At 57.8% G+C, this 133,171-nt stretch overlaps 19 protein-coding genes across 19 annotated transcripts; 10 read left to right on the forward strand and 9 right to left on the reverse strand.

The window, feature by feature from the left end:
- Nucleotides 1-3,273: 3,273 nt before the first annotated feature.
- On the forward strand, nt 3,274-9,934 carry BESB_019660 (WD-40 repeat protein; the record flags this gene model as incomplete). The annotated part of the gene is made up of 13 exons (XM_029360675.1): nt 3,274-3,305; nt 3,815-3,872; nt 4,359-4,511; nt 4,873-5,074; nt 5,354-5,541; nt 5,872-6,012; nt 6,391-6,544; nt 7,047-7,116; nt 7,550-7,653; nt 8,280-8,416; nt 8,800-8,932; nt 9,207-9,301; nt 9,836-9,934. 13 exons carry the CDS (start codon nt 3,274-3,276, stop codon nt 9,932-9,934), a joined length of 1,566 nt encoding a protein of 521 aa, XP_029216034.1.
- A 1,321-nt stretch (nt 9,935-11,255) lies between these two features.
- On the reverse strand, nt 11,256-16,640 carry BESB_019670 (serine protease; the record flags this gene model as incomplete). Its single annotated transcript, XM_029360676.1, has 9 exons — nt 11,256-11,582; nt 11,937-12,044; nt 12,407-12,520; nt 12,859-12,961; nt 13,491-13,743; nt 14,206-14,492; nt 14,945-15,066; nt 15,395-15,515; nt 16,024-16,640. The coding sequence occupies 9 exons, from the start codon at nt 16,638-16,640 to the stop codon at nt 11,256-11,258; spliced, it is 2,052 nt and encodes a 683-aa protein (XP_029216035.1).
- A 3,353-nt stretch (nt 16,641-19,993) lies between these two features.
- Nucleotides 19,994-23,969, reverse strand: BESB_019680 (CS domain-containing protein; the record flags this gene model as incomplete). Its single annotated transcript, XM_029360677.1, has 8 exons — nt 19,994-20,129; nt 20,613-20,656; nt 21,152-21,206; nt 21,575-21,612; nt 21,966-22,099; nt 22,589-22,671; nt 22,939-23,041; nt 23,888-23,969. The coding sequence occupies 8 exons, from the start codon at nt 23,967-23,969 to the stop codon at nt 19,994-19,996; spliced, it is 675 nt and encodes a 224-aa protein (XP_029216036.1).
- A 3,506-nt stretch (nt 23,970-27,475) lies between these two features.
- On the reverse strand, nt 27,476-35,551 carry BESB_019690 (putative vacuolar proton translocating ATPase subunit; the record flags this gene model as incomplete). Its single annotated transcript, XM_029360678.1, has 13 exons — nt 27,476-27,578; nt 27,948-28,045; nt 28,219-28,866; nt 29,259-29,537; nt 29,867-30,188; nt 30,596-30,906; nt 31,169-31,624; nt 31,918-32,013; nt 32,447-32,657; nt 33,772-33,869; nt 34,250-34,768; nt 35,056-35,148; nt 35,531-35,551. The coding sequence occupies 13 exons, from the start codon at nt 35,549-35,551 to the stop codon at nt 27,476-27,478; spliced, it is 3,255 nt and encodes a 1,084-aa protein (XP_029216037.1).
- A 2,494-nt stretch (nt 35,552-38,045) lies between these two features.
- On the forward strand, nt 38,046-38,576 carry BESB_019700 (uncharacterized protein; the record flags this gene model as incomplete). Its single annotated transcript, XM_029360679.1, has 2 exons — nt 38,046-38,146; nt 38,429-38,576. The coding sequence occupies 2 exons, from the start codon at nt 38,046-38,048 to the stop codon at nt 38,574-38,576; spliced, it is 249 nt and encodes an 82-aa protein (XP_029216038.1).
- Nucleotides 38,577-41,494: 2,918 nt separating this feature from the next.
- Nucleotides 41,495-42,274, reverse strand: BESB_019710 (uncharacterized protein; the record flags this gene model as incomplete). Its single annotated transcript, XM_029360680.1, has 1 exon — nt 41,495-42,274. One exon carries the CDS (start codon nt 42,272-42,274, stop codon nt 41,495-41,497), a length of 780 nt encoding a protein of 259 aa, XP_029216039.1.
- Nucleotides 42,275-44,430: 2,156 nt separating this feature from the next.
- BESB_019720 (uncharacterized protein) lies at nt 44,431-55,387 on the forward strand (the record flags this gene model as incomplete). Its single annotated transcript, XM_029360681.1, has 8 exons — nt 44,431-50,338; nt 50,816-51,151; nt 51,566-51,796; nt 52,224-52,455; nt 53,007-53,284; nt 53,436-53,542; nt 53,859-54,002; nt 54,329-55,387. The coding sequence occupies 8 exons, from the start codon at nt 44,431-44,433 to the stop codon at nt 55,385-55,387; spliced, it is 8,295 nt and encodes a 2,764-aa protein (XP_029216040.1).
- A 1,705-nt stretch (nt 55,388-57,092) lies between these two features.
- Nucleotides 57,093-61,560, reverse strand: BESB_019730 (leucyl aminopeptidase LAP; the record flags this gene model as incomplete). The annotated part of the gene is made up of 9 exons (XM_029360682.1): nt 57,093-57,215; nt 57,448-57,604; nt 57,832-58,171; nt 58,574-58,820; nt 59,219-59,332; nt 59,763-59,859; nt 60,166-60,465; nt 60,935-61,158; nt 61,477-61,560. 9 exons carry the CDS (start codon nt 61,558-61,560, stop codon nt 57,093-57,095), a joined length of 1,686 nt encoding a protein of 561 aa, XP_029216041.1.
- A 3,393-nt stretch (nt 61,561-64,953) lies between these two features.
- Nucleotides 64,954-66,319, reverse strand: BESB_019740 (uncharacterized protein; the record flags this gene model as incomplete). The annotated part of the gene is made up of 2 exons (XM_029360683.1): nt 64,954-65,072; nt 65,176-66,319. The coding sequence occupies 2 exons, from the start codon at nt 66,317-66,319 to the stop codon at nt 64,954-64,956; spliced, it is 1,263 nt and encodes a 420-aa protein (XP_029216042.1).
- A 1,056-nt stretch (nt 66,320-67,375) lies between these two features.
- BESB_019750 (RNA recognition motif-containing protein) lies at nt 67,376-68,298 on the forward strand (the record flags this gene model as incomplete). Its single annotated transcript, XM_029360684.1, has 2 exons — nt 67,376-67,507; nt 67,855-68,298. 2 exons carry the CDS (start codon nt 67,376-67,378, stop codon nt 68,296-68,298), a joined length of 576 nt encoding a protein of 191 aa, XP_029216043.1.
- Nucleotides 68,299-68,345: 47 nt separating this feature from the next.
- BESB_019760 (RNA recognition motif-containing protein) lies at nt 68,346-70,203 on the forward strand (the record flags this gene model as incomplete). The annotated part of the gene is made up of 5 exons (XM_029360685.1): nt 68,346-68,576; nt 68,804-68,929; nt 69,215-69,364; nt 69,754-69,960; nt 70,120-70,203. 5 exons carry the CDS (start codon nt 68,346-68,348, stop codon nt 70,201-70,203), a joined length of 798 nt encoding a protein of 265 aa, XP_029216044.1.
- A 2,450-nt stretch (nt 70,204-72,653) lies between these two features.
- Nucleotides 72,654-77,167, reverse strand: BESB_019770 (uncharacterized protein; the record flags this gene model as incomplete). The annotated part of the gene is made up of 7 exons (XM_029360686.1): nt 72,654-72,758; nt 73,115-73,277; nt 73,592-73,947; nt 74,342-74,569; nt 74,999-75,095; nt 75,362-75,495; nt 75,869-77,167. The coding sequence occupies 7 exons, from the start codon at nt 77,165-77,167 to the stop codon at nt 72,654-72,656; spliced, it is 2,382 nt and encodes a 793-aa protein (XP_029216045.1).
- A 3,792-nt stretch (nt 77,168-80,959) lies between these two features.
- On the forward strand, nt 80,960-90,585 carry BESB_019780 (putative DNA mismatch repair protein MSH6-1; the record flags this gene model as incomplete). Its single annotated transcript, XM_029360687.1, has 14 exons — nt 80,960-81,052; nt 81,521-81,871; nt 82,307-82,365; nt 82,804-85,465; nt 85,629-85,759; nt 86,121-86,210; nt 86,537-86,580; nt 86,937-87,095; nt 87,426-87,507; nt 87,781-87,962; nt 88,541-88,665; nt 89,092-89,202; nt 89,711-89,916; nt 90,342-90,585. The coding sequence occupies 14 exons, from the start codon at nt 80,960-80,962 to the stop codon at nt 90,583-90,585; spliced, it is 4,539 nt and encodes a 1,512-aa protein (XP_029216046.1).
- Nucleotides 90,586-92,319: 1,734 nt separating this feature from the next.
- BESB_019790 (uncharacterized protein) lies at nt 92,320-102,166 on the reverse strand (the record flags this gene model as incomplete). The annotated part of the gene is made up of 2 exons (XM_029360688.1): nt 92,320-96,029; nt 96,607-102,166. 2 exons carry the CDS (start codon nt 102,164-102,166, stop codon nt 92,320-92,322), a joined length of 9,270 nt encoding a protein of 3,089 aa, XP_029216047.1.
- A 4,380-nt stretch (nt 102,167-106,546) lies between these two features.
- On the forward strand, nt 106,547-112,945 carry BESB_019800 (uncharacterized protein; the record flags this gene model as incomplete). The annotated part of the gene is made up of 4 exons (XM_029360689.1): nt 106,547-109,198; nt 109,635-110,063; nt 110,361-111,374; nt 111,776-112,945. The coding sequence occupies 4 exons, from the start codon at nt 106,547-106,549 to the stop codon at nt 112,943-112,945; spliced, it is 5,265 nt and encodes a 1,754-aa protein (XP_029216048.1).
- Nucleotides 112,946-113,106: 161 nt separating this feature from the next.
- On the forward strand, nt 113,107-115,747 carry BESB_019810 (uncharacterized protein; the record flags this gene model as incomplete). Its single annotated transcript, XM_029360690.1, has 3 exons — nt 113,107-113,293; nt 113,577-114,083; nt 114,417-115,747. 3 exons carry the CDS (start codon nt 113,107-113,109, stop codon nt 115,745-115,747), a joined length of 2,025 nt encoding a protein of 674 aa, XP_029216049.1.
- Nucleotides 115,748-118,429: 2,682 nt separating this feature from the next.
- BESB_019820 (uncharacterized protein) lies at nt 118,430-118,741 on the forward strand (the record flags this gene model as incomplete). The annotated part of the gene is made up of 3 exons (XM_029360691.1): nt 118,430-118,480; nt 118,542-118,601; nt 118,664-118,741. 3 exons carry the CDS (start codon nt 118,430-118,432, stop codon nt 118,739-118,741), a joined length of 189 nt encoding a protein of 62 aa, XP_029216050.1.
- An 819-nt stretch (nt 118,742-119,560) lies between these two features.
- BESB_019830 (uncharacterized protein) lies at nt 119,561-121,460 on the forward strand (the record flags this gene model as incomplete). The annotated part of the gene is made up of 5 exons (XM_029360692.1): nt 119,561-119,599; nt 119,921-119,982; nt 120,088-120,161; nt 120,252-120,805; nt 121,233-121,460. The coding sequence occupies 5 exons, from the start codon at nt 119,561-119,563 to the stop codon at nt 121,458-121,460; spliced, it is 957 nt and encodes a 318-aa protein (XP_029216051.1).
- A 187-nt stretch (nt 121,461-121,647) lies between these two features.
- BESB_019840 (succinyl-CoA-synthetase alpha SCSA) lies at nt 121,648-124,998 on the reverse strand (the record flags this gene model as incomplete). The annotated part of the gene is made up of 7 exons (XM_029360693.1): nt 121,648-121,868; nt 121,972-122,034; nt 122,361-122,522; nt 123,579-123,849; nt 124,229-124,363; nt 124,635-124,709; nt 124,927-124,998. 7 exons carry the CDS (start codon nt 124,996-124,998, stop codon nt 121,648-121,650), a joined length of 999 nt encoding a protein of 332 aa, XP_029216052.1.
- Nucleotides 124,999-133,171: the final 8,173 nt, after the last annotated feature.

Consider the following 133,171-nt stretch of genomic DNA (forward strand, 5'->3'; position numbering starts at 1 on the left):
ACACACGAGCTATAAGACGCCACCGCAGAGCAAAACAGGGACGCACGCCCAGCAGAGACCACGTCGCCAACCGCGCTCTCCCAAAATCCAGGGAGAGGACTGTGTGCAGTGGACGGCGCCGACAGGCGCATGGTTCCACAAGGAAAGAATCAGCAGGAGATTTCATCTAGAGCCAGTGGCAAGTCCTCGCGAAAACAGCGATCGCACGGCTGGCGTTGCAGGCAGACGACGACTTCACCATCCCCAGCAGCTGTCCGTCCCGTCTTCGTCAGAAAGACGTACACATGCCGACGACGGCAGCCTCTCCGAAAGGCACGCATTCTCTAAGCTCACACGGCAACTTCAAAACGGCGTCCTTTCACTCACTTTTAAAACACGTAACTAAACAAGATCGTGAGTAAATTTTCGTCTCGAAAGAAAAGCAATCCAAATGTGGGGCCCGCACTCTCCGCCGGTCTTTCCGCCGACAAGTGTGGTCAGGTGGGAGCAGCGTGGAACCGAGCTATCGAGACGCGGCCAAGGCGCAAGTCCCGCGCGACTATTAGAGGGGTACCCAGAGCCCCACGAATCGCCGTCACGTGTGCAATACACGTTTTATCGCATGCCTCAACTGTATACCTTGCGATATACAGGCGTTAAAGAAGACCGCGTGGCCGTTGCGTGCAGCCGATTAGAGGCAGACGCTCTGTCCGTCGCAATGCAGACACAATGTGCTCCCCCAAGACGAGAGGAAGAGAGGCGAATCGCATGCCGTTGCACAAAACACAGCCTTTCCGTAACCCGTGAGCAGGGGTACTCCTCCTTGGAGCGGCAAAACACCTGACATCTAAGGGAATGGCCGGAACACACGACAAGCGCCATGCGGCAGATCGACTCCGGCCTCGGCCGTGCACCGGGTCGCTAAAAGTATTTGGAAATGAGCCCTTCCAGCGGTGATTCATTCCTGAAGAAAAGTGCCACCATCAACACAACCCGGAGGCCATGCACTGACAAGTTAAGAAGAGGTCTGACAAAGTTCTGCCTCAGTTGTTTCTGGCACCCCGCCCCTGCTGCGGTTGACACATCGCCAATCGGTCTCAGAGAATGATGCTGGGCGATCTGGCGTAAGTTCCAGTGACCCTCTCGCCTGTTCCCGGAACAAAAACGCGAGCAGCCGTTGTCGTGCTAGCAGCACCAGAGGTTCACCGCAGCAACGATTCAGTTCTCAAACGCTGGAAGCGCGCACGGCATATCCGTGGCTACGATTAAACCAGAGCGCGCCGTTCACGAAGTCAAGACATGCAGCAGATGGTCGGTTTGCCCATGTTTTGTCTCAAACTGGCTTGCCCATCGTCCTTTGGGGAGTCAACTGTGATCGATCGAGTCATTCGGGAACGGCTGCAGCGGTCTGAGAGCAGACGCCAGCTTTGGATGCAGAAGAACCTGGTACACCGCACTAGAGCGAAAACTCGAGAACGGGTGAGCGCTCGTCGTACTGGTCTGACCTCTCTCGGAGCGGACTGTAACAAGGTCACACGGTAATAGGCAACCGTATCTAGGAGGTGCAACAAACCGGTTAACAGCACCTGAGATTCACGTTTCATTTCGTTGCGTGCTGGGAAGCGTGGTGATGACCTGTGGTTGCGCGGAACCGACATCGAACGCGGCTGCGGTGGAGCAGAGCCCTAGATTTGACGGTGGCTGATCTCTTGAGGTACCTAGTATTCCCACCTACTATGACTCTACTGTCTTCTTATCCACTGAAGAGGCCGTTTACGGAATTCGAGCCGCCCCGTTTCGCGTGTATAACGCTGACAGAGCTCCTACGCTAGCGTGTCCTTGAGGCACTGTTGTGGACCGTGTCTTACGGGCTGCGGCTGGAACAACCCCGTTCCCACGCAGGATTGAGGCCGGGGATTCCCATACAGCCTGGAGCCGCCGCTAGACTGCTTGGCTGAGCCAGCATGTCTTTCTGGAGTCGTCGCCTGGCGGGCGTTCGTTTCACACCCAGGAGATTCGAAGATTAGCGCGCGAAGCGACCGTTCTATAAACGCGTCATTCTTGATTGCACCCATGCAGCCGCCCTAGAGTAAGCAGTAAAGTCGGGAAGAAATAGTTTAGCATTGCCTTCAAGCCAGTCACCGAGACGACGTTCTTAATTGAGAGGGCGAGGGGGGCGTAAACTGCAGGCCGTATCTGGTGGCATACAAGGCACATCAAAGGTGGTTAGCATTTGAAAGATGACTCATCTGCAGTTTAGCAGGACTCAGCCTCAGGCAGGTAGCGCCTGGATCAGAAGACGAAGGTTGCGACGAATCGTTTCGTGCGTCGAGGCACAGCGACAGCCACGGTACTGGGTACTAGCCTGAGCTGAGATATCGGCCTGCGTCAGGCCTCACCTTGCGATGTGCCTGTAAGAGAGATCAGAGAAAAAAGCTTTGCTCCCGGCCCCGATAGGCATCGTGTTGAAGAAATATGTGCGTTGGATTACAAATTGTATGTGGGAAAGCATGTAAATGTCGCTGACTGTTCTGACTGGATCGGCTTTCAGCATCACACGAAATTGCATGCTCTATGCGCATGCAGTCTCGGTTTCAAAGAAAACACAGAAATTGATGACGGCAGAAGACGCTGACGACGCCTTTCGCGAGAAGTGTAAAGAAGGGCCTCACTGTTACGACAGGGATGTAGAGGTAAAGAGAACCCTGGTATCTCCGTAGACCGTGGAGCCGCACTTCCGCCTTTCCTTCCTTGTACACTGGAAGCCCCTACACTCGACAGCTCTGCTGGGCAGTCTGGGCATTCCTTGCTTTGGTCTTCTCTCTTCTTTTCTTTCTCCGTTCCTCCCTTTGCGCTCTGTCGCGGCGTTTCTGTTTCTCTTGCCTCGTCATAACAGCAGCTACAACGAAGCTCGTTAGCATCCCCGCGTGTCCATCGGTTCCGCGTCGTCTTTTCCAGTCTTTTTTCGCTCATTCGTGCCGTACGGCGCCCAATTGTAAGCCTCACTTCGGTCTCCCGTCACATCCGCTCCTGCGAGCAGCTTTTCCATCTCGTCGTCTCTTTTTCTTCTACCCCGTCACCAGCGCCGCGTAGATTTCCCTGACCCGTAGCGTGTTTCTATACGACCTCTTGCCGCCCCCGTCCCTCTTCCCGTTCTCAGACTGTCGGGGGACTTTTTCTTCGCAAGCTAACGTGCTGGAAGTTCCTTCCCGAGTGACTCTACGCAATTGAATCGGCGCTCTGCCTTCTGCTGGCAAGCTTTACCATAGGCGTTTTCACGCACAACTCACCAAGATGGCGACGAACCTAGAAATCGATTCGGCGGAGTAAGGCTCCTTCCCCTCTCCTCTCTTTTTCCGTCTCTGGCTTCTGCGATGCTTTGCACTTAGTCGTGCACTGCTCTCTCGCTATTTCATTCCTCCGCAGCGTCATCTGTCGCTGGTACAAATCCTCTCTCCCTATCTTCCTTTGTTTTCCTCAAACGCCATTAATTGCCTCTCAATTCTCTCGCCTTCCTCCGGCTTTCGTCATTCTTCTTGCGGGCCTTCCCCACCGTTTGCTGTCATCTGCTCTTCTGTTGCGTCTTCTTGCTCCTGTTGTCTGCGCTCCTTCGGCGCCTGCGAGCCCTGGAACAGGGTCGGGTGTGCGGCGCAGATCTTCTCTTTTCAACTTCTGCCAGGTCACCCCCCCCTTCGTCCGCTCCTGTCTGCTTTCTTTTGTGTCATGTCTTCTGCTGCTTCGGCATCTTCATCTCTCTTCCGTGTTGTGTCTGTTTTTCTATTGCCCCTACGTGTGTGTCTGCATGCTTCGTCTCCTCTCGTTTCTGTGTCTGCAGTGTCATTCGCCTCATTCTGCAGTTTCTGCAGGAGAGCAACCTCACTCGCTCTGTTCAGGTGAGACCTCGGAGGGTTGCGGCGCCCATCCTTTGCATGTTGGGCGCACTGTGGACGTCAAAATACCGGAGATACATGCAAAAACGCGCGCGCCGCGTCTGTCTAACCCTCTACCTGCTTACCACGCCTCTCCTCTCTCAATCGCGCGTTGTAGCGGCGTGTGAGTCCACTGCGACGTCGCGCCTCTGGCTCCCAGATCGGCGCTCTGCGTGCGCCGGCAGGCTCCTAGCGTCCGCAGGAATACATATCTCGACACGATGTGAAGACTACGTGTATCTCAGTATACAGATACATACGTACTCTACGTATATATATTATATGTATATGTAATATATATGACTGAGAGGATTGAAGCAGAGAGAGCTGCTTTTCGCGAGGCGTGGATGGTGGCGTCGCGCGTTCTGCCGTGCTTTTCTCGCTGTTTTCTGTTCCGGTCTGCCAGCTGTCAAGTCTCGTCTGCCTTTGGAGCGCGGCTGTTTCGTTCAGATTCTTCAAGAAGAGAGTGGCGTCTACTTGAACGCCGTCGAGAGCGTGGAGGAGTTCGCGGGCGATGTCCAGCAAGGCAAATGGGATAAAGTCCTTCAAACGGTGTCGCACTGCAAGCTGCAAGATGACACGCTTCAGCTGCTGTATGAACAGGTCAGCGGGCCGCCATCTCTGCTAGCCGTGTCTGCTGGTTTTTCGCCATTCCCTGCTTCGCGGCGGGCTCTGGGCGCGCCTTCAGCGGGCGCAGAGGGGGCGTTCGCACCTCTGGGTCCCTGGCCTACTGGCAGCGCTGCAGTATCGCTTTCCGTTATCTCGAATATGCGCCTTCGTACCACATCTGTACCTACGACGTACTTACACCCGTGCACACAACAATATACATATATTTGTGCATGTGTGTAAATTAATACGCGTATGCAGCTGTCTGTATGTATATGTATGCATATGCATGTATAAGTATATGTGTATTATTTCTGCCATGTGCGTCCGCGCCTTTGTCTGTCGGTTTTTTAAGGTTCTCTGCGAGATGTTGGAGCTGCGCGAGGTGGAGTTGGGGCGTTGTCTCTTGCGTGAGACGAGCGTGTTTAACCAGTATCGCTTGCAGAACCCAGAGAAATTCAAGCGTCTCGAGCTGCTGTGCAGCAAGCCCTTCTTCGACCCCAAAGACGTCTACGAGCACACCAGCAAAGAAAAGCGACGCGCCGCCATCGCGCAAGGTACGTCTCGAAGCCCGTCCTTAAAGTCTCGATTGGAGTCAGCGAAGTGGGGGGGATCGTTGCACCAAATGCGCGCGGAGGAACCGTATTATAATGGATATGCGTCTCCGTGCGTGGGCGGCTATAGGCACAGCATCTATATATGCGAATGTGTGTATGTATTCGCCTGTAGATGCATGCGCATGCATATGTACATATGCATATGCTGCCTCGAAACTTCGCTGGTTTTAGTTTAGGGTTTAGAATTTAGGGTTTTTGATGTGTCCGCTGTGGCTGCAGCGATTGCGCAGGAGCTGCAGAGCGTGCCCTCGTCGCGTCTGCTGACGCTGCTCGGCATGTCGCTCAAGTACCAGAAACAGAAAGGCATTTTGCCTTCCGGCGAGAAGTTCAATCTCTTCCTCAACTCCGCAGGCAGAGGAAAGGAGGGCCGCGAAGAGTTCCCCGTGGCGATTGCCAAAACCATTCGGGTGAGAGGCAGAGATACGCCCCGTTTGGAGAAGAGGACAGTCTTTGCTGCCTTATCGCTAGCCGCACGCCTGAAGCGAAGCCACGCAGCGAAACGATTGCTCCTCGCCGGCCGCCGGGAGGATCGCGGCGACGGCCGCTAGACCTTTGGCACGTCTCGAGCGCCTGAGGAGGGACGCCGCTCCACAGAAGACGCAAAGTGCCTCTGTCTTCGGTCCCTGCGCAACCGCACACGAGCCTTGTTTCCGCGGCCCTGTGTGTGTCTTGGCGCCTCGTTTTCGGCGGTGTGCATGTGTCATTTTTCCGTATTTTTTTCATTGTTTGCTATTTAGTTTGGCAGCAAGTCGCACCCCGAGTGCGCAGCCTTCTCGCCAGACGGCCACCACTTGGTCTCGGGCTCGATCGACGGTTTCGTGGAGATCTGGGAGTGGACATCTGGGCAGCTCAACAAGGAACTCCCGTACCAGAAAGAGGTGAGAAAAACACAAACTTTCGGAGTAATTGATGCATGGAGTAAGCAGGGGGAGGGCAACATACGGGGCTGCAAATCCGGAGAAGTTGGCACGCCGGGGGAGCAGCGCAGTAGAGAGGCGCGAGGGGGGAGGCGACCAGAGTTCAGCACAAAAATGGGGAAAAGAGAAAACGACGTGGCAGCAAGAAGGGAGAAAAGTCGTCGCAACGAGACCACTCGCGACAACACACTGAACTCAAAGCTGAGGCAGAGGCTTGCGGGAACGCGGGCGCCTTCTCAGCCAGGTGGCCAGCGTGGACGCAACAGCGCTCTGTGTGTCTCTGTTTCAGCAGTTGTGTGATGCGCGGAAACCTTGAGAATCCCGTTTTTCTGCATTTAGGACGCCTTGATGATGCACGAAACAGCCGTCGTCGCCGTCGAGTTCAGCAAAGACAGCGAGGTGTTGGCGACGGGCAGCCAAGACGGTCAGCTGAAGGTGTGGATCGTCGCCACTGGGCAGTGCGCGCGCAAGTTCGATCGCGCCCACGACGGAGGTACGAAGACCTAAGCTTCTCGTCTCAGTTTTCGCCAACTCTCCACTCGCACGTGTCTCTGCATGCAGAAATGAGGTGCATTCCATGCATACGCGCATCTGTCGATAGATAGGCAGCTACCTACTCTATTTACGTCTGCAGAGGCATGTCCGCGTGTGTCTATGCTGCAGTTGTTTCTCGTTTCTCTCTCCTCAGCCGCTGAGCAGGTCTCCGTGTCTGTGTATTTGCAAAGGGCACGCATGCGTGAGAGTTGAAGGTCGCGGTTTCGTCGGCGAGTCGTCTTTTGAGGCCTCGGATTAGGAGTCTGGCGGGAAACTCACGCGAGATTGTTCCTTTCGCCGGAAAGTGCGTTCGTTTCCTCCCGTCGGTTCTGAAGCAGCCTTCGAGTTCGCAGAGACCTGCACTCATGTCGGGCGTGCCTGTCTGTGCGCTGTGGACTCCCTGGAGCGTCGTCTGCAATAGCTGCGCGTTTCGCTTGGTGACGCGATTCTTTTCTTCTCAGCCATCACGTCGATTTCCTTCAGCAAAGACAACACCCACCTGCTCACGTCTTCATTTGACACGACAGCCAGGTAAGACCGCGCAGACGACCTGAGACAGATCTTCGTCTCGATCTCTCTGTCTGCGTTCTCTCTCTTTCCACGTGGGTATGGTTGATGCGTCTACACACTCAGGGTCCATACGTATGGATATTGATGCGTGCGCGTCTCGGTTTTGGTGTATGCTTGTACGCGGCCGTGTGTGTCTAAAAAAAACGGGTAGGCTCAACTTAGATACGGACGGCGTAAGGCCAAGAGGTACATCTTCGTATGTGTATGCAGAGACATGCATGCGATCCTGCAAACCGATTTCCTTCAATTTTTTTTCACTAGCTATGCATGCCTGCGATGAATCCCTTTTATGGCGGATAGCGATTTTTTCTTCTCTGGCGTCCGTTTTCCGTCCCTCGCTGCTTTGCGCGGCCCCCTTCTCTGCACTTTTGCGTCCTGTTTCTTCTTTTCTCAGAATCCACGGCCTCAAATCTGGCAAGACACTGAAGGAATTCCGTGGTCACCTGACCTTCGTCAACTGCGCGCTGTATCTCTCGGACAACACGCGCGTCGTGACCGGTACGCCCCCAACCACCACCTGTGACTTGGGAGGACGCACTAAATAGAAACAAAAGTATTAGTGCCTTAACGAGGGCAGATAGCTATCCACAGGCATGCTGCGGAGCCGAGCGCGGACCGGCGCTGCCTCTGGCGAGCGGCGACCACCTGGCTCGCGTTTCTTCCTCACACGCGTTGATAGATCTTTGGCGTCACACATGCATGAGATGGCTTGGCATGCATATATCGAGAAAGATGTCACATGAACAACATACATGTACGTGTCTATGTGTGTATATATAGAGTTGCATATGCATGCACGGTGCACGTAAGGCGTGTGGAGGCATAAGCGCACATCTTTGGTTTTTTTGAGGCTCGCGCCTTGGAGGCTGACCAGAGTCTGCGGATAGCCTCCAGACGTGTTTTTGTATCTGTCTGAATAAAGTCTTCGCAAAAAAAAAGTTTACATGCACGGATGTGCGGTTTGCCAGTTTTGGGCGGCATTTCCGTTCACTTGCGCCCATGTACAGATTTCTGTATCTATCCGTATGTGAAGATGATCTAGAGTTTGCATATGGACACGTGAGAATTTGCGCATGTTGCATTGAATTTGCGCGTCTTTCGGCCTTCGGACGGGCTTTTCTCAGGAAGCGCAGACGGGAAAGTGAAGCTCTGGGACGCAAAGACGCAGGACTGTCTCTACACCTTCTCGCCTCCTCTGCCGCCGCACATGAGCGACTCAACTCATTTGCCTGCGATTAACAACATCATCCTCGCTCCCAAGGTAAAGGCGAAAAGGCAAATACCTCGTCTGCTGCGCGGCTTTCTGAAGCGCTTAGCAAGAAAGACCCGCTTTTAGCGTCTACGGTTTACCAACGACCTCCTCTCGCATTGCCCCTGGCTCCTTCTCACAGAACCGAACATGCACCTGGGCACACGTGAACCCGCATCTCTGGCTGTCATCTCTTCGTAGTCATGCCTGCATGACAATCGCAGGATAATAAGCGTCTGAGACGCCTTTTCGGTGTCTATCTCCCTCGTCTTCCGGTTTGCGCTCTCGTGAACCCAGCCCAGAGAGGCAGGCTGCGTTTTGACGCGGACTCGGGCTCTTCTCGGTCCATTGCTGTCTTTCACGTTTCTGCCACAGTCTTTTTCCGCTCTTCGCAGCACGGATCGGACAAGGAATTGATTTACGTTTGCTCAAAGACTCCGGCGATCAACTTGATGACGCTCGAAGGCCAGGCGATCAAGACTTGGTCGAGTGGAAAGAAGTACGGAGGCGACTTCGTTTATGCGTGCTGTAAGTGACAGCTTTTAGTTCTGCTTTTTTCCGTTCTGATTGCTTTTGCAAATGCTTCACAGTGACACAGGCACGGCGATGTTGCCTTCTAGTGCAAGCTTAAGTCTTCGCGAGCAAGGAATCTTCCTGCGAACCCTATTTTTGTTGTGCCTTTGCCTCGTTTCTGGAGAGTGTTTCGGCAGTAGTCGTTTGCAGTGATGCACGGTTCTGTGTTGCGTGAGAGAGGTGTTTGACGCCTCGGCTTGCTTTTTTTTTCTAACTTTCAATTTTTCAGTGTCGCCGCGGGGCGAGTGGCTGTACTGCGCTGGAGAAGACAACACTCTCTACTGTTTCGCGAACGCGACAGGAAAATTGGAGCACGTCATGAAGGTGAGAGAACTGTCTTCCAGCTCCTTGGGCTCTGTTTTTTGCATTCTTTTGTCTCTATTGGTCTTCGTCAGAGAGAAGAGGTGCGTTGCTTTTTCTCCGGCGCCGTCTCATTCGGAATTACGGGATTTCGCTTTGAGGCTGCCCATGTGAGCGTTCCGATATACTTCTGAAGCATCTTGTGCATTTGCTAGTGTTCAACATCTAGTTAGAGAGGTAGCAGCAGGATGGTCTCGTCTGCATTCATTCTGCGTCTCGGTGCGTGCGTTCAGTTCTGTTTTGTGGTCAGTGCTGTATCTTTCCCGTTCTAGTCTTCATCGGCTTCATGCGTTTCCCAGCGTCATCTTTCCATGCCGTTTTGCCGCCAGTTTACCTCACCTTTTCTCGCTCTGCGCTTCAGCCTCCTCCGGTTTGACACTTTTCTCTCGGCGTGCATCCTTCGCTGATACGGCGTCCTCTCACGTCTTGTCCTTCACGTGCCTACTTCCGCTTTTCACGCCTCTGGAGTTCTGCGATTTTCTCCGATTTTGTTGTCAGATCCACGAGAAAGACACAATCGGGGTCGCGCACCACCCGTACCACAACGTCATGGCTTCTTGGGGCTGCGACGGCTGCCTGAATCTGCTGCGTCCGTGATCGAAAGGAAAATGATTTCTGCGCGGCCGCTCCGCATTTCCGGCCCGACTGAGAGCCTCACTCGCGTCGTGTCGCGACAGATCGAGGCGTCTCTCAGCTACACCTTAGTACACTTACATATGTATATATCTCTATATATTTGCATATATTTATATAGGTATGTTGCAGGGTCTAGTATGCGGCACGGGGTCGTACAGGCAGTTTCTGCCGGGGACTTGACAGCCTAGGAAGAAGAATCGGTTTGCCGATTCGTGTGCAGAAATATTCGTGGATCTCTCCCCTCTCCCGTTCGCTGCATGCCTGCTGTTCTGCTGCGCTCATCGGCGCATTAGTGTGGCAGTCCGACCCTTCTATTTTGTCTACTAACATGACGACCCGCGTGGCTTCTTTCCTCTGGCGCTCATTGGGTTCCTGTCTTTGCGCTACAGTTCGACGCTGCGAGTGTATGACTTTTTCTATGCGCTTGTAAACGCGTCTCAGTTTGCAGTTTTCCTTCGCCGCCGCTTGACCCGCTTGTCTGTCGTCCTTCGCCTCAGTTCATCTCAAGATCGGGTCTCTCTCTTGTTTCTGGCTCCTCTGTGTCAACCGAAGGAAAACTCGCACGGCCCGAGCTTTCTTGTCTGTGCGTCCCGTGGGCATGCAAGCCCGTCAATATGCCTTCTGCGTTCTTTCTGCTTGGGGTTAGTTGGTTTCTTCCTTGTCGGCGCTCCAATCATGAGCGTCACCCGCTTTTCCGCCTCAGCGGAGTCATACACGTTTCCTTCTAAGGTCGCTGCGAAAGCCGCAGCAAGCTCTCGAGGCTGCTTGGCGGCTCTTTCGGAGCGAGCGTGGGTACAAAATGAGCCGCAGAGTAGACACAAACGGAACAAAGTGCTTGAATGCGCCGAAACTAGACAAACGAATACAGAGAGAAAGCGGGGTAAAGAAACAGCAGAGGAGAGGAAGCAGCCACCACAGGAAAAGAATAAAAAAGAAAAGGCAGCAGCGCGCGTGGGCATCCGCGGGGGAGAAAAAAACAACGAATTCAGACAGGAGGAGTACATCCGGACTTGAGAGAGAATACTGACAATACGACAAAACAGCCACTTGAGTGTACCTGTGCCGAAGAGCCGCACGCAGTTCTTCACCATGCAGGAAACAGCTTGTCGCGAGGGACGTCACCGAGTCAGCGCGCAACACCTCCCAGGCATCTCTTTCTGTGAGTTCCTGGTTTCTCGCAGCGGCTTCGCTGTCTTTCGGCGACACGCCGATCGTGTTTTGACATCATGCCCCGTGTTCCCCCTCGGCGGACGCGCCCGCGTGTCTTTTGTTTTTTTGGTTTTCACAGCACGTCGCTGGTTGGCGAGTGGATCGCGTGCTGCTTCAGAATGAACGGCTGCATGCTCTCGGCCTTGGATCTCTCCAGCACGAGTTGAACTTTGTTTTCCAGCAAGAAAATGACAAAGTCGTCTTTCGTAGCCGCGTTCGCCTGCGCCGCCGGCTGCGACTCGCCCGCCTCCGCGCCCTGGACTTCTTCTTCTGCGCCGGCCGCGTCGTGCATGCGAAGGAGCTTCGCGAGCTGCTTCATATTCCTCACTTTTTGGCCGTCGACATGCGTGAGGAGACAGTTTCGAAAGTTGTAGCCACTGGTCAGGTCCGACGCGAGGATCTGTCACAGCAAGACAGAGCATCGCACGCGAAATCGACGCCGTCATTCCGAAGAAGCGCGTGCAAAGGACTCTGAACCCGCTCGGTCGACTGCGGTTTCTATCCACACGAGGGCTGGGGGTACGAGATGCGTCTACGCCGCATTCGTCGCCGATCTCCTCTTTTGAACTGTATGTCTGCGACTTCTGGTGCAATGAAGAACTGAGGAAAATCTCACATAAGCTGGTATTCAAAACGCGATCCTGGAACTCCTGTTGAACTCCCTGCGAAGAAGTGAGGCGGACGTTCTGAGCAGACGCGGAGCGAAACAAATTCGTGTAAACTCGTGTACACGCGATTCGAAATCGACACTCACGTGGCTGAGAATAATCGGCTCCTCGCCTTCTTCCTGCGCGAAAATGTCCGCCAGCGGCTGCAGCAGCGACGCGGGCGCACGCTCGTTGAACTTGACACCGAATTCGTCCTGAAAAAAGCGTATCAAAAATAGACATAAAGTGAAGCCGTCGCAGCATGCTTCCGACAACCTCGCAGAGCCAAACATGCTCCTAGAGGAACGTCAAGACACGCCGCAGATCCGAGGCGGTCGGGCGGGCGAGTACAAGATTTCTTGGAATTTAGGGTGTAGAGTTCATTTTGTTGCGTTGAACAAAGCTAAAAATGATACCAAGGGCGCGAGGATGAGTCGTGAAGAGTGCGCGGGAGAAGCAGCCATTACTCCAGAGAAGGAACAAAACGAGAATGGCAGGGCGCCACGGCGCAGCTACGGAGGGAAAGACAGAAGGAAGGTCAAAGCCACGTATCCAGTTATTTATTTGCACGGTGTACCTTGAGATATTCGAGTGTGAGAGGACAGAACACCAAGCCACCGTAGATCAGGTAGCGCGCCTTCTGATCCCACTGGTGCTTCGGCACCAGAGCGTTTTCCTGAATCAGAGGAATCTGAGAAAAGCAGAACACCAAAGCTCGACGCTGGGTCAGCGAGACGTCTGACTCAACCAGCCATGTGTATATGTTTCTCTGCACGGAAAACCCCGCGAAGACGCGGGCGAAAGACGAGAGAAACGATGCAGAGGAGACTGCGTGGCGAAGGCCGCAGCTTGATAATCGCCGCGGTCGGATGCAGAACACGAGAGGCGACGCTCGAGGAGGCTTTCTCTGTGAGGCGTCCGCGACACGCTGACGCGAAAGCGAGGCACTTCACACAAAGGGAGACTCGCCCGCCTCTTCGATTCGCGCATTAAGGGGTTTACGGCTTCAGGTTCAGCGCCACGACGTACCACGACATCCATCACTTTCTTGTTTCGCAGAACAGTCGCCCGCAACGTGTCGCCGAGGAACTTGGAGGAGATGCTGTGCGAGACGTTCACGCGTTCCATTTCCCTGAGCGGCATAAGACTCGAAAACGCAGACGCAAGCGCGGACGTGGCTCAGCGCAGCCAGTGAATCTAGAGCAACCGCAAACTGCTGAGGAGTAGCTCCTGGCGGTCACCCAGGTCGCGAGGAAGTCCCGAAACGAGCCGAAACGCCGCAGCGCAGCAAAAACTGCCCGTCGGCGGCACGTCTCAAACTCTAAACCCCGCCAGCAAGACGAGACGAAGCGAAAAGACGGCGCGCTCCCCTAACCCCTAAGCCGAGAACGGCGAACTTGAATCACAGCGACAAGAGCGAGGCACACGCGACTACATAGCGGCATACAGACATATATGTATCCACTGTGAATAGGTGCATCCATATTTTTAAAAAATGGCTTTATTGCAATTGAACTCATACAGTAAATAGTTCGTATATAGGATCTTCGCGCGCAGCGAGGCAGATATGCGGACACGCAGGCAGTCAGAGCAGCAGGCGACGCGCCCAAAGACTCGACTGCATCCCCGGTCGCTGGATCGGCATCACACGCCGCGGTTACCTGAAGAAAACAGTTCCGTCGTTCGCCACGTCGACGCCGTCGACGGCCAAAATGACGTCGTTCTTCTTCAGGCCCACATGCGTCCCGTCCTGCAGGCGCACATCTTCTTCTTTGGTTTTTTCTGCGCACTCACCCTTCCCGGGAGCCTCACTGTTGGTCGCGGCCTTCTGCGGCTCAGGCTGAACCATCCGCGCGTACTGCCGCGCGCGGAGCTCGTCGGCGAGCGTCACCAGAATGCCCGACGCCTCCACGCCTGCGCCCGCATGCAGCCACACAACCAAATACAGATATGTATAGATATAAATAGATATGCATACGTGGCGCTTCAGCAACTCGCTCTGCGCGCTACGGAGGGACTTCCAGGCGTCTGCCTCTCTTCAGGCGTCCAGCGAGGCGGAGGCGTGGAGTCTGAAACCACGCGCCCGACGGCGGCTGAGGCGCGCAAGGTCCTGAGTTGCGCACCTGGGGAAGAACCGCCCTGCGTCCGCCCCAAGTCCCATCTACACGGCCACACACGCCTACGCAAAGACGTTACTGCACAGTCCCCTACGCATACATATATATACATGTATGAGTATATGTACGTATATTTGTGCACGCGTTTGGAGATATAGATGTACATGTGTGCATACATTTTCACAGCTGAATGTCTGTATATCCGCACATACATATACATATTTCTGTGTGTGAGTGCGTTTGCACTTGTCTGTGCTACCTGGCGGCAGTTCGTTAGGTTTGATTTTGTTGAGTCCGAGGAAGGACTGCATGCTTTTGTTTTCCAGCGGCTGGAAGACGATGCCTGCGGTGGGGAATCCCGTGTAGCGGCCGTTGCGCTTCACGTCCTCTAGAAAGTGACGAATGACTGTTGTGGGCACGATGTAGCCTATGCTCTGCGCGTTGTCAAAGCCCTGGAAAGCGACGCCCACAACGCGCCCGTCCTTCAGAGCGGGGCCGCCACTGTTGCCTGGATTTATCGCCGCGTCGATTTGCACGCACAAGAGGCTGCACAGGAAAAGGCACACATGCTGCATGCGCATTAACCACCGCGCCCAAACTGCGACGGGACCACACCCCCAACGCACACGAAGCGAGCCCACACATACAGACATGCATAAATACACAAACACTTATACTCCCAAATAAGCAGGTGCGTATATATATACATATATAGGTATATATACATATATGTATACATGTACAAGGAAGTTTACACAATGTAGGATAAACTGGCGCGCGTCTGGCTGGCGCAATGAGAAGCCAAACTCGAGGCGAGGGGAGCGACAGCAGACACTCGCTCGCCAAAAGGCTCCGCGGGCGGATCTTTTCGCCGCGTTTCTATGTGTCTGTGAAGCTGCGTAGAGCTGCGTTCGCGCATCTGAATGCCTCGTGTTTTGTGTTCGCTTCATGGCCTCACGTAGGCGGCGCTACGTGGTGTGAGGTTTCCGCGCGCCTACCACGTGTTGGAGTGAGCATAGGGGTTCACGTCGACTCGGCTCACGACTCCCGACGTGATACACAAGTTGTCGCCGCCGCGCGGGTAGCCCAGAACGACGACGCCGTCCTGCAGCGCAGGGACCTGAAAAAGAAGAAAAACACATCCAACCAACGCCCTCCACACACACATACAATCGCATATGTATATAGATACATAGGTACAAACATGCATACATAAGTGTAAATGTATGTTTTTTACGTTGCCGCGCGAGAGTATCAGTGCGTGCTGCATGAACGACTGGGGCGGCGGCTGAGAGCCGCAGAAGGCAGTCCGCGCTGAGCAGCGCGCTTCGGCTGGCTGTTCAGCGGGCAAGCTAGAGCGACCCCCCGAGCACTCAGTTCGCCTGTCAAGGGCCTCTGCTTTCGAGTGGGTACGCGGCGGGACTGGCTGTTTAGCGAGGCACACGCACATCGCCCAATTCGAGCTCCGCGAGATCTGCCTGCCAAAAGGCCTCGTCGTCGACGGTGATAAGAGCCAAGTCGCACTCGTGGCCGACTGCGACGATCCGCGCAACATATTTGCTTGGAGACCTGCAGCGCGGAACCACACACGCCGCGAGCGCCTTTGAAATGCTCACACGCAGCACACACACGCGTGCGCAGACACCGCCAGAGTGCTACAGTCACGCTCCAGTATATGTATATATATATATATACATCTATACATGCATATATATCACGTGCACATACACATGTATATACATCTATGGACACACATATGTATACGTGTACATGCATATGGATATGTAATGTATACTTATAACATGCAGATGTGTTCAGTGAATGCAGATCCAAGTGTATATGTGCGTACAGAGAGCACGGGAGGCCGAGACAGAGCTCCTCAACCGCCTGCGCGAAGCCGCCCTCCGCCCCTTCCCGCACCCCCCCTTTCGACCGTCCGCGAACGCAGCGGCACTCAGCGCGAACCCGGTCATCCGCCCTGGATATCTGCTGTTTCGTTCTGTACAAGCCGAGGGCTCGCCGCGTGCATTTTGGACTATAGATATGCAGGAGGATTTGTGTTTTCTTGGTGTCTCACCCATGCTTTCGAACTTGGAGGCGGTTGTTCCACGACACGCAGTGCGCGTTGGTCATGATGAGGCGATCCTTCAAGATGAAGCCGCTGCCTGTGCTGGTTCCCTGGCGCTGCATCTGCCACGGCAGTGAGTAGTTCGGATCTGTGTAGTCGCTGTAGACCTTGACGACGCTGTTGAAGAGCGCATGCATCGAGGCCGCCGCGGGAGGCGCGTAGAGACCCCCCTCGCCCAAAAAGCCTTCCGCTGCCGCCGCGTCGCCAAAGGCCTCTTGCCCCGAGAACGGCACCGCAGACTCGTCCACGGCGAACTGCGCCACCCCCACGGGAGACGACGCCGAAGAGGAGACTGACGAGAGCGCCCTCGCCGCTCGCAGCGCTCCTGCGGATGCCGCGGGCGCCTTCGCCGCGCAAGACGCGATGGGGAGCGTGCGCAGCGACGCGGAGACGGATAGAAACCGCCGAGAAAACAAGCTCGCGGCAGCTTCTCGCGGGAGAAAGGAAGCTTTCCCCGCCGCACCGAGGCGAGTGGACGCGCGCGCGTCTTTGGCTAAAGAAGAGAAGGAGGCGCAGCACGCGCGGCTGAAGAGGCCGCCGACTTGACGCGCCGACGAGGCCGCCATCTTGCTGGCTTCACGCCCGCGTGTGTTCGGAAGAAGAAAGGACGCGAAACGAGAAGGCAACGAGGCGTCACTGGCGAGGCGCCGACGCTGCTGAGGAGACGCGGCGCTGCACGACGAGGGAGGAGAGAAGAAAGGAAATCGCAGAAGACGCGACGATGGAGGATAGGAGACAGGCGATGTCGACGGAGACTGGAACGACAGAGAACGCGACAAAAGGGCGGGGGGAGAAGAGAAAAATAGGAGACCGTAAAGAACCGCACAAGAAAACGAAAACGCAGAGTTTCTTCGAAAGAGTGTCCGCGCCGCAGAGGCGCCTGAGCCGTTGAGAAAATGCACCGGAGAGGACGCGAAGAGCCGGAAAAGTCCCGCCAGAGCCGCAGGACGAAGAAGACAAACGGGGCCTACAGCTAAAGAGAGGAAAAATGCAACTGCGGACAGGACGGCAGCGAAAACGAAACTGAGTCGAGAGGCGCGAGTCAAGCTAGGAGAGAAGAAGGCGTGGAAAAAGCGACAAGTAAAGCCGACGAGTGAAGGGCACGACGAGACCCTCGTCGAGAGACGCCCGCGCCCACGAATCCGCCAGAACGGAAAAAACTTTGGAAAAATGCCCTCGAGCCCTTCGTGCATGCTGAAGAAGCGCAGTGCCAAGGCCGCCCAGCCGCGCGTCTCAGCGTCGGGAGAACTCAGAAAAACTCGAGATCCCAGCGAGACGAAAACGAAGAACGAAGAAAAGAGATAAGAAAGAACAAATGCGAAGATGTCGCCCGTGTCTCTTGCCTGCTTTTCTCGACGCGCTCCCTGTCGCCGAAAGAGAACTCGCGCCCAATCCCACAGAAGGAGGAGAAAACGGCGCGCGCGAAGAAAGAAGGCACGATGCGAGAAAAAGAAGCAATGAGAGACAGTGACAAGCTCAGAGAGAAGGCTCCAAATGTCGGGAAACGGCGGATACAGAGAAAAAGCGCGAGAAACAGGCCCGAAAAAAATTGAAAAAAGCGGAGGCCACTGTCTCCATGCACGGGGCTCCTTTGCGCACATCCCACGTCAGATTGAAAGCGCCATGGCATTCGCTAAAAAACTGACTCTTCCCGTCTGCAGCAGAGAGGGCGCAACGTGAGAGAAAAGAAATTCAAGCAGAAAGAAAACCTGGTCAGGCTTCGTTCGCTCTGTCGCTCCTACGCCGACGGCCTACGGGCCTGTCTCCGCTTCCCAAGGCTCCACACGACGCGCAAAGGCGCCCGTCGCAAGCAGCTGTTGCTTCCTAGCGATAGTAAAACTGAAGAAAGGAGAAAATCAAGATGGACTGGCGCCAGAGAAGACGAAACCGCGAATGCCGCGAACTGGAAAAAACTCGGACTCTTTTCTTCGTCGACGAAGCATAGCGAGAGACGAGCGGAGATTCGAAAGGGCGAGGAGACACGGCGAAGAGACACCCATCAAGAGAGAGCGAGATCAAGACAAACGTGAAGCCGCGTCAAAAAGCATCAATGAAACTCATTGATGAATCTACACGAAAAACGTGCACTCGCGGAGCTTTCAGGGTCAGTATGTACGAAGACCTATTCAGAGAGCACACACATATGCACTCATAAACGAACTTGTAGATGCGTGTAAAATTACAATTTTATGTATATCTACATATCCGTGTTAGCGAGTCTGGTGCTGTTGATCGCCCATTCCGCGTCGAGGCCCGGAGCCACGTCTTTCGCGAGGTGCTCCTAAAACTGCTTCGCGTTACACTCATCGGCGGAGTGAAGAGATGGCAAAAACAGATTCGGGAAGTCGCTTCGTCTAACTTTTCTTCTCCCGAGCCCTCCTCCCCTGAAGCTCTGAAAAACACTGAAATTTGAGTCATGAGACAAGCAAACACAAATCAGAGACAACCTGGAGAGCTCGTCAGCAGCGAGCGATGCTCAGTTTGAGGATCTCGCTTTGCTTTCGAGATGTCTGCCGCGCACAAGCTTGCTCTGTCTGCCTCGTGAGTATCACTTGCGTCTTCCGGAGAAAAACTCTTAGAGCTTGCCGTGGGGTTCGGTGACAACATTCAACAGTTCGCCAAAGCTGCGGGTTGCCATGACGACTTTTTCGAAGAAAAACCAAAATGCAGCTGTCTGCCATCGCTGCGAGCTACCCCCCGAGAGGTAACTTTCGTTCGATTCTTTGTGCGGTCGCGAGCGAGACTGTGCGCCGGATTTGAAAACTAAATTCTCTGAACCATCGAGCGAACTCACTAGTTCTAATGACCGCGGCTTTCAAGCAACGAGGTCCACCGTGAGACTGAACTCCAACGGCCTCAGCTCCGTCGCGCGGGAGAGCGCCGCGCGAGCGACCAGTTAAGAGTGGCACCGCCTCGATGCCGAGTTAAACGAAAGAGAACCAATCCACACGAAAAGAGCGCGGAGAGACATGAGCAGGTAGAGGATTCGCAAAGACGATGAGAACGGATTGCTCACTAATTCGCGGACACGCCGGAGAAAGCACTGCACACCGGGAGAGGCGGAAGAGAGTGACCGCGAGACAGAGGTCCCGGCGGAGAGTGTCGCGGGGTGGAAAAATACTTCATCAACGCAGGCAAAGAAAAAACGAAACCGAAGGGAAAAAGGCAATAAAGCATGCCGCACAACTTGAACGCGGGTATACAGAAACAGGTTGCCAACACAGAAGTTTCGTACGAGAAAAGAGATCCTGAGTTGCATAGTGACTGCCCACAAACTTCTGCGAATGCATATGCACATGTATAAATATTTAGATATATAGATGTATATACGTGTATGTACATCAGACGCGCATTCCATACATACCTGGCGAGTCTCAGTACTTGAAAAGAGAATTTTCCTTGGAAACGTATGCGTCTATACGGGGACGTCATCAGCGTGTGGATGCGCGCATGCAAATCACTACAACGGATATGCATCTGCATGTGCGTGCTTTTCGCAGGCACGTCGGATATGGAATATCTTATTCGGGGATGGGGAAAGCGAGTCTCGCCACGCTGTTGTGCATTAGCATTCGCTTTTCCTGAAGTCCCTCCGTGTTCCTCACGCCCTTCTTATGAATACGCATGCGCGCAATATTCCCTTGCAATTTGTGCGCATGCAGGCAACCCCTTGGGCTCTAGCTTGAAGAGGGCACCCTTTCTTTTCCCTTCTGGATTCTTAATTACGCCTTCAAACACAATGCGGTGAGCACTTGCTTCTCCCGTATCTGCTTGCATTCATACATACGCATGAGTATCTATATATATGTATACATACATATACGTATGCAAAGACACAGACATTTATGATCGTTTATACTGCGTCTCGAGCTTTGCGTATCGTGTGAATGCAGAGCGTAGATTTGTTTTTGTATGGCAGTTACAGTTCCTCGTCATGATCTGTTGTCGCTTTTTCTGCTTGTTCTTCGGCGTTGACTTCGCCTGTCTGAGTGCTGTCCGTGGAGAGCGCAACGGTGTAGTTGCCGTGGTGGAAGTCGTCGAGATCCTTCTGGACTCTGCGAAGAACAAAAAAGTCTTCGCGAAAGGCCTGGGTCACGCGAAATCTCGTACCCCATCTCTCTCTCGTCCCTTTGCACAGAAAGAGCGTAGCAAACGCTCCGAAATATATTGATACATGAATAGATAAATTGATAGATATATGCATATTCAAACAGATAGATACATATCTATATAGGTAGAGACAGATATATGTGCGAGGACGTGCACGGAAAGGCGATCCAGTCTAGGTAATTCGCTGAGCCGCTTGAAAGAGCAAAGAGAGGCCCGGTTTCCACGCATGCATAGAAATGACGAGGCGGAAAGGCGGAACGGAAGCAGGCAGAGGGCACCTCACGGAGAAGGAATTGTCATGACGTCGATGCAGCTTGTACACCGACGGTTTTCGAACAGAAGGGAAGGCGACCGAGTCTGACTGGCGCTCTGAGGTCGGTGAAGTCCCATCTGGGGTCGCTGCTTCCTTTCGAAAACCTGAGACTTACTTCTCCTTCATATCCCACCACACATTCATGTTGGAGATCTTCGCCTGCACGCAGACAAGAAACGGAAATCTGTTCGAGCCGGCAAAGAGGCGGGACACGTCTCAGGCAGGATGAAGAAGAGCCCCTTCTGAACGCAGCCGGGCTCTACGAAAGAAAAGGCGGTCGACTGTCAAGTCGTCCTTTACCAGCCAAACGCCCTGTCCTACTTACACGCCCATGCATGCTATATATATATATATATATATATATACTTGAACATATTATTACGGAGATATGCGGTTGAGTGGGGGCAAGTCTGCACACATATATCCGCATATACATATATATATATATATATATATATATATATATATGTGCCTGTATAAATCCATGTACGGAAGTACATATATATGAACATATATCGCAAAAAATACGCCGTCAGAAAGGTCACTTTGGGAAGCACATGAGCATCCGTGTGAAGATGGCGACCGCGAACGTACGCGCCCCGAGACACGTATAATTTGCAGTTTTCGCCCTTTTTGCGCAGCGCGCCTCCTCACCTTGTCCTCAGTCAGCCGATGCCACACGCCCACTTTTTTCTTTTGAAGCGTCACGCTGAGAAAAGAAAACAGTGGGCTCACGAGATGAACAGCGAGCAGAATCCGAGGCAAAAAAATTCGGAAGAACCTAAAAAAACGACGAATCTCGAGTAGGGGACCGTGGAGCCGAGCCCGTGAATCGCCAAGCAGTGCCGCGAGAGACAGCAAGAACTTCATCACACGCAACGCATGTCGCGCAGCACGCGAATCAGATGCGTCCAAGTTCCTCCATGTGACAAACGCTACTCAGGTTCACGCAGCCTCGCACATTTTTATGAGCTCTCCCTGTCAAACCAAAAGAGAAAGGACTGCATTATTCAAGCACGTGGAACGTCGAGTGCGCGTCTGCAGCTGCGGGTCAGAGGCGCTCTCTGATATACTTACACCACTTTGCCGACAGACGCGAAGCTCCACTTGGTTGCCTGAAGCAGAAACACGTTCGAAAAAAGATGCCCGAGATGCAAACGAAAAAACAACAGTCCACAGAGAAGCGCAGCAATGCCTGCGCGCAAAACGGCGAAGGCAGCCTGTTTGAGAGGTGGGCGGAGACACACAGCATGAAGCGACGAACTGACCAGATGCGCAAATCCCCATGGCAAAGGAGCTTGACTTTTGCCGCCTCTGCATGCACGTATGCACATAAAATGCGAATGTTCAGCGAGTCCAACGTGGATTGCTGAGAAATAAATCGTCATCCCGGCTGCAGGCTGAAGGAGGCACCTGCGGATGCAGAGTTTCACTCATCCTGCGAAGAAAAAGTCGCGGGAGACTTTACCTCGGGTACGATGTCCTCAAAAAGGCCGAGACTCAGACTGTATTTTTTTTGAATTCCAGAGTGCGTCCCGATGCCTGTGAAGGTGAAGCTGCGCGCCTCGCTGGTAAACTGCGGGTCTGTGACTGACAACGCGCCTGAAAAGAAGACCAAACACCGGCACTGAAGGCAAGAATCGCATGAACGCCGCGAAACACCCGCACACGGGGCATGCAGAGGCACACGTCTGGATCTCTCGAGGCCGACGCAAAAAACTCAAGCGTGCGTGAAGGCACACAAAATACACACTTTATATATATTTATATATATTACATACATCCCTGCGAACCTACATACATGCATACTCATGCATACATATCCATGTATACATGTAGGGTCAGGGGTGTATGTATGTTTGCTGGAGTGCGGACGATTCTGAAACCGCGTCAGTTTCGCGTGCGCAAAAATCCCCCCATCAGCACAAGAGGAGCGGCACCGGAGGGCTGTGAAAACCCGTCGGGACAGGCGACAGCAAAACTGCTCCCCCCGAAACACACGCAGCGCTCCATGCGCGCCTCTCCCATCTCGCGAAGCATGGCACTCGCGAGTCTGCGCCGTGTCTCTTTCCTTCGTCTGTCTATTCTTGCCTGGACTGCTCCATCGATAGGCGAATTTGATGTTGAGAAAGACTTCTATGGGCGACTGCGCCCACTGGAAGGCCGGGGGGACTCTGAGAAAAGTCGAGAGAAACCAAACGCCAGTCTCGCGCGAGGCATGCACGAGAACCTCCAGTGTCTCGGTGGCCGTTCGCTTCGCTGTCAGCCCGTCTTTGGAGAGCTTCTTCTGCGTCTGTTTTCGCTTTTCCCGCGCGGCGGCACAAGCGGGTGCGTCCCGCCGCAGCTACCCCACTCCAGCCCCCTTCTGAGACTCACAAACGCTCGACTGCGCGACAAATGAGCAGTGAACGGAGAAAGAGAGGATTTCGCTTCGCACTCACACTGGAATTTCGTGGTGTTGTTTGTTCAGCACTCGGATGAGCTCATCGAGATGCACACGCACATCGGCGACAGACTTGCGCACGGTGGAAGTCACGTCGGCGTCTGGAGGAAAAAAGAAAAAGACAGAAACGGAAATGCCGCGGGGAGTGCGCTTCGCTGCAGAATTGACAGGGATATAAATATATATGGATATACAGCTGAGCAGCTCTAGACAAAGGGCACCTAGGAGAGAAGACTGAAGCAGGTCTGCAAAGACAGACACACGAATGTATGGAGAGACAAAGATAGAAATTACCGAACAAGCACTCAGCTAGTTACTGAGACACTCACGAGTCCAAAACCATACCTCCGTAATTTGAATGCCCGAATGTTGATACGACTACATTTTATGACTTGAAATGTAGTCAGTGGATGGATAATTAAAGAAAATATAAATAGGAATGCATAGACAGATAGATATACAGACACATAGATAACAACAGACAGAGAGAAATATAAAAAGAGAAGATGGCATAAATAGAAGTTGATGTAGATATACAGATATAGATACAGGCATAGATATATAGATAGATAAGTAAAAAAATACAATAAAGATAGAGAATAAATAGAGGTAGATAGCCCCCGGAGGTGCGAACGGGTGAAACTGCACGGGAGAGAGAAGGCGGCACCGCGGATCACACATCGAGAAGAATTCGAACGAAACCAGATAGACACAAGCAGAGATAGGGGCACATACAGATATGCATCGATGCAGCTATAAATATCGGGTGTGTCCCAGCTGGGGATGCCCAGCTGACCACGAGGGGTTTCCGAGATATGCACGAGTGAAGAAGAGACTGCGATTCGCGGCAGATGCTGGAGGCCCACGACAGTGAGCACTGCGCGAGTTCGCCTCTGCCGCAGAAACGCCCTCTTATTTCGTTCATTTTCTTTTTTGCAGATTCGCACCTGCTTTGTGACTCTGGAGAATGATTTCCTTCGCAACCTTCCACCAGCCTCGCTCGATGGCGGTTTTCACGTCCTCTTCCATGACCCTCTCGATCTCCTCCTTGCCGGCCTCCCCCGACGCCTCGCGTGCATTCTGAAAGCCCCTCCACGCGCGCTCAGTCAGACTCGTCGCAGCCGCGGCCTCCGAGGCGCAATCCGCGATCTTAGAACAGGAAGAAGAAAAGGCGGCGGAGAACGTGGCGGCCTCCGCCTGAGAGAGAGAAGTGACGCAGAGAAGAGCGCCCGCGAGGAGTAGCGACTGAGCGACGGCGGAGGTGCGGGGGCGCCGTGAGCGAAGCGGAATGAAGTCTTTTGTGTGGCGGTCTGAGGCCGTCGAGGCCGCGCAAGAGCAAGCAGAGGACGCACAGAGAGACGCGGTGGATGGACGGGATCCACAGGGCCGCCGGCGAGGCGCCAAACGGACAGAAACGGCGGCGGGCGCCATGTCTGTGGACTAAAATATATTTTTAAAGCCGGAATAAACCGCAGCACATACGGGATGAGACCGACCGCGCTGCAGCGCAGGAAGAACTTGACCAGGCGATGAAAGTCCACCGAAGCGCAGCTGGAAAGACGAGGAGACGCGAGTGAACAGGGGGGGGAGGGAGACAGAGACACGCAGCGGAATTTCGGAAGGCCCAGCTGGCGCCGCACCGTTGAAACAGAGAAAACAGGGGCAAGCGAAGAGTGTTTAAGCTGACGAGACATGCGGCGCGGCGAAAGCTGCGGCGACAGGAGGCAGAGAGGAGATAACGAAAAGAGAGAGAAGGAATGGAAGAAGACCTGCTGGGGAGAAGACGACGACGAGAATGACTGGAAAAGAGAGGAGGCGACAGCACTACCGAGAGATGAGATCACGGCGTATGAAAACAGTGTGCGGCGGTCTGGCGCCCCTGCAAGACTTGAACTTTGGAGAGGAAAACAAGCTCGAGGGCGCGGAAAAGAAAGTACGCCGACAGAAAGGAAGGAAACAGGCAGCAAGATCCTGTTATTGATGAAAACATGCTATACGAGGTGTAGGTACACCCAAGGTAACGTCGAGAGAAGGTGAGGAGAGAGTCGGCAGCAAGACAGAGGAAGACAACTGTCTACGTTCACTTTGGAACGCGAGTACCAACGAGTTTAGAGAGGCAATGTTTGGGGAGGGTGGCCTCAATCCTTCACGTGGCGCGCAGTCCTTTTCCCATTTCTCAATTCCGTCTCTCTCTCTCGAACGCCGCTGTCGGTTTGTCTTCTCGTTTTCAGCGGCCGTCTCCAGTCTTGCCTCCCCCCTTGGTGTTTTCGCGCGGCACAAGTCGCTCGTAAATCGCGCCCGGCACAAGTCGCTCGTAAATCGCGCGCGGCACAAGTCGCTTGTAACTCTTGCTTCCACTCTCGTCGATCCTCCCTCTCCCGCGTTCCACATCGCCTGCCTGTTTTTTCCTGCTCATTGCGGGCTTTCGACTTCGCGCCTTGATATCTACTCTTCGTCGCACTTCTGGCTGCATCGCTGCCTCGGCATGCGCCCACCAAAACCACGCAGAGAAAGACAGATAGACAGAAAGACGCGCGAGCTTCCTTCCACTCTATTCTTGTTGTTTTCTCTCTGCTGGGGTTTTGGGTTGACTTAGCCGAGGCAGACACACCGTACCGCGAGCCACCCGCGCCAAGCACAGATCGCAGCTTGGGGAGGAGAAAACGAGTAAACCGTTTCGAGACAAGCTCAGAAGGTTTGTCCTGAAACACTTTAATACTTCAGGACTCGAAGCGGAGTCAGTGTATGGGCTATTATCTGGATATTGACTGTGACTCGCTTGATTATTATTGGTAGTGCAGTTCCACAGGCGACTTGCGTATCTTATGCAGTAGATCAGCTACTATCGTATGTAACATAACCGCCGGAGTGGTTTTATGCTGATACTAAATCAACAGTTCCAATGACTGCAGTTTCCAGGCGACCATGATCACCGCGATATAGAAATCAGAAATTCTGCAGACGTCTGGGCGGCTGCTCGCGGCACCTGGCGAATCTCGCCCACGAAACCACCCTGGTGGCAGCATACATCTCAACACGCTAGATCTGCATGCGCATCTACACGTACTTATATGCCCTCTGTGGCTCATGGATGCAGCGATGAAACACTTGGAGTCGGCGTCTCGTAACAGGACGTATGAACATATGTATAAATGGAATACGCATATGCGAATATGGATTTAAGTGCATCTACGAAGAGTGCTCACGTCGAGGTGGGAGAAGCTCTTCAGTGTGCGACATGGGATCTACACCTCAAGAGCTATCCCTTGATAGAAACACAGTCGTTAATAAGCTTCTAGGAAACTTCGCCGCGGAAGGCGTCGCGCACGAGCTCAGCTCGAGAGAGAATGCTCTGCTATGCTGTGTAGAGGAAAAGGAAAGCGGCGAGGCCGTTCGATTCTGCGAGAGATGCACAGGGCAGACAAAGAGTCACGCGCAGAGGCTTGCTGAGACAAGGCAGGACGCCCGCTGCCGCCTCGCCTTTCGCTGAGCGATCGACGGAGGCTGGGTGCGTCAGCCTCTGTCGGATGCGATGTGCAGCGTGAGAAGCTGCCCATGCGACTCGTAGAAGATGAGCACTTCAGTTTTTGATCTCTCTACACCGACTAAACTCTTGCTGCGCGTCTTGTGCACATACATTTGCTAATTTTTTAAATAAAGTAAATACATCTGCTACTGTCAATGCTTGACATTCAAGTCGAGTGCAGGGCGTGGCTCGGCTCGGATCGCAGGGGAGCAAGATTTTTGGGCACAGCCCCCGATCTCCGCAGCAAATTGAATGGGCGATACCTTTGAAGAGGCAGCAATACTCGCGGTAAAATGCGCCTTCTCGTCAGACACAATAGAGTGTAGACCCTGGCATAGCGGTTCTGGGTCTCTCGAGCTCGCGTGGGAGAAGTCCGCTTAGGGTTTACGGTTTCCGAGCGAAAAGAGAAGTGACTCGCGCTAGTGCAGGGAATCTCGGCGGAAGCCGCAGGGAGAAAAGAACTCACAAGCGGCAGACGGAAAGAGCCAGCGGGAGCGCGATCTCTTGAAGAAAAGAAGTTGAAGAAGAAAATCCGTTTTGCTAACTAAGGAATGGGCACTGGCGGAGAAGGAAGACTCGCAGGCCATGTGCGTAGACGGAAAACAAAACGTTGCATGCAAAGAAACCAGAAAGGAAAGAGACTGTCTACAGCCAGCCCCCCCCCGGCCTCCGGTGTACGCCACACGCAGCTCTGCTCTTAGACTTTTTCCTCCTCTCTCAATTGCTGTCTTCTTCCTCTACCTCCCGGAGCGAAGTTTGGGGTTTAGGGATTTCGAGCTTAGAACTGTCATGTGTGCGCGAGCGCATCCCAGAAAGGAAAAACACAGAAGGAGCAAAGCGTCTGCGCGCGGCAGCTCAGTCCGACGCGGAGAAGAGGAGAAAGATCCCACGTGTTTGAAATGACGGCGAAAAGACAACAACAGCAAGCCCGAGAACAGAAAGGTCGTAGAGGAGAGAGTTGAAGGATCGCGCCGCCGGCTTCAACGCCAGAGGCAAAGCAGCGAGGCGATTACGCATTTCCATGCAACTTGGACTCGCGGAGGATTCGAGAGAAACTCAGAGGCGCGAAAGCGTGGCCGTCAGCCTTAAAAAATTTGCTCTGAAACTCAACCCTGAAGCACACACAACTCACATATTTCACGGATCTTCCACGGGCGTCGCCCTGCTCGGTATCCGTCTTGCTCGCTTCGAAACTGCCGTCTTTTGCTTTAGCTTCTGGTTTCCCGTAGTTCTCGTTTGACGTTTCTGTCTCAGGGCTTGCTTCTTGAGCGCTGCCACCATTTTAGTTAGCTCTCCCTTTCGTTTTTTTCCCGTTTACCGTTTATATTCCTTCTCTCTATCTCTTTGTCTGCCTACGTGCGCTGTCGAGAATCTCGCTCGCCCGCTTCTCTCTGTTTTTCCTATCAAGCGCCGCTTCTCTCTGTTCTGCAGATTTCCCTGGACTTCCGCAGATTCGCCAGGCTCTTTGCTGTAGAACTCACCATTGGAGACGCAGCGCGTGCAGAAAGCACTCGAGGCTGTCCATGCAGATCATGACGAAAAACGTGATGACCGCAAAGAGCGGGAAAAGAAGCACGAACTGGGGACAGACAGACAGACACACAGATGTCAGGCCGCGTTGTTTTCTGACGCGATCGAGCCGACCCGCTGCAGCCCAACCCGCTTCCTCTCCGCTGAGTCGCCGCGACTTCCTCGCTGGAGAGAGTTTCGCATGCTCTGAGCTTTCTGTCTGGTATAGCGGCTCTTCCCTACCTTGATGGTCATGGCAAAGGCTCCGACGCCCGGCTGCAGAGCGACGCCGAGCGTTTTTTCGAAGAAGACGAGCGAGAGCTGCTGGTGAGCCAGGGAGAGAGCCCAGAGACGGAGGTAGCTAGCTGTGTTGGAGATCGTGCCGAGGACGAACTCGATCGTTTCAATCATTTGGTGAATGAAGACTTCGCTGATCTCTTCCTCCTCGCGGGGGGAGCCGTCCGCGACGGAGCCCGCCGCCGTGCTCACATCGTCAAAGAGCCTATCATCGCCGCCGAAGCGGTCGCGGTGCGCGCCCGCCCCCCGCGGCGGCTTCGCCCTCGAGACGCTCTCCGCGATGGAGAAGGAGGCGACCGTTGAGGGTGGCTGCATCTCGCTGTCGTCGCCGCGGCGGCTCAGCGTGCCGTGTACCACGCCCGAGGCGAGCGCCGAGCGCGAAGAGGACGCGAAAGCCAACCCCGAGTCCGCGCCGAAGCGCCCTCCGACTTCCACACCCGCCGCTGGGCGATGGAGGCGGTAAGGGACCGAGGCAGACGCGCCACTCGCCGGCGCGAAAGACGCCGCCCGCTCGCGCTTGTGCCGAATCCACAGCCAAGTCGGCTTCGCGAGAAGCATCACGGGGATGCAGAGCAACACCACCACTCGCAAAATCTGAACACACACATACACACATATATACATATATACACCTATATATATATAATATATTATGTCTATGTATGTGAGTGCGGACAGGGAGTGGAGGACGCATCCTGCATCTACCAACTCGTGCTGCGCGTGGACTCCTCGCCGTCTCACACACTCGTGCAAAGCCGCACACCGTGCCCAAAAAAGCCCAAGACCGGCATGCAGAGACACAAATGCGCGTGACCGCCCCGCGAAGCGACAGACTGCGGACACACATGCGCTTCGCTCGGGCTTTCCGCGCCGCTCCCTGCACCAGCGCATGCGGCGACAGAGCCGCACGAACGCGAAACTCTGCGTGTGTATGGCATTCTGCATGTCTATGGCGATCTTTCTACGTCCTGCGACGGTCTTCTTGCCTGTTGAATTCGCGCTTGTCCTTCAAACATGATGAGAGACGCGTCTGGCTCGACTCCGCCCATGTGCATGTCGATGAGGACGTTGATCAGGGAAGGCTTTGCGAACTCGCCGACGGGCGTGAGCCACTTAAAGACGATGAGAAAGGCCATGTAGCCAATCAGCGAGACGAACAAGAGCAACTGCGGCACGGCCTCGAAGAAGAAATCCAAAAACTGGCCAAAGTACAAGGCGTTCAACGCCTTGAGCAAAATTCCCAACAGCATCTGGAAAAATCCAACCTGCATACATGCGAAACAACGCGCAGAAACGAAAGACACACTCTCAGGGTGACGACTGCCAAATCGCCCACACTTTCAACCTCACGCCGCATAGGTGCGGCCCCCGAACCGCGCAGCGCTCACAGATGTACAAGTATATTTATATTATGTTTATATGCAAAGCCGTACACTCAGACAGAAATACAAAAAAATGTATAAAAAAAAGTATATAAATACAAGTACATATATAAATATAGACTAGTGTCTTGACAAGTGTGGACGCATGCACATGCTTCTGCACGTCTGCGTTGCATGCGAATTTGCGGCGCGTGGGTTTCGCGTCGACGCACGATGACGGAGAACTTCATTTTGAAGGAGTTGAACATGAGGAGTTCGTTCACCGCGCCTTTCCAGGCAGGGTCGAAGCCGAAGGGGTAGGGGAAGCTCTCGCGCATCGGCTCCAGCGGCTCGCCCTCGCGTTCGTGGAAGGTCGCGGGCGCGGCAGGCGACGAGGCGAAGGAGGAAAACGCAGCAGACGGCCACTTCCGCGTCTGGAGGGTCTGTGGCACGACTTGCCACCGCGAGCCGAACAAATCGACGCCCAGCGAAAGTACGTCGTTGTACACCAGCCCCGCGTACGTCGCGTAGAGACCGAGCAACAGAATCATGTGCCTGAGCACAGAGAGGCGCGCGCCCACGTATGTGAAGAAATTGAAAAACGCAGGCGCCAGACAAAAACCGCGACCCCGCAGCTCACACACTGCCCAGTGCCTGGAGCGGCGCGACCACAGGCTACGCGTCGGCGACACGCATGCATGCATCCACAGACACGAATCTATACACTGCAGAAACAAGCACACACATGTACACAGATATGTATATATACGCATACATAAATATGTACCCATATATATTTATATATGTGCATTTATGCGTGTATGCAGAAGGCATGTATAGATACGGATGGGTAAGGAATGAGCCCCTCGAGATGCGGAGCGCGTGCTTGGAAGGCGGGCGTGACGCTCTGCTCCAGCGCGAGGCTGTGAGAGCCTTTTTCGACTTTTTTCCGAGAAACGCACCTGCCGTCAAGGAGCATGTCGACGGTCTCGCCCTTGAATCTGAGGACGCGGTTGTGGCTCTTGATGTAGAAGAGAGCCGCGGCGATGCACAGCAGGACGAGGCCGTGCCCGATGTCGCCATACATGATGCCAAAGAGGAAGGGGAAGAACACGCAGGCAAAGACCGCAGGATTCGCCTCCTTGTACCGCGGCACGCCATACGTGTCAACCAGCTGCTGAAACGGCGTCAGGAACGCAGGCAAGCGGAAGAAAGTCGGCGGCGAAGAGGATGCCGAACACGACGGCTGCAGAAGAAGGAACGCGGAGGCACGCTGCAGCAAAAGCCAAAAAACACAGACACAGGGGCGCGAAAACCCGATAGAAATCGCCCGGCGGAAACCCTGTACAGAGAGGACCATTGCAGTCGATAAGTCGAAGTCGTCACTACACTCGCATGCCCTCTCTGTGGGTTTTTCCTTGTCTCGCCAAGCGTCAACGGACGCTGGGGCGCCAGACAAATCTGATTCCCAGAGGGCAGCTCCTGAGTGTCTGCTTTTCACGCCCTCGCGTCGAGGGAGAGACGCCTCGGCCTACACTTTTGCTGCTTTGCTCGGCGATGACGAGGCGGAGTCGGGCTTCCTCGTGGGCGGGGAACCAGCAGTCCGCGCGAACCGTCACGTCGCTGGCCTCGAAGAAGTTCAGCGTCGCGTAGATCGCCTTCTCCTTCACGCAGAATCTGCGCCACTCCTCAATCAGTGGCCTGCGCCGCCGCAGCGGCGCGGCGTCGTCGTCGAGCTCGATGGGCTCGAGCAGAATGGATATTTCAGAGAGGAAGTACTGCTCGTAGCCGCGCAGCGCCTTCTCTTTGTCTGCAAGGAGCGCAGAGACGTCCGCGAAGCGTTTCTCCGCTTCGCCGCATGACGAAGGCCACCGGTAGCAGCGCGCGTTGAACGCTGCGCAGAGACGCATCACCTTCTCGAACGCCGCAGACGCCGGCGACCGCCCGCCCTGGTAGTACGTCACGAAGAGCGACTTGGACTCGAGCGTCTTCTAAACAAACAAAACGCGGAGAGACATGCAGCCAAAAGGTCAGAATTGGCGGAAGAAGGAGAGGGGAACGCGCAGTGAGACGCAAACGCGTCACACCCCACACAACACGCGAGAGAAGAGAGAGCGAGGCAGAAAAAGTGAGAAAGTGAGGTGCATGCACGCGGAAAAAGCGACGATGGAGAAAGATTTCCAGCAGGAAGCACGTGAGGCGAAAGACGCTCTCAGCGGCGCAACAGAAAAAAGACATGAAAACGCTGCGAAGCGGAACAGGAGACCCTTCTTCTGGCGCGTACCGCATAGTCCGCGGGGAAACCGCGCAGATCTGCCGGCTGAAAGTAGGTGTACGCGTTACCGCGCATCGATCTGAAGAGCGCACGCGCGAATTTCTCCTATACAAACGCAAAGACAAGCAAGATTTGCGCGCGGCTAACTCCTGTCTAAACAGAAAGAAGCGCACTCTGTATGCGGGCCTAACGCAAATGCCGGCGATGTCCGCCGCCGCTCTGCCAAGCGACGGAAAACAAAGTCGGATGTCACGGCGACGCCGTCTGAAACATGCGGCGAGTCTCGACGGAAAACAACACGCGAGTCAGTTCACTCAGAATTCGCCACCGCCTGCCTAGGCGCTGCTGTCAGAGGGTACGTCCCTACATATGCGGTACCTGTCTCTGAAGAAATATCTCTCGCGACTACGGGAGCGCATGCAGACAAAAATACATGTATATATGTATAGAAGGATGAAAGGCAAAGTGAGAGGTGAACACGAGAGATCTGAACATTACAGACTCAGTGAGAGACAGCAGGCACTTTGCAATGAGTTACCTGGTCGCAGCTGTTGATGACGCCGGCAACGGAAGAGAAGGCCATGGATCGAAACTCGGACCCGAGCTCCTCGCCGAAACCCTCTGCCCCCCTGTGGGGCGAGGCGCCGCGACCGCCTAGGGCTCCACCGGGGACTCCCGCCTCCAAAAGGGACAGGCTGGCGGTCGATTCGAACAGCAGCGACGAGGATCCGCGTCGATGCGCCGCAAGGCTGTGACAAAGAAAAACACGAAGACAGAGTCGCCGGCATGAGAAATAAGAAAAGAAGCGAACGCCCAGCCGCGAGCGGGGAGGAGACCGCGGCGAGACGCCGAGCAGCACGCGAAGGCACAGACGAGTGCGTGCCCAGCGGAAAGAGTGTGGCTGAAGCAGAGGGAAGGCGCGAGGCGCACAAAGAGAAGAAGAGAGTCTCGAGGAGAGGAAAAAGGGCACAAAAAAGAAGCACCAACGTGCAGAGAGGGCGAACGCATACTCCGTGCGGAGAAAGATACGACGCAGGCACGCGACACGAGGCAGAAAACCGAGCTGGGGGAGGGAGGAAGTGGCCGCGCGACAGCAAGGTGTGGGTTGGGAGCCTCACAGGCAGAGAATGGAGATTGCAGAGTCCAGCGCAGACGAAGAGAGCGGCATTCCGACGTCCGTTAGGGGCGATCGCCGAGATGAACGAGACAAAAGCCAAACAGAGACACAGACGCACAGCACACAACGAACTCACAACGCAAATAAAGCGAGTGCAGTCTATATCCTTTTCATCTGCGCCGGCGTGGAAACGCATCGCAGACGCGCTCGCGAAAAGGAAAAACACGAAACACACCACCGCATGACTCCGAGCCTCGCCGACGCGTGCGCATCCACACGGAGAACGCCAAGGGAAAAGGAGGAAGGAGAAAAAGAGGGAGGACACAAATCAATCCAGAACGAGGCCTGTCTCGCGCGTTAGTGCTCGCGCGGGAGACTGCTGGTACAGCAGATGTGAAGTCGCCGGACGGACCGGGACGGATTCGAAGAGCGAAATAAAGCGACGACTACCGAGGATAACTCACAGCTGATTCACGCGAGCGAGAAACGCTGGAGGAACCGCTGTGAAGGCGAACCCAGGCAGCAGACAGGCCGGCGCAAAGCATCAGTCTCCGCGGGAGAAAGGAAGGGCACCAACGTAGGAGGACGGAGTTCAACAGAGGCCCAAAAAAGGAGACGCCGCCAGAGCGTCAAACGCAGAAAGACAAAGAAGACCACAGAAGTGAGGAGAGAAGTGAATCATCTGACGGAGAAGGACGCACAACGAAGCCAGAGATAAGAAAAAAAAGGGAGAAGGCGCCAAGTACCTGTCTTGGAATCCGCCGGTCGAATTCGAGCCGCGGTCGTTCTGACCGGGCAACGCGAGTTGATGAAGTGCGAGGAGAAGCAAACATGTCTCTTCAATCTGAGCAGAAAACAGAAATTCAGAAACTTCAGAACGGTGGAGAACCGCAAAGTCAATGGTATATAAGAGATTACATTATGCTAGCAAAGAACCGTCATATTTATATATATAGGCACGAATATGCATGTGTGCTTCCACGTTGTGGCCTGCGCGGACACGCAGGAGACGACGCGCGTCCCTGTAGCGGTCTCCGCGTGGCTGCCACACGTTCGTGTAGGGCTGTTGCACCGGAAATCCTCGAGTCATCTCTGAGACAGGATTATTTTTCAGCATTCTTTACAACGCATGCCGCGTATATGCGACCTCTGCATGCGCGTGGACTGCTGTGAATGCGCGTGGTTGCCCCCCCCCCTCCCCTCTGGCTGGCTGCGCGCGCGTACCGCGGCATTCCTTTGTCGCAGGAGGTCTTCGTTGTTTTGCGAGAATCTCACGAACTGCGTGTAGAGCCGGCTAAGCGCCTCCTCGACTTTGTCCAACTGGAAACCCGACGCGCCGCCGCGGGATGCTGCGAGGCGGCTATGGGCGCTGTCGAAGCCGGCCTGAGGGTCTCCGCGCTCTCTCGCGCGTTCTTCGGCAGAGATGATGCGCTGGCGCTCTTCCAGGTCGCGGAGCCCGCGGTGGCCTTCCTCGAGTTCCTGCTCGGAGCGGCGCCCGTCCTCTGGGCGCCCACCCGACAGCGAGAACGTTCGCAGCGAGGCGCGCGAAGAGCCGCGGAGGCCGCGTTGGGCCTCCGCGTCTGACGCCTCGTCCTCGCTGTCGCTCACGTCCAGGTTGGTGTCTTGAAGCCGCGTCGGCATGTGCTTCTCGATTTCGGCAAACAAGAACCGCAAAATTCGCTCCATCTCCTCCAGCCGCTGCACGTAGCGCTTGTACTGACGGCTCATCGACTGCGCGTTCATCTGCGGACAGGCGCCGACCCAAGCCGAGGGAAAAAGAAACAAATAGAGCCCACAAACGCGGGATATCGCACACAGCGACGGGAAACACACGGGCGGCGAAGGCGGCAAGGCGAAGCAAAAAGAAAATGGAGACACACACGCAGCTGCCCGTCGCAGGGGGCAGCGGAAGGGGCGAGAGAGGGTGAAGAAAGGCAGACGCATGCGAGATGGCGAACATGGCCACAGCCAGAGAAAACAGACAGAAGGAAGCGAAAAAACAGAGGCGAGGTGAGGCAACGCAGACTTACATCGACGAACTGAACCTGAACGCTGGAGCCAATCGCATCCAAAAAGTCGCGCGCTCCCTCGCTCGGGAGGACGAGCGTCCCGCGGCTCATCGTCTGGAACAAACAGACAGAAGAAACACCGAAACGGCGGAAAGTAAAAGAAGGAGGCGTCTCTCCCAACGCTCTGTCTGGCGGCATTGCAGAGAACTCCACGACCCCGGCGCCCGAGTCTCTGAGGCACTCACATATACACCTACATGCTCACATATGCACATACATACATGCGTATATGCTTGGGGATGCTATGCCTTATCGTGGCTACAGACACATATACAAGCCTGATGTTCCAACCCCGGTATCCACGCTGCATCTACGGATGCGGTAGGCCTGTGTGTATGTGCGTACGTGGAGGGACTGAATCGCCGCCTGTCACGTGCTTTCTCTCTGAGCGTGCAGCCGCGCAAGAGCTCCGCGGGGCGCATTCTTTTGAGCGTACCTCAGACCGGAAAATCCCCATATTGGCGGACGCAGACGCGAAAAACAGAAAGGAGAAAGTCACGATGAGCGAGAAAAAGGCAAGAAGGCGGGCGCGCAGGCGTCGAAAAGTGCGCTGGTAGAGTGTTGGGGTATAGGGTTTGAACCAAGGAGAGGAAGGCAGAGACCGCAACGAAAGAGAAAACAAGAAAACCACGAGGGAGGCTCCGGAGAGAACGACGCAGACAAAGAAAAAGCAGAGAGCAAGGGCAGCGCGCAGAGGACGCGAGAGGGCAAGGGAAGCCGACTTTCCGAAGGCGAATCAGACGGGAGAGACAGCGAAAGACAGACGAACAGCAGGACTATACCGTGGAAACCCGAGGGCAACAATGAATAAGATGAAAGACTCCGCCATCAGCCAGGTCATGGCGTGCCGCTGAAAAGCAGGAACTAAGACAGGAACTAAGACAAACCGATGCGCGGAAAGAGCAAACATGGGGCGCAGAAGTCGAAGGAAAAAGAATGAGCGACGAGACGATGGAGACGACAGAGACTGAGAGCGAGGCGGGAGTGAGCAAGACAATGAGAATCAAGAGGAAGAAAAGACGAACAACTGAGAAGCTGATGAGCCTACCCAACTTCCGTTGACTTGGCCTCCAGAAGAAAACTGGGCATCCCAGCCCGTCATCTCCCTCCCAAAAAATTCCGGAAAAGCCTCGAAATTTCCCGTGTCAAGACATGCACCATGCACTTGTGAACAAATATACAGGAAGTCTGTGGTGCATTCTAGAGTACATGCACCGAGATTTCCAAGAAACAAGCTACGCGGGCCTCCGTATGTGCCGGCGCACATGAGCGTCTTCCAGCGCACCTGTCGGTCGCCAGCCACGCGCAGCAGAAAGCCGCACAGACGAAATTCTCCCGCGTGTTTTATCCGCGGAGAGAAGTGAGAGAAGCGTGAGCATTTCTGTTGTGGAGCCGGAGCGTCTTGTCCTCTGTCTCACTCCGCAGGGCAGGCGTCAGCACTCGCCATCTCTCTCTCGTTGCCTCGACTATACCTTGCAAACGGAAATGCCCAATCCAGAGGAGGAAGACACTTTCGAGGACGCTGCCACGAAATCTTAGAAGAAACGACTAAAAAAGGCCCGAACGAGCACAGGATGGCAGTGTCTAAAAACCTGTCACGTCCCGCCTGTGTTTCCGCCTTTTCGCACGTTGGGCTACCCCCTGTGTCGGGTTCTTCTCCTTCCTCCACCTTCTTCACCACACGCTTTTCCTCCCTCCTTTCTGTCGCCTGGCTCCGTGTTTATGTCCAAAAGAAAACAGTCTGCTATTTGTCGGCGATCACGCCGCAGCGAGAGCCGCTCGCGCGAAGAATACCCGCCAGACGGGAGTGCGGAGAAGGCGACTTGTCTCTGCGCAAATCGCCGAGCGGGATACACCGCGCGCGGGTACCTCCACCGCAGAACTCGAGAGACGGCGAAAGCAAGGAACGAAAATGCTCCACAACAAAGCTTTTCCTGCAGACAGAGCACTCGAGGAGCTCTCCTGTCTTGCCTTAAAAGGGTCCTGAAGCATAGAGAACACCAGCACGCCTCGCTCTCCAAGGCACGGAACTGCGGCTTAACAGAGTGCTGCACGCAGGGAACCAGGAACCCACCATTCGCCCCTCCTCGAGCGAGTTCAGTGAGAAAAGCAAACCGATGCGGCGAGACTGTTCTTCTCCGCCGTTTCCTACTGTCACCTTTTTTTTGTTTCGTCTGAAAGTGAAGAAGAAAACGTCTTTCTTCTTTTCTGGTCTTCGCTTCTAAGGACGCATCGTCGTCGTCCGCTGCCGCCGTTGCGTCACACCGCAGCAGTCATTGCTCGCTCTTCTTTTTCTCCCCTATCCGTTTCATTCTTTTCTTTTCCTCTGTCCCGTCGTTTTTGCTAATTCACGCTTCATTCTCTCCAACCACTGCGGTCGGTTTACTTCCGACCCCGTCGAGTTCACTCGTCGCCCCTTCCGGCCCCCGTGCCGATTTCTCTTTCTTCCTCGGCAACAATGGCTGTAAGTCGACTGGGGAGAACGGAAGCAGGTGACGGCTGCGATTCAGCGCGTCTCCAGAGGACCTCTTCTGTGTTACTCGTCGATGCAGTTCGGCGAAGAACTCGAGGCCTGTGGGCAAAGTTCCCGCGACCAGCGCCCTTCCTCGCTGCGGGCAGAGAGGCAGGCCTCCGCAGGCATGTCCCAGCCTTTGGAGGATTTGTTCTTCTTCTTTCTCGTCTCTTTTTTCTCCGCTTGTCCCTGTCTCGCGTCTGTTTGCCGCGCGTGTGTCGGAGGATGTGCCTCTTCTCCTGTCTCCTTCCGCGCTCCGCTCCTTTTCTTCTTACCGTCCACCTTGTTCTGCTGTGTGCCGGTGTTCACTTTCGCCACCTCGCAGCGCGCGCTGAACATTTTTGTCCGGCTTCTAGCAGGTACCGATGTCCTTTTGCTCGCACACGTATGGCTCCCCTGTCGCCTTTTTTGTTTTTAGAGCGTTTTCCAGGCCCGCGCAATGTACCAGGATCTCGAGCAATGCGCTCGCGTCGCAGGGTCGCGCTGGGAGGCGGAGTGCGACGGAGCTCGTCGCCGCGCGCTTCAGTCTGCCGCAGACGTGTAAGAAGAGGACACGGGGGACATCTCTCTGCGGTTGTCTTACGCCTCGCGGAAGCCTCTGCGAGGCGTGTGCCTCCGCGTCGCTCAGAACTCGCCCCCGCCCTGCGGCCGAGGTGCATGCGTTTCCGCAGGGGCAAAACGGCGCGGCCTTTTCGGTTTCTGTTCGACTTCCGCAGTCTCCGCGGGCGCGTCTCCGCCTGCGCGGCGTCGGGGCGTGGAATTTTTCGGCCTTCAACCGTGGATGCCGCCCCAGCGTGCGTGTGGATGCGCGTGTCTCTGCAGGATGACGCGCGAGTGCGGCATCTACGAGGACGCGTTCTTCCAGTGCTACCGCCACGGATTCCGCCTCCAGGGCTGCGAGGGCGAGAAAAGCACGACTCAGCTGCTGCGCTGCCAAAAGACCGTCGCGGACCGCGTCTTGCGGCTGTGAGAAGCTCCGTAGACGAGAGGGCAAACGGCGTGGAGGCGAGGAAACAGAGAGACTCGGGAGCGTCTGGCGCTTCGCACGCGCAACGAGGAAAACTGAGACGCAACGCCTCCTGATGCAGCGAACGCAGACCCCCTCCCTGTCGCGTGGAGCGGCAGACCGGCGTTGTGGAATCCGCGGGAAATGGAGATCTCTCAGGGGGGCCGGCGAGAAAGAGATTTAGATGCAAGAGAGCTTTACCAGCTTTCTCGCGGGGTCGGAGCCGGCTAGACTGCGTGTGTTTGTATCGCGCGGAGGGTGTCTGTCTGGGGGAAAGCGACAACATTGAGCAGACTGTGTTGTGTGAGGCGGTGCGCCGGAGCTTCTCGCAAAGCTCTAAATGTATTTTCCGAGTGAGAGGCGAACGACGCGACGCAGAACAACGCTCCGAGCTCGCGGCAGCTTAGCGGAGGAGCGTCGTTACTTAGACCTACAGCGCTTTCACAGGGGCCCTTCCCGTCTCGCTGCCCGCTAGGTGTGTCACTTTCACTCAGCCGCTATGCCGCTATGGCGGTGAAACGACAGGACTGCGACGTTTCTGTGGATTTAGGGTGTGTATTGTGTCGAGTGAGTGCTCAAGAGCAGGGCATTAGGTACGCAATGCAGCATGTCTTCGCAGAGCTAACACTGGAGACTGAGATTCGCGGCTTCCGCTAGAGCAGGGGCGGCCGCGTCCTCAGTGTCTCCCTGTACCGCGTGGGGAGATAAGGCTGTTCATATGAGCACACTGCGCGGCTTTTTGGACACTTCTTTTTCAAGAAAGCAAAGCTCACAGGAAGCTACGCGACCAGAGTCACGCTGTAGAGACCGTTCGCGGAATTCGCCTGCCTCGCGTAAATCTACATCGAGCCGAGCATGAGTGCTTCCACGTGTGCAGAGACGGCGCGACTGCATCGGGTTGGTCCTACATTCGCTTACGTCTGTTCCCTCGAATCCGTAGTCGCTGTGCACTGAAAGCGTCTTCCGGTGGAGTCCGAATGCATACACGTCGGGTTGCGGCTACCTGAAGCGTGGCGACCCACAGCCAAGAGCGCGGTTTCACATGGACGGATTTGCACTCGGAATAGGTTTAGGAGTGCGCCAGCCTACGCACGCGCGTCCCTCCTCGTACGTAGCCACAGCATCGCTTTCGCGTGAACCGACTCACGACAACCTTTCCACGATCCTCCCTAGGCAGAACTCGGGAGAAGTCTCGATTTTGATGTCTCAGGGGAGACACCACCCGTCTTCCGCGTCGCCGACGAAATGGCTTGGGGACCGCTTCACTCGGGGAGCACGCGACAGGCAGGCCCTTTGTCAAGACGCCGTGCTTAGTCCCCTCCTCTAGTCGGCTCATCGTGCCGCAAAGTATGGCCTGCTTGCGGCGGATGGCGGTGGGACGTCGACCGGGAGACGCAGGCGACTCGGAGAGGCGAGGGCAAAAAAGCCCCGCTGCGCACGAGACGTGAAGTTCGTCAGTTTCCTCAGATATCCGCCAGCGTGGTGCTCAAACAGTGTGCAGACAAGGCTTCCTCAAGTAGACACTTTACATAAAGACACGCGCTCAACAGGAGACGGTTAGACTACATCACGCGACAGCGACTGGAAAATCAGACACCCTGGTCGGCATGCGGGAAACATTCGAGTCACTCGAAACATCCTCCGGATTCCTGTTGCTCAGAGGCGGGCACGCGACGCTTCCTGCTAGGCGCCGGAGCCGCGCGTCCGCCCCATGCATGAACCGGAAGATATGCTTCTTCAGCCGTTGGCGCGCACACGCACAACCCCACACAGGCGCGTTGGGTCGTTCGTCTCCCTCGAAACGAAGCCCCGCGCACGCGCACGCCACAGATGGCGAAAGTCCTTATCCTGACCACTGAGGCCCGTGGCTGCGGCTAGGCTCCCTCTAAAGAGGGTGGCCCCGCGGCAGAGAGAGCTCGGCTCCATCTCTTCCTAAAGCCTTCGTGAGCCTGTGAGGCAGCGGTGCGCGACTGCAAGCAATCGGGAGAGTCAACCCTCAGCTGTCTCGCCCCTCGAGAGCCGCGCTGCGACAAGACGAAGCGTCGCGCAACTCACTTTCCTCTGTCAGTCGTCGCTAGGCTCAGGGAGCCGTGACCAGCTCACGGACGTTGTGAAGAATCACCTGCCTCACGCAGGTCTCGGCGGGGCTCTCTCCATGCAGATGGTCCACGCCCTGCAACACCGGTAGGGCGCCTTTTACGACCACCGCTCTGCCGCGACGGATTCACTGAGGTAAACACCTCGCGCTCCCGCGGTTCCATCCCCCATGCGGGGTGTAGCTGCTTCCAACGCGGGCGTAGTGGCTGCTGCGCTGCAGACGTCTGGCTCTCCCGCCTCTGCGGTTTGAGCGGAAGAGCTTAAACAGTGTTGGTGCCGCGGCGGCGAGCTACCTTGACCTGCTTGCAGGCCGCGCGTGCTGTCCCCATCTTGCAAATCGTATGCGACTTGCCAGGTGCCCTCCAATTTTTGACTAAAAAAACAGGGCTCCGCAGAGCGCTGCGTCCATGAGGCTCCATACTCCCCTGGGCTCCACAAGACCTCTCACACGTCTGTGCTCCTTCGACGGCCAAATCAGAGTCGCCCTGCGCATGTGCCTCGGGTCCCGTTACTTCTTCATGGCCCTTCGCGCCGATTCGCTTACACGCATCAATCACTATTCTATAAATCGACGCCGCAATCGCGACTTAGCTCCTGACTCCGTCACGACGTCCTCGCAAGCGTCCTTCCACTCTTTTTCCTGTATCAATGTCTCTTACTCCCCCGAATCCTCTACATACCCAGTCCCTCCCCAACCCCTCCGCCCTCTGTCCCCTTCGGACGTGATACGATTCAAATTTCATGTACGGATAGGTGTAAGGTGTACGCGGGTTGGGCACGGCAAATCAGGATTTGTCTAGCTCTCCCGGCGGTTCGGGCGCGACTTCGGAGATCGGGATAGGCCTGCCGCCTTGGAGGTCGCTCACGACCTGGACGGCATCTCCGCCATCGCCCTTGACTGCCTCTGGCGCGTTTTCTCCCTTTTGGAGTTCGTCAAGCTCGCGAGCGTCCTGCTGCTGCGCATAGTCAAGGGCTTGACGCGAGTAAAAAGCTTGGAGCCAGCGTCTTCTTCGCCTCGCTCGCATCATTTCTCGGCGTTGTTCAAAGCGTTTCGCGGAGTCGACGGCAGCAGACCGAGCGCGCATGCGCTCGATAATCGAGTCTGCGTACTGCATGATCCCGAAGCTACCGACGAACAACGGGAAGTTCTTCAGGTCGAAAGCGAGAGAGAGCATGACGGCCATCAACATGAGACCCATCCCTCGGAGTGGAGGAAGCGGAGTGTGAGGCACAGACATGGTATCGGGCTCTTCTTCCCAAAGCAAAATCGTCTTCGGAGATGGCGGGGCTGGGGGTGCAGCGGTGGTGGTCGTCGCTGTCTCCTCTTCATCAGGAATCTCCTTCTGGTCGGCTTCCTCTTGCGAGTTTTCTGCGTCTTCTTTCTCCTCGGCTGCATCGCCGCCCCCTGTCTCCTCCTGCTTGCGCCTCCGTAGAATGAAGCCCAGGAGGCCGCTCAGCACCCGCGCGTCAGCACAAGTCATAAAACCGTGGCAAGCACCTGGGTCGTGCGCCGCAACAAACGCAAAAACGGCTACCCAGAACGCGGCGAAACGCGTGACCGCCATCTTTTTCACCCACCGACGGCCCCTGGCGCGGACTCGAGAGAGACAGGACAGCCTCACGCAGGCGCGCGGCTTGCAAACAGCCCTAGTTCAATTGATCCCGACGCGCTTCAGAAGTTACTTGGAATCTCTATCACGCTGAAGAAAACTACGCCTCCTCAACCTCAATCTCACCTCTTGCAGACCGTCGCAGTCAACTTATGAAAAATCACACCATCGACAGACCAAAGACAGACTCCGCGCAGCAGCATGCCGTCAAAGCGCAGAGAAAATGGAATCAAGCCTTCTCAACACGATACAACCGGCTCACAAAACTACCAAGATGCAGGGAAACGTCAAACGCCTCCGTCTCCCTCGCCGCTGCAGACGAGACGACAATGCGACGTGAAAGGCTACTACGAGCGGCAAGCGTCGCGGCGCAGGAGTTGCCCTTTACACGGTTAAAGCCGCGTTTTCCAAGAACCAAACCAAAACTCTTGAGAAAGTGACTCGCAGTAGACTGGAAATGTTCAGAAAAGGACCAGTGGTCATCCCCGCTCCGCCGCGCGCCATGCGCCTCTGTGCACCACTGCCAGCCTCTTGCACAGAAAGATGCTCTTTGCGCCTGGCTTCTAAAAAGTCTGGCGTCTCACCAAGAGTACGCACTTAGCTAAGGGCGGGGTCTTCTGAAATCTATAATACAGGGTTGAACCGTGGGTTAGTTTCAATGCCCAAGGCGATTGGATGTGGGAGCGGGGTTCGGGCGGGGGGGTTGGCGCGGAAGATGGAATCTCAGCAGACGCAAACGAAGGCAGACTTGCTCATCCGCGAGCACACACAACCCGAGCTGCGAGCTGGGCGCCGATCTGCTCGTTGCCAGACTCGCCGAGAGACAGGTGCGCAGGTCGGTGCCGCAGCAGGCTTTACCCCCTGCGACGCTCGCGGCTCTACAAGACTAAGGCGACCGCAGCTGGTGTGTGCCGCGGCGTTAGCTGCGGCGTGCGCCAACTTTGCGACAGTGCTGGGGCGCCGAAGCGACAGAAAGACTGGAGTTTCGAAGGGGCGGCGAAAGAGGAAACAAACAGAGGCACCTCTTCTTGCAGACAGCGAGGCGTAGCCGCTTCACACGTTTCCTGCAGGCGATTCTCCGTTTGCAGTTCGCCCTCGCAAGCGCTTGCGCGTGGATGATCTCCAGCGAATCGAAGACACACGCAATGCGAACAGAACGCCTCGACAGCTTTTCGCGCTTTCTCAAACGTGCCATTCAGAAACCCGAGAAGCGAGGCAAGGCGCCTGGCATTCCTCTTCTGCGCTGTCGCGTGGCGACGACTCCTTTCTAGTCTTTCTCTCTCTTGCCGTCTCCTCCGTCTCCTCCCTGACTCTCGCTGTCTCAATGCTTCCTTTCGTTCATCGCACAAGTCACGCGCCGCTTGTCCTTTTTCCTCTCCAGTTGTCGTTTGCTTGTCTCTCCTCGCTTGCTAGGGCGTTTTTCCTCTCCACGAGGCCGCGTGGCTTCGTTCGTCGTCTGCTCTCGCGCCTCTGACCCGCCTTCCCTGCCCGCCTTGTATTCGCTCCGCATCCTGCTTCTCGCGTCGTCCTGCGTCCTCGCTCTCTTCTCGCTTCTCTTTGCAGCTCTCGCAGCGTATCCGCCGATCTGCTCGCGTGCGCGTGGGTTTTTTCGTTTGTCTCCTCTTGACCTGTCTTATTCTTGCGCATCGCCGCGAAGAACCTGCAACTTATTCCGCGCTGGTCCTGTGCGACGGCACAGGACCAGCGCGTCTCCCTCGCCGTGGCGTGCAGTCTCAGTCGTCTTCTCGCTTGCCTCGCTTCTCTTCACCTTCTCCTCGCCCTCTGCATCGACCTCCTCTTTCGTTCTGTCTTCCTGCTCAGTTCACTGTCTCTCTTCGCTGGGCTATTCGTCGCACCGGCGCTGCGTTCTGCGCAGGCCTCAGCCTCCCGTTCCTCGGCATCGTCTGCCGACCTTTCCGCCCTTCTGCGTCTCCGCCGTGTTACGTCTGCCGCCCTCCTTTTCTTTCGCGCGTGCCGGTGGCGGCGTTTCTGGCTCCCCGGCCTCCGTAGCCTCCGTCTGCCCCCGCGGCTTCTTCGCCTCCTGTCTGTCTCTCTTCTGTAGCCCAGTTGGCGTCTCGGTGCGAAGGCCGCGCCGGTGGAGGCCGCTCAAGATGCTGCCGCCCGCGGCCCGCGGCCAGGGGGGCTGGGGATCGCCGGTGACGGGCTCGCCCGCGCGCTGGTCGGTGGCGACGAGTGCGGTGTGTTTGCTCAATCTGCTTTTCTGTCTCTCCCTCGTCTGCCTCTACCTGATGCTGGAAGAGGAAGATGTCTTCTTTTCTGCGCCCTCGATGACCAGGAGGAACTCCGCCTCATGGCTGCCGCTGAAGGTCCTTCCGGCCGTCCTCTTCGTCTCCAATCCCCTGTCGCTTCCGCGCGCCACCGGCGTCCGCCGCGGCTTAGCAGAAGAGCCAGGAGGCGCGCTAGCGTTGGAAGAAGACGTCGGGCTTGACTTGGGTGAGGGCGAGCAGGCTTTGACCTCTCCGCAGGCGCTGCCGTCTCCCTCGCCTCCGCCGCGCGGGGGCGACGCGGACGGGAGGGAGGGTGCGACGCCTCCGCGCGACGGCGCAGAAGATGCGCGCGCCGCGGCGGCGGCGGCGCGTCAAGCATCCGCAGACCCCGAAAGCAGCGAGTCTTCGGCAGAGGGAGAAACGGTCGCTGCGGCTCAAGAGGTTGAGATCCCGGCAGGAAGTGTCCCTGCGCCGGCGTCGTCCGAGGGCGCCGCGACGGAGAAGTCGAGCAGGACGCGCGGCGGCGCGAGTCAGGGGCCCGCGGGTGAGGTGAGTGAGAGACGCGCGGGTGGGCAGCAGGCCGCGCGAGCTTCGGCCGGACCTCTCTACTGGTTTTTTCAAAAAGCGGAGGACCTTCCCCTCGTCAGCGCGGTCAACAGACGCCTCAAAGACCTGAGAGCGCACCAAGCAGACCTGCGCACGCGCGAGCGAGAGAGCCACGCCACGCGGAGGTCTAAAGTCGACGACGCGCGAAGAAGAGGTGCGCAGCGGGAGATGGAGCCTGAAGCCTTTTTGGCGGACGGGGACGGGCAAAGTGGAGCAGGGCTAAGCGAGGAGTCTGGCGACAACAGCGTCGGTCCGCCTTCTTCTTCGCTGGAGGCGCGGCTCTCAGCTGAGCTCAACGCAGCGCGCCTGCTGGATTTCTCGCTTAGCCACGTCACGCTAGCCAGTCTCCTCCAGCCGCAGACAAGCAGACGGCGAGGGCCTCTGGCGGCGCCGTCCCGGCTCGCGGAGACGCTGGGGACTGTCTCCGCGGGCTCTGGAGCCCAACGCGCCCGACACGGCGGGACGCGCACGGAGGGGCCGGAGGCCATCGCCGACGGCGCGGTAGGCGACGCCGCAGGCGCTCAAGCAGCCGCGCCGGACGAAGAAGGGGAGGAAGAAGCACAGCAGAGAGAGGAAGAAGAGGTTCTCCTCAGTGAAGTAGCCCGTTATCTGTACGTAGCGAATCCGTCGGCCTTTCCGCCACCGTGCACAGAGGAGGGACGCGTTTCTCGCCATTCGGGAGTACAGAGCAGCGAGAAGGAAGACGCGATCTCTTCCGGCGTCTCGCCGTCTTCCACGCCGTCTGCTCGAGTCTGCTTTGACGCCGCGTCGCTGTTTACGGCGTCGCTGGCGCGGCGGCTGTTAATACCTTCCAGGGCATTGCGGTCTTCGGTCTCTGTGGATCACGTTTTGCAGAGTTTGGCGTTTTATCATTTATCGGAGATGCCTATCGTTTCGCCTCCGCATCTCCTCAGCCATCGCCTTTCACTGGCGCCTGCCTCGTTCTTGTTCCGCGCGCCGCAGGGCGCGGAGCAAGGCGCGTCTCTTGTGGGGTACGGACACGCGACGGGCGGCGGTCAGGGTCGGTGTGCGGTGAACGGAGGGGCGTCATCGACGGCTGAAAATGCCTGTCGCGCGGGGAGTCAAGGCGAGGCTGCCGCGCTCGGTGGAGATGCACCTTCGGGCTCTCCGTCCCCTTCCGGCGGCGGCGGCGCTGGAGAAGAGGGCGACGCGACGTTGGCGGGAAACGACGTGTCTGTGCAGACCCTTGTTGACCGGACTTCCAACTACCTGTACGTCTTTGTGCTCTACGCCAAGGACCCCGTCTATCCTTCGCCTCGCTCGGCGTTTTCGCCCTCTCCTGGCGAGCAGCTTCCTCTGCGGTACCGCACGCGCCTCGTCGTGTATCGCCGCTCGCTGTCGGACTTGCTCCAGGCGTCGCTGTTGAGTCCTGCGCTGCGCCGCGGCCTGTACGGACAGCTCGTCCGCATGTATCCCTACCGCCACCTTCCCGCGCTCGTCGGACCTGTCCTTCTCTCCGCACTCGTCGCGTCGTTCTCTGCACACGATCGAACTCACGCGGCGTCGGCAGCGTCTCCTGAGGAGGCCGAGGAGGGCGACGCGCCCACGCAGGGCCGCAGCCGGGACGCCCGGCCTGTCTCCGAAGCGCCGGCGCCATCCGGCGCGGAGGAGGCGGCGGCCTCGCCCAGTTTGATTCACGTGGAGATGCCGTCGCGGACGTCGGTTCGCTTCCATGCTTCAGCATCGAGGGGATCGGGGGCCTTTCGCGCGGACGCGGAGCGCCAGGGTCCCGCAGGGTCCCGTTCCCCTCCCTCCTCCTTCTCTGCGCCGCCTCGTCGTTCGCCGCCCGCCGCTGCGCCCCTGTCTGACTTGCCCCCTGCTGGGCTGTTTTCGGAAGCAACGACCACCGAGGCAGAAGCCCTGCGTGCGCTGGAAGGTTTTGAGCGCATCGCCCTCTCGGCGGCGCTCGCCGCAGGGGCGGATGGGGGAGGCGTGGAGGGCGAAGACGACGCGCGGCTGCGCCGAGGGGGAAAAGCCGCTACGGCGGCGCGGCTGCTGTCCCCCAGGGCGGTGCCTCTTCGCTTCGAGGTGGCTGCAGCGGCTGTCGAGAGACTGACGCAGCACTCCAAGTCTCACGCAGCAGAAGACCTGGCGGCCGCCGCAGAAAGCGCGGCAGAAGAAAAGGCAGAGGACCCGATCGGAGGGGACGTCATGCGGGCGGAAGCTGCCTCACTGGAATCGGCTTCATCGGCGCCGTCGAGTGCGTCTCCTGCCGCTTCTTCGGGGGCGGGCTCGCCGTCGGCGCAAGCTGCGGCCTCCTCGCCCGCGTCTGCGGCGTTGCGTGCGCGGTTGTCCGCGCACTTATTTTCGTCGCCGCGGTCTGTGGCGAGTCTCGCGCGCAGCCGACAAGAGCTGGAGGACGCGGTGGAGGTGTTGCTGTCGCCGACCAAGGCCTTGTCGCTGCTTGCGGTTGTGCGCGTCCCGCTCACGCTCTCGCAGATCACGGCCGAGCTCGTTGCCGCTTACGTTGGGTCGCTGGTGTTGTCTGTCCTGGAGGGCACTCGGTGCGCGACGTCGCTGTGGAAGCTGCTGGAGGCATGTCTACAGGACCAGCGGGCGTTGTACCGCTCTCTCCATAGCCCCTCCTTTTCCAAGCACCCCTGGGTCAACGTCTTGCCGCTCTACGACGCCCTGCACAGCCACTACGGCGCACTGCCCGATGCGGCGAGGGCGGCGGAGGCAGCGGAAGATGCGGAGGCAGCGGACGTGAGGGGAGGCGCCGACGAGGCCGCGGAGAGGAGACAGGCCCGCGAGGGAAGGAGGGCGGCGCTGACTCCCTGGGCGGTGGTGCGGCTCGGCTTTTCCATGGCGCTGGACACGGTGCGCACGCTGTGGCGGCAGCAGACGCTTCTCCTCTGGCAGGCGGTCTGCGCACTCATGGCGCCTTCGCAGGCGCTCGCAGAGGAGGCCGAGGACGCCGAGGCGGCGTCTTCGCCCCTACAGGCCCCCTCGTCGCGGAGCCAGGGCTCCGGCGCCTCCGCGCGACCGCCTCGAACGTCGCCGCGCACGTCGCGGCCGTCGAGTTCGGCGGCGCTGGAGCTCTCACCAGAGCACGTTCTGGTGGTGACGGCGGAGACGGGCGCGCGCGCTGCCGCCTCTGCCGCGGCGGCGGCGGCCCGCGCGCGGGTCTCGCCCTCCCGGGGCGGAAAGCGAAGGCCGCTAGCCGGGCGACAGGACCAGTCTGCTCCACAGCCGCTGGCGCCTTTGCGAGTGTCGCGGCGTCTCTCGCAGATCAGCGAAGTACTCAGCGCGCGGCAGGCCGCCGAGGACGACCCTCCGCCCTGGCGCGTCTTCCGCGAGGCGCCGGAGGCTCCGTCTCCATTCGGAGAAGGGCTCGGGAGCGCGCCCGCGGACGAGGCCGGAGAGAAGGGCGAGCCGGGCGGCGACGAGGAGACAGACCTGGCGAATCGCGTGACGCGCAGAAGACAAGGCAGAGGCGGCGACGAGGCGAGAGCGAGCGCGAGGCGGAGAAGCCTCGTTGACGCCTCACACGGACCTCTGACGGATGGGGGCGACCACGCGAACGCGTGGGAGGAACTTGTTTGCCTCGTGTCCAGCGGCTTGCGCAGGTGCAACCCGGTGGCGTGGCTGCTCGACAAATTCGCTGCAGAGGAGACGGAGGCGGACCGCGGCGGGGAGGAAGAAGAGGACAGCGAGGAAGAGCGCGGCATGCGCAGCGAAGGGCGCGGCCCCGATGCGGTCGCCGCGGATGAAGACATCCGCGGGGGACCGAGTGGACGCCACGGAGACTCGAAGCAGCCTCTCTCTGCTGAGACGCGCTTGGCGGAAGGAGACAGGGAAGCGAACGAACAGAATGCGGACACGCTGCAGGACGCTTCCAGCGGAAGCGTGGCAAGCGGGACAGGAGGGGACGCAGAAGCCTCGGCTCGCGCGGCAGACTCCTCGGCAGATCCGGTCGCTCTGCTCCTCTCGCTGCTCTCTCCGTCAGGTCAGACGCCAGCGCCTGCGGCGGCGGCAGACGACAGTTTCTCCGCTGCAACCCCGACTTTCGTGTCTCCTTCAACGATCGCGGCGTCGCTGCGAGGCTTCCAGCTCGTGCGCTCGTACGTTTTCGAAGGCGAAAGGGCGTGGCTCGCCGTGGATCAAGAGACGGTGTCTGCGGCTGTCGTGTACGGACAGCCGGACGGGCTGGACGTGCACTGGAAAGTGACCTTTTTTCCGCGGCTCGACCGCACCGCGACCCGCGTGCTCACACGACGGAGACGTCAACTATATCGCTCGCTTGTCCGCTCAGAAATGCAGGCAAGCAGGAGAGAAGCGAGCCGAGACGTCGTTGCGGGCGCAGTGGAGGACGGGCTGGAGGCCCGCACGGCACAAAAAACAGTCGCGCTCGGGGAGGAACGACCGCAGAGCAGGGCGGTAGACGACACGGAGAAGGATGAGGGCGGAGGTAAGGAGAAGGGCCGTTTCGAGCTTACAGCGAGCAGCGGAAAAGGATCTGAAGGCCTGCCAGCGTCTGCGCGAGGCGAAGATGTGCTGGGTGTGCATACACCTGACCGCGCCACGGCGTTGAGCCTTCTTATCGGCCCCGAAATGCGAGACGAAGATGAGGAAAACGAAGGAAAAGAAGGCGAGACAACCGCGCCGAGCGTTGAAGAAGTCGTGGTTGAAGACGCTCCTTTCCTCCGGCACAGCAGCCAGGGAGTCTCTCCAGACCCGCGCGGGAAAGCCACCGCGCATGACAGCCCCTTTGTCGTCTCCGCCTCTGTGGGGCGTGCGTCGTGTCTGTTTCCTTTTTCATCGGAGCTGGACAAGTCCGCTGCTCTGAACGACTTTGAATTTGCGACGTTCGCGTTCCGGGGCTCTGCAGCGGTGGAAACGGGATCTCTGAGCCCAGCGGGTCTCGCCTTCACACGCGCTGGAGACAAGTACCTCTTCCGTCACTCTGCATCTCTCGCGACCCTCCTCGCAAGCCTCTCGCCGCCTTCTTCGTCCTCTCAGGGGCCTGCGGCGCCCGCGGCAGCCACCCCGGAGTTGGCTTCTTCCAACTCCGCCGCTGTCGCGCCGGAGACAGCTGCGCAGCATCTCGAGGAGTTCGTCGGGCCTCGCGTGCGGCAGAAGGAAAATCTGGGCGAGGTCGTTCTGCTGCAGCATCTGAACGCAAGCGACAGCGAGGGGCGCGCAGCGTCGCGAGACACACCAGGTGCGACCTCGAGGGGAGGCAGTGACCCTCGGGACGTGACTGCCGAAGGGTGTGCGTCGGCATCATTCTGTCTGTCGTTTACCCTCTGCATGATCAACTTGACTATCTAGCGTTCACGCCTGTGGATAAAAATTCATAGGCAGATTTCTGCGTCGACCTCTCAGCTCGAGCCGGGCAAGACTTGCGCAGGACGTGCGCGTGAGACAAAGAACAGGAGACACGAGATTGGAGGCGGCGGTGAGGGTGGGGGGGGCAGCGTCGGCGGGCGCGCCGTGCCCGCTGCAGAGTTCCTCACGCATCAACAGAGACACGGGTTGAGAGATCGCGGCTTCGCCCCGGAAAGCGGTGCGACGGTCGCGTGCCGGCGTTGTTTGGAGCGCAGATCTGGGCTGCGAGGCGAGCGGTGAGAGCCCATGGAAACGGCTGTTTGCTGCGTGAATCGAACCTTTTAGGTGACTTTATCGCGTGTTTTTTCAGCTCTGCCGAGGGTGCTGGCGATGGTGGCGCACTCAACAGACCGGGCGGTGCGGTACCGCGTCTTCCAACACTCGAGCGTCCTCGTCCCTGCCTCAAGCCCCTCGTGTCCGTCGCGCGCGAACCTCCTCCCGCAAGGCGCGCCTCAGGCCTGTCCCGAGCGACCGCTCGGGACAGGCCTGAGGCGCACAGGCGCTGCCGGAGGCCAGCAGATCGCCGCCCAAGAGGCGGGCGAGGAAGAGACATGCGTCGGCTGGACTGTGGGGCGGAAGGCCGGGACTGACCACGTCGTCCGCGTCTTCCACCCCGGCGGCGACGGCGATCTGGGAGACGACGGAGGTTAGACCCGCCAACGAGGGCGCCTGCGAGGCGAGGGCAGACAGCACCAGCCGAAAACGAATCCCCACCTGACGCGGCAGCCAGCGACGCCCACAAATGCGACGACAAAGGATGCAGTGCGTCCGGGGCACTGTGACGGCCTCGTGTGTCGCTTCGTTCCTGACCTTTGGCTTTCTTTTCTACAGTTCTCACGCGCAGGCTGCTCGCTGCGCCCGGGCGGAGCTGCCGCGGGCGCGCCTCAGCTCGTCTGGCTGGCGTTTGACCTTCACTGGTGTACTGCTTGTATTACGACACAATATGGCTGAGTGGAGACAAACACGGAAGAAACTTAAAAATTTGGCGTGCTTGCACGCAGTGTTCGATGCACTCTCGTCCGTCTGCGCGTGCGTGTCTGGGTTCTTTTTTGTTCGTCAGGCGGCAGAGCTGGCGCAGACGGCGGCGGGTCTTCTGCGTCGTCCGCGTCGCATGGCGTCTACGAGTTCGTCAGGAGGCCGCTGTGGACTGCGACGGCCGATCGACGGAGCTTCGCCTTCGGCTACCTCCTCAAGCTCCAGGCACTCCGCACTTTCCGGCGTTTCCCGCCGTTCTTCGCCTCGCCGGCCGCCCGCAAAGAAGAAGAAAGACGACGGCTTTTGGAGGAAGCAGGTGAGAGACGCAAAACGCAGCCAAAAACTGTACACAGGCGTCTTCGGACCGCGTTCGTGCCTGTAAGCGGATCTAACACACGTTCGCTACACATGTACATTTTCATGTATACGTATATATATGCTGAGGTGGCTGTCTGGATGATTTGGGTTCAGAGCTCGACCTCGCGTGCGCAGACATACCTGTGCCTGCGTGTCCGAGCTATGACAGGCAATCCTTACCGTTGCTGCTGGCGTGCTTGCTCAGACCTATCAACGAAACATATATATATATATATATATATATATATATATATATATATATGGATCTATGCGTCTGATTGTGCACGGATGGATGCTGGAACCGTCATTCATGCGGGATTGAGTGCTTCGCGTGCAACTGCGCCGCGCCTCATGGGCTTCGTGTCTTGTTTGTCGCGCCCTCGCAGCGCTGGCGGCGGAGGAGGATCGCATCAATCGAGACCTCCGAAGCCTCGACGGCCCCTGGCGGATAGGAACTTTTGTTGGCGGCTCTCGGGACTCGTCGCCTGCGGACAGGAGGAGACGGTCTGGTGCGGAGAGCCCAGCGGCGCTCGAGGACGAGCTGAAGGATTTTGCGGCTTCGGAGATTTTCAGGGACTTCTGGGCCTACGCGCCGTCCTTCCGCCTCCTCGCAATCAAGTATGCGTACTCCGGGGCCTTTTTGAAATACCATTTAGGGGCGAAAACGACACTGAATGCGGAACTATTGAAGCGTGTTTCAGACGACTCGCACAAAAACTGTCGGTCAAGTGGAAAAAACTCGTTGGGAAAGGAGGAGGTGGGCCTACGCAGGCATAGCGAACTGAAAGTGGCTGGCGAAAATCGTCGCGCAGCGTGGTTCGGTGTGTTCCCCAGAACGCGTGAAAGGGGTACTCCGATGGCAGCGTACTCCGAAACCATATCGCCGCAGCTGGAGCACGAGAGGGCTCTCAGCTCCGTAGTATGCATCGGGAAATACACAAGTATATATATAGTTATATATATGTCCGTGTATGAGGCTTGTGGATAGGTGGGGCGAGCAGGCAGTAGCGAGAAGAGGGTGTTGATTCCATACCAGCACTGGAGATATGCGTTCATTTGTTTTTTTGGATACGTTCGTTGACGCTCACACGCGTGCTCGCCTCACCTCCCCGTCGATGTTTGGCTTCATCAATACGTGAGTCTCTGTTTTGGCTTGACGTCTCCTGCAGTGAGGATGGCAGCTGCATCGCTGGTGTCAGTGGCGCATTAGGGCTCTTTGTCCAGATTCAGGGCTCCACGACCGCGGTCGGAGAGGAGGCAGGCGCTGGGCCCTCGGGCTCCGGTCCGTGGGGCGAGCAGGGACTGCGAGAGCTTGGCGCTTCGGAGGGCGGCGAGCTCCAAGAGGGGCGCGGGCGACAATCTCACCTTCCGTTTTCTGCACGGAATTCCAAAACGCCAGCCGCAGTCGTTCGCGAAGTCGACGTTGCCGCCGCACTCGCACAAGCAGGTAGTCTACGCGCCTCGTTTTGCGCTCTGCTTTTAGAGGTCTCCGCGCATGAAGCGCGGAGGCCGGGTTGCTGACAGCATCTGCCTGCTCACACGCGGGAGTCCAGCGGTGCACATGGGTATTTTCGCATGCTATGTGTGCGCGTGCACAGGCGGGAGAGAGAGTGTCGATGCGCGACACATCGTCGGCATTTCCTTTTTTCCGCTGCACCGCTTCGTTGCCGCCCTCGACCCGAACGTCGTTCGGCCGGACTTGAGCGTAAGTCCGCAGCGAAACGCAGAACTTCACACGAGGCAAAAAAGTGAAGACGACACAGCCAGCTGGAGTGGGGGGACGGAAGTGTGCGACGGAACAAAGCGCTCACGAGGCGCAGGCGAACCGAAAGAAAAGGCCTGCGGAGTTGCCACGCACAAAGCCACTCGTGGCCATCTACAGCAGAAGACAGGAATCTGGAACTCAGAGCGGACTTCTTTGGGCGATCCTCTGGTTCTCTCGTGCCTGCGTCCCTCACTGTTGTCGACCGCTCGTTCAATTTTGTTTGTTTTCACGTGTTCCCGTTCCTGTTTCGGATCAGGCTCCTGGCGGTGTCCTGTTGGTGGTCCTCCTCGACGACGGGCGCCTGTTGCTGCTGTACGTACCCCCTGAGGTCTCCGTCGCGTACCCGTCGCGGCCGTTCTTCCACCAATTGCTTTTCTCAGTCAGCTGGAACAACCTCGCGGTGAGTCGTCTTCAGGCGTCCCTTCAGAACAGCACCAAGCGTGGCAGGCGTTACGGCCTCGACAGAGACAGCGAGCTTTTCGCGATCGTGACAGGGTTCCCCCGCAGGTGAAGCAGCGGCGGGGGGGCAGGGGAGGAGGGGGAGGGGGGTTTGCTACGACACTCACGGCAAGGTGGACTCTAAAATCGGCATTTTGTTTTGCGCATGCAGGTTCGAGACGCCTTGAAAAGTGCGCTTTTTCCTGTGCGCTGCCGCGTTGGTGTCGCGTTTTTCGGTGTTTTCGTTCGTATACTGGTTTCGTTTTCTGTCCGGCGTCTGGCCTTCAGATCCTGCTGTACCTGGTCCTGCTCCTGCTGTTCCACTTCCGCGGTCAGCAGATGCTCGCCGTCGACCCCGCGTTGACTGCTGGAGGGGCGCAGACGCCTCTCCAGTTCCTTCGTCTCTTTCTCTCTGTGTTTCGTCTGGTCCTTTCACTGCTGATGTTCCCGTTTGTGTCGCTCATTCTGGCCGCCGCGCGCTCTCTGCGGCTGGCGGTCGCGGCACTTTTCTCCCTCGGCGCGCTGCTGCGCCTTCTTGCGGGCGCCACGGTTCAGCCGCCGCCTACAGTTGCGCCGCCCGGCAACGCCGACGCCAGGCGGCCTGCAGCCGCCACCAGGCAGCCTCGGTCTGGGGCAGCCGAGACGCCCGCCGCCCGCGAGGACCGCGGTCGTGGAGCCCAGGAGACAGGCGCGGCGAGCGCCGGTGCAGCGGCACGCCGGGAGGGTGAGCGGCGAGTGGGCGACGGGGGCGCCGGAGGCGATGCAGGCTTACGGCGTAGACGACACGCAGGGGAAGGAAGCGGCAACGCCGACCCACGAGAAAGTGAAAACGTGGCGCTTGCATCCTCGTCGTTATCTTCGCACGTCGTTGCCGTGGCGCCTGCAGACCGGGAGCAGCCGTCGTCGTCCTCCGTGTACCCCCCCATTTCGACGCCGTCGCTGTCGCCGGCAGGTGTTCTTTGGGGCGTGGAGGAGAGACTCTCGCAAAGGGGCGACGCCGCGCCAGCGCTCGTGAGAAGCCCCGCCGCGGCCTCTGCGGCGGAGGCCATGGCTGTCGCGGACGAAGGCTCCAAGTCGCGGTCGCGGCGCAGAACGTCGTCGCTGCCTCCGGCGGCCGCGGCGCAAGCGGCCCATGGCAACGTGGCAGCGCCTTTGGAGTCTGCGCCGTTGCCCACGGCCTCTCAGAGTTCTGTTTCTTCGTCGTCGTTGGAGGCCGGACGCGGATGCGACGGCGCGCGTGCTACGGCCTCGTCTCCGCGCCCAGACGGCCGCGCGGCGCGACGGGCCCTGCTCGCCGAGGCTGCTCTGAAGCGACTGACCCGCCAGGAGCCCAGCGGGTCGGAGTGAAGCTGCGATTCGCGCAGTGCTGTCTGCTCCTTGTGTCGTTTCCTCAGTTCTCGTGCGTTTCCGTGCGGTCTTCCGTTCGTCGTGCCCACTGCGTATTTCGTGCGTCGTCTGATCTCGGTTGTTGCGCGGCTCGATAGAGAACGGCACCTCGCCTCTGAATTTTGCTTCTCTCGGAGTAGCGAGACACCGCTCTGTTCACGGCCGTGCCTCTTTCACGCTGTTCTGTCCGTCTGTTGTCCTGGTCGGTTAACAGTTCTTTTATGGGACGCAGCGCACTCCGTGGAGAGGTGCCTTCGTTGAGACACCTGGGTCCTGCTAGCATCAGCCCACACATAAAGATTTATCTTTTCAGAAACTTTCTTTGCTCCTCCCGCTGTACTCATTGACACAGCTCAAGGTCCCGGCGCAGAAGCAGTCATCTAGCGATTTTTGAAATCTGGTACGCGGACGGAACGCGAGAAGAGAGACACATGTCTAAGTCTGAAGCTGGTGCAAGTGGCACTGGGTAGCAATGCCCAGGGCGCTTAATGAATTCATTTTTGGCTAAAGCTTTCGCAGTAGTTCGTCATTAACAAATCCAAGATTTCCACCTCTGACAGTTACATACGAGTCCCCCCTATCGTCCCTATTGATCACCACTTCATTCCTACAAAACGACAAAATACGGCCGAAATCCTATCTTATAATGCCATGCTAACGTTGAAGAACGAACCTGACGTGCCTCAGGCCTCCGTCTCAGAGTTTTCAACTCCCGAGACAGTATGTAGCGACTCGAAGGCAACAGTGAAGCTACGCTGCCTGTCGTCATCTTCCATCGATGTTCTATCGTCGCTCTAGTAGGTCTTCAGATGACGCATGGAACGAATCGTTTATTGAGGGAATTTGAACAGTTCGCTGTTTTTTAGAGCGCAGTAGACCCTCGTCATTCCTTCTTGGGGATGTGAGTCTCGCTGTACGTTCCACCGCCATTTGGCGACCGTATTTCTCTCGCGACCCGGCACGCGACTTTCGCAGTGATTAGACAGCCCCGAGGCGTGTTCGTGTACAGCGATGCATGCATCTGCGCGCGAAAAATTTCCGCAATTTCGCACTAGAGGAACGTCTTCGAAGCCACTCGCGACACATGCCCTCTCTCTCGCCCAAGTCGCACGGACACGCTTTGTTGTGAAGTTCGTAGCGCGGAAAAAATGAAAGCGAGCCCCTCATCGGATGGCGCTGGGCGCTGCGGAATCTACTGGCGCATCATCACGGCCTGTCTATGTTGCGGCAAATATTCAACCTAGGGGATGCGGATGCGAATGTGGCTTAACTAAAGCAACAAGCAGACCGTCACATGCATCTCCCTCTGCAGCGAACGTGAACTACTGAGCGGCGCTGTCCTGTGGAGTCGACCTTTGCCTCTCCGTGCGACTTTTGCGTGTTGGGATCTACCCGCGATGCACCCTTGCGCTCCAGCGGCCTGGCGTTGCCGGGTTCAAAGGTGCCCCACGATCTCGAGAGCAGCATCAACGTTTCACGCGCCGTATGAACAGGGCATGCTCGCAGAGTAAGAGTCCGTTGCGGCGTTGCATGCACGGCCTCTATTGCATGCGGCGCGAGCGCCCTTACAAGGCGTTTGTCCATGATACACGCAACTCAACGGCTGTCAACGAGGCTCGCCACGCCTCGGGCACAAGAGAGAAAACAAGGAGCGGCTTCAGTTGCCCTAGTTCTGGCTCTCGCTAACGCTCATGACGTACTCAACAAGTGTACGTACCCCGTAGCCCGTCGCCTTGTTGCCCTTCACATCCCACGCGGTTCCGGCGATGTCGATGTGCGCCCACGAGGCCTAAAAGCAACAGAAAAGAGGCCCAAAAGGGGAAAATACAAGATCCAACACTACGCCATGCGAGACACGCACGCGCGACAGCCTGCGAACAGATTCCTTCATTGGCTTCTTGCCGATACAGCGACTACGCGAGAAAAAGCCCAAGGTCGCTGTAGATGAACTGCTGCGGCATTCCCCGGCGCGGCCTGCTGAGGCCTCTTCTGCACTCCTAAAACGCAAGCTCGCGTCTCACCTTTTCGATGAACTTGCTCAGGAAGACGGCGGCGATGATCGCGCCTCCTTTGCCTTTGCCTCCCACGTTGTTCATATCTGCGCATTTGCTCTCCAGGGCCTCTGCGTAGTCGCGCGCCAGCGGCATACGCCACATATACTCCCCGCTGTTCTCAGCACTGCAACCACAGAAACGCACGGAAACGCGAGAAAGTCTTCTGCTTGCAGGAGCGAACGCGCCGCTCAACCCGCCAGCCGCGAACCCCCACACATGCGCGTGTCGTGCCCGGTTCTACAGAAGGCACCTACATGTATCTATCTCTATCTATATGTATCTATATATCTAATATATAGACGCAATACTTTCTGTGCATATATATGCACACGCATACATGTATATACACACCTCTTGAGAATGGCGTTGGCCATGCAGTCCTTGTTGCTCCAGAGCCCGGCGTATTTGTAGCCGAGCGCGACGATGGCGGCTCCCGTGAGGGTCGCGACGTCCACGATGGTGTCCGCCTTGACGTGTTTCTCGGCGTAAATGAGCGCGTCCGCAAGCGTGAGGCGCCCCTCGGCGTCGGTGTTGCCGACTTCAACGGTTTTTCCGTTGCTGGCTGTGATAACGTCGCCAGGGCGATACGACTTGTCTGAGATCATGTTCTCGCATGCGGCCACCAGAAAGTGAACCTCCACGTTCGCCGGCTTCAACAGCGCGAGCGCGCGGGCCGCGCCCAGCACGGCGGCTGCAGACGCACACGGCAAAACGACGACACAGACGCGCGCGTCGCACTCCGAAGGCGTGGGGTGACAAACCGGCGAAGCGGCGGCGTCCTCCATCTCGCTACCGCCGATCTGAGCTCTTCTCCTCTCTATCCGCAGCGTCGTTCCAGCTACTGCTCGCGGTCCTCGTCACGCCTTCCACGTCGACGCGCGCGTGGGCTCATCGAGTTGCGCAGCCTCTCTGCGCTCACCCCGACCCCAGTGCCTCCCCCCGATGCTCGCGCACCTGCGTTCAGGATTTGATTCTGGTCTCCGCGCCAGGTGAATCAGACAGAGGCACCTACGTCTCTGTGACCTGAAATGCGAACGACGGGCAACTCCCGCGCCTTGACCGGCGACCCTGTTTTCGCTTTCTGTCTTCTCACCTGCGCCACCCATGTCGAACTTCATCAGCTCGATCTGCGCGCCGCCGGTCTTCAGGTTGTAGCCGCCGGCGTCGAAGCAGATGCCCTTCCCCACGAGGGCAAGGCGCCTCTTCTTGGGGTCCGAGGACTTATACGTGATGTGGATGAACTGATGCGGAAACAGCGAGCCCTTGCCGACAGCCAGGAAGCACCCCATCTTCAGCTTCTCGATTTCGTCGCGCTGTAGGACCTCCACCTCGAGTCCGGTCTGCGCGAGACACACAGTCGATACGACAGAGACCCCAGCCTCGCCCGGCCGTCGCTGAGTCGCAGACATGCGTCATGTCCATTGGAGGCGAGAGAGACAGAGAGCTGCCCCGAGGCACAGCCAACGGCGAACTACGCTGGCAAAGCCCGCCTCTGCGCCCCCGCCCGTCAAAGGACTCGCGCGCAAGCCTCCTCGCTCGCACCTCCTCTGTACGCCAGTACGAGCTGAACGCGCCTTTCATTGAAGCCAAAAAGCTGCTCTGTCTGGATTCCGACTCCCTTTCGAGCGCAAGAGGGCTGATCCGCACGCGGGCGCGAGGCTGCGCGCACGCGTCCCCATCTGTCTCGGCTGCGGCGCCGCGCTGTGACACGTTTTCTCGCTGTCGCTGCCTCGCTTACCTCCTTCGCCATATCGACGGCAGCCTGAGCGAGCGTGACGGGGTTGCAGTAGTTCGCGGGCGCGTTGACAAGCTCCTGCGCGAAGTAGACTCCAGGCGCGGTGATTTTCGCCCGCTGCAGGCAGAGCCAGTTCGACAGAGGAGGGGGAGGGCATGGGGAAGTGGATGAGGCGGGCTTGCGGTCTCAAGACACGCCGAGAGGAAACAGGAACGGACAGGGCGGGCGCAGGAAAGGCGCAGTGAAGCAGGCTTGGGGGGGAGACGGCGCAGAGGGGGATACGCTTCCATACCAACTTACTAGATACCATGGGTGCGAAAATCATCAGTACTGTGTAACTCTGTTGAAGGAAACCAGCAAGGAAACCAAAAGAGCTTTCGCGCGGTTCGCCGAAACTTCGTCAGGCGCGCCCCGGCTCGCGCGGACGCCCCACGACAGAAGAGATTGAGGCGAAGGAGATCGAGGGGAGCCGCAGCGACAAGACAACAAGAAAGGGAATAAGAAGATAAACAGCGGCACAATGCAGAATGGTGAGCGAACACCTTACGGTAATTGCACGCTTTGCGGATTCCGTGTCGTCGGAGTAGATGGTCAGCTGCTCCAACTGCGCGCAGTTCTTCCCTTCTTCGCGGTCGCCCTTGAATCTGTTCGGGGAAGAGCAACGCATGCAGCGGAGGAGAGAATATGCAGGCAATCGTCTGCAGAACGCATTCCATCTTCTGCGCGTGCAAGAAAGACGTCTCCAAGCAATATGGGCATCCCTCTACATGCAGACACATGGATGCAGCGCGGCAGCGCGTAGTCAATCCGTGTCTGTCCTCGGGGATCCACGAAGGTGTTCGCCAAAATCTTCCCCTCTGCTTTCTCCTTGTCAGACCTCTTGTGCCTTCCAGACCATCTGCTCGTCTGCGTGGCGCTTGCGGTTTCTTCCTCTCTGCCCTTCTTCTCACCTGGTGTCGGGCTGCAGGTCGACAAGGAGAGTCTCCAGGAAGCTTGCGAGGACTCGCTCCTTCATCTCCTTGCACTTTTTCTGGCCTTCTGGCGAAGGGCAGACGCCCTTGCACGCCGGCAGAACGAGCGCGACCTTCTTTGCCTTCTCTCCCGCCCCGCGGAGGAGCAGGCCCGCCAACGCAGAGCCCGCCTTCGTGACCGACGCGGGACTCAGGTCAGCCATGGAACCGAAGCCGAGCGCCGCGAGGCTCTTCACCGCCGGTGAGGACTTGGAGGGCAGCCGCACGCACACGTGCCCGCTGAAAAATGTCCAGGACGGGTTCACACGAGAAGCAAATGGCAGCAGATGAAAGACACAAACCTTCATACGTATGTACATATATATGGATACAAAAGACGCAGACAGGCGCCAACGTTTCGCTGCCGCCGCCCGGCGACGGCACAGGCACCGACTCCGACGCAAGAGGGACTCGCGGGCGTCTGCGGTTCACGAGACGCAGTCGCGAAAGTGGCTCTGCCGAAGAGCTGCGGAGCTCCTCGGTCCGCCCTGCCTTGCAAACAGTCGCAGGTACACCTCAAGTATTGAAATATAGAAGAAGACAGAATAGAGGTGTTTTGACTGAGAGATACAAATGAGCGCGTGGACAGAACCGCGAGTGTCAAATGACCGTGGGAGATGCGCCCATGATTGCTCTCAACACACATATCTGAATCCACGAAACAGACATGCGTGTTTGCGTCCAGCGCTCACATCAGGAATGTGCCTACCCCATCTTGGCTTTAAAGTCCGCGGCTTCCACAGCTTCCTTGAGCATGCCTTGTCCAACGGCGTCGTCAAGCTTCTGCGCGATCTCAGGGAGCTCGACGGGCCCTTTGGCCGCCGGAGGCAAGCCTGAGTCGTCGTGGAAGCTTCCCGGGGCGAGGACGGTGAAGACAGCCAAGTCGCCGCTGAACTTCTCTGCCTCGCTGATGTCCAACGCTTCCATCTGAACCTGCAGACACCACCCGACACACAGCCTGAGACCGACAGGGATCTTCAGGACGCGCAGCTCACGTTCCCACGCAACTTAGAGACACGCACAGGAGAGGTGTGGTGAAGATGAAGGACAGCCTCTGGATTGTATTCGTGCCTGTGTATCTTGGCTTAGACGCGGACTCGCGGCAGTCGGTCCAGCCTCGTCGCCGGCGCTCGTATAGAAGTGGAAATGCGAAAATGCGCGTCTGTGTTTGTTCATCTGTACGCCTCGTCGCAGGAGACGAGTCCGAAGGCCACGACGGCGGCTGCACGTGTGTCAGGAGAAGCGTCTCACCTTGGAAGCAGGCTGGCAGCCCACGAGTGGAATCGCCGTCGGGTCTGTCTTCACGACAGTGGGAGGCGCAGGAACCGTCGACATGGTGTCAGGGAGCTGAGGTGATGCAGAAGAGAAGCGAGCCGACGCCGTTGCAACGAATGAGGAGGAAAACGAAGAATGCAGAAGTTCTGCGCGCGTCCCGGGAGTTCCTCTCAACTGAGAAGGGTGAACAGAGTGCGTTAAGGGCCGCAGACACGAAGAAAGCGGGTGGGAACCTCGAGGTGAGAAAGGGATTCCTCCTAGAGGCTTTTGAGCGCCGGGCCTGGCAAAAAGAAGAGACCGAGGGGCAAGAAACGAAGAGGGGGGGTGACAGGAACGGAGGGCGGAACGCGCTGCTGATGAATGAATATACCCAAAATTAGGCTTTACAGGAGAGGCACTACAAACCCACGGGCGCATAGTGAGTGCGAGCGGTGGATGCGACAGAAAGGTCGAGTGCAAGGAAGCTGGCAGGATCCTTGACGCGTACGACAGGTCGCAGACACAGGAGCTGGAAGTCGACGGGAAATGTGCGGACACAGAACGGCTACTTTGTTCACTGACGTGAAAAAAAGAACCACTTCCCCGAGGAGCTGTGTCGCACAGGGTCGTGGAGTACAGACACAGGATGCACAGCAACGGAAGTTGGGGGGTCTTCGCAGGACTGCCGACACGACGGAGACGAAAAAAGGAGTGTTTTGAAAAATGTATTCGAGTAGAAACAAGCCAAGAAGATGAGGGACGGTAAGGGAGGGCAGGCGACGGACTTTTGCCGAAGCAGACCGGAGGATTGCCTCTGGAATACGAAGAAGACTTACGCATAGTCGAAGAGGATCGATTCGACAGCAGCTGACAACGCGAAAGTCACTGCGTGCGTCGGTATTCTGTGACGAGAGAAAAGGCGAGAAACGTGAAGGTCTTTCCCCTGATGTCTGCGGGCCGTTGTGCAAGACAGGTAAAAAAAACAACAAACAGAGAAATGAAGAAATCACTGACATATCCGTAACAAAAAACTCACAACCGCAGGGACGACTGCGTTGGTTGCTCTGCAGCGTCACGCTCTCGGCACCCGGCGGCCAGCACACTTCAGCCACCCCGTAGCGCTAATACACGTATTAGAGTGTTGGCGCGTCAAAAAGCCGGAGTGTGTCTGCGGTTGCAGTTTGCAGTGCCTTCCAGTGACGCCTCTGGTCTCTGAAAGTTCGGAAAAAACCACCCACCGACCTCGGGAACTTGTTTGAACCCTGTTTTTCTCCAGTTATTCCCGGTATGTGCACAGAGGGTGTGTGCGTCAAAAGCTACAGGGCCAGAGCCACGAGAGTACTCCGCGCACGGCTTGAGAAGCTTTCCGTAGTCGAGCAGCCTAACACCTGACTCTGATGGCAACCCATTCGGGCGGTGCCCGCTGTAAGAGACAAATTCCAGCAATTACCCGCATGCGTGGAACTCGACACAAAGCCTGCGGAAAGCGCTGATGCCGCTTCACCGTGAGTCACTTCTTGCGCCTTGTGTTGTGACGTACCTGTCCGGGCGAAACGCCAGATTCTGCTCGGATCATGTGTGACTCCCGGGTGATGCAAAGCGGTCAACCTGGAAACGATTTATTTTCTCTTGCCTTCCTAAAGCCCCTGTCGATAGAGTCCACATCGCCAGAGAGCGGAAGCAGCTGGGCGCACTTGAGGACGTAACTGAGGCTGCCAGTGGAGCCCCGGTCGGCTTAGCGGAGCCTGTGAGGTTGTAGCCGGATACAGTGCGACGCCAAACAATGCAAAGCAAAGGAACATATTACGAGTAGCGCCACGTTTGTCCGCATAAGTCTAGGATGGAAGCATTAAGCGAACCTTGCGTTGAGGAGGTCTGCGTTGCGCCAGCGCAAAAAGAATCAAATGGAAAACCATGATGTATCGACCTGCAGGTGGGAAACAGTGCACGCGTGGATGATCACAGCAACGCTCGGCTTGCATCCTAGAACGTATATAGGGGCGTCTCACCTCGCCGCTAACCGCAGGACGGCCAAGGGCAGATGAGGGCGATGAGCTAGTTCAAAATTCCCCCGCAATCACACAGGATTCCAACGATACTCGCGAGGGTGCACGCAGCAACTGCCCTGAAAACCATGCGTTACCTGACCCGATGCTTGCGTCTTCGCAGCAGCCGAAGTGAGTGCCCCAGCCCCCTCTCTCGAAGCCGTACGGGGCATGGATACCGCGTTCCAAAGCTGCAATTCTACAACGGGCACAAGCACGCGAGTCTCACGCCAAGAAGTCTCCTGGGGCCAGTCCGTGCGATAAGAGGACGCCCTGCATTACTGTTCCCCCTGTGGATCCTGAAATGGCTCTCTGCGTGAGAGGGTAACGCTCCGAATTCTGCGTCACTAGTCACCGGGGAAAAATAACGCGACTCGCCTAAGCACAAATCCGTATATGGCCGCTTCGTCTGCGCCGCCCTAATTGCCGCATGACGCTCGTTGCACTGGCCTATCTAATCCCCCCTCTGTCCGTTCTCCTCCTAGAAACAAGCAAGTGAGGAAGTGTCTAGTGCGACCCCATTGGATCACACACACAAGAGAGCTAGATCTGGACTCGGATGGATTTGTCTGCCTACCTATATCTATCTATCTGCATCCATATCTGTCTGTCTCTATACCGGGGAGCAGCTCTACGGCGGGCGTGGCGGTCGCGTCAAGTGCGGGTCGTCCACGCCTTCAAAGTTTTCTGTGCGTTATTCGTACTGCCCAGAGAAGGCACCTTAGGGGTCCTCTTCATTCGCCTTCTCGTGACTCTCTTCCGACGGCGGGCGGGCGCCTCGGCTCACGTGAGAGACCAGAAAACTGATTCAGTGCCCTCTCCCGCGACAACGAACACACACTTGCTTCGGCCGCCTGCCGTCTCCGGTGCTGACCCGACTCCTTACAGGCCCGGCTGCCACAGCAGACAGACACATGCATTTCACATCTCTCGTGAACACTTCCCAGTACAGGCCCTCCTGAACTGAGTGCAGCCATTCCGCCATTCGTGAGCACGGGCGGGCCGGCAGCGGCCGGTCCAGATGGAGTGTCACGGTTAAAAATAGAGCCGTGTGAACCGGAAACCAGGCGACTGCCGACGCCGCGAATAGCTGCAGAAAGGTCGATGTGGTGGTCGCCCCGGTTCCTGAGGTCTTCCTACCAGCACCTCAAGTCTGTTTCGCTTCGTTTTTCCCTGCCTGCACACCAGACTTGGCCGTGTGACTACGGGGCGCCCTTTCCAACTCGACCGCGCCGACGGCTCCTGACGACCTCTGTGCGGACAACGTGTACGCACACGGGAGTTTCGGGACGATGGTCCTTTTCTGTGGAAAATCCTGGTTGTGGCGAGCTGTCTCGAGCAAAGTGAGTACTCCCAGAGCGAGCGGCTCCCCCGGACTCACCAGCGACGTACGGATTCCGAGGCTCGCCGACGCCGGCATGCTTCGTCGTCAACGCCGTTGTAGTGGGGGGAGGGCCGGGGGGTCGCCGGTGCCAGGCTCTGGGACGGCGCGACAGCTGCACGCCTCGGTCAGTTTTTGATCAGCTGCTTCACTCGCAGGGTCATTCTCTGCGAAAAAGCAAGAACAACCGTGGACCACCGCGCCACGCAGCTGCCGTCGTGCTAGCTCCTGCCCGCCACTTCCCGTCCCCCCCCCCTCGTCCCCCCTCACTCCCGTCCCCCCCCTCCCCCCCTGCCCTTCTCTCCGTGTCGCGATTTCGCACGAGGTGACACGGACGCCTTGTCGAGCAGAGACGCCAAGAGGGGTCCGGACTGCCTTCGGCGCTTCGTTCTGCGAAGTTCCTCCGTCGGGTCTCTGCGGCGGCGCAGCCTCGGTGGGACCGGCGTTTATAAAGAGAGAGGGCGAGGACAGAGAGGGTCGTGTGCGCACGCGCGGGCTGGAAGGGTGTGGTGCGACGAGCCAGGCGTGGTGGAGGGCAAGATGATGATGATGAGAGGTGGGTGAACGAGAAGCCAGCAGCCGAGAGAGGGCCGCGAGAGGAGGAGGAGGGGGAAGGGGAGAAGGCGGAGCAAGAGGAGGAGGAAGGAGGAGGAAGGTTCGTCTTCGGGTTTTTGAAGAGAGGCGTGGCCGTGTGTCGAGGAGAGTGTGTCGGTTGGGGTGGCGCGGCGCTGCAGCCCAGGAGAGAGCATAGAAGAGGACCTGTAGGACCGGCAGCATATACTATGGTGGCTTCCCTTGCTTCCCCACTAGGTTTTTTTCTTCCCTTTTTTGCCGAATGACGACTTAGCGATCCCTTTTCTTTTTCTCTTCTCCGTCTCTTCTCTCTTCTTCTTCTTCTCTCTCTTCTTTCCGCCTCGTGTGCTTCCTCCTCTAGAGCCTGTTGTCCTTTCTGTTGCGCCGCCCCTCGGTTGCTGCTCCCCCCCGGCCTCAGCAGAGAGTTGGATCGGCGCTTTCCTGTGGCGCTGTCATCCCCCTCTTCTCTCGTAGGCGCGCCCGGAGCAACCTTCTGGCCTTTGCTTCTCTTTTCCGGCTGTGTCCTCTGCCTTTCTTCTTCGTTTCTGTCCTGCGTCCTCGCTGCCCTTTTGCGTGGATTCCGCGTCAAGGTGGCGTCTGGATTCTTTAGGCACAGAGCGCATGACTGGGAGTTGTGTGCCTCGTGATTTTCGTTGTGGCAGTAAACGGCCCTGTTCGTCCTGTGTTGTCTCTGTGTCCGCCGGACGTTTCTCAACGGTATCTCTAGCTGTCTCTGCTCGGATCGCGTCTTTCCTTCTTCCCGTTTTTTCGCCGCGGCGCTGCTCTCGGCGCCTCGGAAGCAACGACTCGGCCGGAGGAACTCCCGACAGGTGACAGCCATCTCTCCGCTCCCCCCTGTCCAATCTTCTTCGTGAGCCAGCCAGGTTTCCGACCTTTCGGCCTCTTTGCCTCCAGCCACAAGGTTCGTCCCGGGTTTTTCTCACTGCCCCGTGAGTCGTCGCCTCTCGAGCCGAGTTGGGATCCGCGCCTTACTCATTAGCCTCCGTCGCTGCGCGCGCCGTTGTCTCCAGCCCCTTGTCCTTTTACGCTGTGCGGAGTGGAACAGCGCTCGCCGCTTCTGTGTTTGTCCCTCCTGACACACCGCTCTGCTATCAGTCGCGTTGTCGTCTGACGCGCGCGGCTCTCCTGGCACCCAGTGCCATCCGCCGCACGCACGTTTGCAGCCCCGTCTCCCGCGCCAGAAGGCCGTGCTGCGCCGTTTGTGGCTCGCTCGCGCAGCTCTGCGCTTCGACGCGGAGCATCTCAAGCAGTCGGTGCGTGTGCGTTGACTGAACTGACCCGTCAGTTTGTGTGTGCTCGTGGCGCGGATGGAGCCGACCGCGCCTCAGGGTGAGGGGGGGGGGGTCTCGGCAGGGTCGTTTTATCGTCATGCCGTCTGTCGATGTAGTCGTGCTGCACAGTGGCGCAGCGGTGCGTGCATGGCTCAAGATGGCGTTGGCCCTGTGGAAGGCCCGCTCCGCGACGCCGCATAGCAGACGTCGTTGTCGTGAAGTCAGCTTGTTTTGTCGTGTGTCTGGCGTCGGCGGTGGGCGCTTACTCAAACTGCAAACGCTGCGGTCGTTCCGATGAACCGTTTAGACGAGTGGAGACTTCTGTCTGCGCTGGTGGTCGTCTCCACAAGCGTCGCAGGTTCCGGAGTTCGGAGTGGTTACCGGGATGCCAAGCGATCAAAGGAGACTGTCGCGATCGCAGCAGGGGCGGTTGATTGAGTGGGTCGCCTTACCGCGTCACTTGTCTGCCGCTCTTTTGCGTGTTTGTTCAGGTTTTCTTTTCGGCTTTGAGCCTTAGGTCTGCCTCTCAGACGCGCGTCTCGCTTCTCGTCTCCCCTTGTCAGTCAAACAGGTGTGCTTTTCGTGCTACGCGACCCTTCGGAAAGATGGAAGAGAAATCGACCGCCGCTCCCCCGGAGTCTTTCCGTGTGGTCCTTGCGTCCGTGACGAACCTGCTGTACCCCGTAGACATTGACTTGATCCACTATCTCTTTTCCAAATATGGAGAGATCGAGAAGGTGAGCCACACCGTCCGCCCCCGCGGCCGTCGTCTTTGTGGGGGAGAATGCCCTCGGCCGCACCGTGTCGCCGTGCTCTCCGCATGCGCGTGGGGCGGTTGATTCCCGGTCCACAGTCTTTCAGACTCGTGGGTCGGCTGCTTCACCGCCGAGCGCCTAATGGCGGCCCGACGCGTGTCTGGTTAGCGATGCTGGGCGCGCATGCGGTGAGGTGGTGAGCCTTCCACCGCGCCAGGGAGCGGCTGCCGCTTTTTTCGGGTAGCTGGAGCCGACGTGTCTCTCTCCTCCTCGCAGGCAGGGGTGTGGAGGTGTTCTTGTCGCCTGTGCACGCTTGTGTGTGCGTTCAGATTGTCACGTTCAGCAAGTCCCCGACTATGTACCAGGCGCTGATTCAGTTTCAGAACCCTGAGCAGGCGCGCCACGCGTTGATGAACTTGCACAGCCGCAACATCTACGACGGGTGCAACACGCTGCAGATTCAGCCGTCTCGTCTGAACGAGTTGGTTGTGAAGAACAACACGCAAAAGAGCTGGGACTACACGGTGCAGAGTGGAGGCCCGTCGGGCTCTGCAGGCGCGCCGGGCGCGGACATGGCGCCGCCTGGTCAGGCGCCCCACGGCGCCGCCGCGGCCGCGGCCGGCGTGCCCGCCTCGGGCGTGAACAACAACGGCCGCAGCGTGGGGCCACACGCCCCGGGGCTGGGGCGCCGCCCCACCACGCCCCCCCGGCGGGCCCGCACCACGGGCCCTACGGCGGAGCCGCTGGAGCCCAACACCACCCGCCGCCGATGAACGCGGCCGCGGTCGCAGGCATCCAGCCGCCCCCGCCCGCGCACGCCATGGGTCACCATCACCACCCGGGCGCGCCTGTGCACGGCGTGCGTCTCGGCGGCGGCGCTGGGCCTTTGGGAATTCCTCATCCGTACCATCATCACCACGGCAGCAACTTGTTGCACCTGCTCGACAAGCTGCCTAGGGAGTTGAGAGAACTCAACATCGAATCCACCAACCCGACCCAGACGCCCGTCATTATTGTCTACAACTTGCCTGCCAACATCACCGTGCACATGGTGAGTTGACCGCGTCTGGGAGGCGGAGAGCAGGCCGCGGCGGGAGTAGTTGGCTGGGAGGAGCTGGGCGCAGCGATGCAGGCGTCGGTGTGCGTTTGTGCCTTTCGCGGCACGGAGAGGTGACGCAGGGACGATGCGCCTGTCAAAAAGGCGTTGTGTTGCCGTCGTTGCCAGATGTGGAGGTCTGTTGTGATGATTGGGCTGCTGGTGGTGTATGTTTTTCGCAGTTGTTCAACCTCTTCAGCTTGTATGGCTCGGTGCTTCGCGTGAAGATTCTCCGCGAGAAGAGCGACACTGCTCTCATCCAGTATTCTGACCCTCTCTACGCAACCATCGCTCTCAACTACATCCAGGTTCGTAACTACATTCTCTTTGCTTGGAATCCGAAGGAACGGGACGGTGTGCCTGTCTCACTCGCCCAGAGACCTATGTCCTCACAAGGGGGGGGAAGGGAGGATTCGCCGAACTTTCTGCGGTTTGCTGGAATGCGTCTGTCGTGGGGCCTGCGCGTTTTGTCGGCTGCCTTGTTCACGCCGTTTCAGTCCCCCCGGCGCCTCGAGACTGCTCGCTGTGGCTGTTGTTAACTTTGTTTTCTCTGTTTAGTGGACATGCGGTTTGCACGCGTGTGTATTTCTCAGGGAGCAAACGTCTTGGGGCAGTCTCTCCAAGTTGGCTTCAGCAAGAACATGGAGGTCAAGCTCCCCCCGCCCAACTCCAACAAGACGGAGGCGAACGCCGAGGAGGAGAAACGCACTGTCGCCTTCTCGATCAAGGACCAGCGCTACGGCGTAAGTGGCTCGGATGCGACGTGCACGCACATGCGCGTGCATGTCCCCTCTAGAATAACTGTTGTCTGTTAAGCGACAACCATACGAGTCAGAATTGCTGGATCATTAAGACACACTCGTCGCATCCTGAGAGTAGAGCAGGTCTCAAGGGTTGGTCTGTTCGCCCATCAAAGCGGCGCCGAGCAGCCGCTTTTTGTTTGCCCGCAAAGTCCAGCTGTCTCCACGAACTGCAGCTCATCTTCAGACGTGCTTCGTGCGCATTAGTCGCCCCTGCTGAGAGCGCCATGGGAGTGTTTGACAGATGTTTTTCAGAGTGTAGTCAACGAAAGCAGTGGTTTTTCTCAAGCCGGGAACCGTGTGCCGCCTCGCGCGTGCGTTTGTTTGTTCAGGGCGACGACGTTGAGAAGTACGTGAAGGGATCCTGCCGCCCGACCAAAACGATTTTTGTCGCGAACCTCGACGAGAGTGCAACCGACGAGGAGGTCCAGAAGCTCTTCAAGGAGCACGGACAAGTCAGCAAATTCACCTTTAAGGCCCCGAAAAACGAGTCCGCCAAGACCCAGATGGCCATGATGGAGATGGGCACCGAAGCAGAGGTACGCGACGCGCCTCAAGAGGTTCAAACAGCTGTCCCAAGAGGGCTTGTGTGCGCCGCCAGAGCAGAAAGGAAGCCTCGGGGGCGAACGTAGACGCTATGCGAGAAGGTTCACCCAGTTTTTTTTTGCAGAATTGTTTTGTTTTTATTTTTTTTACAGGCCGTTGCGGCAGTGATGTACCTGCACAATCACGAGCTTCACGGTCGCAGCATGAAGGTGGCCTTCTCGAAGACGGTCCTCTGAAGTACGACTGAAGCTGTGGATGCTGAGAGTTTGCACGACCCCCAAGAGAGCAGATACGCACTTCACCGCCGCCGCGAGTTGAAAGTTGGATTTACCCGGCCGAGGCACTTTTTAGAGGGTAATCGTTTCCGACCAGGCGCGGAGTTCGAGTCCGAAGGCGAGGAAGGGGCGGCCCGGGCGGGGGTGGCAGCGCGTCGCTGGGGCTGCCTGCCGATGACCCTCCAGTGTGGATGTGTGGGACGACATGGAAACCTGAGAGACGAGCGCTGCGAAGCCGCGGTTTCGTGCCGCTGTTTCGATTTTCTGTATGTGTGGCGACGACTCGTGTGTATGCATGCCTTCCTGCTCCCTGCATCTCTCGTTTTTCCTGTATAGAGAGACACGCAGCTGGGAGTGGGCACCGCCGTTCCGTGAGCGACCCCGCGAAGCGCGTGCTCACATGCGTTGAGTGAGTCGAGGAGTCGAAAGAATGAGGGAGGAAGCAGACGAGGAAACAGGCACGCGAGAGGAGGCGACGCGAAGAGAAAGTAGACACAGGAAGGTACACTGATCCCTCTTCCTGCCGGCCTGGTGTTCCCATCGCTTGCTGCAGAGGGCCGCCGCGACTGCGCCGCCACACGTCGGGGGAGGGGGAGAGGGGGGCGGACAGCAGGGAGAAGAAAGCGAGCGAAAAGAGACGGGAGCGGAGAAAGGGTGGGCAGAGGCGGGGGTGTTTGCTGCACATTGAAGAAGACACGCACGGGGAAACGCGTGTCGCCTTGAGTCTACTCCGCGCCGTCTTCTCGTTGTGACACCTCCGCCTTGTTCACTACTTCCTCTCGCTCTTGCGCACGTCTGTTCCGCCATTGCACGAACGCGCGATGAACGTGTCGGGTTCAGACGGACTTTTGTAGTTTCTGCTGTGCTTGTTATTATGCACTTGTCTTCGTTTCTTTCCTCCCAACAAGAAGATAGAGGAAACGAGTGAGAGGCTGTAGTTCAGGAGCTCAAGAGCGCGGCGCTGTCGACGCTCGGGTCGCCAGCAAACCGAAAGTGAAACGTAGCGCCCTGCGCCCGCGGGACTCTGATTCCACGGTTCTCCAAGAGCCCAAAAAGTCTCGTCGCCGCCCTAGAAAGCGCGTGCAGCCCAAACGTAGACGTTACGAGGAGAGACGTAGTAGGGCTTAGGGGGCGGGATAACAGAACGCCAGTCGACGGAGAACGAGTTGTTCTATGTATATCGTACAACTACGCACCAGTTGACACTCAAGGAGCATACAGCCGGGAAACGCAGACACAAACACCTTTCAATGCACGCTCGTGTGAAGCAGTAATCGCGTGTCGCCTGTGGAAGACGCGGCAAGTACCGTTGTCATTCGTCCTGCTTTTCCCCTTCGTGGCATGAATGAGCCGGATTACATGAGTCTCGCCTTCCAGGCGTCCCATTTTGATGGACACTCGCGCATACGGGGGTATATCTATCATCTGGACACGCTGGCATGCGTTAGGACTTGATTATGGCGACTGGTTGCGGGGGGGTCGGTTCTGCGCGTTTTTAGTGTACCAGCGTGTGGATAATCTGTGCAGATTAAAAGTCGCTCCATGTTCCCTACAACTCTGCCGTAAGGGCTTCTATTTTCTTCAGCGAAGGCGATGACGCACGGGGGCATGAAGGTGGCCTAAGGCACCCGAGCTACACCGTGGTTTTTCAACTGACAGCTGAAGTGTGTGATTGTGCTTCTTCCCGCTGCCTCAAGCGCCCCACACAGCTGTGTTGCCGTGCTCGAGCCTTTCACACTTCGCCGCAACCGCATGGAGACAAGAGTTTTCCTCGGAGTTCGAAGATGTACGTGCCTTCTACGCTTGAGGCTCTGAAATCAGATGAGCCTTCACTTCCAGTTTGCAGGCTGCGGGCGGGACTGCCTCCGTGCATTTGCGAGAGAGGGAGACAAACCCTTCCTCTAAAGGAAAAAAACTTCGAGCTAGCACGGGGTTCATCCGCCCCCTCTGATCTCGTTTCGCGCGAGGGTGTGTAGTTGCACGCCACTGCCGCAATCTCTGATTCATCGCTGTAGTCCCTGCATGAGAGAGCCATCTAGAGAGACGCTATCGACGTAAGCGTTTTGTACGCACCTACACACGAAAACCTGCTGAGGCACACGGGCTCTGTCAAAAAAGCATTCCCGCCGCGTGATCTCATACAGAAACATATAGATATACATATATATATGAATATATAACCACATTTTCACTCGTTCTTCCTGTTTTTCGCGGCCAAACGAGCCTCCCTAGCCCTGTCTCTTGCGCGCACGCCCCTCGTCGAGGTTTGTTTGCTTTCCCGTGTGACGGTTTCTTCTACTCGCAACGCTTTTGAGGGTTTCGGTTGGGCGTGGCGGCCGGTTGCTTTCGAATCCAGTAGTCTCTTCCGCACTTCACGCTGTGTTGGGCGCTTGACGGGGGAGTGTTGCGCATCAACCGGACTTGCTCGCCAGAGTCCGCGGTCGAGAAAGCGCAGCGAGTACTGCCAGTGGCGGCAGACTGCCAGCGAATGCGGAGTGCTGAAACGCATGCAGCGCCTGAGGGGGAAGAAAGAGAACACACACATCGCCCACAAGTCACATGGAACACGGGCCATTTGACGCTCCTTGCAGGCTCCGTGGGTTCAGCTTCGCTGTTGTTACCCACATGCCCTCGCTGAAAAAACTCTTCAGCCCCCCTCTATATGATGCATAGAGCGACAGTGCACGCCGACACGCAGTTGACGATTAAACACAGTACGCGAGATGAGAGGAGGAATATCAAGCGCGATGCTTCCTTCCAAACAAGCGAAACCAAAACACACTCAGAGCCCGGAGATACGCAGCGCAGAGGGTCTGCAGAGACACACTATGCGCGCCTGTCGTCGACATGCTTCGCGTCTCTCTCTTCTCACCTCAGCTGCGTCTCGCGTTTCTCGCAAGCGAGATCTTCGGCTCTGACTTGCGACACGCGCCTCCTCAGCCCCTTCCGCGGAAGCTGCAGCCGCAGACTTGCAGCCTTGACCCGCGCGAACGAGTGCAGATAAAAACGCCGGAGGAATCGAACGATGAATGGAGCTGTAAAGAGCAGCACCAGCCAGCGCGACGCGATGGAGCGGATCCGACGTGAGATTTTGTGGACGCAGCAGCACGCGCGTCGCGCAACAACCAGGTGGGAAAAGTCGTCTCCCAGGCGCACCCCGAAGCGCGACGAAAAGGGACGGTGCTGGACACGTTCGAATAAAAAACGGCTGCGTGCTTCTGCGGATCAATGGCAACTCAGTGTGGCTGCATGCAAAACATCTCTTTAGCACTGACACGTGTACCACAGCTAAAAGCTTTCACGCGTTTGTATATGTATATGGATAAATATGCATATTTTTAGCTCCTACCTAGGATTCCAGTCACCTCCAACGGCGTCTTCGAGGCTCCTAGCGCACGCGCGGCGAATCCAGGTGAGCCACGAGCCCGCGTCGCCCTTCGCCTCAGCGTCTGCAGTCGCTGACTCTCGACTCTGCGACGCGACTCCCGCGCCGCGGGCGCGGCACCGCTCAGCCGCCCAGAAGAGCCAACCTGCCTGCATGAGGAGCTCGGGGCTTTCGCGCCGCCAAACAAAGCTCTCGTTCAGCGCCGCAGGCGACCCAAGCCAAGCCGAAAGCGACCCAGACGAGGAGGCGAAGTCAGGTGAAAAACACACCGGTTGTCTGCGGCGGGAAGCCTCGCGGGCCTGGTCAGCACACGCGCGAGCCTGAAAGAAAAACGGGGTCACAGAGGCACAGAAACGAAGGAGACGCCGATGCGATATACATATATATATATATTTAGGCAGACGTAGCAAATGTGTGTATGTCCACATATATCGATAGATTAGATCTACTAATATCGATACATATATAGAGAGACATACGGATATACAGATATAGATGCAAACATAGACACAGACATACACGTAGATATAGACATATATATATATATATATATATATAGACAGAGAGACACACATACAGATATACAGATACAGATATGAGGACGCAGTGCTGTGTGCTCCTCTGAGACGCGCCCCTTACTCTGTGAGTGCCCACATAAAGTGCAACTCACTAGGTGCGAGGGCGAATTTTTGGCGAGCCCTTTCAGCGACTTACATGCATCTGCCATGCTAATTCCAGAAGCTCCTCAGTTGGGTAGGCGGCGACCTGGGCGCCTTCGTCGTCTTCTCCGCCGTGCGTCTCCGCCTCTGGAGAGGCTAGCGACCCGCGGTCGGCGTCGACTTGAGCGAGACGAGACTCGATGAGCGCTAGCGCCCGCTCAGTGAGCATCTGATACGCCACCGGCGGCAACGAGACGCCCATTGCCGCGGCGTCCTCCGCGATCTGGAGATAACCAGAGACCGCGCGAAGCAACAGAATTGAGAGCACATAAACAATGCGTCAAGGATACAGAAAATGAAGAAAACCGCACAGCACGCACACAGGAAGAATCGTGACAGCAATGCATGCCAGGCCAAGGAAATACAACTAGATATATATATATATATATATATATATATATATATATCTGTTAAATTCCTTGCAGTCCACTCACAAAAACGCACTAGCTTTATCCAACACGCATAAATATATATATATATATATATATACGCACACATGATACATGTGCTGCTGCATATTTTGCCAGCTGTAGAGAGGTATTCATCACGTGTCGGGGATACAACGATTGACTCACGCAACTGCGAGGCACTCTCTGAAGCATGCAAGCATCGGTGTCCACAGATTGGCAGCTTGAAGTTTCGAAAAACTTACCACACGCGCCTCCCTCAGAGCCTGGTCCTGCGGAATGGGGAGCAGCAGCATCGCGCGAATGGCAGCGACGTAGACAGAAGGCCGAATTGGAATCTGCCTGCGGAACCGCAACCCGAGAACAAAACAAAAAGACGATGATGAAGCACGCAACTGACTCACCTAAACCGGAAGACAAGCGAGCGCATGAGACAGCCGGCTGCGAACGACTGCGAAAAAAGACAGGGAACAGGGGTGGCGACACAGACAGCGATCACTCGGAAACGAACACCGTAAAGGGATGGAGAAAAGGAAGTGAAGTTGCAGACGGCACACAGGAAAAACACACGCACAGCCTTTGTCGAAACACACGCACGATAGTTTTACCATTGTTCGCGCATGGCGCAGACGATTCGGCGGACATCTTGCGGCCTTCCTGCGGCGAAGGCCTCGTCAATCAAGGCAAAGAGAAGGCTCGAAGAGGGCGGGGAAGAAAGGAAATGCGGAAACATGTGCAGCAGCTGCGGACGCACACACGACCACTCCGGAAGCCCATCTACCTCTCCTCACACGCACAGAGAGGTGAACCACCACACCTACGAACGGTGGCACAGCAAATACACGTATTATATTTGTGTGTTCAAATGAACATGTAGATGGGGCGTGCACCACGCCGTCGCGTCCTAGATTCGTTCTGCGCATGCGTCCCTCGCCGGTCTCAGGGCCTGTCTAACGGCGACCTTTGGAGACAGTCTCCGTCTCTTTAGAACGAGTGAGAGCGCCGCCTCCTGTCTGCGAGAGGCGCTGTCTCCGAGGAGGTTCCCAGCACGCGTCCGCCAGTGGAGAGGAGAGTGGAAAATCTGAGTTTTTGCGCCGCGCAGTCTTCGCGCTCACCTCCTCAGCCTGGTCGCGGCGCTGGCAGTGGAGGGCGAGAGCGAAGAGCCTGTTCGAGAGCTCCCAGTCCGGTCGCAGGCGGCCAAAGTTCGTCAGGATGTTGAGGCCTTGCAGACACCACTGAAAGTCCCCCCGCGTGGAGGCGAGGCGGCACGCAGCGAACAGCGCCTCCTGTGCACTCAAGGCCTCGCAGCGAGCGGACGCGTGCGCGCTGTCTGGCTCCAGTCGCCGCCTACTCGCCTCGGCCTCCGCCTCTTTTCCTCCACTGCGGCGCCTGTCGCGCTTAGCTCCCAGCGGCGCACCGGCCTGCGCAGGCAGCCAGTGCTGATGCGTGAGGTGGAAAAGTTCATCGAGCCGCGAGATGAACGATCTGAGAGCCTGGCGCCGCTGCTCATTCCGCGCGTTCACTGCGGCGGATGCGGCGACACCTGCAGAGGCGGCCGCCGAGGCAGCGAACGCAGCCGAACTCGCCCCGCCTCCCGCGGAGGCGGAAACCGCGCGAGAAGACGCAGCAGCTGGTTTCCGATGAGAAGACAGCGCGCTGACATGAGCCGCCGCCGCCGCCGCGCGCCGCTCTGCCCCCGAGCGCTGCGCGCGCGCGCACGCACTGAAGGGCGGCAGGGGGTCGACGGCCTCGCTGCCGGCAGAATCTCCCGCAGAGGAAAAGAGAGAAGAATAGGAGGCAATCAGACGCTCCATGCGCTGAGATTGGCGCCCTCCGCGAGACAGCGGCAGTTGCGCAGCTGCCGCTTCGCGGTTGCCTTCTGCACGGGCGCTGTAGCCTGAGGAGGCTTGAGCAGGCGCGGGCGAGGAGGAAAACGCGATTGAGGCAAACGCGCGATGCTGAACCTCTCCGCGCAGCTTCGCGCGAGAGGACACGAGACAAGTGGAGAAGCTAGAGAACGAGTGAGAAGAAGGCGTGCGCGCGGGAAGCGGAAGCGAAGGCGGAGACGCGCAAGAAGCAGAAGAGGGACAGAGAGATGAAGAGAGAGACGAGACTACTGGGTCGGGCCTCGCGCTCCACCGGGACTTTGCGGGATTGGAGGCGGCCTCAAGGCGGCGGACAGCTCGCCTGTCTGCGGAAGCGGAGGAAAAATGCGTTTTCTCTCGACTGGCGACAAAAGAGCGAGAAAGCGGGAGAGCTGCGGCGAGGAATTTCTTCTCCGCCTTCGTCTCGCTCTTCGCGAGGAGAGGCAGGCGCCTGAAAAGGCTCACGCCGTTGCCCGCCTTCGCGCGAGATCTTCCTGAGGAGCATGGAAGGAGAGGAAGCCGCAGGGGTGCGCTGCCTGTCGCCCTCATGTTGATTTGCTCCTTTGTCTATGACGGGTTCCAGAAACGCCCACTCTGCACCCTTCGTGTTCTTCTGTCTCTCTCCTTTGCTGCAAGTTTCCTCTGCTCCTCAGCTTGCCCCTGCTGTCGCTCGCTATCTCTCTTCTCGCCTGCCTCCCTTTGCCTCGGGTGGCGGCCTGCGAAAGAAGGAGCCCTGCCGCAGCGTTCGCGATCGCGGCTTCGCGCCTAGAGCAGCCCTCTCTGTGAGAGGCTCTCAGCTCGCTACCCAGAAAAAAGGCGACAAAAACGCCGCCGAAAGCTCCGTTTCTCCCTTTCGAAAAGACTCGCCACTGTATGCAGGGGTTCAGCGACACACACACATGCGTAGAGAGGCGTCCCTCGCCATCTGCCGAAAGTTGTGAAATAAAACAGCAAACCAGGACGCGCAGGAGAAAAATCCGAAACCATCCGCCGCGACAGATGACACGTGACTCGCGGCGGAGGACGTCGCCGTTCGCTGGGCAGCCCGCAACGCGAGATCCTCGCGACAGCGAAATACCGCCGAGAGAAGCAGAACAAGTGAGAAAAAGGGGACCGGAGGCGGTAAAGATGCGGCGCCAAACAGAGAGGAGTAAGGAAAGAATGTGCGGACGACTGAAGCGCAAAAGGAGAAAAGGCGAGAAAAAGCGCGTTGCCCGCCCATGAACCGCATGCAGTCGGCTCTCCTGAACGCCAGGCTCGGAGGCACGCTCTTTCATCTCTCTTCTCTCGCTCTCCCGGCGTGGCCCTGTGCCCTCCTGCGCTTCCTTTCGTTTTACCAAGAATTTTATCGTTAAAAAACTCGTGTTCAGTCGAGTCGCCAGACTCCCCAGATATTACGTCTGCTGACTCGCTCTGCTGTGCTGCTCGGCAGAGAGACCGAGTGAAGTCTAGTTGAAATGCGCCCTGGAATACTGAGGAATTTGGCGTTCTTGAACACCAGGGAGGCGATAGTGTCTAATGTGATGAAAGCGAAGGCGCTGAGAGAAGGCAAACGCTCCACCTCGATCGACATCCGCGAACCTCGTGTAGAGAGTGATCTCCACGTGCTGTAGGTCTGGAGCCTGACGGTCTACGTAAATCTCTGTAGGGACGTCCTTTGCTTCCCGAGATGCCGCTAATGAGGTTCCCCCCTGAGGGTATTTTGCGATTTTACAGTCCTGCATCTTCTAGAAAGCCGCGTCGCGCCGGTGCGCGGACTCAGACAGGAGGATGAGACACATCGAGAGGGACGAACGCGAATCGTGATCGGCGCTGCGCAGCCACTTAGATGTGGGAATTCGACGGTTTAGTTGCGGAAAGACCGCCAAGACATGCTGGCAGCATCGCAAAAAACAGGCGAGAGGTGCCTAACGGGTCGCTGATGTAGAATACAAGGAGTCGCGTCGTCGCGATTACACCAGGGAAGGGCAACAGAGTCAGGCTGATATCAGGAAAGCTTCGACATGAAGTTAGAGCAACAGCAAGAACTCACGTCCTCTGATGAAGACATTTCGAGAAACAGTGCACCTGAACGCAGCCTGTGGCGACGGGACGAAGCAGTGGCTGTTTGCAGAGAATGTAAAGATCAGAAAACTTAAACATACACGCAAGCTAGCGCCGTTTCATTCACCTTCCTTTCCGAACGAAGAACCTCGTGAGTCCAATGTACGAGCGCAAAAAATAGACGATATCCAGGCAGTCAGCGACTGACCTTTACGTAAAGCACTCACGCCGCCCTCCCACTTTGGCGATTCACGGATGTCTGCCCAGCATCCTCATGCTGAGAATCGTGTGCCTGTGTCGGGGATACACAGCGCGTGGCGAAACACTCTGTTACCCATAGACTGTGTTCACCTCAATACCCCGAAGACGTCTGCTGAGCCTGCGCTGTACCGCCCTCTGCGAGGGAGAAAGCACCGCAAACAATGCTATTAACGAGCGAGCGCTTGAGAGACCCCGTAACGTTGTTCGTCATCACCTCTGCAGATGGCTGCTGCCTTCTCCCTCGTTGACTTGCGCGTCATTACCTTCGGGATGACAACAGCCGTCTCCGGAGTTATACACACCTGGAGGCAAGTGAACTGAGGTAAACGAGAAGACGAGAGAAGCAGTTGTTGCATGTGCAGCAGTCAGTGGCGTGCTGAAGTATCCTTTTACAGTTTGTACCGACTTGCCTCCTCAGTTCAACAGAACTGGGCGTTCATCCAGGCACTACGCAGGCGCCCGGCCCCATTCGATCTACTAACAAGGAAACGAATATATTTAACTTGTATACGATCACGGGCGTGAAGAGGAGAGATACGGTGCGGCAGGGGGGTGTTTCAGGGCTCTCCACAGTTTGGCTGCTCGGTGGAGGGCGTTGCAGACCGTGCAGACTAGAGTATTTACTATGTCACTTTTTGGACTTCTTTGTGTTTGTATCGTTCTTCTCATCAGAGAACCTCAGACTCTAAATTGACTGGAGTCTCTAAACCTGCGGGCATGGGCCTTGCTGTTGGACCCCGTGCTACGCAGCGAGTCACAGACGCCCGCGCTGACTAAGGTTCTCGAGATCCGAGCGAGGCTCGCCTTCGTTATCTGCGCGGTTACCATGCCTCAGGTCACCCTTCTTCTTTCCATTTTTTTCATCAGCTAGGCTCCGCCGGATGTGTGCTCCATGAGCAGCCCGAGTAGCTGCACACTCACGGCGGTGACTTCGTCGCCCCTCTGCTTCTTCCTCCTTTCGATATGGAAGTAAGCTTCATCTTGCCTGTCTTTGGCTCTGCTATTGAACGTTTGAACGAGAGATGCGCTAACAGTTTCCCGGTTCGCTTTTACTCTTTTTCCCCTTCGCATCACGAGCGCCTCCGCGGCACTCACTGCGCTGGTGGCGGTCGCCCGTCTTCTTCACGTTTGCGTGTCTCTCTGCACAGCCTTATCGTCTCCTCCCGCATGCGCTTCTCTCCCTTTCCTTTTTCATCGTTTCTGCGTCTCATCACCGCATGCAGAGTCGCTTCCGTCCTCTTTCTTGCAGTTTTCAGATGAAAATGTGAATGGTGAGAACGGAAGGGCGATCGACGCCAGGATAGCGATTTGCGAAACAGACGACGGCGCCACCGGCGCGTGCAGCGCTGTCGATAGACACGAAGAAAATCGCAGGGCTCTGTGCTGGCAGAAGCTGAGAACTTCTGCAGCGTCGAATTTTTTTCTTCCCCGCAGGGGATATATCCTTTTTCTCTTCGGGCCTGGGAGAACGACATTCCGCTCCTCTCCTGCACGCACATGCGCCTGTCTTCTCACACTCCCTCGTCTGCCACTTTTCCTCCTTTTCCTCCCGTCGCACCTGCTTGTTTGTCTAAAATCGAAGTTGTAAAGACGCCTCGCTGCCGCTTACGTGTCTGTTCCCTGTCTCTACAGCGCTGGAGTTCGAGGTGGCCGTTGTGTACCGACACCTACCAGTCCATCGGGATCTTCCATTTGTCTCGTCTCGTTCTCCTGTCTTTATCTGCTGTTTCGTGACCCTGGCCGCCCGCCGAATCCCCGGACTCGTCTGCGTAACTGGGTTGCTGCGGCGCCTCCAGTCTCTTCTTCCGCGTTCCCTTCTCTCTTGTTCGCACACCGGTCTCTCTTGCTCGCACACCGGTCTCTCTTGCTCGCCGCATTTGACCTTCTTTCGCTACTACTTCTGCAGCGAAGCTTTGCCTGTATTCCAGTGCCTCTGGCCGCGCCTCTCTTTCGCCTCTCGTGGTGCTGCTCCCTCGCTCTGCCGCTCCGTAAATAATAGCCGTAGCTTCTCTCGTTATTCTCTCCTCTCGCGCGCCCATGTCGCCGCAGCAGACGAAGGCCGCGCCCGCAGGCTCGAAGCCATGCGGCGCGCGCCGCTCGGGGGGAGGCGTTTATGAGACTTCTGGGAAGGTAGGTGACGCGCGTCAGGACGCAGAGAGAAAGAGGCACCCAACACACACGCAGACGCTGGTAGCGACTCGAAAGCACAACATGAGAGAAGAGGCGCACGCGCACGCCATGGTTTCCTCTCTCCTCGATCCTGCGCAGGCGGCTGCCGTCGGCTGGTGCCGCTCAGAACCGTTTCTGGATGGACCGCGCTGCCGCATCTTCCTCGGCCCTTCCAGTCCTCTTTTTCTGCTCCGTTGCTACGCGAGTTTCCTTCGTTGGCCTCTACTTTCTACGCGGGACGATTCGCTGGCTTCCTCCCGATCTATCTTCAGCAGTCCTGCCCACTCTCATCCCCATGCCTGCTTTCTTTCTCCCTGTTCTCACTCTCTCTCCGCCTGTTTCCTCTTGCATTCACGCCTGCGCCATATGGTGTGGTTTGGCGTCTGCTTGAACTCTCTGTCTCTCTTGGTTTCTGCGTCGTGCCTGCAGAAGCAAGCCTCGATTCTCTCCTTCTTCTCCCGCCAGCCGACTCCAAGCTCTGCAGACGCTGCTTCTAAGGGCGCCGCGCGTCGCGCGTCTTCGCCACAGGAGCAGGATGACGCGCCGGCGGCGGCAAGCGTACCCGTGTCGTCCTCCGCGCTGCCCTCAGATGCAGGGGCGCAGCCAGGCAAGAAGGGCAGCGGCGCCGCCCAGAAGTCCGCGAGACGCTTCAGCGAGGGCTTTGCTGGCAAGAGGCAGGACGCCGACGACGCGGAGGCGGCAACCCCCGACAGAGCCGCGCACGCGACCCCCAAGGAGAGCGACGCTTCTCAGGAAAACGAAGAGAAAAAGCGACAGAGAGTGAGTCGACGCGCGCCACCGCGACCGGCGCAGGTGCCCAGTGGACGCCGATGTCTCACTAGCGCGGATGTCGTCTCTATTTGCCTACGTCCATCTCCTGCGGGGGGTGGGGTGGAAGCGAAAGTTCTGTGGCGTCCTTCGTGTACGTTGTCATTCATAGTTTGTGCTGATGGAAAGTCATACGCCAGTAATCGGATCTCGTCGCGCCTCATGATCTTTGGTGTTTTCCGCATCGGATAGTCTCAGGTCATCGGCCTTCCACAGACGCGAGGCTGGCGCCTTCCGCATACGCAGGAAGAGAGATCGAGGAGAAAGGCCTGTCGGCAGAGGCACCGGCAACACACTCTCTTGACTGTGCTTCTGATTTCATTCTTCTCTCGGTTTGCTTCGACTTTCGCGCTCCCCTCCCCGCCCCTTCGTGCTTGCGTGTCTCAGGTTGCCCCGGAAAAAGCGAATGGAGCCACAAAGCCCTGCGAGGACGACGACCCTCCAAGGTACGTTTTGTCACACATTTTTGTTCTTTTTCGAAGTTGCGCCCGATGTGTTTAGCCTCGCGTGCGTCCGCAGCGTGGAGCCGCGCAGACGCCGCAGCGCCTTCGTGAGGGCGTGGGCGCGTGACGCAGCTGCCCATGCGGGCTCCGTGCGCGATGACCTGCAACGTGTTTTGTCGATGTCGGGTTGAAACAAGCAATGGAACAATTTCGCATTCTACGTTGTGGTGTTGGGCAGGCGCCTGGGGCTTTCAACGAGGTGGAGAGAACGAGGCTGCGGTGAAGTGTTGCTTTGACTTGTCTCACCCTCCTGCGCTGCACCGTGTGTGGGGACTGTTTGTCTGCGGTCTGAGACACCCAGCCTGGCCTAGCGGTCTCGGTCGCGGCCTCCGCATGACCTTCGAACGTGGACGTTTTCAGTTTCTTTTTTGGCGCGTTCAGCGAAGACGTGCGCAAGTTTAAGAGAATCCGAAAGGGCGTGAGGCTGAGTGATGACGAAGAGAAAGTGCAGACGCCCGCTTCGGTTCGGCGAAAGCGACAGGAGGAAGCGAAGCGGAAGAAGGGAGCTGAGGAAAGTAAAGCGAAGAAGGGCGCGAAAACAGAGGCCGAGGAGGAGGAGGACAGCGAAGAAGAAGAGGACGAAGAAGAGTTCGAGGCTTCCTCGATGAGTGATAGCAGCTTCGAGAACGAAAGCGAGGAGGACGACGACAGCGACGACGACGATGAAGAGGAAGAAGAGGAGGAAGACGAGGAAGAAGACGAGGAAGAAGAGAGAAGGAGGCGGCGGAAATCTGCGCCGAAAAAGAAGGGCAAAGAGAGCGAGAGCGAGCCTCCGTCTTCCGTAAAGGCCAAGGCACCTTCGTCCGCGTCTCCTTCGCCGTCTACGCCGTCTCCGTCCTCAGGGACGAAGCTGAAAGATCTGCTTTACTCTTCGTCTGCGACGTGCTCGCCCCCGCCAGCGAGGGCCTCGGAGTCGAGGCCCGTCAGTTCGCCGGCTGGGGCGGCAGCGAAACCTACGGGGTCGACGTTGTCCTTCGCGGCGGCGAAGGAGCAGCTCGACGAGTCTGAGCTTCGGCGGCGGCTTCTGGCCTCACCGGCGGCACAGAACTGTCACTATTTTCGTCACTTCGTGGAGGACTACTACACCTACCATCGGCAGTTCAGCTTCCCGCCGTGGTCAGATCCCGCACGCATGCGCGACCTCGCAGGGCGGAAGGCGATCGACTGCGACGCCGCCTACGACTTCTCGACGCTGTGGATCCCCGCACCGGACTCGCAGATGGCGCGCACACACGCGCGGCCGCACATGACTCCCGGAATGGCGCAGTATTGGGAGATCAAGAAGCAGCACTTCGACAAGCTGATTCTGTTCAAAATCGGCAAGTTCTACGAGCTCGTCTACGGCGACGCGTGCGCGGCGCACCGTATTCTCGACCTGAAATGGATGGGCGGCGGCGGGAACGATGCAAAGCCACACTGCGGCTTCCCTGAACAGAATCTCCATGTGCAGGCTCGACAGCTGATTCAGGCCGGCTACAAAGTCGTCGTCGTGGAGCAGATGGAGACGCCGAAGGAACTCGAAAAACGCAACAGCCAGGCGGGCGTCGGCGCGAAGGACAAAGCCGTGCGACGCGAAGTCTGCGAGGTCTACTCGGCAGGCACCGTACGACACGCTGACATGCTCAACAGCGAGGCGCGGTATTTGCTCGTTCTCTTCTTCGGCGACGAAGAAGACGACGACACGCAGACGCCGTCGGGCTGCGGAGGCGACAGACCGGGCGACAGCTCTGTCGCGAAGGGCGAGGAGAACGGGTGCGACGAGGCGGAGGGCCTCGACGAGGCGATGGGCGTTGCGGCGGCGGCGGAGAAGGCGCGGGTGAAGCGCCTTTCAGGGTTGGCGGAGGCGGCTGCGGTGAAGGAGGAAGGGGGCGCTGCGCGGGCAGGGTCGCGGGAGGGGGCGAAGAGCGTGCTGAAGCCGGGATTTTCCGCGTGCCTCGTGGACGTCTCGACGTGCCGCGTGGCGCTGCTGCACATGGCGGACGACCCGGGGGCGTGGCCTGCGCTGCGGCTGCTTCTCGCGCAGACGCTGCCGGTGGAAGTCGTGTACTCGCCAGTCAACATCCCTGCCTCAGTGCTCAAGCTGCTCAAGTACCTGCCGTCCGCGCCGCAGCTCTCGCCGCTGACTGCGTTTCCTGACCTCCTCGCTGCTCACGCAGAGGTGGACAAGTACGTCGCGTCGCGGCTGCAGAGCCTGCCGAAGGCAGAGCCTGGGGGTGCTTCGCACTCCGAGCGCGCGTCGCTGGAGCTCTGCATGCGCCTCTGCGAGCGCTGGCCGTCGCTGCACTGCGCGCTGGGCGGCCTCTGCGTGTATCTCCGCGGGTGTCGCCTGGACGCGTCGGTGCTCTCCATTTGCCAGTTCGAGGTCTTCCGCCCGCGCGACGCGTCGCTGCTTGTGCTGGACGCCAACGCGCTCAGACAGCTCGAGGTGCTGCAGACGCAGGAAGGCAGCGCGAAGAACTCTCTCTTCAGCCACCTCAACCGAACTGTGACGCCCTTCGGCTGCCGCCTGCTGCGTCGTTGGGTCGTCGCGCCGCTGCGCAACGCGCGGGAGCTGCGTCGCCGCTTGGACGCCGTGGAGTGGCTCTTCAGCCACCCGGAGGCCGTTGACGTCGTCCGCAAGGCGCTGCGTGCATGTCCCGATGTCGAGAGGCTCTCAGCCAAGATCTGCGCGCAGGGGCTCCAGGGCGAGCGCAAGGCGGTCTACTTCGACCAGTTCCACCAGAAACTCCTCAACGAGTTCCTCGCCCTCCTCGACGCCTTTCTCGCCGTCGAACGCCTCGTGGACAGCCTCAGACGCATGCTCGGGCAAGACGAGGAGGGTGCGACGCGGGTCAAGGCGGAGGTCAAGGCGGACGCAGGCGACCCTGGGAAGAGCCAGCTGGTGGCGGCGGCGGCCGACGCGACGACGCAGACGCCGGGGCGACTCGTGGAGCTCTGCGCAGACAGGGAGCATGGAGGATCCTTTCCCGTCCTCGCGCCACTCGTCGCCAGCCTCAAGAGCAAAATCGCCACAGACGCCGACGGCGCTAAAATTCCCGCAAAGGTGAGAGGGAGAGGTCAAGACCTCGCGGGAGGAGGGGGGGTAGCCACCCTCCTGAGCCTTGTTGTGCGGTTCATCTGCACAGCAGGGCGGCGTCATTTTTGAATAACGTGTTCAACTGGGCGGTTGATGGTGTGCAGCGTTTCCTTCCGTTTTTCCTCTTCAGGGCGTTCTGGCGGCCTACGACGAGACTGAGAAGGAAATGCAGGAAGTCCAGCAGAAACTAGCCAAGTGCCTCGAGGATCTGAAGGCCGCCTGGAAGATGCGCAGTCTGGCCTTCGTCCACAGCAAATTTAAGTAAGCGCCTGCAGGATACGCAAATATACAGTCGACACGCGTGCCGCATGCAAGGATATCTGGCAAATGCACCCCAGTGCGGATACCGCAGCAGAACGCGTTTGCGAGACGAGCGCCAAAAAAGACAATTGCGTGCAGCTAGCCCTTGTGGTTGAATCGCGAACCCCGCGTTTCAGCGGGCACACATGTCTGCCCATTTACAGGCCAAACATAATTCACAGACATGTGCGTCGTGTGCAAGGCTTTCACTCCTGCGGCCTCCGAAAGCGGTCACCTGGCAGTGTCTCTCACGTTTTTGCCCTCGATTGTTTCTGCATGCGTGCCATGCTCATTTTTGTTGCGGGCTGTATCGTTTTCTCAGGTACGAAGTGGAGTGCCCAGACACCGTGTCCAAACAGCTGCTGCGGGACTACGAGTGCGACATCACCTCCTCCAGAAAGGGATTCTACAGGTCTGTCTGCCTTGTCAAACTTCGACAGGGGGCGGCGGGCAGAGATAGAGCCGATGCCGCGTCGCAGAGATTTTTTTCTAGACGCGAGTCGACTGCGTCTACTCCGCATGCAAGGCTTGCCCAGCCGCCGGTCCATGTCGTTCATTGGCGAGCATGTGAGAAGGGGGGCGGGGTATCACGTTTTTTCTCATGACACCTTTTTTAATGCATGTCGATACACGTGAGCATGCGCAGATGAAGACCAAACAATGGGAACGGTCTCCTGCCGGGGCTGTTTCGCAGGAATCACTTGCGCGTATCGACTGTGCGCTGTGTCCTCTCCTCAGGATCCGAACGCCAGAGATCTGCGACCTGGTGGCAGAGTTGGAAGGTATGCCTGGCTGCTTCTTTGCTGTTGCCTGTGTCTTCCTCGGCGAGCATTCTTTTCTGTCGCGCGTGGGGTGAGTTGAGTTGGGCGGTTCACGCGTTGCCCGTCGACCGCTGGCGCATCCGTGCACATGTATGCATGTGTATGTGTAATGCATGTAATGTGTGTATGTATGTGTCTGTGTATATATGTGTCTATGTATCTATGTATTCACACCCGTGAGGGCGAGGTAGTTGCTGTGGTGCGTTGTGGATTGAGCCGCATGCATCTGAATGGGTAAGTAGAGCGTGAGTCAGTGAAGCGCAGGGACTGCGGCTATCTGCGGGGTCAGTGGCTGTCTCCCGTTCAACGGTGTGCAGATCTGGAGCAGAAGCAGAAGGACGCGTTTTATCCGTTTTTTTCGGTTCTCTTCAACGAGTTCTACGCGAATTTCGCACATGCGTTCGGACGCGCCATTCAAATCGCCGCCGAACTCGACTGCCTCCAGTCGCTCGCCTCCGTCGTCAGCCACCATGCAGGTAAAGCTGTACACCTCCGCTGCAACTCAGGGACACGCAAGCGCGCGTTTTTGCCTCCCGCCTGTCTCTCCCCGTCTGCGTGCAGCGTTGGATATGCGTTTCGCTTCATTGCCGTGCCTGCCGCGCCTGGGGGAGTTGGCGCTGCATCTGCGGAGCAGAGAGCGGACACGGAAGCAGGCAGCGAGACGCGGCGTGCCGCGAGGCAGGAAAGTGCAAAATGAGTCGCACGGGCGAGGGCGCCTCCCGCGCCTTCACTGTGTGCTTCTGAGTCGCGAGGCAGACTGCATGCGTTCTCGCTTGCCGCGTCCCTGCGCTTCCGGGTTCCGACAGGCGGCAGCGGCCAAATGTGCAGGCCGATTATCCTCGACGCGCGCAACGACCAGCCGCCGGTTCTCTCCCTGAAGAACTGCAGGTCCGCCTTCGAAAGTGCTCCGTGGCTTTCTCGCTCGCTTGCCCGCTCTCGCCACGTTTATACATATAGACGTTCATATATGTACATTTGTATATGCAAATATGTATATACATATATGCATATATTTATATGCGTCTGTGCACATACGTATACATATGTATACGTATCTGTGCTTCTGTGTATATGCGTATATATGTCGTAGTGCATCCACGGAGACACGTCTTCTCTGCGGCGGTTTGTGAGGAAGGAGAATCGGTGCTCGTGTGTGCGCAGGCACCCCGTGGCGGAGACGCTGATGGACAACTTCGTGCCGAACGACATTTACCTGAACTGCGGCTCTCACGTCGACAAGCGGACGCTGCTGCTGACGGGACCCAACATGGGCGGCAAGAGCACGCTGCTGCGGCAGACGGCGCTCTGCGTCATCATGGCACAAATCGGCTGCTTTGTGCCAGGTGCGAAGCCGAATATACTCAACCGCGCAACTCTGGGGAAGCCACGAGACGGCCTCGGGGCGCAGGAAAGTCAACAGTCGAACCCGAAGCGACGCAGACGACCACACACAGCAAAAAAAGGGGCGAGCCGGAGAGCGAGCGAGCAAAACACTAATCCTGGACCTTCACGCAGTCGAGAGCAAAGCGTGGACAGAACGGGCTGTAGAAAAGGGCAGGAGGAACCCTCTGTCGGTAGCTAAGTTTGAAGATTCAGTTCAGCCAAAGGGGAGCCATTGTGCAGGCAGGACGCCGCAACGGAAGCAAAAAAACATGGCACGGCTGCGAAAGGGAATGCATCGAGGATCCGAGAGAGCAGGAGAGCGAGGAGCGAGTCCGGATTTTATCTCGGTCTCTTTTAATCCTCACCTGCCTTTCGGCGAGCGGCTGTCTGCGTGTGAAGCCGGCCTTCTTGTCAAGCGGAACGTTTATGAGGGGGCGAGGCTCAAGTCTCATTCCATGAGGTGAGCCTCGGCGTCGCACACTTGAGCTGCGAACTTATATGGAGAATGTAAGGATGTCTGTTGTCTTCTGTTGCGCAGCTGACAGCTGCACCCTGACGCCCGTAGACCGCATTTTCACTCGGCTGGGCGCAGAAGATTTCATTCTTCAGGGCGCCAGCACCTTCCTCGTCGAGCTTAAGGACGTCGCAGACCTCATGACTTACGTAAGCGTGGCGATCCACACGCTGTTTACGCGAGCAGATTCCTCGCGTGTAGCTGCACACCTCAGCGGGCAGGGGGTTGTCCCAGGCAAGCTAGACGGCGAGGCAGTGCTGAGGATTCTCTGAGACCCGCCTCGTCGGTCATTTGTAGGCACACGCATAAGCTGGATATATCGAGTTCGTATACAGATATTTACATGCATATTAATGATATCTATAAGCATATATGTATATATGCGTGTATATACATACGCATCTGGGATGAAGACCGGGCAGCGATGGGTAGGTCGACAGGAGCTCCGCACTCTGTAGCCTCAGTCTCGCACGTTTGCCTTCTCTGCCGGTCGCGTGTGCGCCGCGACATCGCCGCGAGTCGGCCTCCCCGGCATCCGCGTTTGCCGTCGACGTGGCTGTTCGCCGGTTTGTCAGGGCACTCAGCACTCGCTCGCGGTGATTGATGAGCTGGGAAGAGGCACTTCGACGTTCGACGGAACGGCCATCGCGCTGGCGTCGCTGGAGCACATCACCGACAAGCTGCAGGTAACGGCGCTGCTGCGTGCGTCCGACCTCGGAAATGGCCCTGTGCCTGAACCGTTCGTTCGTCCCGACCTGCCTCTCGACGCAGTCCTGCGGCGATCCTATGCAGCACACAGCACGGTGGTGATGTGTAGCTCTACCTCCGCGAATGCCTGCGCTTTCGTGGGCTGCAGCGTTGCTGTGCCGCATGCGTGCGGCCTGCCGGGGCCTCAGAGGCGCCCGGCGTCTGTCGCGCTTTTCGCGTGGCGGCGGCCGCTCGGGGGTGGCCGTTTGGCTCTCCCGCCTGCGTCGCCTGCGCCAGCATGCGTTCGCCGCAGTTCCTCTGGTTTTGTGGATGCATTTAGTCCAAGTGTCTTCGTTTTACACAGCTACAGTCGCGAGACATCGCGCGCGCCTGGGGGAGTCAGTCACAGGCGCCTCCGCGCCGCATCTGTGCGCGAGCCACTGAATCAGACACGTTTTTCTGCCAGCGTCACGCACCTCGGTGGCTGCCGTTTGTCTTTTCCTTCAGTGTCGCTGCTTGTTCGCGACGCATTACCACCTGCTGTGCTACGAGATGCAAAGTCACCCCCACGTGGTGAACGTGCACATGAAGGCGGCGATCGACGAGGAACATCACTCCCTCGCCTTCCTGTACAAACTGGCCAAGGGCATTTGCCCCAAGTCCCACGGCATCCACGTCGCCCGCCTCGCCGGCATCGAACCGGCGATTCTCGCGTAGGCCTGGAACGCAGCGAGGAAGACAGAGCCACGAAGAAAGCAAACGCAGACACACGTCGCCCCGCGTGTGGGTGTGGGGGAGGGGGGGGAGGGGGAGGGGGAGAGGGGGGGCACCACAGCGAATAAAGCGTTCGCACACACACACACACACACACAGAATTTCACATCGCCTGGCGCACACGAGGGGGTTGTGCGTGGATGGGCGCGAGCGCCTCGCCGAGGTATACGTGCGTGCGCGGTAACTGCCTCTGCATGGCGTCAGCACGTCTCTCCGTTGTGCAGATTCACGCGTGGACGCATGCGTGCCTTGACGTATGTGGCTACGATGTACAAGAGGGAGGGGGGCATGTGTGTGTGTGTGTGCGGAAGTGGAGTGTCGTCGCGCCTTTGTTCATGTCCGCGAGTGCGGGTGTCGTCCTCAGGTGTGCCGAGGAGAAGTCCCTGAGCCTTCAGCAGGAAATCGTGCGACAGCAGCGGCAGTGGCGTCTCTTAGGCGTGGCGAAGAAGCTCGCAGGAGCAGACGCGGAGGAGCTGCGGCGCCTCTTTTCCGAGCGCCGGGAGTCCATCCTGGAGGATCTTGCTGAAGAAGAGAAAGCTCGCCGGGAAGACGAGAGGGCCCTACATGCCGAGAATGCAGCGGAAAAGGACGTGGACATGGAGGGCTAGACGCGGTCGTAGTGTCTGGCTGCGGACACTACCAGAGAGCGAGCGCGGCGATGCGCATATTCGCCGGCGCTGCCAGGAGCAGCGGCGTTCGCAAAAAGACGACGTATCGATGGGCGGATGAAAGAAAGACGAACGAGCCCGCATCCTTCGGGAGGGAGACAGAGTGAAAGGGCGGGACAGGGCGCTTGCAAGGCGTGCTGCGCGCTGCGGCCGACGGATCGGGCTATGGCATTCTGAGTCATCGGTTCACAAGAGAGTGACAACGGGGGAGAGACGCGGATCTTTCGCGCGCATGCTGGAGCATATCTTTGCATGCATGCACGTTTGTGGCAGACACAAGAAAAGAGAGGGAGAGCGAATGTGGTTTCGGTGCGATGGCTTGAGACATGCGCGATGCCCGTTTCTTGTGTGCTGACTTGGAAGTTCTTGGCCGTTTTGGCGGGAGGGGGAAGGGTAGGGGGGGGAGGGGGGGGGGGGCTGAAGCGTAAACAAGAAGTGAAGTGACCGCGATGCGGAGTGTGCTTTCCGGTCGCCAAGGCAGCTGTGACCTGTGTTTCCTGTCAGGAGTGAAGCGTGCCGACACGCTAGAGGGGAGTATGACAATTGAGCGACTCGAGTCTCTTGTTTGCAGGTCGCCTCACAGGCGTTTGTGACACATCATATGTGTTTTCTTGAATATTTCCGCAAAACAATGTCAACCGTTTGCAAAGACGCGTTTCCTGCTGCGTCCGTGTGTGATACTTCTGAGGTGATTCTACCCACACATTAGTAGTCAGCCTAGAGTGAACAAGCGTGCGCGCGTGCGGGCGACGCGAGGCAAGGATATGCCAGTTCGCGAACGTAAGAGAAGCCACGATGCCGCCGCAAGACGCCTCACAGCAAACATGTTCGCGAAAACCCTCTAGACTCGCTCCGACGAGCGAAGGGCAAGCCTGTCCTCTCGCAGGCCGAGCGAAAGGTTACAGCACGGATGCTTACTGAACAGACATATATATATATATATATATCTTGACCTATGCAGGGCTCGCACACTACTACGCGTTTCCTGCATTTCGTAGCCGAGCCTCCCTGGCAGAATCCGAACTGCCTCCTATCAGTTTGTAAAGCGTGTGCACGCACCAGGGTCGCGTCGATTGCCTTTCTAATGGCGGGGACCGCGTTTACGCGCCTGTAAATGTCTTTTTGCGAATATAGATAGGTATATGTTGGCGTGCGGCTGCCGCACACCGATTCATGGGGGGTGGACTACCGTCTGTAGCTAATACTTTGGTGCCGCGGCTGGCGGTGAAGACTGCAGAGTCTCGGGTGTCTTTCCGGTCTTGATAAAAGAGTCGACCGATGTGTGGTCACCTGCGCGAGGCGGGTCAGGCATCCCTCCGCAAAAACCACGCAGATAATATTCGAACAAGATGCTGCCACACACAACGGTACTTCGTTCCTCAGTAGGTGCCGCTCAGAAATGGAGATATCAGCAGTTTTGAAGGGTGTACAAGGTGCCCTATGGGGTTCTCCGCTCGGCGCGACTCCCGCAGACTTCTAAGTACGCGAGGGCAGGGGGAACGCCCCCGGCGCTTTCTTGCCAACCTGAACACTGCGAAGGCCTCCTGTGGATCTCGAACGGAGCGTTTCGTCTTCTCGCCCTCCACAGATTCCACAGGAGGCTTCTGGCGGCGCGAGCAAGCCGACACCGAACGGGGTGTTTCCTGGCGCGTCGCCCTTTCCCGCATGCTGCCCTCAGAAGAAATCGTCGTCGAGGACGACCGCATACTTTCGAGCTCGGCCGCTCCCGGAAGATGTTTCCCGCTCTCCGTCTTCGCGGTCTCCAGGGCCTTTTCTGTCTCCGCCCGACTGCGACTGAGCGAAGGAGCTGACCCACTGGCGCGCGCGCGTTCGCACAAGTCGCAGATCGTCTTGCGCGAAGAGGCACTGGACTTCGCGGAAGCTGAGGATGAATTCTTCCCTTCTGTTGTTCAGCGAGAGGGTGAGGAAGCCGGTTCCCTCGGTCTTTTCCGCGTCACTGTTCCGCTTGCCGGCGAGACTGCCGAGCGGCGACGCGCTGTCGTCTTTCTCCGTCCTGTCGTTCACCACCACGCTCGCGGCGGAGTCTGCGGCTGTGCTCTTCTTCCCGCCTCGCCCCGCCTCCTTCTGCTCGGTGAGGCTGCTCCCTGGCAGGCTCGTTCCTGCGCCGAGCCCTTCAGGACCGCCGCCGCTGTGGAGCCCAGAGCCCAGCCGCGCGGCCGCCCCGACCGACACCCCAGCGGCCTCCAAGCTCGCGCTTGCCCCAGGTGCCTTCGCCTGCGTCTGCGCTGCGCGCTGCCAGGGGAAGCAGAGGGCGTTTTGCGTGACGACGCCTCGCACATGCTGCTCAGTTCCCGCGGGGAGGCCGAGAAGGGCCTTCACGCGCACGCAGATCGCCGTTCCGACTCCCATCTGCGACATGGCCGTCTGAACACGAAGGAGCTCTTCCTGCGCCTGCGGCGAAAGCGCCGTCGACGCCGCGCCAGGGAAGACCAGGGGCAACTGCCACGGAGGCGAGAAGGTGCTGGGACACCGACTCGGGCTGCCGGGGCTGAGACTCCATCCGGAAAGCGCTGCGGCGGAGGAGGACGGCACAGCGAGGGACGACGACGCGAACCCAGGCGCGGCGCCCGGCGCGCCTCGCGGAAGGCTGCCATCGAGCTCTGAGGGCGCGGCGGAGAGACGCGACCTCGCCTCGACGTCTCGTTCTCTCTCCATGTCTCCTGCGCCGCGTGCGAGATCCGACGCCAACTCCGCCGGCGTAACCGCGGATGCATTGTCGAGCGGTGCGGCACCGGGCGCTGCTCCTCGGGCGCCGGCGAAGCCTGCGGTGGTAACCGGCGGGGTTCCCTTGCTGTCGCGGCCCTGTTTTCTGCGGGACGGATGCGCATTCAGCGAGGGGGACGACGGGCTCGCCACACTCCCCGTGACGTCGCTCTCCGCAGAGCGCTCGCGCCCGTTCTCCACCTTCCATTGGTGCAGCATCTGTGCGTACTCAGGCGCGCGCACAGCGGCTTTGTACCTCGCCAAGATGCCGGGAATTTCTTCCGGCTTGGGTGCGTCCTGCCGGTTTTTCGCGTACTTCCAGGGGTCGACGCCCACCAGGTATGCCAAGATCTCCAACTGGGACGTTCGCGCGCATGCCAGCCCACACGCAGCCGAGATGCCGCCCACGCTTGAGGGCGAGGCGACGGCCGACGGCGCGGGGCTGTTGTCGGATGCCTTGCTGGATCTTGGTATTGCGTTGTTTTGTCCGCGCGCCGCGCCCTGCGGCGACGCGTTTCTGGGCGTGTGCATGCCTCCTGCGGCGCCGCCTGGAACCCCGTTTTTTCGGCACTCCTGCAAGCCTGGGTTCTTCTTGGTGACCCGTTCCTTCTCACGAGGAGCCGGCGGCCGCGCGCCGACCAGGAGGACGAGGTCTGGGTAGTCTCGAATCACAGCCATGCACTTCTTCCTCTCCTGCTTCAGTTTCTGCTTGATCTCCGTCTGCAGCTCCTGACGCCGGTGACTGCACTTACATCGCCGCACAGTCTCGAAGCCAGGCGCTGCGGGGCAGCATACAGGCTTCGGCGCCCGCCCAGAAGGCAGCGAACTGCCTTCGGCCGCCGCGCCCGACCTGGGCGGAGGCGACGCGGGCATCGACGCAGAGCAAGACAACAGAGACAACGCGGAGGCTGGCAGGGACGAGAGCCGGGAGCGGGGCGTGTCGGAGGAGGCCGCAGCCCCCTGCAGCGAGGCTCTAGCCAGTCCTTTCGCGCTCCACGTGGACGAAAACGCAGCGGAGGTGGGCGGCGCGCCAGACGGCGAAACGCACGCGTCAACTCCATCATAGCCCCGCTGTTGCGACACAGACACCGACGGCAGACTCGCTGCAGATGGCTCCTGAGCAGCCGAAGAAGGCGACAGCGAGGTAAGGTCGATGGGGGGCGGGCTGTAGAAGAAGGACGAAGTGGCGTGGACGCTCTGGGCGCCTCCACCTCTCGACCGCTTCCCTCCCTCCTTCTCTGTGAAGCGCACCAGACACATGGCGCCGCTCCGCAGGAGGTCGCAGATCCACGCAGGACTGAAGCCCATGACAGTCGCGGGCGCGGACGCCAGCAGGGCAGCAGAGACGAGCGGAAGCGGCCGAAAGAGGAACTGGTCGCCGAAGGGCAGCTGCAGACGCCGTTCGACCATCTCGGCTACGACGAACTGCGGCCTCGCGGCGGGAGTTGCTGACGAGATACTGGGGCACGCGACCGTGAGGAACAGAGAGGAGACGTTGATGGCCCCGTGGGTGGCGCCGCTGTTCACTGAAGTCGCGCCAAGCTCGTCGTCTGCGTCCGCACTCCCGGGGACGCCGAACGGACTTTTGCCGTTCTCCCGAGACCCCGGAGTGCGCCGCTGCTCGGCACGAAGCGCCTCCTCTACGACCCCCACCTGAATATAGACCCGAACGCCTGCGGTAAGGTAGTTCAACTGCCGCAGCACTTTCGCTTCGGGGTTGTACGCCAGCGGCACCCAGTTTCCTTTTCTCTCTGCTCCCATTCCGCCGGCTCCACACGGCGCCTGCATGGCGAGCGCATCCGGCGCTGCTCCGTCCGAGGCGCCCGCAGCAGCTTTCGGGTCTCCCTGAGTCTCTGAAGTGCCCTTTTCTTGCTCGCGGCCTCCCTGTCTCGCGGGCGACGCTGCGGAGTCCGCACACGCCGCGGAGGCGAAAGCGGCGTGCTCCGGACGGACGAACGACGAGCCCGCGGTCGACGCGAGGAAGGGCAAGGCCGGTGGCGGCAGCGCAGGGACTGTCGGCGCAGCAGGCGCGCCGGTGCGTGGCGCGGGGGGTTCAGAGACGGATGCCAAGCCGACGCAGAGTTGTGTAGAAGGCGCGAGCGGAGCGAGGCGCAGCTTCCGCCCAGTGCGGGCCTCGTACAGCCCGTCGAGAGTCAGGTAGACGCTGTCAACCGTGGCGGACCTTCCGGATGCCTCGAGCTGCCAGATCGCCACTTCCACGTCTGTCGCGGAGAGGTGCAGGAACTCCATCGGAGGGGACGAGGGCGAAGAGAAGAGCGGACGAAAGGCGTCGACATACGTCTTGAGGACGTCAGGGCTCGCGCTCCCTCCCTCCCCGTCTCCGTAGACCAGGCGTGGCTCCGAGGCACTCGCCGCGCGTTGCGTCTTACCGTTCCGCGCGGCCGACAGAGCCGCTGCCTGTCTCACAAATCGGCAGGACTGGAAACTCGGGAGGACCAGGTCAGGTTTGACACGCGCGACGTGCCAGCCAAAAGCTCTTCTCCGGTCTTGTCTCCGCCAGTGCGGCCTCACCGCGCCCAAGGCAAAGAGCGTCGCCAGGCACTGATCAGCCAACTGAGGCACGGTGCATGGAAACAGTGGAGACGGGCAAGACTGCGACGGCACAAGCAGGCACGGTGCCGAGGAGAACTCCGTGGATCCTGATAAACGACCAAAAAAACACCGCGCACACATCAGAGCAGCACAGACGGTGACAACGGGACGAACTGGGCAGCAACACCTGCAGGGCTCTATCTACCTTTTTTTCTGCGTTCATGTCGCGCTCATGCTGAGCATGAGACACGCGTTTTCACGTATCTATCTCCCCGGTTGGCTGCATGGCCAGCCAGCAGTTCAGCCACCTGTAGAATGAACCTCTGCCGCTTGCCTTCGCAACGAGAATCGCGGCCGCCCGTAAATCCACGGCTTCCATTGCCCTGGCCTGCTGATCGCGCATTTTACTGTCCCCAGAGAGCCTTCCTCAGCATGTCGCAGAGGCACTCGGCTTTGGGTCCTCTCGCGATATTGAACAGCGTACTCCACTCAAACACACATGCGTTTCAGCCTATGCTGGTCTCCTCGCTGGGATGTCTGCGCTCTCCGAAGCTGCGCCCCCCCTTACGCCCCCCCCCCCCCCCCCCCCCCCCCCCCCCCCCCCCCCCCCCCCCCCCCGCCATTTCCTAGAAAGATTTCAGCCCGCTCTGTTGTGCGTCGGTGACGCACGCGCCGACCGCCTACCTCGTTCATCCGTCTCCACAGCCCCGTTTCCATCTTCCTCGCCAGACGCCGTCTTCTCCTCCACACCCGAGACGCTGCCCTCAGGCTCGCCAGTCTGAGCAAAGCGGACGCTCTTGATCAGTCTGTGCGACGCCGACTCCTCCGCTCTGTCGTCTCGCATGCAAGACAACTTGCTGGCCGCTGAACGCAGTCGAAGCGGAGTCGCGCCGTCGGCTTCCTCCCGTAGGTCCGAGCGGCCCTGCACTCCGTCGTCGTCGCCTCTCCCGTCCTCCTCAGCGCCAGCACCGCCCGCGCCGCCCTCAAGGCCTTCCATGCCCCCCAAATCGTCTTGTGCCTCCTCTCCAGCGTCGTGGGCGTCGCGGTCGATGGCCTCCTGCTCATCGTCCTCGTCACCTTCCGCCTGCGCGGCCCGCGAAGCGTCGCCACCAAGTCCCAGCGCGTCGCCATCCGCAAGAACGGCCTGAAGCAACTTGCCTTCGCGCGAGGCCGCGCGGCGCTGGACTCTGAGAGCCCGAAGGGCCTCGGCGGCCTTCAGTTCTTCCTGCGGCGGGATGAGCCACCAGCACGGCCCGTTTCGTGTGCGTAGGCTTCCAGGGGAACTCGCAGGGATCTCTCCGCTTCCTTCGCGAGAAGCACTCTCCTCAAGGTAGGCGGTGGTCTCGGCGGCGCCTTCACCCTGAGCAGCGCCCTCGCCCTGCGCGGTCTCTTGTTTCACCTCGTGTTTGAGCGTGTTGCATCTCGCGTCTCCTTCAAAACCCCGTCGCTCGCTCGCATGGCCAGGAGTGCGGCTGCCGCTCACCCCACCAGCGGCCGTCTCCTTCTTCACCAACGAGGCTGAGGCCCGCGAAGCCGACGCAACCAGACACTCCTTGATGCCGGAGGACAGACACAGCTGAGGCAGACGCCGCAGCGACGACACGTCCCTGGCAGTGCGCCGGATTTGGTCCTTGCTGGGCTGGAGAGATCGACGATGGAGCAAGCGCGTAAAGAGTTCCGCCTGGTTCTGGAGAAGAGCTTCCTGCTGCCGAAAGAGCTGCTCCTGGCGCTGAAGCTGCCGCGCCAGCTGCTTCTGCTGTCGCTTCCTCGGCGCGGAAAGAACTGGGGCGGCCAGCGCGCCAGCGGCGCCACTGTCTGCGCCTTCGCGGACGCCTCCTTCGTCCTCCGCCTCTCTAACTTGTCCTGTCTCCGGCCGCGCAACAGCCTCCCGAGCCCCTCCCTCGCCTTTGCCGTCCTCGACGGCGAAAGGGGAAGACTTGAGGCCGACTTCCCCATTCGCTCGTTCGACCAGAGACGAAAGCGACGAGGAGGGAGAGTGCGAAGGTGTGTAGCCTGAGGTGTGGCAAGGGTGGACGCCCGCCAGCAGAGCGCAGTCGCCAGCGACCCCCTCTGCGTAACCCGGTATTCCCTCTGAGCTGAGCGAGGCCTGGCGAGAACACACAGCCTCGTCGGTTCGTTGGGTTTTCTTCGGCATCCCTAGTTTCACGTCGCGACTCAGGAGCTTGTCGTCTTGCTCATCGTCGCGCTTTCTGCGTCGGCGCGCACTGGCGCATACACCAGCCACAGGGCCTTCGGGCTTCGCCTTGTCCCTCCCGGCGCTTCGAGACAGGAGGCCCGGGTGGTCAACAGCCGCGCCGCCTGCTGCAGCCGCGCCGCCTGCTGCAGCCACGCCGCCTGCTGCAGCCACGCCGCCTGCTGCAGCCACACCGCCTGCTGCAGCCACACCGCCTGCTGCAGCCACACCGCCTGCTGCAGCCACACCGCCTGCTGCAGCCACACCGCCTGCTGCAGCCACACCGCCTGCTGCAGCCACGCCGCCTGCTGCAGCCACACCGCCTGCTGCAGCCACGCCGCCTGCTGCAGCCACACCGCCTGCTGCAGCCACGCCGCCTGCTGCAGCCACACCGCCTGCTGCAGCCACGCCGCCTGCTGCAGCCACACCGCCTGCTGCAGCCACGCCGCCTGCTGCAGCCACGCCTGCGCCGTCGTGTTCTAGACACTGGGGAGCGCCGCAAGCCGATGAATCCTGGGGATTGACGTCTGAACAGAGGCTTGGAGGAGGCAGCCCGTGCGGCGACACGTTTACAAGTCCTTGCCCCCGAAACGAGGGGACCGATGAAGCTGCTCCCATGAGGTGCGCCGAGTCGGCGCACTTCCCCGGAAAAAACTGGGCGTCTGGCATCGCCTGATGAGGCGCCACATCTCGGGCAGGAGTGAGGGAGGAAGCCGCAGACGAAAACAGACTGTCGTGGGTCGAAAACGGGTGCTGCGGATACGGCGAGAAGCCCGGCACAGCACCGCCCGACCCTGCAACTCTGCCTGGAATCGACGGCACTGTCAGAGCGTTCTGACCGGCAACGAACCCACCATCCCTCCGCCGCTGAGCCTCTGGCGAGGCACTTACTCCACCTGAAGCAGCTGACGACACCACGCGGTGACCTGCTGCGCGGCTCGCCGCGACGGCGTCGGCGCCTGGCTTGAGCGGTCCGCGCGGCAACCCGTCAGGCGCCGCATCACCTGGCGGTGCAAGGACGCCCTCTGTGGCGCCTTGCTTGTCGCGAGCGCCTTTGGACGCGGAGCGGCCCGCGCCGCCTTTTCCTTTTGGAGCAGGCGACGCAGGATCGAAAAGCGCGTTATTCTTTCCCGAGTTGGGTCGTCCTCCTGCAGCGCCACTGTTTCGCTGTTTCGCGTAGAGAGCTTGGAGGCGCGACTCCTCTGCCATCATCCGCGCGGCCTCAAAGCCGTGTTTGCCAACGGCGAACGTCTTCTTGAAAGGCTTCCCGTTCTCGCTCCACCGCGCGATCCACTTCTCCCCGCCCTTGTCGTAGACCACCCCGGAAACAGAAGACAGAAACCGATTCGGCTGCCCGCTAGGTGAGAGCTGCTGTCCCGCCCGCTGCAGCAGTCCTGCCCGAGAAGGCGTGGAGCCCGTCTGAGAGGGCGCAGCGGGGCCTTGTGACCCTTTCCGCGGAGTCCGCGCGCTCCCCTCGCCACCGTCTGGAGCGGGAAGGGCGCCCGGCGCAGTCGATCCAGCCCCCTCGCTCCGGGAGTCTCTGTCGCCTCCACTAGGGCAGCCGCCGCGCGCGTCTCTCGGAGATCCCACGCCGAATGCGCCAGGCGCCTGTAGGCCGCCCGGAGCGGCCGATGGTGCGGCTGCAGCGAGCGCGACAGGCCATGCGGGAGGCTGACCGGGAGCGGGATGAGGCAGCGACGAGGAGGCCTGCGGCGACGACGCAAGATGCTGCTGAGAAGAAAAGGAAGACGCGGACCCCATTTCGCCGAGGGAAGACCTGTCGACGCCCGACGTAGGCGACACGTACGCGTGCGGCCCTGGAACTGGCGACGGAATCTGCATCTGCCCTGGCTGTGCAGGAGCGGTTTCAGGGTGCCGCGTCTGGCTCGCGTCGCACGCGCCCGTCGCAGAAGGCGATGGCGACAGTCCCCGTGAGGGCGCGTGCAGAGCCAACGCAAGAGGCCTCGCTGGCCTAGACGACGAAGCGACCACGGGGGTCGCGCCGGCAAACGCCATCGGGACATCACCGGGAAAAACAGCTGCACGCGACGCAGACGCTTCTGGAAATGAGGGAGAGTGACCGAACGGTGTGGCGGAAGCCTGGGATGCCCCAGCCATGCAGGCGCCTCCATGGCGTGGCACGCCTTGACCTGCGCCAGTCACTGGAAGGGGCTGGTGCAGACGGGAGCCGCAAAAACTCTGATCTTGTGGATATGCTGCGCCTCCCTGTCTAGCCCGCTGCAAAACCCTGTTTGGCGCGTCTCCAGGCGCGCGAGGCGCGCCTCGCGGACAAGGCAGCCGTCCCTCCGCGGCCGCGCCCTCGCTGTGTCTCTCCCAGCCGCCTTCCTGCCTAGGCGCGCCCTCCCTGTCGCCCAAGCTCCGACCCTCAGCCTCGCCTCTTCCAAGCTGGTTCACCGTCCCCGGGTCCGGCGCTCCCTGGGAGAGCGCCGGAACTCCATGCGCGTGCGCGAAGGCGCCAGCAGCCGCGCCAGGAAGGGCGCCGCCAGACGGCGACGCTTCGGCCCCGCTGGGGGGCGGCGCCGCATGCACCACCATTTCCCGCGACAGAAAGCGAGGGGCGGGAATGACTCGGCCGGCGGCGGATGAACAGACAGCGCAGGCGCCGCCCTCGAGGCAGGCTGCGTGAGTGTCTCGCACGCTTGCCTCCCCGCGGAGCTGTGTCGCCTGGACGTCCCGCGGGTCTGCGCTTCCGCGTGACTCGGGTGATGCGGCTTCGAGGGCTTTCGCGGGAAAGTGTGGAAAGCAGGCAGTCGCGAGTGTGTCGTCCGATGCCTCCCCCGTGCTGGTTGGCTGTCGGCTCGGGTGCACTTCCACTTCGCGACGCGGAAGCGTCAAGCCTACCGGTGTCTCCACGTCTCGCAGAACGTCGCCTGGGCTCGGCGACTCCACAGAGACATTTCGAAGGCTACTGGAGGACGGATAACCCATGCCCCTATCTAGAAGTTGTCTAGGGTCCTCCGCATTCCCACCCGTCGTCCGCGCGTGGGCAGGACGCGCCGATTCGTCTTGCCGCAGGGCTGAAGCATACTCCAGGTTTCCAGCGAGGCCTGATGACGCAAGAGCGTCTGAGGACCTCGCGCGAGATGTGGCTCTATTCACCACTGTTTGCTCGCTTGATGCGTGACCTTCGAGGCGACCAACAGCTCCCACCCCGGACACAGCGCCTGGCGTCGTGGGACGCTCCTCGTCATGAGCTGGCAATATTCTGGTCGCAGACCCCGTAGGCGCTGCGGCAAATGGAACCTTAGCGCCGTAATCTGCGGTACACATCCGCTCTTCAGTCGCGCTTTGTTGTCTCATGTCTCCTTCGGCGAGACCAGCCAGGCAAGAAAGCCGCGCAGCCTCGGCGTTGCTTCGGCCTGGGGCTGGGGGGCCGCTTGCCACCCCCTCAGGCGACTCCAAAGTTGAGACAGGGTCATGCCGGGGCGCCGAAGGCATGCGACCTTGCGAGTGCAAAGATGGGCGGCCGGCGTCTGCGAGAAAACTGGCGGCGTAGTGCAGGTCACGGCGACTTGCGCCCAAATATTGTCCTTCACCACACTGCGGGGTCGTTTCACGTGCGCCACCGTTCTGCGGCAGTCCCTTCTCGGGCGGCGCCCACATTTGAGGCTTGCACGGGAGCGTGTGCTGGTGAGGGTCGTGGACATTCCCTTGGAGATCCCCCCAAGAATGCATGGGGGGCGAAGTGAGAGAGAAAGACAGCGAAGAGGATCCACGAGAGCCGGAGAAAGAAGTCAGCAGCACCCCGTCCGCCGACGCGCGGCGGCGAGGGGAGTCGAGGCGAGTCCAGACAGAAGAGCAAGAAGATTCAACTTGAACCGAAAACGGAGTTGCATCCGAGGTAAATGGTTTAGACGAGGAGAGAGGGGGGACGGGGCTGCCATGAGTCGAAGCCCAATCGCGTTCTTTAGTGGCCTCTACGCCAGGCAGACAGCCAGACGCCAATGCTGATCCGCCACCAAGAGGCCGCTGCGCCTCCTGGTGGCGCCCTAACACCCCGCGACAGCTCTGCTGGGTCGTGCCCTCCATCCTGGGCAAAGGGCGTCTGTGTGGACAGTAGGTTTACGTTCCAGAGACGAACGAACAAGATCGCCGGCCTCTCCCGGACGCCCTGTTCATCCAGGCGGAATCGACTGATACGGACATGCAGGAATGTGTTAAGGAAGAATCCCTCAGGTTGTCAGGGGCTGCAATCTGAGGAAAACAGCGAGAAAGCGATTCAGAAGATCCCCACTTCTCTTGATATGGCTGGATAGACGAGGCACAGACGAACCGCCAACAAGACCAGATACGCGGCGCCACGTCACATGAAGCCCCGCCGAGCAGACCGGCTTTCAGATAAATACTTGAGCGACAGCTGCGCAGGCGTGGGAAAAACCATTCGTAGATCGCTGACGGACGGTCCTCCAAAGCGCGACAGGCTGATATCGGCGAAGACGAACGAGGTAAAGTCGGGTCGTGAAGACGCCAGCAGCTGCGAGAAAAGCTGAGAAACAGGCGAAATGCGCAGCATGTCCAAGAGCTGTGGACGGCTGCAAAAACGAAGGAAACAAGCAAGTTCTCCTGCCAGCTACATTGAGACTGGAACGGCATGCCCTAGCTGACGCTTGGAGAACGCTCCCGTCTCCGGAAACAGCCGGACGACCAGAGCGGGCTGACCTCAGCATATATTCGAGAAACTTTTATTAAACGCCACCAGAAATGCAAGTGTGTCGGAAGCAAACGACCGACATCGTCGGGTAGGACAGACTTGCAGAAAACGTACGTCCGCACGCCGAATAAGCTGTGCATGCACGCGTCGACAAAGCAACAGGCGCACAGCCACATTGAGGCTGGGGCTGCCGTCTCAACGGCTCCCGGTAGCTCGAGTGAGTATGCCCCCTTCTTGAATGCAAACAACACAGTGGCCTAGTGGGCATTCAGTTTCGTTCATTCATGCATGTCTCCCCCGTGGCGACAGCAGAGCGGTGAGCCACCCAGGCGTGACGGCCTAACGTGGAAGCATGGTGAGCGCAGTCCGACACTGTATGCGCAGTGTTCCACATCGGGTCTACGCACGCATTGGAACACACTTCTCCAGCACATTAATTCGAGAAATGTAGCTACATGTTCAGAGGTACACTTACTTTTGGAGGCATCGTGGTCGGCGCTGCGATGTGAGAGACCAATAAAGGCGGCCTAGGTCTCGGTTCACTCAGCTGGCAGGTTGTAGAGGGAGCTGTATGCAAGTAACGAAGTATGGCGGCCGCAGACGAGGCAGAGACCGTCTATTGCGCCTCTCGCAAGTCAGAAAAGGCATGCACACAGAAGAAACCAGTGCTCTGGAGCGACGCCGAAACTGGTGACCGCTCTCTCAGTCGCGTGTGTGTCCGCCTCAATCGCGAGCTGTGGAGAGCGGAGACAGATCTCAGCCCGTCTCGAATGAATAGACCCGTGTCAACGACTCTACTGCTCATCCCGATGTGTCAAGGACCGTACTTCCCTATACGATTCTGGTGCTGTGACATGTAGGCGTGCTGTCGTCCGAACTTTTTTGAAAATAAGCACAACGATGCGTCATCAGGCACGCATTCGCTCGGGGAAGGTGTTCAGTTGTGTGCGCAAGCGGGATACAAGCAAGTGCTTCTCTTCATGTAAGCCCGAAGAAAGCTGATGCAGCGGGCACGGTGGTCAGATGGGTCATTCGTAAAGCGTTTGTTGGTTCGACAGGCGTAGCATAGAACCGCACAACTACGTGGCAGCACCTCGTGAGGCGAACTGGGAGCGCTTTTCGCCGTAGAATCATTGCTGTATCATACACGTATCTGTGAGTTTGCCATCATCAGTGAGCGTGCCGGCAGCCTGTGAATCTGCCAAACGAGGCACACAGGTTCTGTGCCCCCCCGCCTCCCCATCCGCACGCTAGTATGTGGAAGTCCCTGCAGAGGAATATGCACTGTCTGATGGCGCTGATAGAAGAAGTTCCAGCATGGAGGAAGGCGCGAGGCAGGTCACTATCTCGTCAACTAGGGTAATGAGCAATAACCTCCGGGGCCGTCGCGTGAAATAACAGAGAGTGGCTCAGAGTTACGGCTGTAGCGTTCGCCTCCGCAATTACATACAAGTGTCCTCGTGGAACCAGTTAGGTCGCCCTCCCTGCTCGTACACATCTCCGTGCCCTAACCAGACATTTACTCGTTGAGCGGTACACGGCAGGCCACCGAAACGGTACCACAAGCTTTACAGAAAGGAGCTACCGCCAGCGTCGGCGTCTGACGGAGGTACCATTGCAAGGACGAGTACGTGTGCAGCGGACGCATTTCACGCCACGTCCAACGGGCATGGTAGGCACGGCTTCATCCAGGGATTGTCCGTGGACGGATACGGACACCTCTTGTCGGGGTTTGCCTACTCTGTGCAGCGGGGCCATGGAGCCGCATCACAAGTTGCTATCAGTCCTCCACAGTCTCATGCTCACTGGACAATATCTGCTCTTTACACATGGTCTTGAATCGTTGCTAGTCATTCACGCACACGTCTCACCGGCGCTGTCCTCGCCAGAGCGGACGGGGTGTGATGCAGCGCCTTTGTTTGCGCCGAACCATGACCCTTCAAGAGATTCTCTACCGGCGCGCTGTGTCACATCAGTGTCAGTTCGGGACAAGTGACCTGTATCTATATTTCGTCGTGGTACCGGTGTGGCACACTGTGTGGCTCTGTATATTCAGTATGAGAAACAGATGGGACGGCACGCCTGTGTGCTCTGAAGATGTCCTCGTGTCCCAACCTTGTGTGCTCAGGAACGGCTAGGTGCTGTAAGACAATGGTCAGAAATCATTTAGGGCCGCCAGAAACAGCAGCGCTGCAGCCAACAGGCCTCGCGGGCTGTCCGCTTTCAGTTCCTCCCTCCCGTCAGCTCAGGATTCTGCAGACAAGGGACGGGCAACGCGTGTTCCAAAACGGGCCGCCACAGTGGAAGTAAGGCAATGCTGCCTTTATGCTCAATGTCCCGGAAGCTTTGTGTTGGCAGCAGCTCGCAGAGAGAGCCTTCTTGCCGCCGGATACAAGGTTTACTTTTAGCGGTTCAGTACCTGAACGTTTCCCCCGCCGCATCGTGAAACCTCCAACCCCCTAACCACCCCCCCCCCTCCTCCTCCCCCTGTGCGGTTTTCCGGTTCATATGCAAGATGTGAGGCGACTGTACCCTGACTGAGTCTTGCAGCCATCTTTACCAGCTTCTTAGTAGCCGATGTCTCTTTTCACGCAGGGCTTATTGCTTAGTTCTTTTTCAGGGGGATCTCGTAAGAGAAAAGGAACGGGGACGACGAGTGTGTGCGTTCCTTCATAGAGCTGCCGGAAATCAAAAGGCGGCACAAGGGATGCGGGAGGGGGGGTATTTCGTCACAGGCAACCGGTAGAAGGACGTGAGACGTTGTCTGATGCGTGTACGTTGTTTAACATCCAAAGACACTTGAAAAATATTTCTCAAATTGCCACTGTGGCGGATAACATTTGGTTCGACGAACAGTTTAAGCCATCTTTTTCCTTGCTGCGTTTCGCACACAGTGCCCGCGGTCCACCCTTGTCTCGACATCAAGGTCTCGCATTTTTGGGACGATGATGTAAATGTGAAGCCGTACCTTCTTTTCTCTTTATAAGCGTTAGTCGTGATGCTTTTCAAGACATCCGTCAGAGCCTTCTTTCGTTCCTTCTCTCCGCTGCGGCGTAGAGGCCACCCCCGCCTCGTGTGCCGGCAATAACTTTCAGGTTCGCTTTATTATCCCGACCCTGTATACTTTGCAGTCGTACTGCGTAGTGCCTCGTTGCCATCCTTTCCTGCCAGAGGGAGTTTTTTCAAGCCTCTCGAGGGAATCTAATCGCATGGTATGTCGCTCGCGACAGGACTGGACTTCTTTGTTCTTTACATGCCAAGGGGGGGGGGGCGTCGTCGGCGGCCTCCCTCGTATTTCCGTGAAGATTCCGCTTCGCCAGGCTGCCCTCCCGTCCTCTAGCGGATTCAGCCTTCTGTCGAGATAGCACTGAAGGGAGCTTTCCCCCGCGCGTCGGCGTGTCCTCTCTGTTTTTCCCTTGATCGGCGGCAATAGTACGCGGAAGAAGGCCGCCATCATGCTCCAGGGGCCCTCGTCGCTCCCGAGGGGAAGTTCGCAGAGTGCGGCGGTGCGTCCTGCATATGAGGGAGACAGCGGGCTCTCTCCGTTTCGTTTGGGCCTGAACGCGGCACGCACCTACGACAGGGGAACTGATCGGGCGTTGCTCGAGAAGCGTGGCTTTCCCTTCGATTCCACAGAACCCAGTTTCGGCTCCAGGGCGGGGCGGGGGCCGACTCTGTCATTTCCTCGTGCCGACGCTGAGGGCGACGCGTGTTCAGAAGACGTCAGTAACAGTCAGCGGTTGGTGGGAGCTTCCACGATGCGAAATGCCGCCGAAGTTGGACCCGCGAGCGCCTCGCGGCTGGAAGCGTCGTCGCTGAATCGGCAGCCGCTCGATCGGAGCGCTGGAGCAGGCGAATCCGATGCGGCGACGCGCGAGTCAGGCACCGCGGCGGGGGTGAGGACAAGCCGATTTCTGGCAAGTCGATATGAGCGAGGTGTCGATGTCGAAGTGGGAGCCAGGGTGGGGACCAGGAGCGTCTACGCAGAAGAGGGCTTCAGGGCCGCGGGTTTTTCGGTCACAAACCGTCCGCTGCGAGGCGACGCGTCCCGCGGAGCCCTGGAGGACAGCAAACTTGTCCCTGCTGGTGTTCCTTCTTCTGGATCGGCCTTTCTTCAAGTCTCAGGACGCGATTCGACTTCCCCCGAGTCTGCGCGAGCTGCCGGGGGAATGAACGTGTCAGATCGCCAGGCGGGGCTCGACGACCGCGGGCGGGACTTCGGCAGCGCACGGAGCACTTTCTCGCCTTCGGCCGCGGCGTCGCGGCGGCAGCTGTACTCGTTCGTCAGTGTGTCTCGGAGTTCCAGCCAACACGCGACGGCGCTGGCCTCCCGCAGTCCCCTCCACGGCTTGGAGAAATTCTCCACGACGAAGGACTCGGCACTCCGCGCTCTCACCTCCGCGTTAACTCCCCACCACAGAGAAGATCTCCGCCACGGGCTCGCATCGCAAGTAGAAGGGAACGGCGCCCTGGGGACGTCGGGAAGGCCAGAGACGCAAGGCGCGATGCGGGATGCAAATCTCCTCAGCAGCAGCGCACTGGGAGACAGTGACCCCATCCGCCTGGAGCTGGGCGAGGATCGCGAAAACAAGAATGCGTCATCTCGTCTTTTGAATTGCGACGACCTGACGTCTTCGGCTGAACTCTCTGCAACGGCGCTTCGCTCTCGCGCGCCGGTTGAGACTCGGCGTCTTCCCGCCGATGGAGCCTCGCACTTCGCGACCTCTTTCTCGCGCTCCACTGTCTTCCAGGGGAGCTCGGGAGGGGCTCTCGGCGACGCGTCCAGTCGCGTCGCCGGGAGTCGCGCAGTTGCTCGAGAGCGCGCAGGGGCGCCTGCGGCGGCAGGCCGCAGCGTGGATGCCGCGCGAGAGCTTCCCGCGGAGGACGAAGCCTTGTTCTCTCCTGAGAGCTCAGTTCGTCTCAGGGCGCAGCAACCTGCGACCTTTTCGTCGCAGCTAGAGGCCGCAGCAAAGATGCATGCGAATGCGGCTGACAGCTGCTCGCGCGAGGGCAGCCCCGCCTTCCTTCCTTCTTCCGCGAGCCACGCGCCTTTCGCGGCGCAGAGCGCCCTCGGGGTGTCCTCGTCGCGGCCCAGCTTCCTCGAAGAGAGACACCGTGACAAAGCAAGTGACAGTTTTCTCTCTTCGTCCCTTCGGAGCGGGACGCCCTCTGGAGCGCCTTTGGACGCGATGGAGCGCAGCTCCCCGGCGCGCGTCCACGCATCCAGTTCTCTCCTGCGCACGTCGTCTTCGTCGTCTTTCTCCTCTGTCTCGCAGAGGCCCTTCTCGCTCGCCGCAGCCGCCAGTGCGGCTCACTCTCGGAGGACAGATGCGCTCCTGCTCGGAGGCCGGGCGCCACGAACTGCTGCCGGCAAAGAGGAGGGGAGGGAAAACGAAGAAGGGGGCGCGGACCGCTTTGCGTCCACGGGTTTGGGAGAGACAGCGGCGGCAGAGGCGCCGACCGGCAGCGCGAGAACCGGCAGCGGCGGATACATGTCTCACCTGTTGCTCCCGTCTTTTCCTTCACTGCATCGCGAGCGGGCTGACAAGGCTGCGGATGACATGCTTCAGAGAAAGGAGGAGGGAGACATGAGGAGCTGTTCGATGCAAGAAAAAGACAAGGACGCGTCTGTCTCCTCGCATTCGCTCTCTTCAGCCGCAGGCCGAAGGGGTCATGGAGGCGCCGCGACGACGCGTTCTTTTTCTCAGCCTGCCACTGCCGCGACGCAGCCTGCCTCGTCGCAGCTCTCTCATAGATCCAGATACGTCGACAGGTCTGTCACGCAACCCCCTCTATCTTCCGCAGCGGAAGAAGGCGCGAGGAGCCCGGCATTCCTTCCTCTCTCCCTCGAAGGCTGCGAGTCCGCGGCCGCGCGCGCTGTCTCTTCGTCGTCTGTTGGAGCTAGGAGTGAGGAGTTATTTGTGGGAGGCCCGAGAGAGCGAGAGAGAAGCCTGGGGGGAGGCGTGCCAGGTAGAAAGGAGGACGCCGTCTCGAGCGCGGCTCCTGGAGCGACCGCGAGGCCGCCGTCAGGTGCGGCGGGCACTAACAGCCTCTCGCGTTTCGCGACGGCAACAGAGAGCGGAGAAAGCGTCGGGGGGATCTCCACACGCACGCCGCCTTCGTCTGTTTTGTCTTCGCGGGCGCCGCCGTCTTCTGTTTCTCGCCTCGGGGAGGAGCCCCTGGACGCCGGCGACAAGGCCGCGGCCTTGTTCCCCTTCTCGGCAGCAGACCAGCGGAGGGCGAGCCAGCAAAGCAGTCGAAGCGCCATGTCGTTTCACCTCTCCGCCGAGAACGGGGGGGCTGGTGGACTTGTCTCCAAGACGTCCTCAGTGTCCCTGCTCGTAGGAAACGCGGGCGCAGGAAAGCTGGAAACTGCAGCCGGAAAAGGGTCGACTGTCTGCGTGTGCCAGGTACAAACTCTCAGGCAGCATGAGAACCAGAAAATCCCCTCAGTCTCTTCGGCCGCATATATATATAAATGTATATTCATTTGTGCGTGGGCGTTGGCTGCATTCCTCTACGACGTCGTCAGCGATATGGAGGGTACGCGGGAGATGAGCAGAGATTCTTGAGTCTTGTCAGGCGCGCACGCAAGAGATATCAGTGTGCGGCCTCCATTCCTCCAGAATTAATTTCACCATCAGTTGCCTTCCCCACACTCCGCGTCTTCTTCCTCGCGAGAACTCTCCGTCATCCACGTTGCGTGTGCTTGGGGGGGGCCGGGGGGGGGGGGGGGGGGGGGGGGGGGGGAGACGCCTGCGAGTGCCGCGTAGTTTCTTCTGGTTTGTGTTTTTCCTTTCGACACGTTTTTTCTTTGTTCTGCGGTGTCATGTGTGTTCTGCAAAGGCGAGTCGGTACATGGCGCGGCAGAAGGCGCACTATGAGCAGCAGTTGAAGCGTGTGGAGGAGGAACGGCAACAGCAGCAGCAGCGCCGGCGCATCTTGGCTGAGCAAGAGACGCAGGTCTCTTTGCTTCAGACGCAAGTTCAGAGGCAGCGCGAAGGCGTGACGGAGGAAGAGAAGCAACTGCGAGAGATGCGGTCGCAGCTGACCGAGGAGAGAGAGGCGATGGAGCGACGGTGGCAGCAACTGGAGAAACAGCACCAGGATCTTGTGGAGAAAAAGGAAAAGTGGCGGCAAACTGCGCAACACAAACGCGACGAGCTCCAGGCCTTCAGCCAGCGGATCCGTGCCGAAAAAAAGGAACTCGACGACAGGAAAAAAGAAATCGCTCGAGACACGGCGAACCTCAAAGAGAGATCCGAAAGTGTCGAGGTAAGCGAACCTCTGTGATCGAGAAAGAACTTCCATCAGCAAACAAGACGCACACTTACCCATTCCCGTACACCTATGTATATATATGTATATAGTTATAGATATATATATATATTTGTTTTTATGGGCGATTCAGATTTATGCGTATGCATGCTAGTGTTTATGGGGTAGCGAGAGCAGCTTGGGTGTCTGCTTCCGTGAGCCGCGTAGGCCGCTCAGGCGTTGAATGGAGAGCGGTTCGTGGAAGTTCGTCTTTCTGCACAGCTGCGCTCTCTTCCCGTTTTCTGTCGGCTGCAGAGAGAACAGGACAACCTGAACCGCCAGCGAGTGGAGTTGGAGGAAGTTCGGTTTTCATTGGATCGCGCCAAGGCCGAACTAGATGCGCGCATCTCTGCGACAGACGACGAACGGCGTCGCGTGAAGAAGCGAGAGGAGGAGGTGCTTCGTCGCGGTGAAGACCTGCAGACGAAGGAGGAAGAGTTAGGGAGAGAGCGTCTCGAGGTGGAAAAGCGGCAAGAGGCGCTCGCGTTGAAGGCCGACGAGGATGAACGAAGAGAGCTGGAGAGGGACTCTCTCTGGCGGAAGAAGAACGAGGAATTAGATCGCCGGACGCGAGCCGTCCACGAACAAGAAAAGGAGATGGACGCGCGGTCACACGAGCTGCGGAGACAGGAGGCAGAGCTCAAGCGAGAAGAAGACAGAGAGAAGAAGAAACTGCAGCAGCTGCAAGAAGCCTTTCTGGAGGAACAGAAGAACTTTGCTCGCGAGAAAGGGCGCATCGAGGCAGAGCTCGAGGAAGAAAAGAAGCGAACCGAAGAGGAGAGAAGGAGGGACGAAGCGGAGCGCGAGCAGGCCAGGAAGAGGATAGAGAACGAACGGAAAAGCTTTGAATTGTTTTTGGAAGAAGAGCGAGCTCGCTGGGACGCAGAGAGGAGACGTGCAGAGGGGGAATTCGAGGAGGCGCAGAGAGTGTGGAACCAAGAGAGGAAAAGCAGAGAGGCAGACCTAGCCGCAGCGCAGGAGAGCGTCGCCAAGCGAGCGGAGGAGTTGGAGAAAGAAGAGAAGCAGAAACGCGAAGACTTTGAGGCCATGACGGTGGAGTTCCAAAAGGAAAAAGAGAAGATCACACGCCAGCTGGAGGCAGAGCAAGAGCAAATGCGCGAGGAGCTTGGGCGAGAGAGAGAACGGGTGGTAGAGGAAAAGAGGAGAGCGCAAGAAGATCTGGAGAGGACCAGGAACGAGTTCGAAGCGGAAAAATCCAGAGAAATGCAAGAGCTCCACGACCAGATGGAACGCCTCAAGGAAAAACAGGTACGCGAAGAAAATGGGGGGAACGGGGAGAAGGAACAAATCGCGAAAAAACCGGCTGAACGGGTGCCTACGAAAGGCAAAAGAAAGAAGGACAGCAGGCAATTGGAAACCGCACACCACACACAGTTGCACGTCGGGGGGTCCGATTGGCGAAAACTAGAGACGACGTTTTTTTCGTTTGTGATATTCTGGCATGTTCACGTGTCCAGTCTCTTCTTCGGTCCTCTTTGCGCATTTCTTCTACACTTCTGTTTTTCTCTCGTTTCTTTCCTCTCTGCCGGATAAGCTATTTTGCTCCTACCCCTCCACCTCTATTCTTGGCGCCGTCTTCCGGCGTTTCATATGTCATGCATTTTTCGTTCGTTTGATGCGTGCCTTGGTGTCGTTGCGGGCTTTTCTAGGCGGAGCTGGAGGCGCTGCAGGAGCGATGGGAGGCTGAGCGACTCGCCGTGGAGGCCCGTCTGCGCGAAGAGCAGGAGCGGCTGGAGGGAGAGAGGCAAGTGCTGGCTCAGGAGAGGGATGCCTTCGAAGAAGAAGTGCATCGCGAACGCGCACAGTTCCGCGAGGAGCGAGAGGCCGCACTGGCAGAGCTTCAGGCGCAACGGCGCCTCGCAGAGCGCGAGCTGGGGGAACAGAAAGCGCAGCAGGAGGATGTCTTCGAGGAGGAGCGGCAGCGGTTGATGCAGGTGGAAGAAAAGCAGCAAGAAACGTATGCGGAGCAGATGAAGCAGCTGCGGAACTTGGAAGAAGAAGTGCATCAGCAGAAACTGCATCACCAGCAAGACGTGTCGCGCCACCTCTCGCGGGAAGAAGCGCTCTTTGAGCGCGAGCGGCGGATGCGTGAAGAAGAGCAAAGCGTGCAAGAAGAGAGACAAAGGCTCACCAAGGAGAAGCAAGAGATCGCACACCAGCGACGCCAGCTCGAGGACGAACAGAGCAAGCAGAAAGAGATGGAGGCGGCCCTGAGGAGAGAGAGAGAAGATGTCGAGAAGAAGACTGAAGCGCTGCGCGAGCAAATGGAGCAAGTTGCCCAAGTCGACGAGAAGTTCGCCAGAGCGAGAGAAGCGGAGAACGCCCTTGAGATCGAGCGCGCAGCCCTCGAAGCTGAGAAGGAGAGTTTCAGCAGAGAGAAAGAACTGATCGATGCGCAGGTCGGCGCGTGGAGGCGGAAACTGAGTCAGAGAGAACAAGAAGTGAGTCGCAGAGAGCGAGAAGCGTCCACACGACTCCGAGATATAGAAACGCAGGAAAGAGTGCACAAGGTGCGGATGGAGGAAGAGGCAGCAGCCGGCAGGGGCTTCGCTCGGCACACGCAGGCGGGCAGCGCCTCCAGCAGTCGACGGGGATCCACGGCCGCCCAGCGTGAGGTCCGCGGGCTGTGGCCTGACGGCGACACGAAGAAAGCCGGCAGCAGCTCGAGGACGCGCACGCGGTCTTTGTCCGTTGAACGACGGCAAGCAGGAAGAACGCCCAGCAACGCTTCTGCATCTGGGATACCCCTGCCGAAGAGCGTCGCTGCCCGGCGTCACCTGACTCCCGTGGGGGGGATCGCACTGCGAAGAAAAGCCTGAGGGGTTCAGTGGAGGCGGCGGACGGGAGAGTGAAGACAGGAAACGACAGCCAGGGGAAGCGACGACGAGCGCCGCTTCTTCCCCCGGGCGAAGGGGCGGATGAGCAGGAAGCCGCAAGCGAAGACTCCAGGTCCTCGCCGTGGACTGCACGCGGCCGCTCCATGAGCGCGGCGTCGGGGGACACCAAGAGAGGAACAGAGGAGATCGCGACTGCTGCCAAGCGAGACGGAGTCTCGCAGCTTCTCCCGGCTCTCAGGGGAGGCAGGAGGAGCCCTGGGCATGCAGGAACTTCGACGCGCGCGTCTTCGGTCACGGGAGAGAGGGACGACGAAGCGCACGAGCGAGAAAGTAAGCATTTCATAGCGTGCGCCCTTTGCAGCGAATATGCTTTTAAACGGTGGATTTTTTGAGTTCAGTGAGCTCGTTGTTTAATCCTATATATGTGTATCATCTCTGTGGACGCAAAAGTTCCATAGAATCCCAGTAGAGAAGATGCAGTTGCGCAGTGGGTGCGTGTGTATTCGTAGATTCATTCACGCAGGTATGGGAGGACAGCTGGATCGAGTAACTCTCCCCTGCTCGTTTGCTAATGCGAGAAAGCCTCTGTGTCCTTGTGTGCGAATGGTCTCAGCCGATCGGCGCCCGAATCAGGAATGGGGCACTCCAGCCTGGACTTCCTCCTCCAGCGGCGTTGCGCTCTCTGGTCTGCACCGCGGCGACCGTCTGGCGTCTCAGAGAGGTGCTCCTTTCTCCGGGTTGGGCTCCGCTACGGGCTCGCTCTCGCGGAAAGGACAGGCCGCGAGCGGAGCGGCAGCGTTGGCCTCCGCTGCGAAAGCGGGTGAGGACGAAAGAGAAAGCACCGAGAGCCGTGAAAACGGCGCAGATGAGTCGCCGTCAGATAGGTCGCGGTCGTTGTCAACCAGGGGCGTGTTTTCCCTCTCTCAGGCGCTCCGGGCGCCTTTCGCACACGGAAGAGGTGTAGAATCGGAAGACGGGCGCGTAAATGGACGAGATGAAAGAGGGGAACGACGGCACACTAGGGAAGACGAGAACGACATGCGAGAGAACGAAAGTATGAAAGACTGCCGCGATGCCGGCGGTCAGCTAGTCTTCCAAAATATCTTCCAGCCCAGTCAATGTGAGTTGTGTAAGGTGCCCAGAAAGAGCAGGCACGGCGCCGCCGCCGGTCCGGTTCACTCGCGAAAATAAAAGAAGGCGGGAGTACAGAGCTTCACAAATCTTGAGCAGAACCTGGCTGCCATGAACCTGGGATGGCGACTAGGAGGACAGCTGCGCGTAGGGCGAAGTCAGAGTTCCGTGTGAGCGTCCAGAACAGCTATGGAAGAAGCGGCGCCACCTGGAAGAAGGGAAAGAGAACAGCTGATGTCACATAGTTCGAATTTCTTTCTTGTGACGTGTTGCCTCTCAGAGTTGTATATCGATGTTTTTGTGTCTCCGGTGCTTTGTTCAGCGGCCAGCCCCACACGGGAGAATTTCTCTCGAATCTCACACCTGCCGGCTAGTCGCCAGAGCTGCAGCTCCAGCGCGCTGTCCCATCCGTGCCCCTCGTCATCCTCTCCTGCTCGTGGTTCTCCCGAGAAAGCAGCGAGTTCTTCAGCTTCGAGTGCGTCTTCCTCTTCCTGCTCTCCCTACTCTTTTTCGTACTCTTCGTTCCTCAAGACCCAAGGGGCGGCAGTCGGTGAGAGGGAAGAGGCGACAAAGAGAATCAGCAACGCGGATCGTGAGAGACAGGACGGCGAAAGGAGAAAGCAGTACAGCAGTGCGTCGCCCCCCTCCATGCACAGCACTCTGTCCGTCTCTCCGGTCTCTCTCGATGGCTTGTCGCTGGGGACTTTGGAGCGCAGCGGGCGCGAGAAGTCGCAGCCGGATCGGGAGGGTCAGTCTCCTCGACGCGGCACCGCAGCGAGTGCGGCAAGCGAGGAAAAGACCGCCTATGCTTCGTACACTAGAATGAAGTCCGCATCCCCAGCGGGCTCCTCAAGTCTGGCCCCCCAGGTAAGCCAGGCGATGGAGAGGAGTGCCGAAGACGCAGAAAGACGAGATCGGGAGAGAGGATTGTCTGTGGGGGGAGCCGGTTCCTCGAATCTGTTCTCGCGCACACCGGGTCGAGAGAGCGGATACGGAACGGACGGAAAAGGGATCCAAGGGAAGCGCCTGCAAGGAGACCTAGGCATAGGGGCTGGAACGTCTTTCTCCGGTCGGGGGGATGTGTTGTCGCACCGAGAGAGCCTTCCGAGAACGTCTTCAGGGCAGCCTCGAGCCCAGAAGGAAGAGGGAGAGGAAGAAGGCAGGCGCCTATCGCAAACGAGCCATTATCTGCAGAGTCCGAGGAGTCGGCAGGCGTGGAAAGACCGTCTCGCAGCGGCTTGCGCTCCGACCAGGACGAGCGTCCTCCCCACAGAAACTGACGAAGAGGCGACTAGCTCCCCGCTTTTGCGTGTGCTTCGGGATGAAAGAAGCGGGGCTCGCAACGAAGGGGGATCGTCTCCTTCTTCATATTTGCTCCGGCGGTCGCTCTGCAAATCACAAGGAGAGAACGAAGGAAGACTCAGTGTAGAACGAAAAAGCAGTCACACGTACTCGAGAAGGACTGAGGGAGCAGAAGCCGCGGCAAGTGGTCCGCTTGATGCTAGAGAGTCGGTGATCTCTCACCTCTCTGCCTTCAACGTGGTCGAGGATAGCTCAGACTACGGAGGAGGAGAAAACAGCCTTTCGGGTCTTGAAAGTTCGTCGGGTCGCCTAAGCAGCGGCAGGGGACGAACGTCGCTTTCGGGAAGGTGAGGGGAGCATAGTGCGAACTGGCAGTGCAGGAGCGAATAACCAGGATAACCAGTCAACGGTTTCTGATCGTCAGGCTGAAGAGGTTCAAGGGTTCGGCTGTGCCACGAGAGACAGGAGCCGAACGAGTGGCAGTCTTTGGATTGATGCCTACATGCAAGAACAGTCAACAACCGCCATGCACATGCCCTTTTCATTTTCTGCGACCGGCTGGCGCACCAGACTAGTAGTGTTTTTCCCTGCATGGACTGCCTTGCAGAGGAGATGAATGTCATTGCGGGGGACCAGCGGGGAGGCGAGGACACCAGAATGGCAAACTTGTCTCTGGGCAACGTGATCCTTTCTTTGCTGGAGCTACATGAAGGATGGTGATGTGGGAGATTTAAAAAACTTACCAGTGGGTGCGATCTCTGGGAATGCAAGTTCTCAGGTCGGCCTCCCACCGAGTTACAGTTCTTCGTAACAAGATTATGCTGTGGTAGTCTTTGTATTCTAGGCTTTTGAGCAATGAAACTTCTGAAGAGGAAAGTCAATCGATAACAAGCTCGAGATATTCTCCCGTTCTTGTTATGCTTATCGTACACTTGACCGTGCTGGTGCCCCTTTCGCGTTTGTTCCACTCCTTCGAAGAAACCCCTATTGGATGCATCTTTAAAGCCTTGTCAAACGATTGTACACTCCGGTCAGGTCTGGTGAGTCCCCTTGTTCCTGGCCCCCACGGCGTGCTTGCTGCCTTGGCTGTGTCAGCACCCTAAACCCTATGGGAGTTATCTTGCTGAGACGAATTCTACGGCGATGCTTTGCAACTGCGGAACCTCAGGGTCACGCAGTCAAATAGAGAGAAGGTCCACTAGCTTATTTGGGGATGTAGGTGGACAGCTGCACGCGGATGTGTGTCAGTACCGCCCAGTCATTTACTTGCTAGTATTTTTTGTTCTGCCTGAGTACACAGATACTTTCTGTTAGACGCCAGGCAAAAATTCCTTCAAGAAAAAGTTGTGACAGCAGATACCACCGTTGTCCAGAGACTATTGCATGCGCTGATAAAGGGCGTGACGGGCACGTGCCGCGAAATAGAGTGTACAAAGTGGCAGGAAGCTGGGGCTGGGAAGCGTGGGGATCTAAATCAGCAACAAAGACAGTTTGGCAACTTGGCCTGTGCTGCAACGCGGTGTGGAGGTAACGTGGGCGTTATCCATGAAATCTTTTCAGCCTGTCCTGCAAGGGAGGAAAACACCATGCCGCTTTTACGCGTAGCGTTTCGCCGGTTGAAGGCCTGCAAGTTCTGTTGTCAGCCCCTGAAGCGCAAGAGAGGCTCCGCTTCCTCTGCAGCCCGTCGCCATATGACCAGTATAGCCGACGGCTTGCCCGGTCGTACCCCAAGGAGGGAGTTTGATGCTGTTTTGGATTTTGTGACTAGCTGAATCGAAGGTATCTTTCAATAGGAACGGGGGACGCCACACAATGGCGTAATGAGGTACCTCTTTTCCAAGGCGTGCTCTACCTCGCTGTGTCCATGATGTGATTTTAAAAAAGGCACGCGGTGGCTTATGAGAAAAAATTCGTTAGCATTCGGAGAATTAAAGAGTGAATTACGTAATGCTGAACCTGCAAAAGCGGCGTGACTGGAGGATTCCCTTCGCACGGCCCGCAAAGCCTCAGACAGTGTAGCAGCACCGGTGTGGCAGATTCCAGAATCACACTGGCACAACGCAAGAACAGGGGAAATAATGGACTCACGAAATACCACGGGCGGGGGGGAGCGACAAACCAGCAAAGTACAAAGCTTGAAATGCTGAGCTAGATCGCATGTGTCTTTTCCGGCAAATCTCGGCGCCGGAACAACAGGGTTGAGACTCTGCACATATGACATTCTCACTGGCTTTTTCTCAGGGCACGAGAGCTCACGAGAAGCGGACGTTTTCTCAGGTGTCTGTGGACATCAAAGAAGTGGGATTGCGTGTTCCTGTATGTACAGTGCACGTGCTTTCCAATCACAGTGTCGACGCCCGGCGGCAATATTTTTTGTACCTAGTCCTGTACACAGAGGGAACCTGCGACAGTAAAAAGGGCTGAAAATGAAGTCGCTTCTGCTTCTCTCGTTTTCTGTATTGGCTCATACTGTGTCGGCCGACACGGCTTTCCCTGCAACTATCGGGGAACCATGTTCACGGGGGCATAGAGGGATTCTTTTCCGCGTCACTGATCCCACTGATTTCTCCCAAGGATGCCATGTTACTGCAGTTTTGAAAAAGGACTGCCTTCAGCTTTTTCGGTAAGTGTTTCGTCCGCAATGATAGTAGAATAGCGCTCACTGTTTCGTAGCGGCAACAAAGAAACGGCACTATTTGACCTAGGTAAGGAACCTGTCAGACTAAGAATGGCTTATTACCAAGCACAAGTTCCTGTTGTAGATGCCATCGAGACGCCGGTGCACATTGTGCCATACCACAGCACGTGTCTTTCTGTGAAACCTGCGTCGAGAGATGCAGAAATCCTATGGTAACTTTTTTTCAGCGAGCGCTCCGGCCTCATATGATGCTTACGGCCTTTTTTCAGCTGTGACACAGAAAGCTGCAGAGACGCATGGGTAAGAGTTTCAGAATGTTCAAGGTGATAATGTAATGAACTTGGGTGAAGTGGATGGCTTTGTCTGAGCAAATCCTCTGCCTGCACAAGGGCCCCATGCGCAATGAGGTATCCGGGGAGCCTACGGTGGAAGAGGAGGAGAGGAAGGTAGGCAGCTTAGTGTCACATTTTCCTAAGATCTCAATACAGTTTTTTGCCTGCCTATAAGGTCCTCGAACAAGTTGTAGAGAAACCGTCGGAGGGAGGCGTGACTATTCACATCGAGAAGGTGAAGTGTTACACACATGCATTCACTACAATTCTGCATGCGTATTGACTTGCTGCTCTCAGAGCCCCGAGGGTGTCGAGCCTGTTTTGAAGGTTCACCCCAGCTTCAAGCAAAGCGACATTCACTCGCACTCAGAATGATAGATTGCAAGGGCTAATCCTCTAACACGTCAGGGGTGACATGTGCCGGTGTCTTCGCTGAGACGTTGCACCTCGTTGCATTCAGGTGTGCATGCTGTGACAATCGATTTGCAGCTAGATGAAAACACGGTTTGCCCTCTTCTCCCTTGGACTGCGTTCATCTCCACCTCCGTACTGATGCCGTGCGTCGTCGAATTGTTTCCATTTGCCTCCAGAGCTAACGTAGTAGCGTTCATCCCGTACAGCAGAAGGCGGTCTCCCGCCACCGTTGCGACAGCAGGCGGCGAATCCGATGGCGGGGAATCTCAGGAGCTGCTCACTCATTTCTCATCCCTGAAATTAGCAGAGCCGGAATGTGAAAGACTGAATGGACCATTTAGTCTCTCTGAGCGAGGAAAAAACACGGTCGGCTCTAGGCGAACTCCCGGGGCGAATGATGTTGCAACTGGAGAAAAAGTTTGCGTTTACCTTAAACAAGTTCCGTGTGCAGGGGGGCCTCTTTATGAACTCTACGTCCGCGTTAATGAGCGTTTCAAGGATGAAGCAGGCAAGACCGAATCTTCAGAGGGAAAGCGGATCCCAACAGTTGGGAGCGCCGGTGACGCCACAGAGGATGGGCCGGCAGAGTGTGCGCCAGACCCACCGAACGCCGAAACCTGCGACACGCGCGATCATGTGACGCGTCTCGCCTTTCAGCTACCCACGAGGATATCCTCTTTCCGCGTCACTTCTATGTTGTCGAACAGAAGAGATGGCTCACTTCAAGGTTTCTATCTCAAGCTTGCTCTAGCACTTGCTGACTGCCTCTCTCCACTAAGGATGACACGCGAGGAGAATGAGGTGAAGCTTCTGCGGTTGGTAAGACCTTTCCGATTGCAGTGCCGGTAAGTGGAAATGCGTGCGGCAGAAATTCCTCATGCGGCAGCCTACAGCCTATTCTTGCCAGCTGCAGGAAGGCGTTTCCTCCTTGTGTGCAATGACTGACATCAGGAGGTGCAAGGCAACCATGGCCACACTGGAAATGCCAACTGTGCTATCGCTGCCATCTGCGCTGTGGACGGAGATGAGCGAGGCTGTGGTACGTTGTGGAGATTAAACCGAGGGAACTCCAGCATGGGTGTTTTGTGTTTGCGTTTGCACGGTTTGACGGACGGTGGTGTCTATTTTGCTTGTTCGCAGGCGTGTGAGGAGTGCTGTCCAGTGTCAGTGAAGAAGACAGACCTTCTTGCAAAGCCGAATCTGTGAGTTATATCCGCCAGAAATTGCAAATCACACTGTCAGTGTAGTGGGCGGCTTTTACCTTTGAGGCAGTCGCGGGAGAAACACACTGTTGGTTTTGCGTGCAGGATATGCGTCGGAACTGAACACGTGGCGCTGTCGCCTCTTGATATCGATGCACAAGCGACTAAGATTGAGCGAGGTAAGAGGTGGACAACAGCAGGTTTGCAGCGTGGCCCTACGACCAAAACTTCACGACTGCGCTTGAAGAGGTGTTGTGTTCGAGTCACAGGCAAGCTCCTATGCAATGCGTGCGGCACTGCAGTGGGCTATACGACTGCATCCGCCCCACGCAGAGGTCATGCTTTCGATGGGGAACATCGGAACTGCAACCACGAACAGGACCAAGCCCAATCACAAACGACGCGACAGCATGGACACTGCTGCGAACCAAGCGAACCGGAAGCAAATGACGAAGTGGCAGAGTTCTGTTTCATGAAATACAGATCGACGGTGAAAGGCTACAGCGCCGATACAGTAGCGTCAGACATCTTCTGGCGCCATACGCAAGTATCGTTGATAGCGGCCAGCATTGAACGTGTCTGCAAGAAAGACGGTATCCATAGATTTCTGGTGGAGGCGCACGACGAGGGCAGTAGCAATACAGACAACACAGGGGGTCCCTTTGCGGGTCAGCGGGCTAACACCGCCGCCAACGTCGAGCTGGTCGTTGTTGTCAGAGAGTTTTTCCCTATCTTCATTCCGAGTAAAGCTCAACAGGTGGATGCCGACGGATCAACAAAGCTCAGAAGCCGACCGGCGCAATTGCAGTGTCGGGCTATGAAGGTAAGACACGCCCAGCATCGAGACAAATCACGTGGCCTTTCGCTCAAGCACGCCTTGGGACGGTAGTATTTATTATTCTGCCTTCCCGGTGGCATGCCTATCGTATGCACAGGTGCTTTTTAGAACCGACTTGTCGCTGGCAGCCGGCGGAGCTGACGCACGCCTGCATCGCCTGTCGCTCGCGGCTGTGCCTTTCCAAGAACTGCTGGATGAGCTGCAGCGTAACGCCACCGCATATGAACCCTCCCCGGTAGATAATACTTCTTCAATGAGGCAAACTGTCTCCTTTCTTCCCCTCCCCCCGGCCTCGCCTCTGTAAGCATCGAAGAGGTCGAAAGACTAATCATTGCTCCCATTCTTAGAGGGTAGAGGGGTACTGCGTGCTCCTAGCGTTAGCAACTAAGGCGACGACTGCACGGACTTCCAGGCGTTGGGGCGTTCTTATGAAGCTGGACTAATATCAGGACACTTTGTTTGGCTGAACTATCTGCCCCGTCGATCCGGTCTGCTCTTGTCACGCGAAGCGAGTGGAAACTTGCTCAACGTGCCCCGGGCTTCGAACCAATTTTTGAGCGGTCCGATCCGGCACCCGGCAGGCGGCCTCCCTCCTCATTTGCACGGTACGAGGTGCCGCCCCCGGATGGGGCCAAACTAGTGTTTCATCCGTATTACGGAACAGTAGATGTGTGTGTTGTGCTCCGACACGAAACAATGTCGTTTGAGCATGTAATTGATTGGCGGAACAATGAGGGCTTGTAAGTCAAACAGGGAAAGAGGCCAAGATCTAACTGCAGGTACAGGCCTTTTCTGAAGTGCCTCTCGAGGAAATGAACTCGAGCGCGCTAATGCAGACCAGCTTCCTTCATAACCTCCAGCATCTTCTGTCCCATGGAAGCCGGGTTTCTCACAACATGCACACCTGCGTCTTCCAAGGCAGCAATCTTGCCTTCGGCTGTTCCCTTGCCGCCGCTCACAATCGCTCCTGCGTGACCCATGCGTCGGCCAGGCGGGGCAGTCAGTCCAGCAATGAAACTGACAACCGGCTTGCGCTCCTTGTTGTGCTCTGTAACGCATACACACGACAGAAGACATCAGAGTCACGAGTTCAACGCAGTCAAAGATCGCAAATCCAGGTGCTCACTGCTTCCAGGTTCCTGTCTTCTCACCTTTCAGCCACGCCGCAGCTTCCTCCTCAGCGGATCCTCCAATTTCTCCGATCAGCACAATGCCTGCAAATCACAAACAGGACACGTAGTACGGTCTAAAGATTTTAGCGACGTAGAGTGGTATACAGACAGACATGCATATACGTTTTGCATACATGCGTGTTGTTTCGAGGGGGAATAGCCATGTCAGCACCGGCACGAGCAACCTGAACCCGAGACTGCTACTCTGCCCGTTGCTCCATTGCAGATTTCGACGTGCCATGAAAGATTCTGACGTGGAACAAATGCTGCATATCGCCTAAATATCTTTCGTTGAAGCACGAACGGTGCTGCATGCAGCTAGGAAAGATTTCCACAACAGCACACAAACAACAGAGGGTTCACTATACCTTTGGTTTCCGGATCGTTGACGAATCGCTCCAGGCAGTCGATGAAGTTCGTGCCATTGAAAGGATCTCCGCCAATGCCAACGCAAGTCGACTGACCCAGGCCCGCCTGGGTAGTCTGGTTGACGGCCTCGTACGTCAGCGTCCCGCTGCGGCTAACGACGCCTGCAAGCGTACGCAGGAAACACGCAGTACCCATAAGCTTATCCAGTCTGTAGTTCCACGAAACACTGCGGAATCTGGCGTCGCAGCCATTAAACATGAATGCTACAAATAGAGGGTCACGCTCAACACAGGTGCCCTCGCAGCCAAGCCCACGAGGTATTTCATGGAGCTCTTGATCTACAGCCAGAAGAAATGATCCGATAGACAGCAGGAACAGTGTACTGCACGCAAAAGACCTCCCTTCCCGAGGTAGAATGGCTCATGCAGGATCCTCCGTCAGAGCGCCCTTGGAACGAGGGCATACGATTTCTTTTCAGTGAGCTTGTTGTGTGCCGACGTGAGTCGAGCACACCCGCCCGATCCAAATTAGCATGGCAGTCGTAGTCGACTCATCACTCGAGGAACCTTCTGTGACCACGCAACCCCGGCTTCTAATAACTGTAACCAGGACACCAAACAACCACAGTACGGGAGCACGGGCATACGGAAAGCCGAGGGCACCCGCGAATACAGAAAAGGCGAGGCCACTCTCCAAGTCGTTGTTCCTTTGCGCCAACATTAGTGCTGCACCCATGAGAGGAGAGGCGCTAGTCATGCATTGCAGTTTCACTTTCGAGATGTCAGTGAGAGAGACACTCGTGGCATGTCCACGAAACACCGGTATACACAAGAGAGCATTCCCGGCGGTGTGTCTCGTCAAGACAAACGGCAACGGATGACAGTTGGAAACACCATAGCAGTGACCGAGACGACAGCGCCACCGTTTCAGCTGGCGTAGATGCCAGTTTGACTCAGGTGACTCAGCACGACTGGAGAAGCCACGCCGTGTGCGAAACGACCTGTCAGAGTGCCTGGAAAGAGGGCACACGATATCTTTTCATTGAGTAGCACCTGCGTCGGCGAAACACCGGGCAAGGCAACCCAATTCAAATTAGCATGGCAGTTGTCATCGACTCATCATTCGAGGGAAAAGCTCCGTGACCGCGCCGTGCCGCTACGGCAGTAGCACAAAGAGAAAAAACAAAACGGGACGCTCTCAGCCGAAGAGACACCTACCGATCTTGCCCTTCTGGTGGATGTAACCCGGCATGATGCCGATTTTGCATTCACCAGGCTTGATAATTCCAGGGCAGTTGGGGCCGATCAGGCGTGTTTTGTTCTGAGACAGCAGCGCCTGCTTAACGCGAACCATGTCCTGCTGAGGAATGCCTTCCGTGATACAGACAGCAAGGGGAATCTCCTCAGCAATGCAGTCCAAGATCGCCTTCGCAGCGAAGGGAGGCGGCACAAAAATCATGGAGGCGTCGCACCCGGTCGCCTCCTTGGCCTGTATGCAGGCAGTCAGAACGCAAGCAGACACCGGCGCAAATGTGCTTGTGTGCAAGGAGACTCGCCGCTCGAAATCAGATTTCTGCGTACCCGCGATTAAATATGTATTTCGTCATGTTTTTTTGCCGAGACACACTTTTCACATTTCGAAATCATTAGGCGTCTGGGGGTGCACTTCAGTTTCTGCAAACATCGAGGATCTGACTGGTTTCGAGTCCCAATTTTTTAGAAGTGCCGTTCGGAAGGACACTTACACAATGCCCGTAAGACTGGAGACCCCCGCCACGGTATCTTGATTCGCACATATATCTCTGAACCGCAACTCCCACGGTCTACGGCCGCATCCAGTTCTACGAAGCGGTGTCAACTGAACTCACTTCTTTGACGCTGCCAAAGACAGGTAGAGAGAATTTCTCATCGCTCGACTGCCACATGGTGCCCTTCTTCGAGGGGTTCACTCCACCGACGAACTGAGTTCCGTAGGCGAGGCATTGCTCCGTGTGGAAGGAACCCTACGAAAAAAAAGTCAGCATATGCGCACAACACTAGCTGGCCTCTAGGCAGTACCCGGACTAGGAGATTACGTGCCAAGGATGCTCCCGCACTGATAAATCAAAGTGACGCGACACGTTGTTTCTCGGTAACGCATGAATTTTACGTCACGAAAAGTGGGAAAAGTCCAGTTGGACATGTGTAGCGCGGGTATTAGCCCGCTTCCCATGTCTTTGCTTTCAGGAGAGAGGAGGCGCAGCCACTCTTCCGCTGTTTCTTTGCGCGCCGTACCTGCTTGCCTGTGAGTCCTTGGCAAATGACTTTGGTGTTCTTGTCCACGAACACCCGGGCCGTAGAGGACCACCGCTACAAACATAGGAACCCCGCAACAGAAGGGAGCACGGGGATCTACCAATAAGTCCCCCAGCGTAGCCCAGAACGCGGGAAGCAAGCTTGCGTGACCGCTTGGCATGCGGTTTGCGTCAGACCTTCCATGCTCCCCCGAAAACGCTCTGCACAAACACATTATGATCACCCGTATCTGTCATTACTTGTCAAAATAGCTCATCTACGCTGCGCTTACCCGTGGCAACTCGGTGCTGAGTCGGCGGAAGAGGCCACCGCTCGGGACGACGCGCTGGAGTGGAGATGCCATTTCGTACACACGTGCGCGGGAAGGCCAAGAGTCCGCGTCTTAGGAGAGAGGATTCCGTAGCCTGGATGTCGAGGCCAGAGAACACCGTTTTCCCTTCCGATGCGTCTTCCGAAAGGAAGCGGACAACCGAGAGAGACAAGCGAAACACAAGACGTGGTTTCGAAGGAAACGCCACAACAAGGGAGAGGGAGTGTGGACAGCGAAAAAGGTAGATCGCCAGTAGACGGAAGACCCAGAGCGCCACAGCACGGCGGAGAATATGTGCGATACTGAAAACCTTCTATGAGCCTCCGGTAGCTTTTTGGGAGGAAGGAGGAAAGCACGACAACGGAGACACCTGAGAGTGGACCCGAGTCGCAAAGATGGCTCGGCGCCGCCAGATCGGGCATGCTTTCGTGATTTCTTCCTCGCTGCGGCTCCAGGGGCTACGCATGCACGGGTCTGAGCTCCGCGAATTAGGGCTGGTTTGAAAAAGGAAACCGGCAGCTTCCGGCTGTTGCCATCAATCCTGTTCTTCAAGCTGGGGAAGCCTGGAAATGTGCGCGGAAGCGGTTTGTGCACCGTTTACGTAGCATTCGTTGTTTGGTTGAAGAGCCCTCCGCAACGCCAACAGCACAGATACATGCCTTCCGGGGGACAGCTGTGCCCAGAGCCGTACCACGGAGTGCGCGCTCCTGTCTGGACGCACAGGCCCATGTGCAACAGGAAAAATTACTCATTGTCTTGGTGGGACCCGAAGAATCCATAGTCGGCCTCCGCCCCCTCTCCCTGACACCGGTTTTGCAGAAAGCCGTGGAACAACACACACACTTCCTGCTTGGTAGTCGCACGCTTTGGGTCAGGCTAGAGGGGATTTTCACCGGTGTGTGTCCCCATGGCTTCGTATAATTTGAGAATTGGTCAGGAATACATTCAGTAGCAAAAGATTATGATGCGCCCCTTCTCTCCCTTCTTCCGGGTTGTGCGTCGAGTGCCCCTGGAGCCTGGAGCAGTTCTTCGTGATAGCGGGCGCAGGCCCCGGCGCGCAGAAAATGTATACACTGCTCACACACTGTTCACTTTTGACCCAGGGATTTGCCAAAATGTTTAGTAGCTCGTAGTACGTTATGCACACATTTTCCGGCAGTCGCGCGGCATTCGTCGGCTTCTGTATTCGTGGAATCAACGCTTCGCTTCTCTGCACTGGCATAGTTATCGGCTCCAGCTAACAAGGGGGAAGTAACTGTCTTTCTGTCATACCACCTCTAAGCATGGGCTTTTTCATTCAGTACTAGAGTTGCAAAGGGCCCACTATACCAGGGAACACTGCAACATTGAGAGCAGGGCGCGTCCGGGCACGAGCTCTTCGTGGTTGCCTGGTGATTTTCGGCCTTGAAAATACTTTCCGGCGCGGGCACTCACCCTATTAAACGAGCAGTTGCCGATGTCCGCGTGAGGTTCTGACATACTTCACAAAACCATAGTCCAGCATGCTGCTGCCTTCAGTAATGGCGTTCGCTCGTCTTCCAACATCAGGCACTCTCTAGGGAACGTGTTAGAGGCTGATAGCCACAGCATGGAAGGCGCAGACCACGAACGAAAGTGCCCCGTAACACACTAAAGTTTGGAGCTACTCGGAGAAAAATCGATTACAACAAGCGCGTAACACTCGATTCCGAAACATTCTTCTAACAATTTGCTGTGGCACGCAAAATCCTAACATCTTATTCTGCGAGAGTTGTGAGCGGCAGTGAAGTGAAGCGGAACCTGACAGGGTACTGTCACAAGTCCGCCTGTGCCTCTGCCTTTCTCGCGGTTTCGTTACTTACGCGCCCTGCCCCCTTTTCCAGATGTTTAGATGTACCCAGACAAAGAACGGTTCGTCGAGACGTGAATCGGCGACGTTCGGGATATGGACGCGGCATCGCCGATGGTTTGTCTCCGATCCTTCTGGCTCGTTCGAGAGCGCACTGACGGTACGAGTAGCCCTTGGTGGACCAGTTCACACTTTTCGCTCTTTCGAACACTGCGGCTGAAACGGCACATGCGTAAAGCATCTTTTCGTAGTTGGTGGTCCCTTATGTAAAGGATGGCTTCTTCTTTCTCCCGCGATTTGCATTTTCCCCCCGCACACAGCAACTGAGCGATTTGATAATGCGAACTTCCTCGACGAGTCTGGAGTATCGTTTGTGGACGTTACGGAGTGGCTGGCTTGCCTTCTTTCACAAGAAAGATTCGTGTGTGTCGCATCCTCTGAACAAGGTACTTCTGCTGCATGCTTTTTGTGTCACTTCACGCATATCATCTCATCCGCTCTCCCACGTTCTTTCGCTGCCCCTCTTGGTCACGCTGGCGGCTGGGAACGAAGAAGGCCGTGTGAGCGAATGCTTCTCACATACTGCTTGTTAGAGACGAAAGGCCCGAATGAGTCTCTCTGAGGCTAACCACGACGTGTGGTTTCGGGTATTACGGAAGTGGAGATGGCAACTCCGCTACAGGCTCCGACGCTGTCGCACTTGCGAGCACACGTCGTGGTAGTCTCTGGGGATGACGGATCTCGCGTTTCGACAAGGCTCCAGCGGACCACCGGGAAGGCTTCTTTTTCCTACACTCCCGCTTGCCGGTGTACCAGCTTCCTCGAAGGAGAGGCTGAGCGACGCGCAGCTAACTGCGTGGTGGTATGACTGTGCGCGGGACTTAGCACTTTGTCGGGCAGTTTTCATATTACCTAATGACAGGAGGAAACATACGCTACCTGCATCATATGTCCCCTGAAACTCTGCCTCTGTTGTCTGGGCGGTTGGCTCACCACTTTCACGAGAGGCTCGTCGCAGAGACCTCGTGAGAGATACACGGCCCATTCAGGAACACGACCAAATAGGAGCAGAGCTTTGAATTACTACTGCAAAGTAGAATTAGAGTGGTACTAGGAGGTAGGAGAACGACTGTGTTGGTGCTTTGGCAAACGACGTCCGGCAGATCCGCATACAGGTGTATGCACCCTCCGACACTCCGAGCTTGTCTTCTTCGTGAGGCAAAACTGCCGACGTGCGAGGCCGTGAGCTGTGTGACAGTCCCACCAGAAGCCGTTTCCATTATTTTGCGAAGAGCATCGCTTGCTTTAGTTTTCGCCTTCACCATGGAGCTGCTTACGTGTCATGACCTCGTGAACAGCTGCCTTCAGCAAGGGTGCGGCTCTCACGCATCGGCTTTCATTGGCACTTGCTGCTGTTGCTGCTGCTGCGGAAACATTCGCTGGGAAACGCCTTTCCAATTTTAGAAGACGCTTTCTTTGGCAGTGTATTTACTACAGAGAGAGGCGAAACTCGTCCTCAGCGCAACCTTGTTAGGCTTTAGGCTTGCAGAGCTGGCTGCGAACAGGAGCGTAAGCAGTCATGGTGTAACACACTCGTACCTGGTGCGCATGCCCTCCGGCGCTGAAGGAAGTAACTGTATAACAGGAGTGAAAAACGCGATGTCTCCACGAGGTGGACCGTACACGTTAGCCGACTCCCTTTCTGAGGCAGACCGAGTCCGCGTCCAAAGGAAACTCTTGCTCTCTCCGGAGAGGGCTTCAAGGCTCGTAAACGAAATGCTGCTGCAGACGAACCTTGAGGACGGGTGTGATCGACGCGGTATCCGTCATTCCAGTTCAATGTACCGTGGCATGTCAGGTGGTCGGCTGTAGCCGATGAAGCCAAAGGTAAGAGGTGGCAATCGTCTTCAGTGGTGCCACGATATCTTGTTCTTGATTAACTGGGATTTGGACGATGTTGCTGTGTGTAATCTCCTGCATCTCTTCTCGAGAAATAACCCCTTCAAGCAAATCCCTCGTCGAAGCTTTACCGTCTATGTCGATCGCTCTTCCTTCGCTCTCTTATGACGTATCCTCACTGTTCCGACGCCTGCAGCTTTGGCTCCTTTGAACTGGGAAGTAGAGCATCGCTTTCGCCCACAAGCGCGATCACTAATGCGAATATCCCGGTCGTCCTCCACCATCCTTGTCTTCAGTGACCAGGAGACGTTTCAGATCGGGGCTCGTTCGCTCGTCTCTCACCTTTTTCTGCAGCCTCCTTTTTCGCGTATGGGCACCTCTTGCGCCTACGCTTGACGACCCTGTTTTTTCCCTGCCTCGAAACAAAACAGACGATATCCACATCAAGACGTGACTGCTGCTGGTAATACCTCCGGTAGATTCTGTTGTGCGTACTGCGTACGCAATCGTGCTGCTTCGGCTCATCGCCAGTCCTGTGTCGTACATAGCGGATGTAGCCGGGCACTTTTGAACTCACTCTCAACAAACCCCCGTCTTTACTGTCAATGCTTCGTTCCCCGTATTCTCGAAACAGCCGAGGAAGTATCCAGTGTGTCCGTCGGCATGGAATCACCTCTTCTTCCGGGGCTTCTTATGGAGGGATCCACGCTTCGCCTTTGTTTTTGTCGCTCAGTTTCTTATAGCAAGTTGAGATACAGTGTCGACGGCGTTGCTGGGTGGGTAGCAAATGATCTCCTTTAGTACGCCGAGTTCCCTCGAGAGTATCCCGCAACTCTGGGCCGAAGGCCGGCGTGAAACACGGTCGTGCACCTGCTACGCAGTAAGGTAGGCGCAAGGAACAGTGACTCTACAGTCAACTTCCGGTGTCTGTGCGCTCCTATGTTTTCGGTAACTTATGTATCCCTGTCCCACACCTATATATCTGCGCAGGTGAACATGACCCACGCACCGACGCACTTCTGGAATGGTGTCTGCTGGTTTTTTGATCCGTTGTTTTCCGGGGTGGACCAACCCCGCTCGCGGATGGCTGAAGCACTTTTGGAGAGCAGGTGGCAGGGCTGCGTCGGAGCGCACCGCTCTCGCCGCCCTCCCTCTCTACCGCCAGCTTCTGAGTGCCTTTGCGCCGGCGATGGAACAGTAGATCCAGCATCAAGCCCTTCTGCTGCAGTCACGGCTGATGGAGGCCGCGCACTTACTCAGTTGCTTTACAAGCTCTTTCCCTTTTACGCCTATGAATTCAACCCATACTCTCACGTTGTTTCGCTCCGTTATAACTCCCCCCCTCTCCAGTGTCGACCAGCGAAAGAACATACCGAATTGCCGCAGGCATGGGTTCCCGGTCCCGCCGTGGAGAAAGAGGCGGCACAGGAGATGCGCTGGTGGCCAGGTGAAAAAGTGGCGGGTGCAGAAGCAATGCAAGTCGTCGGGATGGAGGGAACCCGTTTACACTAGGTTTCTCAAGTCTCCACAACATTGTGTTTTTGAGGAAAGCCGTTTTGGCGCCATGGGTGATGAAGCCAGGGGAGCCCGTCCACCCCCATCAATGGAAGCTCCCCAACCGCGAGCCTCCACCGGTACGACGCCCCCAGCGGCCGACCGTTGCACGTGGTTTTTTCGTGAACTCAAGCGCAGGATCACTCTCGGGTCTCTTGAGCGAAACGCACTCGTTTCTGAGCCGAGTTGCGCATGACACGCTGCGCCCTGCTCTCGAGGACGACGAAACCATACCGCCTCATGCCACCGAACAGCGTCATGGATCAACGAGAGGGAGTCCGTTCGAGAAGTCCATAGGAAGGTGTTTCTCGACAAGCTCGCAGCTGTCGGTAAGTTCATGCCACACCTCAGATCCTTTCGTTCTGTGCCCCTCTCTGGCACCTCTATGAAAGAGGATGGAAATCCGAGTGGAGGCGAAGCGAGTGCAATTGCGTGGCTGCGTCCTCGTCTCTGACAAAGCAGCATAACGCCGTCCTTCGATAGCCAGAGTGGTACAGTAATGCCGGGCGAAGGAATGCAGTAGGGATGAGTGCGTCGGGCAAGCCGCAACGAACCCGTCAGTTCAGTTATATAGCTTGGAAGCCTCCAATTGCTGCGGTCACTCCTTAGATACCGCCTGGGCATCTGTACCAGGTTCCGTTTTTTCGAAGTCCTCCCCTGATGCGTGTGCCACGTGAGTTTCCTCCCGCCGCTAGAGCACACTTAAAGTGCGTGCAGGTGCCTGTTCCTTCAAAGCTTTTGCTTGCTTAAGGAAACAGGAAGGAAGATGAGCATCATTCAGTTCGACACGCTAGTCGTGTAGGCCCCTTTTAGAGAGCTAGAGTTGATGCAGCCGAAATTCAAGAAGCAGGATCGTCTGTGCTACGAACTGAAAAGAGCTGTGCACATTCTAGTAGGTGCGGCCGGTGACGCGGATAATGCGGAACTCAAAGAAGGAGAAGACCCGAAACGAACTGCAAGAGCTGATGTCGAAACACGGCTTCAACGTTTTGATGCGCGGGCAGAAGGACACATATTGCGTTATACCGCAGACATGTGCCGGTTTACGAGGCAGGAATTCTTGTCCTTCACTGAACCTGACAGAAGCAAGGACTAAGCCTTCAACGCGTCGCGCTGCACAGCGGAAACTACACGACCTCAGCTCACACGGACTGCCTCATGTGCTGGATGACGAAACTCGTTTCGCGAACTCTGATTCACTCTCATGAATGCTCTGCCGCCGCTTCGTTGTTGACAGAGACGGGTCAACGGCAGGTAGCGCAGAACCATCTACCTCCCAAACACTATGGGGCTTGTTTATTGCGAGATTTGGTTTCGTTGCGCTTGTTTGCACAAGGGGCTACGTGGGACGGATTCTTTTGTCTGGTAAGCGTTAAACATAACGGCAGACATGAGTCAAAACTGACTCTGGACACTCCTCCACTCTCATTGACCAGACACTATGGGGACCAAGATAGAGTTGTTTCGCTGCCTTTGCTTGATGACGAGCCATATGTACTGGGCTCGAAAAGGGTAAAAATGGTACGTTCCACCTCGTGTGTTACCTGCGCCTTGGCCACGGCCGTCTGATATACTCGACGGAGACACGACTTTCAGAGAAGCCTCCGCCACTAAGCAGCTACACATGCGACACCTGACAGTTATTTCCACCTTCTGCGAGACACTACGCGGACATTCCTGATCATCGCCTTCCGCCTAATGCACCGCGAAACCCTCGTGCCAACCGCCTAACAGGATGCCCGAACTCATTGTATTACGGCGGCTTCTATGGCACGCCCCACGATCAAACAGAGGACTTTTAACTGGTGGGTAGACGCCGGGCCGTCAAGCACAACCGCTATTATAGGCTTGCTCCGCCGCAAATCCGATTCTCCCGTTTTCTCTATTGCGGTGAAACATGTTGTAGCCACTGAAGCGACCAAAGAGCTGACAGACGTCTTCTGAGTGCTGCGGTACCATCGCTATTCTGTCGCTCACCGCAGACGCCCACAAGTAACACGTACAGTGTGCCCAGTGCTCCATCGACCTATTGCCTATCCGTGTATTTCCCTGCACAGATGAAAATATATATTCTCCTTGTCTCCAGGATAGGATGTTAGCCCTACAGCAGGGACATCGGGCAGCCCACACATGAACAGCGAGCAAATAACGGCAAGACATTGCTGCAGCTACCTGAAAACCCCGACAAGCACCTGCTTGACAGGCGGCACCAGAAAATGCATGCTCCCGTTGGTGCAGTATCGCGGATCACCGCGGAGAACGCTTTTGAGCTTGCTTGTCCTTTTGTGGCTGATATGTGGCGCCTCGCTGGGCCACGCAAACCCACGGTGCTCGTGTATCAACGAGTTCTTCGCCGGCGGAAGAGCGACGTGACCCTGACTGAGAGGTAAGGCAGGCCCGCAAGTGCTTGTCTTTCCACAAACCAGCCATAAATGCCTAGCCTCTTTTTCTCTACAAACTCTTCCCGTACTTATCTGCGGGAGAAATGGGGAAATGATTCACTGGGCAGAAGTTTCCCGCCTCCAGAGGAATCTTCCCTCTCAAGCACGGAGGGCAATCCCGAGCGCTGGAATGCATGCGCACCCGGGACTCTGCGCTGGGGCAAAACATTTGGTGCCTTCTCGATCTCGCCTCTTTGCCGTTTCTGTCGTTTCTGGCTTCCAAAACGACTAACCCATCGTCAAGCCCACTCACTTGTTCGAGTATTCTTTGTGGACTTGTTGTTTTTCAGCGCTCTGTAGCGCAGCGAGTGCAGCGTCGTCCTAGGAGATCTCTCGCTCCCCTGTTGTAATACCTTGTCTCTCCCGACTCCCGCAGTGCATTCCGTTCGTCGCATCGACCTTTTGTTTTGTATCTCTCCGGTTTCCCTCAGGCTTGCACTGTCCCGTAGTGCTTCGTGTGCGGTATATAGAGTAAACTGGCACG

Source organism: Besnoitia besnoiti, chromosome XI, assembly GCF_002563875.1.
Source record: "Besnoitia besnoiti strain Bb-Ger1 chromosome XI, whole genome shotgun sequence".
Classification (NCBI taxonomy): domain Eukaryota; phylum Apicomplexa; class Conoidasida; order Eucoccidiorida; family Sarcocystidae; genus Besnoitia; species Besnoitia besnoiti.